This window comes from Manis javanica, chromosome 4, assembly GCF_040802235.1.
Source record: "Manis javanica isolate MJ-LG chromosome 4, MJ_LKY, whole genome shotgun sequence".
NCBI classification, from domain to species: Eukaryota; Metazoa; Chordata; class Mammalia; order Pholidota; family Manidae; genus Manis; species Manis javanica.
Window position 1 is genome coordinate 23737140 of NC_133159.1, and position 120648 is coordinate 23857787.

Genomic DNA, 120648 nt, shown 5'->3' on the forward strand with positions numbered 1-120648 from the left:
ACTCATACTCAAACTCAAAAGATGCACAATTTTCAGAATGCATTCATATAGCACTGTAGGTACTTGGATATCCACACAGAGAGACATTAATGCACACAGAGACGTGTGTACATACAACCGAAACACAACGTGTCCACAATCACTCATCTGTTCAAGAAACCTGGAGACCTATGGCACATACACACATGCACATAGACACAACTGGCTCCCACAGAAAACCCCATGCAGTCAGGCACATACTGAGCGCACACACTTACATGCATGCAGTGACACTGGCACATTCACATGCATTCAGCCCCAGGAAGCCCTGCACACCAGCAAGCAGGGTACCCTGTGGGGCTGGGCCCAGTGCCCTCACCCCAAATGGCATCACCACAAGGTAATCAATGCTGTTAATCACCACCAGCTGCCCTAGAGCCTGCCTGCTGCTGCCAGGTGGGGCTACCAAGGCCTCCAAGTATGCCCAGATGCTAGCAGTACCCAAGGGCCCACCCTCCCCTCTGTCCCAGCTGGCCTTTGGGGAATTCCCATATGACAGAGGCAGCACCTGGGGCTGGGGCAACTGAAAAGCCAGGATAGGCCCAGGAGTCCCCACATAGCCGAGCAGAGGTGACCTGAACCCACACATGCACACAGGCACACCTGGGCCCTGGCATATGTGCACACATATGCACACACAGGCATATCACACATGGCCAAAAGAGACCTCTTGGTTATTCTCCACAGGTATGCTTCTCCCCATCTTCCTTATACTGATGAACGTCACCATTCATTCAGACCTTCAGGCCAAAAATCTAGAAGTCATCCTTGGCAACTTCCTTCCACCAACAGCCCATCCAGTCTTGTCAATTCTAGCCCCAAAACACAGCCCACACCCACCCACTTCTCCCCACCCCTGCACGGAGCCACCACCTTCTTTCGCCTGGATAATTGCAGAGCCTCCCTTCCTATCCAGCAAGACCTTTCCAAACCGTATCTGATGGTTTCACTCCTGCTGCATCTTCCAGATCTCATTTCACCTGGAATAAAACCCCAAATCCTTCCCTCTGTCTTACCAGGTCCTTCATGATATGACCTCTGCCTCCCCGTCCAGCTGCCTCACCCCAGAAGCTATGGCCCCATGGTTTTCTTTCTCAGTCTTGAATTCACCAAGTTGGTTTTTCCCTTGGGCTTTGGCCCCAACTCCTTCCTCTACCTGGAAGGATTTACCCCGATCTTCTCTAGGCTGGCTCTTGGACAGGTCTCACCTTCTAAGTCACCTCCTCAGGGTGGCCTCCCCTGACCACCAGATCTAGAGGAGCCCCAAGTCGCTCCAGATCACATGACTCTCTGTGACTCTCTGCACAGCTCTGGTGTTTGAGTGTGGGCTGCCCTTTTCTACTAAAAAGCAAGAGGTTTCATGAGGGGCCTTGTCCCCTGGTACTGAGCCTGGCACCCCACAGGCACCCACCAGCGAGTCAGTGGACAAATACGCACAAGCCCTGTCTGAGCTCCCAGACACAAGAGGTATGACACACATGCACACACGTGAATGTACATGTGTGCAAAAATGCACACACACACGTGCAGCTTCTGGGCACAGAGGAGAAACTGAGACCAGAGAACCAACATGTCTCTCCACTCCTCTGGCTTCTCACGTGTCTCTGGCCTAATGATTCCTCACTGTCTCTCTCTGACTCTGGCTGTCTCTCCCACTGCCTCTGTCCTCTTCTCTTTGTGCGTGTGTCGAATCTCTGGTTCCCCAGCTGTCCCCTCCTCCCCCTCGGGGACTTTAGCCCCTTCTCTAGTTCGCCTTGTCTCTGTTCTGAACTCTTCTGTTTCCCTCTATTTTTGGATCTGCTTCTCCAACTCCGAATCTCTTTCTCTTTGTGTCTGGTCTCTGTCTTCTTCTCACACTTCTGTATCTTTAAGGCCCTGTCCGTCTTTATCTCAAAGCTCCCCTGCTCTCTGCATCCCCTCACTCTGTCTCTGTCTCTGCCTGCCTGGTTCTGCCTATCTCTGTCTCTCTTTCTGGCTCTGTTTCTCTGACTCTCTGACTCGGCCCACTCTGTCTCTCATTCTCCCTCCCCTTCTCCTTGCCCTAAATCAGCCCTGCCACCACGTCTCCAAGGCTGTCCATGTCCCTGTGGCAGAGAGCCCCATCTTTCACCTCTGGTGGCAGCTTTAAAGTCCCAGTGGGTAGGCCTGTGCACCACATCCTCTGCAGGGCCACGGTGAGCTCCACCCTGACACGTGGCCCTGGCAACATTTAGGTGCCCAAGCAGGGTGTCTCACTTCAGTCATTCGAGGCTCCAGGCACCTGCTTGGTGTGACTGCCCTGGAACCTCTGCAGAGTTGAGCCAAGACTCTGACAGGTGCTGCGGTGGATGTGGCTGTGGCCAGGCAGGTGGACTCTGGGTAAGGAAGGGCGAACACTCTGGGCATCCCGGGCCCAGCTTGGTTGCCTCCTGGGCTCTGCCAACCTGTTCTGAGGTCACCCATGGAGAAGTGACAGGACCAGAGCCCTGGATTCCAGTCCTATCTCTACCTACTGTGTGACTCTAGACCCTAGCCTCCCCACCGTAGCTCGAGGTGACCTGGCGGTGCGTCAGAGCACCTAAGAAGCACCTTGCCTGATTTCTCTTCCTCAGCAGTTCTCAACCAGAGCGATTCTGCCTGCAGGGGACATTTGGCAATTTTTAGTTGTCACAACCTTGGGGGGCGGGGTGGCTACTGGCATCTGGGGGTAAAGGCCATGGATGCCACCACACTGTGCACAGGACCCCCCCACAACAAAGACTTATGGGGGCCAAAATGCCACCTGTGCCCAGCTGGAGAAACTCTGTTCTACCCCAAGAGGAAGATGCTGCCCCTCAGAATTCCCACACTCTCTGACCTCCTTTAAACACTGAGTCATATTCTGACCAGGGGTGGGGGCTGCCGGGGGACACCAGCGTCGGATCCTGGCTCTGCCTTTAATCACAGCAGCTAACATTTATTGAGCCCTGCTAAGGCGGTGGCCAGCACCACACATGGGAAACTCATTTTAGTCTCACAACATCCACAGGAGGCCCAGGCACCCTCTATACTCAGCATAGGAGGCAGACAGAGAGAAGTAACCAGTTCAGGGTCACATGGCTGGCAAGGATGGAGCTGGATTTGAACTGGTCATTTGGGACAGACCCATAGGGCAGAGTCCTCTCTGGAAAAGAGTCTGCACAGCAGGGGACAGGGCAAGTCCTTCTCCCTCTCTGAGCCTCCATTTTTTCATCTGTCAAATGGGATCTACTTTCTCATTTAACCTGGCAACAATTCTAGGAGGTAAGGCGCTGTTGTCATCTCTACTCAAAAAGCTAGAAAGGCAAGGATTCTAGATTTAAGTCTCCAGATCATAGGGCTGGGATGTGGTGGAGCAGAGATTTGAACTCGTTTCTGCCCAACCCTAGGGCCCACAATCTTAATTAGGTCACCCAATGGCTGGCTATAAAGCGGTAGAGCTGAAGTTCTCAAGCTTGGAGGACTTGCTAAACACAGATAGTCAAGCCCAACCCCCAGAGTTTCTGAGCCAGTGGTTTGCTTTTCAAACAAGTTCCCAGGCAATGCTTATGCTGGTGGCCCAGGGACCATATCTGGAAACTCCTGCAGCAGAACTTGATGTTAGATCACCTGTATTTGGGTTCAGATCCTAGCTTTGGCTCCTGCTGGCTCTATAACTGGGTGTTATCGCTTAACCTCTTCCTCTGAGAAGCAGACATAACAGCAGTATCTATTGCTTAGGGTCTGCTGAAAGGATTAACGGAGATGAAGACGAAGGTAAAGGCCCTCTCATGGTGTTAGCACCCAGTGAATTGTCACAGATGCTCACCAGCACATCAACCCCAACCCAGACATCCCCTCTTAACCCAGACAGACTGCAAGTCCCAGAGAGTAAAGGGATAAACCTTCCTCCTCTCCTGTCTACCAGCCACCTCCCAGGCCTGCACAGAGCAGGCAGAGATGACATCTCAGAACAAGCGCAACAGTGGCAGTGGGATGTAGCCCTCACCTAACCAGGCATACTAAGCAGCCTCTGTTCCATATAGCACAGGGCCTCCTAGAGCAGAGGTGCAGGTAGAGCACGGACCACATTAAGGACCACCAGACTGACCTGGCTCCAGCCCTCTTCCAGGCCCTGCCCCACCCCCCAGTGATCCTTTGGGGGCAAGATTTGGCCTCCCAAGACCCTGGTGGGATAGTTTGTACACCCTTACCCAAACATCCTTTTGGCTACCAACCATCTCAAGTCAGTCCTGCTGTGCTGTATGACTATTAGCCCCAGAATAACTAGGCTCAAACCCCACCTCTACCATTTACTTACTAGCGAGGGGAGTCCCTAAGTGCTTCCCTCCTCACCATACCTCCCCCAGGAGACGATGGCTTACCAGCCATGGAGGGGAGTTTGTACTTGGAAGGAGCTGGCAAATCACTGCACCTCTTGGAGTGAGCTTCAATTTCCTTACTGATAGAACAGAACTGTCCTCAGCTCACAAGGGTGCTGTGAGGATTACCTGAGATGATACATTTAAAGTGCTAAGCACGGGTCCTCGAACTTGCCAGATGCCAGCTATTCCATACATACTGAGAAAGTGTAACCTTCATCATCACAACACACACCATGTGCTGGGAGGCTTCCCTCCCTCCCTGGCACCCGCACACACACACACACTTTTAGCTATGAGACTATGGTTTCTTTCTTTCCCACTAGGCAGTAAGGAAGGCAATTTGGAACAGTCTCCCAGAAGGGGTAAATCTGAACGAAGCTTAGAAGAGGGAGGGGTGTAATCACTTATCAGCCATTGATTTATCTGAGTGTCTTTGTGCCTTGCTAGACTGTAAGCCATAGAAAGAGCTGCTCTTGTTACCATTTTTATCCCCAGAGCCAATGACAGAGACTATGTGCTTTATAAATATTTCCTGCCTGAGTGAAAGAGGGGGCCCAGCTCCTTCCAAAGACAAACCTCTCTTCATGGAGGGCAAGCCAAGGAGTCTCCTGGGTGAAGCATGGTGAGGAGGGGAACATTCAGGGACTCCCTGATTTTTCCTTTGCATGCAAAAGCTTCAGACAGTTGGACTCGTAAATTCTTGGAATCCTGGAATCTCTGGGTGGAGAGAAGTTTTGGCTGCTGCCCAGCCCCACCTCCTCCCAGTAGTGCCCAGAGATGGTCTGGGGAGCCCTGACAACCTAGCTAAAAAGGGAGGCTGAGGGAGTGGGCAGGAGAGGGGAAAGCAAAGTTCAGGGTGAAAACCCAACTTTTGCATCCAGGTGGAAAATAAAATCAAAGATCAGAGAGGGTTTGATTCTGGCTCTGCTAGTTCCTGGCTTTGTTCTCTTCAGCAAATTCTTCACCTCTCTGAGCCTTAGTTTCTGTATCTGTAAAATGGGGTGATAATGGCAATACTTAACCACAGGAATTTCAGGGAGGATTAAATGAGACAATGCATGAACCTAAGCCAAGCCCATAGTAAACACTCAAAAATGTTCACTATTAACATTATTGTTACTGGGTAGGGCTAGTAATTCACCAGGGACTCTTGCCCTGTACCTCACACCCATGTTCACATCTGACAGTCCCCTCTACCTCCCTTCACTATTTACATAGCTGATTTCATGTAGCTTTGAGAGGTCAATGACATTTCTGACAGATAAAAGACAGTTTTATTCCCCCCAAAGTGGCTTAAATAACAATATATAAAGAAATAAGACCAACTGGAATATCGTCAGCTTTGACCATTCAGAAAGGGCCTGACACTGATGTTTGGACGAAAAGGACTGGTGGTGGGAAAGAGCCTAGAACTGGGGACCTGGATTCAAGACCAGGGTCTGCCTTCATGCACTGGCTTGAGGAGGGTTTCTGTCTTTGGCAGCAAGAGAAAGCTGAATGTGGGGACTCTAGAGCCCCTTCCATTCCCCAAATATGAGGTACTTAAACCTGTATGACCCAAACATGCACTCTCCTCAGAATGGCCAGACGTGTGCACAGCCCAGGATGCCAGTTCCCCCTTCCCGCCACTCAGAGCCAGGTTCTCCACTTCCATCCAAACGTCCCTGTGACTATGCCCCCCTACACCACCTTAGTTGAGCGCCTCAGAGGAGGGGAGCTCATATGTTAAATCTCCTCTGCACATCCAGAGGGGGAAAAACTAGGTGCCAAGATGGTAACTAACTTGCTGAGCTGGGATTGAACCCAAGTGTGTGTAACTCCCCAGATGTCACTGCTGCTTTTTAAAAAGTAATTTTAATCATCAGGACCATCCCATGTATCTATCATAATTCACATTTTAGAGGTCAATGGGTGTCATTCTCAAATGAGCACTTTACAGTAAGGAAACAAGCCCTAAGAAGTGCTTGCTAAGAGGCAGAGTTGGGATTTGAATTCGAGCTATTATAGCAGTCTGCTGTGCGATAGGCCCCTTCCCCTCGTTGGGACTCAGTTTCCTCATCTGTAGAATGGGGATGTTAGCTCCAGAAACTGTAAGATCCAAGTTGGGACTTTTTGCTGCTCTGAGCCCAAGTCCCCACCCAGAAGCCTAGAATAGCTCCGCGGGCCTGGGCGGGAGAGAAAGGCAGGTGCGGACGTGACTGTCCCCCCAGGGATGAGGGCGGGGGAAACGGGCGAGCGCCGCCGCCAGACGCACAAAAACAACTAAATAAATCAGGGCCAGGAACTCCTAATCTTTCCCGGCTGTGGCTGCTACTGCTCGCCCGGCCCAGGCTGCCATCGCCTGGCCTGCTCCCCGGCCTGGGCGGGAGACATGGCATGGCCACGAGCTCAGAGCCCCGCCAGCAGAGTCGGAGTGATGCCCGGCCATCCAGGCGGCCTCGGCTCCCGGAGAAGGGCGGGAAGCCCTCCCCGCAGGGTGACTCAGGCTTCCCAGACCCCCTCCTGGGTGGGCACGTTCCGGCGCCTTGGTCTATTTTTAGTGCCGGCTCCAGGCCGGAGCGCTGCATAGGGGCAGGAAACGGGGAACTCGCGCGGGCGCAGGCCGACCAGCGCCTCTCTATCGGGCCCAGCCCCAGGTCCTCCAGCAGTCTACCTAGACAGGAATGGAAACACTTGGGGTGGGGAACAGGCCCAGAGAATGCGCCCCCTTTCCTCCGGCCCCGCTCGAGACCCGGCAGTTCCAGGGTCCTAGTCCAGTGGGCGTGGCCTCCGGAGAAAAGACCTCTGTTTTGTGGGGCCGGGAAGTCTCTCGACTGCTGGCCTGTCTGGCTGCTGGACTGGGGGCCAGGGCGGGCGGCGCTCCAGGGAAACCAGAACGGCTGCCGGGGAGAGGGCCGGACGCTCCAGGTTGCGGGCGGGGCGCGCACCCCCACCACACCCCGCCGCCGGCCACGCCTCGAGCCCCCTAGGGCCCCGCTAGGCCGGGGGCCGTCCCGACTCCACCCTAGCCCCGCCTCCTGTCTGGCTCCGCCCATCCCTGGCAGGCTGCGTACCCTATATCCCAGGCCCAGAGAGGCCAGATTGCCCGGCGTCGGACAGCCAGGGGCCAAGCTGGGCCTGCTTCTGGGGGCTGGGGCAGAAGCGAGAGGAATGGGGGCCTCCTCCCGCAGTGTGGGGTCGAGGAGGAGAGTGTCGAGAGCAACAATGGAGCCCTTGACGAGGCGCCCTCTAAACTGCGGACGTATCTCCGAGGCCGACGTGGCTGAGGCAGCCCCGAACACGTTAGCACCCTGGTGTACGCCGGCACAGAGCCGCACGCTGAGGCACCTGGGGCAGAGGTCTCTGGGCCAATGGCCCTACTCCTGAACCCTAGAGGCCGAGGCCACGGTCCTCGGCTGTGTGGACAGCTGATGGTCCCAAATACATGCGCTCTCGTGGCGAGTTCACGGACGCGGGGTTGAGAGAGGCCCATCCCTCTGCAGGGTGAGGGGCAGAGGATGGGAGGCGGAGCTGGTGTCCTGGCGCCAGCCCTCCATCTAGTGGGAAGTCTGGGAATCGCAGGACGCAGAGGTAGGGTTGCGGGAAAGGGTCCATAGCATCCCAATCCTTCCTCTCCCTAGATGTCCCGCTGGCACCACTACCCTGTCCAATCTGCTCCACCTCAAGGATTTGCTCCAGGTAGCCATTGGAAGGTTTTTTTCTCCCCTCTTCCCCCAAAACGCCAAGTCCTGTCCCTTCTTTATAATTATCAATGGGTTATGCCCTCTTCTCTCCATCACAGCTGCCCACCACAGGTTCAGACAGCCACCATCCTTGGCCTGGATCCTGCAGATCTTGCCAATTGCTCCTTCTGCCTCCAATTTTACGCTCTCCCCCATTCATTCTTCTACCAGTCAGCTAGTGTTTCTAAAGCAGAAACCTGGTGGAGTCACTTCCTTGATTAAAATCTTTCGATGACTTCTCATGGTCAAGATGAACTCCAAACCATGGCTTGGGACTCAGGAGACTCCTCATCATCCAGCCCCACCTTGTTCAGTCCCAGCCAGTTCTCACAGGCCAGTTGTCAGTTCTTCACACACGTCTGTTGACTTCCACAATGAGGCCTTCATACCTGCTGTTCCCTTTTCCAGGAACACTTTTTTCCTTGTAGCCTTCAGGGCTCAGTCTGGCAGAAACTCCTCTCCTTAGGAGGCCTTTCCTGACCCGTAGGTGAGTTAGGTGCCAAGGGGCTGAGCTCCTACAGCCTCCAGAGCATCATTGCCCTCTCAGAGGGTACGGTCTGTCAACACCCATCCACTCTTGCATCTTGCGGCCAGGTAATTTATCTAGACGTTGTTTTGTTCCCTTCCTGGTTCCAAGCAGGTAGCCAAGCCCTTTGGTTTTCCTAGCCTCAGGGAACTGTGCAGGGCTGAACACAAAAGCTACTTGAAGTCTGATGGCTCACCCTGACTTTTGAAAAAGCTAACCTCTTGGAAATGACTGTAGTAGGTATTCCTGAGGGACAGGGAGAGAGCAGCTAGGTGCAGAGGGGACAGGAGTGGGAGTCCTGTAAGTGGTGAGGACCTGTGTTCCACAGCCCCTCCTCTGACAGGTGATGGGAGCGGTGAGGGGTGGGGTGCACCTGGGAAGGCTGCAGCCCTAGTTCTAGGGTATGAACCTTAGTGCCCAAAAGTGACGGAGGAATAGCTGAGGGGCCAAACCTCCAGGAACCACATGGACTAAGACAGTGGGCATCTCTGCATGACCAAGGTAAACCAAAGACAGGAGGCACTTCCTCCATGCTAACACCCAGGTGTTAGTTAACACCCAGCAGGTCCTTACACAGCCTGCGGAGTGGGTGGCAGGGGACTCCAGTGATGCTTGAGATTGAATTTTCTGCCAACTCATAGGAAAGGACTTAGAGTGAGTCAGATTGGAGCTGATTTAATGAGAATACAGAAATGGAGTATTTCTTGAGTTTGTGTGCCAAGATTCCTACCTGCTACACATGTCTGTTGTAGCCCCAGTACAGGACTGAGATTGTGTGTGTCTCATTCAGAATTGAATCATCAGGACCCAGCGTGTTGCCTGGCACATAGTAAGTGCTCAAAAGGTATTCATTCAGTTCACTTTTCCTTGGAAAAGTTTGAGAAAGAAATCCTTCTAAAACTCAGGTCTGCTTCAGCAGCCCTCAGAATAAAATCCAAATCCCTGTCATTGCCCACAAGGCCTGCTAGGATTGGAACCTGCCTCCCTTGCGGCCTCATCTCTGCTGCCCATCCTCCCCACACTCTTCTCCCCAGTGAACCACACAATTTGCAATTCCCCAAACTTGCCAGGTTGTTTCATGCATCCGTGCCTTTGCTTAGACACCCCTGCCTTCTGAAGTGCCCTTTCCCCTTTCTCTGCCTGGACTTTCAATTAGCCTTCAAAGCTCAGAGCAAGTGTTTCCTTCTTTAAGAAGTCTTCCCTGACACCAAGTCCCCAACAGCAGAGGAGATCCCTTCTGCTCATGAGCCTATTGCTCATGTCCACATCTGTCTCCCTCTTCCCCAAGCCCTGTCTCCTGGACTGTGGTATTCTCTAGTGTGTAAGTCCTCAGTGCCCAGCACTGCCACGCACCACATAGATTCTCCATAAATGCTCCCTGTTTGCTGAGCGCTACCCCTGCCCCTCCAAGATGTGACCTCAAGCAACTTCTCACTTCTGTAGATCTCTTCTTTCTGCACAATGGGAGGAGTAGAACTCAGTGGTCTATAAGGGGCCTTACTTCCCTTCGTTAGACTCGGAAATGATGGGATGTAAAACACAATTCACCTGTGTGCTCTGCAGGCCAGCTAAGGACAAGGCACGCTAAGACATATGCAGTGTATACATAGCACGCATGCACAGCCACTGGGAGGAAGATCCTGCCAAAATTGCTGCACATGACACTCACACAAAAGTGTACATGGCCTTCTGGATGTGGATTCTCTGTCCTCCCAGCCCCCATCTAAAATTAACCTAGTCCTGACAGAAAAATTCAGTAGCAGCCAGAGCTGCCAGTCCAGCACGTTAATATGCAAGGAATGAGCCGCCTGCAGACTGTATGCCCTGAGGCTGATGTCCTAGGGGGCTCTCTCCTTCCCAGGCCTGCACATGCAACACCCTCCCCCTGTCCCCCAAGCCTAGTTGGGGACACAGTTGGCCTGTGGCAGGGCACAAAAGGCCAGAGCTTTAGCTCTAACTGCTTCCTGGATACCCTCCTCTTGATGTCCTATGGGAACCTTAAACTCCACATTCATTCACTCATCCATTCAATAATATCTATTAAGTTCATATCATGTGTCAGGCAATGGTATTTATGTCAGTGAATATCACCCTGTTCTGCCCTCAGAGGTTCACAGTCTAGTAGGGCAGACACAATAAACAGAAAACAGGTGCTATAATTTCAGGTCAGGAGAAGCAGTGCTGTGAAAGGATTAGGCTGATGTGTTAAAAAATGACTCAGAAGGGCAAGGAGTGGGCAAGAAGGCCCTTTTGGGGAGATGGCATTAGAACTTCAATCAAAAGATAAGGAGCCAGCAAAGCAGACCACCAGAGAAGAGCCTTTCAAGTGGAAGGTACAGCACACGCAAAGGCTCTGAAAAACCATGGAAAGTATTCAAGGAGCAGAAAGGAAGCCATGTGACTGGAGCACCAGCTCAATCAGTAAGGAGAGTGCAGGAGACTCAATCAGATCAATGTGCAGGGACCAGATCAGGCCCCATCTTTTGGGCCCAGTGAGGAACCTTTATTCTAAGAACAACAGGAGGCCACTGGAAGGTTTCGGGCAGAGGAAACAAAATCCATCCCTTCCCCCCGCTTCCCTCCTCCGTGGTATCCTTCTTAGAGTCTGGCTTCCTCATTTTTATGTTGTCAGCACCCAGTTCAGGGTGTGGCATGAGTTGGCATCAGACAACATTTATAGAATAAATGAATGACCAGGTCAGGCTCTCCTGGTTCAAAGCATGACTGAGGGGCCCACAGTGGGTCAGCTGGGCGGCTGGAGCAGCTCAGGATGGGAGTTGCCACAGCTCGATGCTTCTGAGCCCTTTGGTGCCAGGAGGGGCACTGAAGGTGCCTGGTGGCTCCAGCTAGCTGGTAATGAGCGGCCTCACAGCAGTGTTGCTGGCAGCTTCTGAAGGCAGCAACAGATTTGGCAGCTTTTCAGTGTGGGAACTCTGGTAGCACCCTTGGGCCACCAAGGCTTCCCCTGCCCATCCCTGACCCTCTGAAAACTATACAAAGTGATCAAGTCCCTAAGAGATTTCTCAGAGGAGGAATCTAAGGCTCAGGGAGGTTGTTTAACTTGCCCAACCTCACTAAGCAAGTTGGGGGTGGAGCTGCAATCTGAGCACAAGCCTCGTCCCCAAAGTAGACCCCATTCCCTTCCAGAGGGCAGGTGGCCGGGGCTGGGGAAGAATGCCAAGGGGCACAGCCCACCTGCCCATATCTGCATCCATAGGCTGACAAGAACAAGCAGTAGGGCTGGACTCCCGCCCAGACGTGAGTTGGGCCCTGCACTCCCCTCAGCCTCTGTGCTGCCCAAACAGGCTCTAAGCCTCTAAGCTCAACACACCTCCAAGACCCTCTGTGGGGCCTGGAGATGCCCCCTTGTCTCAAGGTCCCCACCCGGGCTCCACAGTGTCCCACAGGCACAGCCCTGGGAGCCCAGGCGGGGCTGCAGGAGCCTGAGCAGGCACAGCTCTCCTTCCCTCCCTCATTAAACCTGCAAGCACATCTGTTCGGTGTCTGGATCTTGCTGGGAATTAGACTCCCACTGCCTGGGGAGAGATGACCTCCCCTCCTCATCTTACCACCGTACCTCACCAGAAACAGGTCTCAGAGAAACTCAAAGGACGCAGATCAGTGATTATTAGGGAGAACGGGAGGCTGTGTGCCTCAGGACTGCGCTCCCACGCGCAGGCTAGTTTGCCCAAGTCAACCCAGGCTGAGCTCTGCCCCTACTGGGTTCCAGCCCCCCTCCCCCACAGTGGGTGGGAAGTGACAAATGAGCCTGAGGAAGTGGAGGGGGTCAGCAATCGATGGCATTGACATGGTGCCCAAATTAAATATTGACTTTCTTGGTTGACTCTAGGGACACCTGGATTGATGGCTGGGGCTGTGTGGTGCCACCAGAGGGGATGGGGACATACTAGCCTGGGGCGGCCCAGTGGGGAGCTGAGGCTTAGGAGGAGGGTTCATCCCTGCTCCTGTCAGGTCAAGGGGTGCAGGGGAAAGCGCTGCAGAAAGCCCAAGGCACTGTGTCAATCTCTCTGTCTTGTGCCCTGGGAACTCACCATGGAGTCGAGTTTCCTCCTCCCAGCAGTCTTACAGCCAAGGTTTCGTTGAGTGCCCATTCCTATCCCTCCGTCCCTGCACCAGCCCACTCCCCTTCTGCGGATGGCCTACAGCCCGACATATGAGCAGAATCAATCTCTGTGATGATATTCATTACCAGGTCTCAGGACCCTGCCTCCCAGGATGGTAGGGCTGGTTATTTTTGGGACCATCATTATGTGGATCTTGGGGAGCGGGTAAGGACAGCCTCTCCATTCCTGCAAACATTCCATCATACTCTCCAGCTTATTCACCTTCCAAGCCTACAGTGGGTCCTGAGCTCTCTCCCTTTTCAAAGCTCCACCTCAACAAATGTCTATTCCGTCTTCATTTCTTCACTTCCCACTCACTCTACAGCCTGCCCCAATATGGTTTCCTGCCGTGCCAGTGACTCTAGTCTAGTTCTTGAATTCTAGTTCTAACTACCCTCTTCCTACTTGAAATTCCCTGTTGACTATCTCTGAGGTATTTCAAGGTCAACATTCCTGAGACTATAAAGTCATGATTGTCTCCCCCAAAACTGGTCCTTTTCCAGTGCCCAGAATCCAGTGGCAGTCATCCATCCAGGTGTGTAAGAACAGAGGCTCACAAGTCATCTAACTTCTTCCCATACTGTCCACCACAGGGCTGACAAATCCCCCACTACATACACACTGACTCTGCGCCTCCCCCAGAGCATGCCCTTAAAGTTTCCTTCATATGGATGGTCTCACTGGTCTCTCTGCATGCACCCTCACTCGTCAGTAACTACCTCCTTCCATATCCCAGCCACCCCGAGCAATCCTATTTATAAATTTGATTGTGCTAGATCTTACTACACTGATGGACAGTGACTGTAATGGGGTATGTGGTGGGGGACTTGATAATAAGGGTGGATATATTAACCACAATGTTGCTCATGTGAAACCTTCATAAGATTGTACATCAATGATATCTTAATAAAATTTTTTGATTGTGCTAGTTCCCCGCTCAACACCCTTCTTGACTTCCCACTAGTCTGAAATGTCAAAACCCTATTGGAGTCTGCCTTGCCCTGGGCACTTAGCATGTATACTGAGGAACCAAGAGGATAGGGGATAGGGGTCTTCCTGGGCCGGCACATAGGAAAATCCAAGTCAGAAAGGATCCAGTGACCTGTCCAAGGTCACATGGCAAGTGAGTGGGGGAGTAGAGACTGAGGGGCAGAGAGGAGCACAGCCCTCAACCCAGGCAAGTTTTGCCCCTGACAACAGAAGGGATGAGTACTCAGCAGGCTCTGCTGCCGCTGTGGTTGCTATTTGAGCAGAACCAACGAGATGATTACTAAACTCCTCAAACCAGATGCTAAGCAAGAAACTACAAGGGTAGGAGGGGAATGCACATCACAGCTGAGATGATAGGGGTGGCCAGTGGAGCCCAGGGCTGGGAAGGATGAAGACAGGCACACAGCAAACCTGAGGTTTTGGGTGGTGGCTCTGAGAAAGGCCTGAGCCGTGATGTGGGGTGGGGTCTTCTGGCACAAGGACAGGGATGGGGGGCTCTGTTTGTGGCAACCCCAAGCCCCAGGCCCCTGCCTGGAGCCAATCAGAGCCCTTCCTTGGGGTTTTCAGATTAGAATTCAGGAGAAAGGCTCTTTCCCTGTGGGGGCGGGTGTCTGAGTGAAGGGAGCTGGGAGAAGGAAACCAGGTGGGCCTGGGGCAGGGCGCTGGGGAGTTGTGGGGGGCGTGAGGAAGCTCGCCTGAAAGAATGAAGCTGACTCAGAGCAGCTGGAAGGGTCAGAACTTCAGGGGCACTCAGACCCTGGGACCTGGTGCCCAGGGCCAGCCACACATGCCCACTGCTGTCCTGGCTACAGCTTGCAACTACTGAGTGAACAAAGTTCCCTTCTGCCTCAGCTGACTGGTATCATGATTCCAACACTCCTGGCCACAAGTCCCAGTAGGCCCTTACAAGCTGTGGGTGTTGCATCCCCCGAGCCTTGGTTTCCTCATCTGTGAAATAGGGGAGTTGCGATACCTACCCTGAAGACTGAGTGAGCACTTTGTACACGTAAGTGCTGAGGCTGCCCAAGAGGAGCAAGGCCAAGGTGATGAGCACAATCACAGGAGCATGGAGGCCTGAAAAAGCCCAGGGCCCGAGGACTCTGCCCCTGCCTCTGACCAGGCTCACAGCAGGCAGGATTCAGAGGAGCCTGAGGGAGCCTGTGCCAGTAAGACCCCCACTCCTCCAGCCCCTCCAGGAGGCCGTTAGCTGAGACACCCCCACCTCAGCAGCCAGCCCCTTCTCCCTCTCCCCCACCCTGGCTCCTATAGCACCCAACTCATCCCTGTGACGTGTCAGCCAGCCCCAGAGACTGCCAGCTCCCCAAGGACCTGCATCTCAGTGTGAGTCCCTGGGGGCAGGGCCCAGCGTATCCATGCTCCTGAATGACCAGGCCAGCAGCCGCACCTGTGGCCCTTGCTCCTGATGCCGCCTGACCACGGAAGAGCCAGGGCCTACTGCGCCATGTCCACATGCTGATTATCCTGATCACTTCTTTTCCTGGGTGCCTGGGAAGTGAGCATGGGTCCATCCACTGAAGTGTGTGAAGAATATACCCGAGCAGTGAATCTCCCACCCTTGCCCTCTGGCACCACACCAACCTAGCCCCTCTACCACACCCCCACCCTAGCCCTGGAAACTGAGGCTCCACCGTGGCTCAGCTCCCTGCTGCTCCCCTGCAGCCACGAAAGCCAGGTCCCAGGAAGCTGAGTCAAGCGTCCTGTCCCATCAGAGAGGGGCTGGTTAAGGGTGGGGCACTCCAATGTCCACCAAGACTGGGCTTTAAATCCCAGCTCTGCCTCTGATGGTGGCCTTGAGCAGGTCACTTTCCATCTCTGGCCTCATTTTCCTATCCACAAAATTGGCAACCTAAAACCTTGCAGCAAGGTTGTTGTGAGGGGTCAAGGGTCATGTGTGGAAGCTCTTAGCACAGAGCACAGCCTGAGACCAATTGTCAAGTGTTAATAGCCAATACTTAAAGAGCTTCTTTGTACCAAGGCCTCACTAAGGCTTTATATGTATCAATTTGTTTCATCCTCATAACAGCCCCTAGGACTAGGCATTATGACCATCTCCAGGTTACAGAGGGGGAAGCTGACATCACAAGGCTCTGCCTCGGCTCCAGCCCTGGTAGTCTGGCCTCTGGGCCCCAGTGAACAGCAGCCATGACTATCAAAGTCACTGGAGAAGGCCAGCTGCAAGGGTTCCATCCCATATTCCCAGACCCCAACAGGGCAGGAGATGTGTCCAAGGTCACCCAGGGAGTCAGGGGCAAAGATGGGGTGAGAGCCCAGGCACCCCCTCCCAGTCAGGGCTGATCTGGCCCCATCACACAATTTGATGACAATGAGTGATGTGAACCAAGGAGAAGGAGGAAAAACAGTTGGGGTCCCAGGGCTGGGCCTTCACCTGGATGAAGCAAAGAGTTCAGCAGCAAAATCCACAGAGTAAAGTTTATTCCCAACAAAGTTCCCCTCCACCCTCCCCAGCCCGGGACAGGGACAGACAGGCTGGTGTGAAGATGGAGCTCCAGTGGCTGAGGGGCCTCTGAGAAAAAGGGAAGGGCCCCGGCCCCCCAAGTCACGCCACATCTGGCTCCCCCAGCCCAGCCAAGTCCACTGCACCTCCCTGCCCAGCCCTTGGGAGAGGGGAGGGGGCGCTGGCTCCTGGGTAGTTCCAAAGTGGAGTGTGAAAATAGAGAGATATATATATTTATACGCAGTGTGCAGTCCGGCGTGGTGCTCACACCTCTGTCTGGAAGTCCCCATCAGGTGGTTCTGTGGGCTCCCAGGCTGTGGCTCGGTGCAGGGCCAGCCGTTCTCGGGGCTTGGGGGGCAGCGAGCCCAACGTCATGGACTTGAAAGTGCTCCAGCTCTGATGTCGCCGCTGTTGGGACAAGCCAGGATGCTCCCCAGGGCTGGGCTTCTCCTGCGGGGGAGTGGGAAGGGCCCGTGGAAACGGGCCAGTACCCTCTTTCCCATGACGCGGGTGAGCAAACTGAGGAGGCCAGAGTTACTGAGCAATCGGGCGCCAAAGTGGGGCTCAAATCCAGATCCGTGTGGCTCCAGAGTTGGGTTCCTGACCTCTGTGCTCCGAATGGCCCCCTCAGACCATGGGTCTTGTCTGCCCACCCACCTCAAGACCCTCGTGGAGCCTCTGTCAATGCTATCCATCCCTACCCAGCCCCCGAACTGCTGCCTAAGCCACGGGCAGGCCCTTGGCGAGACAGGCTGAGGTGGTCCAGGCAGGGGGGAGAGCAGAGAGGGAATGAGTCCCTCAGAGCCCACTTAACCCCACCTAGCCCAAGGGGACTTACTCTGGACATGCTCCATTCAGCTGTCCCACCTGAGGACACACTCCACCGCTTCTCCCTCTGCAATGGGGGCCACGGGTCAGGGTCTGACCCCAGGGGCCAACACGCTAGATCGGGCCTTGAGCTTCAGGCAGGGAAAGCCACGGAGGAGCCCTCACCTTGGCCGTGGACTGACTGCGGTAGCGGTCAAAAGTGTGGAACTTCTGATTGAGCTCGTGGTAGAGTTCTGAGTGTCGTTTCCGGGTGTGCATCACCTTCTGGGAGCCACAGGATGTCAGAAGAGGTGTTCTCCCCTGGGGCAGCCCTGTGAGCCTCACCCGCCCCTGCCCAGGGCCCTCAGCATGTTGAAGCCCCACATGCCCGCCTGCTGCTGGCCCTCTGGGACAAAGCCTGGCTCTCTCTCCACCCCAGAGCTGGGGGCGTGGGCAGGGAGAGGACGTTAGGAAGATCCCGAAGAAGCCATAGGCTTGGGGTCCTGGGGTCAGGCTCTGCAATGGGGGTTGGGCTAACTTGGGGCACGGACCCCCCAGGGACACCACAGATAGATGCCCCCATTGCAAACACATGCACACACGCACTGAACCTACCTCAAAGTCCAGGTCTGAATACCGTAACTTCTTTCGCTGCAAAGGAGCACCAGGCAGGCAGTGGAGGAGAAGAAAGCTTTTTACCACATGCACAGGCCTTAGAGACCAGACTCTGGTAACCCAGGGTATGCTTGCTGCACCCACCCCCCACCCCTCAGACCCAGAAGTTAGGAAACCTTAGAGGGCAGCCCTTGGGTATGAGGAGCCGAGGCACTACTCTGCCACAGGGCTGCAGCTCAGGCCCCGGGTCCAAACTCCCTGCTGCCCCTACAAAGCCTGCACGTCTGAACCTGCAGGCAGACGCTCATGCGGAGCACACACACACACTGGTGCACACACACACGCATGACTGCACACGGACCAAATGTCACAGTGCAAGTTTCCACTGTGGCAGGGACACAGATTCCAACACAGGATCACAGGGCAGACGCTCCTTTCTGTGTCTTCTCTCTACCCCTCTGTCCCATCTTGCCTCGTTCTCCCTGCCAGCCACAGGCTCCCTTCTCTCTGCAGCCCTCCACTTATCCTGCAAACACAAGGACTCAGGTTTTCAGGCCTTCCTTTGACTCCACCTCCCCTTTTCCTGATGAACCAGGCCCTGCCTCCCTGGCCTCCCTGGCCCCTCCTGCCTCTCCAGACCCTCACTTTCCAAGACCACCTTCAAGGCTCCAATGACCTACAGTCTCCAGTGCCACTCAGGGAGGCCTTAGTGTCTTGGAATGTTGGTACCAGGTGTGTACATGAGACCAAAGCCAACTTTTGCAGGTTACACTGGGGAAACAGATCCAGGGAAGAGAAGGGATTTGCCCCAAAGTCCTCAGGGGTGACGCTAAGATCACCATCCAGAGCTCCCAAGGCCCAGGCCCACAGACATGCTCGCCACCACTGGCCTTCATGCCACCGTGCCCCCAGTCCTCCTTCTTCCCTGCCTCCCTTCCCCACCACCCATCCTGGCTTCTCAACACTGGGCCTTCCTCTCTCTACCCTGGACCTTCTCCTGCCTCTCACCATGCACATGTTTTGTCCTCCATGTTCCCAGCCACATCTGTCCGTCTGGAGGCAGCAGGACACCTCTCCCCGTCCCCCAATATCCACAAGGCAACACACACACACAGGCCCAACTGATAACACTCGGAATTCCCCACCCCAACCTGCTTCTCCACCTCCAACGCAGTGCCCACACCAGAATTCTGGGTATCATTCTTGACCCCTCAAGACACTGCACATTTATTGCTACTTCCCACACAAGGAAGGAGCCCAATGCCGGCCCCTCCTCAGTGGCCCAGCCACAGCCACGTGTCCACAGAACAAAACTTGCCACGCTGAGCGCACCCCTCCCCAGTGTCAGCGTCGGGTTTTCTGTCTTGGTTACGCCTTCCTGTTCTGCCATCTGCAGCAGAAGCAGGCACCAAATGTTCAAGAAACATTTTGGGAGACAAACTATACACTTGCGAACCCCCTAGCTGCTAACTTACTTTCCTCTGTGTGGAGGGTGGGGAGGTTTCTGAGGCCAAACATGAGCAGCCAACAGTGTCTGAGCCGTGATTCCTGCCTCTTTCCTTATCTACATCCCCCTCAGCCCTCCAACCAGAATTCCAGAATGTTCTAGAGTTCCGCAGTGGGCCACTACCACCTGCTTGATTCCCTGCGGGAGCAGGCCCAAGGCAACCAGAGGGAAGGTGGGGCACCCACAGAAACACACAGGCAGGGACAGAGAGGGGCTTACATTCTCTCAGGAGAGGGTTGGTCACCACCGGCCTGTGGGCAGTGCCTGAGGCTGCTTTCAGGGATGGTAACAGCAGCAATTATCTAGCACTTTCTACCTGTTCCACACAGACATTTATGTTTCCTAACAATTAGCCCTCGAAACAACTCTACAAACAGGTTGCTGTGTTATCCCCACTTTACAAATGAGGAAACTGAGGCTTAATGAGATTAAGGCTAAGAAAGATTAATGGGGGCTCAGAGGGAGATGCTGCTGAAGATGTCACTGATAATTAGCAGTTCCCAGATCCGAACTCAGACCTGTGTGACCCTGAGACTGACTCCCAGCCCCTACAACATGGCTTCCCTAACAATACAGCCCCTGACCTGAGCCCCAGGCCCCTTAAAGGGAGACCTATCCTAAGCAGCACTCCCAGGTAGGCACTAAACCAAATGTGAATGCACAGAGAAGGACACCCTCGGCACATGAAGTTCAAGCCCATCTGAGGAGCTCAGAGAAACTGGGATTCCCCTGGAGCCCTCATGAGCAGGAACAGAGGGAGAAATGCACAGTGCACACACTCCCGGGGGCTCTGAACAAAGGTGCTGCTCTGGGGAGGCTGCTGGGTGTCCCTTCCCGACTGCTGCCTGTGACTCAGTCTCAGGCACATGGGTACAGGCCTCCCTCCCCCACCCCACTCCCTACAGCCCTCACCTCCAGAGAGCCCAGCTTCATGGTGGAGCCTGGCACGGTACGGGGCATGGTTCGGCTGCGCTCCCCTGGCTCGGACACCTGGCGGGCACTGGGCGTCGGTGGTGGTGGCTGGAAGGTCATCCCGTATGGGTTCTGCAGAGCCCCATAGGCAGGGCCCAGCCCCAGGCCAGAGTGGTCCACAGACAGGAAGCTGGGGTAGCCTTCGGTGTGGGCCAGTGTCTTGGAGGCCCTCCGGGGGGTACCCTCAGGCCGGGCCCTTGGGGGGTCCTCACCACCTCCACCCCCGCCACCAGGTTGTAGACTCAGAGTCCGCCGGGGCAGCACCATGTAGTCCCCCTCGGAGCCTGGCTCGGTGGGCCGCAGCCATGTGAGGTCTAGCTGCCGCAGGCCACCCTCCCCACACATGTACACGGGGTTGGCCTCCTGTGGGGGTGGCGGCTCCCCCAGCCCTGGTGAGGCTGCCATGGGCACCAGGATATTCCCAGGCAGTGGTGAGAAGCTGAGGCCTCCCTCAGGACCCATAAGGCAGGACTTGGGTTCCTCATCCTCGTCCAGGGACAGGCGGGACAGTGTGCCCGTGATGGTAGATGGGTTGCAAGTGTTGACCTCCTTGAACAGAACTGGGGGCAGGAGTGGGAAGGAGGTGAGTCCTGGGGAGGAGAAGTCCCTAAGTGCCCCTCCCAGGCTGGCAGGCACCAAGCCTCCAAGCTTGGATAGAGGAGGAAACTGAGTCCTAGAGAGATGACTTGGGCAGCTGGTACACACTCCAGAGGGGTCAAGACGACAGCTGGCCCAGAGCCCCACAGCAAGGCAGGGCAAGGAACAAAGGCAAGGCCCAGCTCCCACAGGTCAGTTCCTGGCATAGTCCTGACCTCTGACCCCACAGCCCCAAAGCTATCAAAAGGGTCTTGCTCCTCCCACCTCCTGGGTAGCTCTTCTGCAGGAGACAGTACTAGAAAGAGATTCTGCTAAAAATCGGAAATGATAGGATAATATAATAGCCACTATGTACTGAGCACCCAGCTAAGCACTTGATGTCCCCTAATTAATTTAAAGCTCAAAGAGGTAAGTTATTTGCTCAAGTCGTACAGTAAGTGCTATTCACTGCCTTGAATCTGATTTACAGCTGTCTGACTCCAAAGCTAAACCCCACAGCCATAACCCACCAGGGCCTCCCATGGGGCTGGGGGCCCTCCCTTCTTACGTACCCCTGGGGGCCGATCTCAGCTCTGCACTGGCAGACTCACCTGTCTGACAAGCCAGATCCACGTCCTTTTCAAAGTCTGACTATAGGCAGAGAGGAACAGAGCAGGTGGGCAGAGAGTGGATCAATGTATCAGGGTGGGGGGAGGAGGCACACACCTGCCCTGGGATCCACCCAGAGGTGCTCACGACCCAACAGAGTCCAAAGGGCCCAGCATGTTCTACTCCAGCCCCAGCTGACAGGTGGGGAAACCGACTGGGGGAAAGACTTGCCCAGTTCCAACCAGATGCCAGTGGCTGAGCCTGAATCAAACCTCGTCTCTGTCCCCTCACTCTCATGGATGGGAAGGTAAGGTGCTTGGGGTAAGGAGCTCGAGGGGGCACACTCAGAACCCACCCGTGCTCTGCCCAGGCCTCCTCACTCACCAGGATCTGCAGCTGCCCGTTCTTACACGAGTCGGGGGAGTCTTCACTCTCATCACCCCGGCACATGCCCATCTGGCACTTCACCACGTCCTGGACCTGGGGGCAGTGGGTACCTATTGGGGCTGAGGCCACAGGGCCCCTGGCCACAGCTGGCTGAGCCTCCCACCCCAGGCACCCAGGCAGGTGTGGAAGGAAGAAGTACATCCAGTGTAGGGGATGTCAGAGGGAAGGAGGAGCCCTAGGAGGCCAGGAGGCCAAGGCCAAGGTGCCCTAGGCTATCAGCTGCCACACCGAGGGCTGCTTAGCTGGAGGCCTGGTCAGGACCCTCAGTCCTCCCCATCTGCACAGCGTGGAGAAGCCAGAGGACTGGTGTGGGGAAGTGGACAGGCAGGGCCAGGAGAAGCCCAGCCCCACCTCTCGGCGCAGGAAGCAGTGCACAGCAGTGATGACAAAGCCCTGCGCAGAGTTGAAGACAGCGAAGAGGGCCTGGAAGAGGACGGAGCGACGGTCCGTCATGGCCAGGACAGCGGACATCCAGGTGAGCGCCAGCAGGGGCAGCACCACGCAGGAGCTCCAGAGTGAGGCCCTGAGGACGGCAGCACAGGATCCATCAGGTGACACTGGGGGACAGCACTCAGCCTGGGGCCCTTAAGCTGCCCAAGACTGGCAAGGCCCCAAACTACAAGACCTCAGTAATGTCCCCAAGCAGAGAAGGGTTGAGGAGCTGGAGGCAGAGAAACAGAGAACAGAGATAGCAGAGAACTGTGGGGCCAGAGCAGGGACTAGGGGTGGAGGGGGACAGACACAGTGGGACTGAGCCAAAGACAGAGGCAGCATCAGGGGACAAAGACAGACAAGGTAGGAAGAGACGGTGGCAGAGAAGAAAAGGAGGGGGACAGATGCAGAGGCCATGAGCGCCAGCCCCAATCTGCACAGAATCACAGGCCTGGGCCAAGTCCCCAGAGATCCTGGGAGAAGAGGAGAGGAAGAGAGACAAGGAGAGGTAACAGACAGCGAGAGGGCACAAGCCAGGCAAAGCACACAGAAAGATTCAACAGGCAGAGCCCAGGGAGGGCGTCCCAGAGCACAGATCTCTGGGGAGAAGTGGGGCTGGGGCCAGGGCTGGGGAGGCTCTTTTCCTTCAGCCCCCCAAGGAGCAGGTACCAAGCTCCCAGGGGCTGCTCAGAGCTCTGGGCAGAAAGATCACAGAGGAGAGGGAGCTGGGGGTACAAGCAAGGGTCAGGTCCAAACCCGCACATCCCCACCTCCTTGACAGGAGAGGGCAGAGGAAAAAAGGCACATGGGCCCTGGCATCTAGGCACCAGTGCCAGCCTGCCCCCCCTGCCAGCTAAAGCCCACATGGGGGTCAGTCCTGCCCCACTGGGCCAGGTGCCACACCCAGCCCACTCTGCCTCTTGGGCAGCCCCGGCAGGAGTCAGGCAGGGATGGGAACAGCTCTGGGCAAGTGAGAGAGATGGGCAGGGAGCCAAGACTTGCCCTGGGCAGAGCAGTACAGGGCTGTTCAGTCTGGCAGGGGGTGGGCACAGCAGTCTCCACGGCCCCGGGGGGCAGAGCCAAGACTAAGAGAGGGCCTAATCACAGTCATAAGTGCTACCATTGATTAACCACCAATTCTCTGCCAGGCCCTATGCTGAACACTTTACATACATTAGTTCACACTGTGATCAAAACAACTCCAATAAACAGGCATGGGGATTATTATCCCAATTTACAGATGAGGAAACTGGAGTGTGCCCAGCTGGGAGAGAGAGGCAGAGCTGGGGTGCAGACCCAGCTTGGCTGCCTCCAAAGCCCAAGCTTTTAACTGCTGGTTCTGAGTGCCTGGGTCAGAGCGGCAGACGGCAGCCCAAGTGAGAGGGAGCGTTCTGCTACACAGAGCTTCCCGGAGATGGTGCCAGCCACCTCCAGAGGCAGTGAGCTCCCTGACCCTGGAGGTGTACAACATAAAGCCGGACCCCCGCTGGTCAGGGAGACTCAAATGGATTTCCACCATGGGCTGCAGGTTGGGCCTGAGGCCCTTGTGGATTTGTTCATCCTTCTCCTGTATAGCTGGGATTTTTAAGACTCTCAGCTGCCAGGGCAGCAAACATCTCAGTGAAATAATTCTCTACCTTTAAGATTCTCTGTCTCTCAACTGATTGTGAGATTCAGTGACTCTGAATCCGAAGTCTCAGATTCTATGACAGATGATAAGACCCTGTGATTCACTCATTCTAACATTCTTAGCTCCTGATTGTCTTATTCTAAGATTCTATCACTCTAATTCTAAGGTTCTATGGACTTAGAAATTCTAAGGGCCTAAGATTCCATGAGCTTCTGTAAGTTGGGAGTGTAGGGAGGGGACTGTGGCTGTGCCTGGATAAAACAGAAGCTGGGAGTGCAGCAGGGGCAAGGAGCAAGCAGTGGGCACAGGAACCCAGCATTTTCTGAGAGGCACAGACATTCACTCCTCATTGTGGTTTGCCACCTCGAAGTGGAGCCCTTCAGAGTGTGTGGCAGCTGATGGGGCAGAACAAGCTTTCCAGGGCTCTGGGCTGAAATCCCTCCCCCACCCCACCATTGGCACTGCCCCCCATTCTTTTGCCCCGCCCACTCCCACCCCAGCCCCGGGGGGCACAACTAACATGGCGTTCCTGGCCGAGGCTGAGCTGAGCAGGGGGCTGGGGACCGCTCCACACGCTGAGCAGGGGAGGAGCAGGCTGGCCCAGGGGCACCGCTCCGACCTCGGGGGCGGCACAGACACGGGAGAAGGGGGGAAAACACATGGGAAGTGGGAGGAGACAGGGCAGTGTGAGCCCCAAGTAGGGTGGGAGGGGGAGGGCAGATGAGAGAGAAAGAGGTGGGTTAGGGTGGGTGAGGGGGCTGCAGCTGAGCATCTGGGTGCCCACCCTGCCTGCGCCCTTGATGTACCAAGGTCAGGGAGCCCTGGTTGTATCATCAAACCCTGAGTCTCCAAGAACCCTCCCTCCCACACCACTTCCCACAAGGCCAAGCACAGAGACACCCCCTTACCCGGCCCTCTGCTTCTTGGACTTGTCTGAGATGCCATCACGTGCCATGAGCTTGTTGAAGACAATGATTCCAATGAGCATATTCACCTGAGGGCACAGTGCGGTGGGCATCAACATGTGCCCCCCTGGCAAGGGAACCCCCAGGTGGAAGCTAAGAGTGCAGGAAGGAGGTAGATCCCCCGGGGCCACGCCCTCCCAGGACACTGAAGGGGCACGTACCAGTACAATGACTGCTGCAGGGCCCACAAAGGCATAGAGCAGGCCACCCTCCAGGGAGAGCCAGCAGCTGGATTGGGGGGAGACAGGGACTGTCAGACACCCAGCGGCTTGCTCCCCATCCTCAAACACCATCTCTCAGTGACCCCTGGGCTGCCAGGCCCATGTTACCAGTGGGGCCGAGCCCCAGGCACGGTTTACAGGGATGGCTCCTGTTGAGCCTTGGTTTCGCCTCGAACAAAGGCCCGCCCCTGGGACTACCGTGGGGATCAAACAAGGGTGACCCCTGAGCAAAATGGTTCTTAGAGATTATCCAATCCCTCTACAGTCAGGGAAACTGGGGCTCAGAGACCAGGAAGAATTTGCCTGAAGTCTCACAGCAGGCATGGTCCAGGACTGCAGCCTGAGAAGACCTAATGCCCAGTCTGGTGCCCTAACAGGTCCACTGGCCCCCGCTGCCCACCATGGGAGGCCCACGTACTAGCTGGATGTACCATATCCTTTGGTGCGGGTAAAACCGACAGACACAGCCACCACCAGGGCAGGCAGACCTGGGGGAGCAGGGGGGACACAGTGAGACAGCTGCCGGACCTCAGAGCCAGCTCATCCTCCTAGACCCCCAGCTCAGCTGTACCCTGTGCCCAGAGTTGGGCAGGGCCACTGAGTGGGGCCAGGGCCACTGAGCCACTGCTGCTGCTCCTGACCCCAAGGCCCCGTGACAGAGTCCAGCGCAGCCAGGCTCACCCCAGCCCAGGCAGAGGAAGCGCTTCCGAACGAGGCGGGTGCGCATGCGTCCGATGACAGCCAGGTAGGATTGCCAGGCCTCAGTGAGCACCCAGCAAAAGGAGGAGAGGAAGAAAAAGTGCAGGAAGGCAGCCGTCATGGTGCACACACCCTGTGGGGAGAGGGGGGAGGTGGCCCTGAGCAGCCGTCAGGGCGGGCGGCGCCAGGCTTCCCACACCCGCTGCTGGGCGCTGCCACGGCCGCCTACCCGAGCTCCGCCCCCCACAGAGCCCTGCCAGGCACCCCCATCTTTCTGCACCCACACACAGCACGACACAGGCCCGGTGACACACACGCAGCACTCAGCATCCGGGAGGCGGGTGGGCAGGCCACCCACGCACAGACAGGGCTGGCAGGGAGGGGACAGAGCACCTGCCACGTCACGGCTGGGTGGGCCCCATGCCTGGCACTCGCCATGCTGGCACTGTGCGGAGAAGGCTGAGGGGGCACAAGGGAGAGCCGGCACAGATCATCCATAGGCAGGTGGCGCAGGAGGCCTCACTCGGGCTCCCACACGCCTGCAGACACGAGGAGGCCCAGGCTCCACAAATGCCACCCGTCCAACACGTGTGCACACAGGCACTCAGCTCACGTACACATTCGCAGATGTACAGACATTCGTCACTTGAGTACACATACACCCCCTCTCCAACGCCCTCACGTATGCTCACACACTATTTCCCACACACCCCCTCACCCAACACACAGCTTGAGTGTGTACAAACACCCGTCCCTTGAGTACACACACACACCAACACGTGCCGTCACCCCCAAACACTCTCCACCCTCGCCCCTGTCCCCCCTCCCACTGAGGCACCCCCATGAGCCTGCACCTGCCTTGCTCAGCACCCGAGACTGGCCCACAAGGATCAGGATATTGGATGCTAGGATGGACAGGCAGAAGTTCAGCAAGATGATGGAGCGTTCCGATTTTATGAACCTGAGAGGGCACAGAGGGCAGAGACAGAGGAGCTAGCTGCCCCACCCAACCTGGGGTAGCTGGCCACCTCCTGCCCACCCCACCCAGTGGCCTACCTACCTCCAGAAGGCGGCATAGATGGCAAGGAGGGTGAGCAGTGCCATGCAGGACACGGCACAGCCAATCACAAGGGGGACCGAGGGGGAGCCTGCCAGCTCCAGGGTCTGGGGGGAGATGATCAGGCAGTCCGACAAGTCACTGGGAGAGGACAGTGGCCGGGGTGCCCTCACCCACCCACTTGCTGCCTAGTACAGACTGGTACCTGCACCCTCATCACACCCACAGGCAAAGGGGACTCAGTGTAGACCCAGTTACACACATGGATGCATACTTACACTCACCCACACACAACCAGACATGCACACATGTGTTTACCATGAGATCACCCACCACCACACCTCCCCCCAGGCACATGTGTCACTGTGAGCACCATGCCCCTCGGGTGGTGCAGACATCCATGTGCCATCTCACAAAAGCACCTGCTCAGCGGCACATGCGGGATCACCCAGGTCCCTGCCAACACCAGTACAGATGGCCACAACTCCCCTGCCCAGACCAGGCACTTCCCTCCCACTCACCAGGTCCTTGGGCGGCTGGGCCAGCACGGCAAAGGTAGACAGGTACTGGCACTGGCAGCGGGTGTGGGCTGCCTGTGTCTCCAGGGTCTGGCAGCTCTCAGTGTCCCAGTCCCCAGAGCTGGCATCTCTTGGGTGAGCAGAGAGATAGAGTGAGCCCCGGGCCAGCTCTGTGGCCCCATCCTTAGTGCTGGCCACTGCCCAGGGCAAGGCCACATCCAAGAGGCAGGCAGTTGGGAGCCCCAGGATGTGCCCTTGATCCCTTAGGCCAAGAATGGCACCAAGGAACCCTCTAGCCTTCCAGGCAGGGGAGGAATCCTAGGGCTGCACCCTTCCCCACACAGAGCCCCTGCCCAACTCACGCTCTGGCGTAGTCCCAGCTGGCACAGCGGGGATCCGTCGTGCCCTGGGGAACAGGAGATATGAGCTCAGTGTGGGGTGGTGAGCCCACCACTGCTCCTGCCACAGCAGGCCCCACACAGGTCAGAGGCCCAGCCTGCTCTCAGGGAATCAGGCCACCCATGTTGGGGTCTACCCGGGGTCCCTTCTTGGCCCCCACTCACGTTGATGATGTAGGAGAGCTCCACTGTGATAAGGGGCTCAGCTGGTGGCTGGGTGGGAGGCCGCACTGTCACTGTCATCACCCTGGAAGTGACGGCCAACGGGGGCCTGGAAAACAGGTACCGAGGTCAGCTCCTGCCAATGGGTGCCCAGACTCAGTTGGGAACCTGAAGGTGCTTAGGATTGGGGACAGGATGATACCAGGGGCCAAGGTCAGGGGCATGCCTCCAGTTTGGTGTGGCCCAAGACTTTGGCTGGGGTCCAGAGCTCAAGCCAACACCCCCAAACCCTCCTTGAAGCTTCTGGGGGCTGCGTGGACATCTTTGAGAAGCAGCTGTGTCCAGAGCCAGTCAAGTGGTCCCAAGGCTATAGAAGGCTGCAGACGGATCTGTGTAGCCAGCACAGGCTCAGTCCTCCTCCTCTCACCTGGGCCTCCCGGGACCCTCAGCAGCCCCATCCACCCTTCCCAGGGACTCACCTAGGGGGTGGCAGGATGAGGCCAAGGGTGCGGTAGAGCACAGCACCAATCACGAAGTAGGAGGAGGACTCATCAGGGTCTGCCGGGAGGAGGCGCTGGTGGGAGTGCCCTGGGCCAGGGGGCACTGTTCCTGGGCTCCGTCCCCTGCCAGGGCTGCCTGCTGCTCCAGACGCAGCCAGCTTTCCTGGGGAGGAGAGGCTGAGCACCTCCTTGGGCAGGAAGAGGCGATCCTCTGAGTGCCGCACCCAGTCCTTCATGCCCCGGCGGCCCCGCATGGGGAACGTGATGTCGCTAGACACGGCTGAGACGGGCTCTCGCTGAATGCTGATCACTGCAGCGGGAGGAGGTTGGGCAGACCACAGCAGAGACAGACAGGGGATGGTCACAGAGGAAGAGATGGATGTGGTAGAGACAGACATCAGGAAGGCAGAGGCAGACACCGAGGTTGGAACAAACACAGGTAGGGAGACACATACACAGAGAAACGACACAGAGATGGAGGAGAGGAAGAAACATGGAGAAATACATCAAAAGAAGGAGTTATATGAGGGAAAGACAGGGCCGAGAGAAAGAGCAAGAGAAAAATAGGAGAAGCCCTCAGAAACCATCCCTCCGCCATGGTGGCCTGGGTTCTGCAACAGCCAGCACCCCTCCCCAACCAGCTTGCCCGTACCCAGGTTGTCTGTCACAATCAGAGAGCTCTGGAAGGCCTTGAGAGCATCGCCCACCAGGTGAATGAAGTCCTCCACAACACGAAGCAGGTGCACAGAGCCAGGGGACACCTGGAGGCAGAGTGTGTAAGGGCCCAAGGCAGGGGTAGGTCACAGGGAGGGACAGAAGCCTCCCCAGCCCTCACCTGCTGAGCATCATCCCATTTGTCCTTGTTCTCGGCATCCACCATGAAGCTCACCACCTGGAAGAAGCGCTGGAGAGAGAGCAGTGAGTGTCAGGAGGTCCCAGGCCCAGGGACGGTAGGTTCCCCAGCACAGCCAGACTTGCCACTCCCAGCAGACTCTACCATAGGGGCCTGGCCTCCCCTTCCATCTAGGGCTTCTGCACCTTCTCTCCCTTCCTTCCAGGACAGGATAGTACCTGCACATCGTCAGCCGAGGGCACATAGGTGGCCCTCTTGAAGGTGTCAGTGACATTCCTCAGAATGTCCACAGAGAAGAGCAGGTCCCCGCTGTAGTAGGTGCGCCGAGCCAGAAGCTCCTGTAGGCTGCGCACCACCTGTGACATGCCCTCGCCTGCCAGCATACGCTGCCCCTTCGCCAGGTGCTCCCGAAGCTGCAGGTGACCAGAAGGCCACTGTCACTGGACTGTCAGGAGCTGGGACCAGCCCCTAGCCCATCCCACTCCAGTTCACCCATTGCTTGCATCCAGGGAAGGAGAGCGGGGTTGGGGGAGTGGGGGAAGGTTCAGATACAGATGCTCAAAGGGGCTCACAGGGAGACAGAATCCAAGAAAGAGAACCATAAAGAGAGAGAATCCCCAAAAATACTTAGAAGTGACTGAAATAGAAATAGGTAGAGAAAGAACCTTGGTACTCAGATGTACATATAAAAGATGACCAGCACAACACAGGGACAAGGCCCCTCTTTATCCTGGGGGATCAGGCACGCTATGGAGTGTAATGAGCTCTCTCTCTTTCAAATACAGGCTCCAAGTGCAAACACCTATCTATCAAGTACTAATTCCAGTCAGACAAACTCATACACACAGGCCACATTCTTACCCCACGGCAGGCCCTGGACTGGGCACTGGGACACAAAAATAAATCTAACTTTGTCTCTGCCTTCAAGGAGCTCCCAGTCTAACAGGATACAGACATTTCAATGAGCACTCATAAACACCTAATGGCTGAGAAGCTCAGGGAGCTGCAGAAGCGCAGCAGTACGCACAAGGGACGAGGAAAGGTACTACGCCTTGAGGTGTGAGTAGGAGTTTGCCAGACATGGAGAGGCACAGCCAGGCAGTAGTGGGCACAGCATATGTATGCCAAGGCACATGGGCATTAGCAAGACTCAAGCTCCCTCCACCCACTACCAGATCCAGTGTTGCCCCAGCCCAGTAGGGCACACTCACTGACAGATATAGGTAGCGGTACTCGTGGGAGATGCAGCGGGCAAAGCTGGGAAGCCCCCAGTATGCCACGCCCTGGGCACTGAGGAGACAGCGGCGGCTGGCAGATCCTGCAGGGGGAGAGGACAGAGGGATGGGGGTGGGAGCTGTGCTCTTACCCACTTCACTCCAGGCCTCAGGTTGGAGGCTTAAAGAAGGGGACATCAAGAATGGCATGGGCGGGGGCCTCTGGGGAGAGCCACCCCACCCCTCACCTGAGGCATTGGGGGGACACTTGTTGTAGATGATCTCGCCAGCAGCCGCCTTCTTCCACGTCATCAGCATCACATACTCATCCCTGCACATCTCATGGAATGCTGCGGGTACAGTGGAGGGGCTCAGCCAGGCTCCACACTTATCCCCCAATCCCCAGCATCCTGCAAGCAATACCTGGACACCTCTTCTCACTGCAGGGCTTCACCTCCTCTCCGGTGCCCTCGCAGGGGTAGCCCTGTGCACCTGTGGCCTGGCACATGCGGAAGCGGCGCTGCCAGCCTGTATCACAGGTCTTGGAACACAGGCTCCATGAGTTCCAAGGCCCCCACTTGCCATCTGCAGCTGCAGGAGAGAGGGGGTGTGAGTGCCCCCAAGTGCCCCCAGGTCCAGAGCTGCCGCCTGCTACCCTTGCACTGAGCACTCACCCGGGCACTCGAGGTTGCTGCACTCGCGGGTGTCAGTGAGGGCACCTGTACACGTGGCCCAGGCTGGGCCTGCCACGCTGCACTTCCGGCTGCGCTGCTGGGTCCCATTAGCACAAGATGTGGAGCATGGGCCCCAGGGACCCCATTCTAGCCACTGGCCTTCCACTGCATGGGGAGACACAAGCAGAGGTGGCCGTTGAGCAAGGGGTGCAGAGACTGGTGGGGGCCGAACACCGCAGGGAGATGGCAGTCTGCTAGGCATTCCAACTTGAAACAGGCCAGACCCACTGAAGAGGGAGGGATGAAGTGGGGCTGGAGTGAGCAGGTGGTATCTGGGCCTGGGCCTGCCTGCCTGTCACCAGCTCCAGGAACACAGGACACCTCTCCACTCAGCACCAAGGCAAGTGCTCTCTTTTGGCGAGGGAAATGGGCCCAGGGGCACCTTCTGATCTTTGCCCACACTTAAGCCCAGCATTGTGTCCCCTCACAGCCCAGCTGGCTATAACATCAAAGTGCCATGAACATCAAGGGTAGCCCAGGGCTTAGGGGAAGGGAAAATGATAAGCAGCCCCCTTCTCCTGGGGTTACGGTGTGCCAGCTCCAAGTCTGGGCTGAGTCAGGTCACCTCCCACACTGGCAGGTATACTTCGCCAATTTTTCCATGCTTGGTCAAAGTTCATGGGGCCCCCAGGGGTAGGGCACTGGACCTGACTGCCTCCCCTGGGTCTCCCGACCCCCACCCGGCTGCGCAGCGCCCGCCTGGAAGCCCATGGGCACTACTGACCCGGGCAGGCGGCCATACTGCAGAGTTTAGTCTGCAGCTCGGGACCCTCGCAGGCCTTGCCGCCGTGCTGGGGGGGCACGCAGGTCCGCATCCGGCTCCGGGACCCCCGCCCGCAGCTGCGGGAGCACAGGCTCCAGGACCCCCACTCCTCCCACACGCCGTGCACTGCAAGGAAGCACGTGGCCGGTGGTTGGGCTGCACCTTGGCCCCGCCCACTGCCCATCCGCCCACCAATCAGGAGCACCAGCAGCTCTGCGGCCGCTCCTCATTGGCTCTGTCCTGGGCGACTCAGCCCTTGCTGGATGTGGAAGACACAGGCTTCTAATCCCAATTCACACAGGACACCACCTGTGGTCACCTGACAGGGAGACTAGGATCACCCAGAAGGGAAGCCTGGGGTCCTTCTCTTCTGTGGGCACAAGAAAGCCCAGGAAAGATCTCAAGATGCACCCCACCCTACCCCACCTCACCCCTCCCGATCCCAGACCCAGAGCAAGAATCCAACATGGCAGACTGGGGCAAGAAACCTGCCCTTCCCAACCACAAGCGCATGGACACACAAATAGACATGAACCTCTACATGGACACTGACACAAACAGCTCACTCTGGAATACAGCTTTGCCCCAGCCCTTTGCAAGCTCCTGCTACACCCGCAGATATCAGACCCCTGCCCAGTAGCCCTACTCTAAACCTACAGCCAGGAGCTGGTAGTGGACTAGGCACCACTTCACTACCTCGGGGTGCACTGCCCTGCCCGCCCCTCATGGCCAACCACTTGTCTCAGGCAGGCACATGCACATTCTCAACAACTCCATGCTGAACTGAGAAGGCTGAAGGGTCCAGGGGAAGCACCCTGGGGAGGGAGACAGGCAGTCTGAGGAGGGAAGGGATGATCAGGGAAGGTTTCTTTCCTTTTTTTTAAGTGATATTTGTCTTAGATCTTGAAGGACAGAATGAATTTTAATAGCCAAGGTGGAGGTAAGGTGGATAGGACGACAATCAAATGCAAGGAGGTGGGGAGAGTGCGAGGTGCTGGTGTGACCAGAGGGTGGTGAGAGTGGGAAGATGAGCTTTGATTACCAGGGCACAGGTATCACAGGAGTGACATGCCCATAACCGAGCCCACTGCTGTGGGCCCTGGTCTGATTCATCTGTGTCCCTAGTGGGGCTGGGCATGGCATGGGGCACAGCAAAGTTTGCTGAATGAGAGGACGAGGCAACCAACCATCTTTGGAGGATTAACCTGCCCAAGTCCCAGGCAGGACCTAACCCTGCAGGCAGACCAGGTGGGAAGACGGGCATACCTGGGCAGGTGGCTGAATTGTTGCAGGGCCGGGTCTCCCGCAGGGGCCCGCTGCACAGGGTCCCATAGGGGGAGGACACACAGGAGCGGGTCCGCACCTGCAGACCCTGCCCACACGTCAGGGAACACACGCTCCACGGGGACCACTCCTCAGCCGCCGGGTCGCCTACAAGAGAGGGACAGCGTCGGCGGTGGGGGGGCATCTCCCAAGCACTCGGTCTCATGGGACTCCTCCTACCCTGACCCCAAGCAACAGGCCTTCCACGGGGCAACCCAGCCCTGCCCACAGGCCTACATGGCAGAGACGCGACTGAACTCCAGGACACAGACACAGATGGGCACACGCCGAGCACACATGCCAGCAGACACCACCCAGCCGGGCCCCCGCCGCAGAGGAAGGGAGGCGGGCCCGGTTACCTGTCTGCGCCATGTATAGCCCAGGCTCATCCGCAGACCTTGGCCACTGGGTTTTCACCTTCGGTTCCTCTTCCGGCTCCTCACCTGGAACACGGAGGTGGTGGCAGGGGTCAGCAAAGGCCAGCTCTGTCCTGCCAGAGTGGCACAGAGAGGGCAGCCCTGCTCGCCCTCTGCCTGAGGGTCTGGAACCAACTGCAGGCAATGCTGAGTGAGCATCACATCCTGCCCCCTGCCCCACCACCATTTCACAGATAAGGAAACTGAGGCTCAGAAGGCCACAGAGGACTCGCCCAGAGCCTCACAGCCATCTTTTCCTCCTCTTGCCTCAGCCAGACCAGGGTGACTGGAGAGGAGTGGCCACTCATATTCATGAGCTCTGGGAGGCTGCCGTGCCAGGTGCCGTCCATGCCTGTCTCCTTTCATCCTCCCCTGGGAAGTAGAGACCGTCTGTTCAAAGATGAGGAAACTAAGGCTCAGAGAAGGGAAGTGACCTATCCAAGAACACACAGCTCGGTGAGCCTGAAGCCCAGGCTCCTTCCCCTCCCACGGCTGACTCTCGGAGCTAACAGACCACCCCCAAACCTGACTCTCAGACACAATTCATGCCAAGCCAGGGGCTGGGTCTTAGGCCTAGATTCTGCTCCCCAAGAAGTACTAGCCTGTGACCTGGACATGCAGGTCAGAATGACATTCCTCTGAGACCGGAGGGCATAGGGCATCTGGCAGCCCCTCCTCACACAGCCCCTGTGGCTACAAGAGCAGCAGGTGTTGCAGGAGGCTGCTGCTGCCTCAGTCCCAGCCTCCCCGGGCTCTTGGCCACCCTGATTTATGTGTCTGGTCTAAGCACTGGAAGCTCCGCCAATGCTGCAGGAGGGGCTGGGAGCTCCCATTTTCCAAAGCCAGCCCCTCCTGCTCAGACATGAGCTCATCCAGGCCCTCTCCAGCATGCTGGGTAGCAGAGATGGGGGGCAGACATGAGTGCAGAGGGCAAAGACCCAGCCCATGAACAGGCCGCAGGCAAGGTGGGACTGGAATAGTATTTTGGGACAGGGCTCAGCCCATGCTGCCCACAGACTAGAAGGCACTCCTCTCCCCCATCCCCAGGCTCTCTCCTATTTCTCAAAGCCAGGTCAGCTCCAAACAGGCATTCTTGTGTTTAAAAGAACCCAAGAGGGCTGTAATCTTCCTGCCCCCTGCTGCCCAGTCCATGCTCTGCGTCTGAAAGCTCTTCTTGACCAGGCATGAAGAGTGGCCACCCTGAGCTGCCCACTGTGCATGGGCCCCTGAACTGTCACACTCAGCCCAGCTTCTGGGTGTATCAACTCCGGGGCCTGTCTTCCACTTCAGCTACCAGTCCCAGGACCTGACCTACATAATCCCCAAAACTTCTCCACCATCTCTGAAACCTGGGCACTAGGGAAGTTTGGGAGTCAGGAATCTCTGCTGAGACGTGGACACTGACCAGCTGTGTGATCTTGGGCAAGTGTCTTTGCCTTTCTGACAGGAGCCCATGAAGCCCTCACCACCCTGCTTGGCACGTGGCAAACACTCAAACAGCAGTAACTACCTGCTTGATTTTTACCATCCCCCTCCCCTCACAACCTCCACCCCTCTGCACCCTCACATGCCATCTCCAGCCCCTGAGCGTCCAGCATCTGCCGTCCCTCCTGGCCTCACCGAATCTGCCTCTACCAGGACCACAGAGAAGGTGTTGGCACCACGCCCACTGGCTCCAGAATCTCCTCACCCAGCCCTTCCGCCGCACCTGCTCAGCCAGCCCCCCGCCCCAGAGCCTTGTAACAAGCCACTTTCTCCACGCCCACCCCCAGGCTGTGAAGAAATCTCCAGCTGAGCCAACTGGCACCGTGACAGACTTGGGGCCGCACATCCGCTGGGCGCCCAGGGCTTCTCAGCAGCCTTCCCGGCTCCCTACTTTCCCCATTCCACCTCGGCTGGCTGTGCCAGACCTTGACCTCTCTCTTCAAGCTCATCTCCACCCACTCTCTCTCTGCAACAAACTCCTTTACAGAGGAAGCAGAGGCTGTGACCTGGGAGCCCCTGACTGCTTGCCCTGCCCCTCCAACTCCCAGCTTCCCAGCAGCCCCGCTCCTCCCAGGGGCCAGCCACTCGGCCTGGCCTGCATCCTCCATCCGCCTTCTGGCGTTACCCCCTCGCTCACCAGGCTCGTCAGCATTCACTCCATGGCAGCCCGTGAACAGACCTAGGCGGCCTCCATTCTGGGGGAGCCCCCTGACCTTCCTTCCTCTTCCAGCCACTGCCCTCCAGCTTCTCTTCACCATCAATGAGCGGTCACAGCTGGCACTTCAGTTTCTCACTTGCCACTCACGTCCTGGCTCAAATGTCACCTCGCCGGGCAATCCACTGCAGCCAGGCTTCTGACCACATCTTTCTGCTGAACTGTTCTTGACAAAGTCACCGACACCCTCCTTGTTGCTAAATCCTATGGACACTTGACAGGCCCGGTCTCAACTGACCCCTCGGCAGCATCTAGCCCTGTTGACTCCTGCCTTGAAACCCTCCCCTCCCTGACGCTCCTGGTTTCTTCTCACCCCTCTGGGTCTTCTGTCCCCATCTCCTTCACTGCTCTATCTTCCTGCTGCTTCCCGTATAAGGCATCTATGCTCGTTCTGTTTTCACTGCACACTCTGCACTCCCACCTCAAGGCTTAATTACCACCTCCTGAATGGCTGCTCCCAAGTTGTTATCCCCAGGACCCCCCAACCATTGTTCATTCCTGCATGGACTCCCATCTGCTGAACAGGTCTCTTGACAGGAGGCACTCAAACTCAGCAAGTCCAAAACAGGATCATCATCTCCTCTCAGACCTCTACCTTCTTGTCCCCACCTCATTCACCTAGAAAACTCCTGCTTGACCTTCAAAACCCACTTCAGATGACCTCTCATCTGTGAAGTCTTCCTTATTCCCCACTCCCTAGGCAGAGCTGTCTGCCCCTATTCTATGTGCTCTCTCATCACAGATGATTCCATCTTTTGAGTGTCTGGACTTCCTCCCACCCATGAGCCCTTGAAAAAAAGGCTCTATGTGAACCATTTCTCTGACCATGGGGAATGTGGGCACAGAATCCGGCCCAGAGAGCTGTCAACAAATGTCCATGAACACACTGCTTCCAGCCTCCCCCTACCCCCCACGAGGGTCACTGGAAACAGTCATTTGTAATCTTGAGTATCAGCTCTGCTCAGCAACCCTTCACCTAGACTACCCCCAAGCCTGACACCCATTTATTAATAAACATTCTAGAGATGCTGTTTGACTTGCTGCAAATCCAGCTGAGAGCCCCCTCATCCAGCTCCTGTTTTGGTGTCTTGACGATTATCGTGTCTGTGGCAACCTCTATCCACCAGCCTGGCATCCAGTAAAACCAATCAAACATGGACACGTGAAAGACCAGCCTGACCTGCTTGGCAGGGACTCACACTGCGTCCTGTGGTCTCCACGTCCTCCACTAACCGCTTACCCACGCTTTGCTGGCTAGCTCCATAATATCATCAGAGGGGATGTCGGTAGTTTCTAGAAACCACCCTATTTGGAAATTAGATTATGTCCCAAGTCCACATCTTGAGTCCTCTTGGCCTCTTGGGCTAAGCCAGAGCAGGAAAGGGACACGCGCAAGGCCACACAGCCGGAGCCTAGGCTCACTGCCCTGCCCTGCCCCCAACCTCAGGCAGCAAAACAGCCTGGCAAGTTACTTCCCCACGTGGGAAAGCCAGTTCACCCTAAAGAGGCTAAGGTAGGACCAGAGGTATTACCCACTGAAACAAACGTTTATTCAGCATCCACATGCAAGCCCACATGGCTCTGCACCCAGAACAGGGGGGCATCCAAGGAAATTGAGCCAAGAGCAGTCCAGGCAGAGGGACGAGAGCTCCCAGAAGCGCCAAGAGTTCGCCCAGTGGGCTCCAAGAGACTGCAGGACCAGGGGCTCTGGCGGTGCTTGCAGGCCTGCAGTCTATCAGCCTGCCCCACGAGCTGCCTGCCTGGCAGAGGACACACACACTTCCCCCAGCTCCTGATGACCTCTTGGCTGTTGCATTTTGTTCTGATAAGGTGACATTTCCCACATGGCTCCTACGTGCCAGTCACTGGGCACTCTACACCATCTCATTTAATCCTCACTGGGAGGGGAATCTCCATTTTACTAACAAGAAAAGAACCAAGCTCCTATGTATCATGCCGGAGAGGCTGATGTAGGATCCGAACCCAGGCCTACCTAATTCCAGAGGCCACACTTCCCACTGAACTGTGCTGGCTCTGACAAAGCGCAGCTCAACTTGGACCAGTTCAAAGACACCTGTCCTAATTCCCACGGGACCCTGAGTCACTCCCTTGCCCCACCAAAGCCTCTCATAGTTTATCATCCTGTTTTCACACCACTTTCTGATTGTTTCTCTGCACATCTACTCCCCCCTTCCCCAAGCCTGCTTCTCCTCTGTAACTTCCAAAGTGATCCTCTGGGAGCCAGGCTCCAGCCACACACACCTCCCTGCTAGGGAACCTTCAGTGGCTCTTCCACTGCTACAGCTACAGTGTAGACCTCTGAGCCTGGCAGGTTCTGGCCCCAGCTGACCTGTCCAGTCTTGTTTTCCCCTCCCCACCAGGCAGACAAGCACACTGCAAGGCCATGTGGGCCAGTGAGAAGGACATAGATTCCGGAGCCAGACAACTCTGGTTGATTCCCAACTCTGCCAGTCTTGTTGTGTGCCGCTGGGCAAGTCACCTCACCTTGCTGAGCATAAAAATCTTCAACTGAAAATAAAGATGACACTCCCTACCACAGGTTCACTGTGAGAAGTCAATGAAACAAGGGATATGGACCCTTGGAATACTCTCAGTGAAAAAGAGAGTTTTCTCTCTATCTGCTCGAATATTCTACATGCCAAATGCCACCTCTTCCAGGAAGCTTTCTTAGACTGATCACACAGGAGCTTGGGTCTGCTGGTCCCTTCTTCTGTGGCTTAGATCCCACGCTGCCTCCAGCTGCTGCTGTGAGTAATCTGGCCTCATCGCTCTCAGGGGCCCTGAGGGAGGGTCTCAATCTCCCTCACCCCTCTTGCACTTAGGGCCTAGCTCTGAGCAGCCAGATATAAGACAGGCATTCAGCAAACATGGGCCAGATATCCCCGAGGGCTCCTCCACCTCAGCCACACAGGGGCCACTCTTGTCTCCCCACTGGCACTGGTAGGCAGGGTGGGCCCAGGCTCTCTGCCATTTGAGCAGGACTGCAGACACCTGCTATGCAGTGCTCCACAGACCCTGCCCCCCAAACTCCACACAGTCCAGCCCCCTCAGCCTCCTTTGTCATGAACATGTTAAAAATAACCATGATAATCATCAGTTCCACAGGGAAAATCTTAGGATTTACAAGGCAGTGCTCCCTCCCAGGGCTCTCTGCATCCTCCCTGAGCCTGGCCCCAAGGCCCTGAGTAGGCACCAACTGATCCCCTTGAAACATGCCTTTGTTATGTCCCTCCATGGCTCCCCACCCTAGCAGTGCTTCTTGTATGCCAGAGTGCATCAGAATCCTAAGGGGGCAGGGGCAGAGGGAGGTGGCTTTAGAAAATTCCAAGCTCTCCCTCTGCAATCCAATGCAATCCAATGCAACTGGGTATCCCTATGGGACCAGAAGCCCAGCCAAAATGTCAGTTTTCCTCTGAGGACTTCCTCCCAAGCTGTTGGCCTATCAGTCCAGCCTCCCAACAGAGCTGGCTGGGTCCCTGCCACCTCCTCCATATAACCCAGAGCTCCTGGAGGGCAGGGACCACATCTGACTCATCATGCCTCCCCCACCATGGCCAACTTCTTGCTGCCTTAGCCCTCAGCCAACAGGGTGATGTCCCAGTGCTCGGGGATGGCACTTGGAGCTTGGCCCCATCTCCCACTACTGGGGCTGCCATCCAGTAAATCCAGCTGCTACAGCACCCTGAACCCGCCACTTTTGCACCCCCACACCTTCCCTTACACAGGCTGTTTCCTCCTTTGGGGTTTCCCAAAGTGTAGGGGAGAAAATGACTTGGGGTGGCTCACAAATGTGTCATCATGCACTGTGGGCTGAGGAAGTTATCCCACCCCCAGGTCTTTCTGAATGAGGGTGACTATTTGTCGATCTATCTGGGATAGTCCGGTTGGCACCTGTGGCCCTGGTGTAATTAATAGTACCTCCCATCCTTTCTTATAACCTCAAAAATACCTTGGTTTAGATGATAAATTTTATGGCCACCTGACTTTACTGTTTCCAAATGCATGAAAGATAAAGTCTCTGTGCAGTCCAAGACTTTAACACATCCCCAGCACACACTAATTTCTCTAACAAATTGAAAGGAGTGGTCGGTATCTAGCTGGAAGTTAATAACATCAGTTTGTTTTCACCGTGGTTGTTTCTTTGGTTATCTTCTATTTCAGAGAAGTGATACTCTTCTTCTATTTATGGTATGGAATTTCTTTTTAATATATTAAATCTAAAAAGCAATTCAATTTAAAGAAAAATTCCACAGGCTAGCGAATTCCTACTCACTCCTCAAAACCCAACTCAGAATCACTATCTTTAGATTGCCTTCCCACCCCTTTGCAGTTTAATCCTCCAGCTCTGCTTCCTCCCTTGACACTCGGTCCCTCTACATCATACCTAGTACACTAAATTATGACAACATGCAACTATTTATTAAGAATGTACCGTGTGCCAGGCACCCACATTCTCTCGCTTAACCCTCACCATTACTCTATGAAGAGCTCTACTATTCCCATTTTACAGGTGATGAAATGGGGGTGAAGAAACTTGCCTGTGGTCACACAGCCAGGTGGTGGAAACTGAACCTGGGGTGAGTGACTTCAGTCTGTGGCCTTGATCACCACTGTACACTGGTGGTCACTCTCTCCCACCAGAGGGCAGGTGTGTCTGGTTCAGGCCTAGCACAAACTCCACTCTGATAAAGACATGAAGACGTGTGATGGACGGGCTGGGCCTTATCTCTGCTGAGATGTCTGGGGAAGTCTGCACCCCACTCCCCATCCTGTGAAGGGGCACCCAGAGCTTCAGCAGCACAGATCTGGGCTGCAAGGACCTTCCAGGAAAGGCACCCCACGTGCTAGGTCTGCTCCCACCCTACCCTGAGAAAGGCCCTGCCTCCCCAGTATCTGAACCCCAAACAGGCAAGCAGGGCCCTACTTCCAGCCACCAGACAGGCTGGCCAAAACAGAACAGCCCGACCTGAGCGCTGAGAGGAGAAAGGCAACCTAGGACGGCGTCAGGTGGGTCAGGCAGCTTCCTGAAGACAGGGCTTGAGCTGTGGGGAAGAAGTTCTGGAAAACAAGGGCAAAGGGCCTTTCAGGGGAGAGAAACAGCCCAAGGAAAGGCAGGGAGGCCTGAAAGCAGGGGGCTCGGGGGCCAGTGAGGAGTCCTGGTTGAAAGGGCAGGAGAGAATTAGAAGGAAAGCTGCAAAGCAGGTGGCAGCTGGGTCTGGGGTGGGGCCAAAATGCCAGGTTGAAGAGTTTGGGCCACAGTGGGGAGTCACTGGGCCTGGATGAGGGATGTCACACACTGAGAACTAGTGGTCCTGAGGCCCCCATGCGGCAGCACTTTGTCCAATCCACACAGCAGAGCAGCAGAGTGGGGATTTGAACTCTTGCCTCCCAGGCCCAACACTCAGGAGACCGCAGGCTCAGCTGGTGACCATACCTCAGGAACGGAGCCTGGGTGACAGGGAGGGTGGGCTAGCAGCAACCAACCAAGGGTGGGACAGTGCCCCTGGTGGGAGGCATGAAGTGTGTGTGTGTGTCTGCGGCGGGGCAAGAGTGAGAGACACTTCCGCCCAGGTGTCACTCTGCACAGCCGTCCCCACTGGGCAGTGCCTCCTCAGCAGTGGAGGGTCGGCTGGCAGAAACTGTAGGTTTCTGGGCTCTGCAGCTGACACTGCCTCTATGAGCCACCCCCTGCCTCCCTGCCCAGCCTCAGCCAGCCTCCGTGCCAGTACTCCGTCAAGCTCCTTCCTGCCTGCCTTCTCTTTCTTCCTCTCCCCTCACATAACAGATTGCGGCAGCAAGATGGCACAAATATATGGCTCAACTCACCAAAAATAACAAGAGATCTATCAAAGGCAGTTTGCGTGAAATTACCAGGCGCACCCTCCTGTCAAACGCACCCAGCTCTGAGGCGGCCCAGGCCCTCTGCTCCCTCACTGCCCACCAGCTCCCGGGCTCATTGCTCTTCCAGTGCCAGCTGAGGCACCCCTCACCACCTGGCCTTGCCACTGATCCTGCTCGGGGTGTCCCAGAGAAGGCGAGCACAGTTCTGCCCCAGTGCCTGGCAGAAGGGTGGGACCGGGGTCTCACTCTTCCTGTTCACCACCATCCCCACCAGTCTTGTTCTCAGGCTGGCAGTTCCATGTGCCAGCCGGTTCTCCTGCAGCTGGTATGGGTCCAGCTGGCCCAGGGGGAGGAAGGAGGTGAAGGGAGGCATGGAGGTGAGGCAAGGGCTTGACACAGTGGTGTTACCAGGCACAAGCACACTGGGCCCTGATGATGCCACTGGACCTCAGATGCCCCGTGCCACATGGAACAAACTGAGTTGCACGCCCGTTGCCTCTTGACTCACAAAGCCTGGGCAGAAGGGAGGAGGTGGCAGAGGGGAAGAGTCTCTTGCTTGCCAGGGGAGAGGAAGGGCCTGTGCCAGCCCAGCTCTGGACACCAGTGTGCCATGTGGGCCTACTTTTGATGGTTGAGCCCCTGCAACTCCCCACAAGGGCCCTCCCAGCTGGCAACCCCATGGAGCAGCCTGGAAACATGCCAACAGGCATAAACAGAGGTCAGACTTGGGAAAAGCTGGGAGCCCAGGGCTCCCTGCTCAGAGGTGATACCAGGCTTCATGTCTAGGGACAATCAGCATCCAACTTCCACCCAAACTCAGTCCCAGAAGCACCTGCGGAGGCTGTGATGATGGCAGGGTCAATGGTGTCCTTCTGGTCACCAACCCTCTCTGACCCCCAAACACATCCCAGCTACCAACCAACTCCTGCTTCCGGTTTCAACGAAGCCCAGCTGGCTGCTTCTGGCTCTGTCCTCCACATGGCAGTCTGCCCAGATGGTGCCTGCCCATGGGGGCAAAGTCTTGCTCTGTCCATTGCAGACCACTGGGCTGATGGACCAGGGAAAACCAGACAAAAGAACCTGTCCTCTGCTGAGCACGATGGGGGAGGCCCACACAGAGTGACAGGCAGTGGCCGCCAGGCAGGAAGAGCCATAAACCTCCAGATATACGCCTGGCGCTCTCCGCTGATGTTCCACAAAGAAGCGAAATTCAATTTCTTCCTGCAGGCACTAAATCCCAGGCCAGCCTCCAGGGCCCATAACCTGCCCACGGCCTGGCTGTCACTCGGACGGCTTCATCGACCACTGTTAGAGGCCAAGCTGGCCTCGGGGAGAGGCCAGATCAAGGCCACTGGGCTCTTGGCCATGCACGGGAATGATGCCAGACATTTCGAGGGGGGATCCTAAGAAGCCCCCGCACCAAAGCACTGGGAGAGGCTATTACCATAACTACTCCCTCTAATTAACTCAGAGATATGCCCTATTTTACAAAGAAACTGGTGTCAAAAAAGGGGATCCACTCAAGGTAATAGTCAAAGATAGCGCCCAACTCCAGGGCTCCTCCAAGCAGGAATGGTAACAGATCACACGCCTCCAAAACTACTAGCAGCCCTCACACTCCTCTCCTCCACAGGAGACTCCCTGCCTCCTCATAGATACTCTCCCCAGATGCCCCTTCTGACTTCCAGCCCTGAGTGACATCCTCATGATGGTGAGCCAGCACCTGTTATCCCAAATGGGGAAACCAAGGCCCAGAGAGGGGAGGGAACTCCCTGTTAGTACCAGAGCCAGGGACCAGATCCCAGCTCTGCCTCCCTCCCACCCCACTCCCTGCCAGGCCCCCAGCCAGTCCCTGGCCCAGCACTGTTCAGCAGGCACACAGCATCCAGCCAGAGGGCTTGGGGCCTTGAAGCTACGAGGAGCAGGGTCGTCGGCAGAAGGGGGCTGGGGCTGAGGGAGCTGGGGTAGCTGCAAAAGCAAGTGGGACTCAAGGGCTCGCAGAGCTTTTGCCCAGTCAGCAGAAAGCTCCAGCAGCTGGCCGCCTCAGTCCCAGAAGCCATGGGCCCAGAAGGGGGAGGCAGGGGATGCTGGGAGCTGAGCCAGCCCAGCCCTCTAAGGCAGCCTTGAAGCTCAGGGCTCTTCATCCAGGCACATTCTTCTGTACCTCCCTCTGCCCTGACCCTGGGGCCACTGCCAAGAATCACTGACCCATGTGGGCAGGAACACGTCCCTGCTCCCTGCCCACTCCAGCCTCCAGGCAAACTTGTCAACTTGCAGTGCCAGGGCCTGCCACAGTCACTCACAGCTTTGGGCCTTTGTACACACTGCTCCCTGTGCCTAGGATGCCTCACCACTGCTTGGCTTGGCTGGCTTCCACTTGAACTTCAGATCTGTGCTCCTGTATCACTTTCTTCAGGAAGCCTTCCCGGACTGTCCAATTAGGGGGTCCCCAGTGCAGCGTGGTTTATCACATTGCACTGTCTGATCTATGCCTCCTATCCATCCACCCACACTGTAAAGTCCTTGAGAGTGAGGTCTGACCCCAGTTTTTTGTGACCCCAACATCTGGCCAAGGCTGAACACAGAGGGGACATGGGTGAATGATTACATGAATGGCCCCAGGATCCACCAAGATGGGTACCAGAGGGCACCATCAACCCCCTGGACACACCCACCCCACCAGAGCCCTGCTCAGACTCACCATATCTCATTTCAGTTGTGAATAGGTCATTGCTGCTCCCAGAGTGCAAATCAGCCTCAGCAGGTGGGGCCAGGCCCCCAGGCACCAGGGCATTGGACAGGGTGTGGGCAGCAGGTGGCCCTGGAGGCGTGGCAGTGGCGGGGCCGGCCCCTGCCTCACCAGGGCAGCTGCAGCCCGGCTGGGCAAAGCCACAGGCCCTGCCAGCAGTGCGGCCACACTCCTCACTCCAGCGGCAGAGCACACCGCAGGTGAACTGGCTGGAGTTGTTGTTGTTGATGAGCAAGACCTCGACAAAGCGGAAGGCCAGGGCAGCGGGAGCCAGCAGGCGCGGGGCCTCCGAGGGCTCGGCCGACAGGCACAGCTGCACGAAATTCTTGTCGAAGTGCAGGAAGGTAAAAGGGCCCGCGCCGCCGCACAGTTCCAACCCTGCTGCCTCCTCCTCCTCTGGCCGCCCCACCTCTGCCTCTGCCTGGGCCACAGCCTCTTCAGGGCTAGGCCGCAGGCATGTAAAGTTGACCAGGTAGTGGTCCAAGGGCAGCAGGCGGGGAGCAAAGTGGGTGCACACCTGCTCCTGGCGGTTGAAGCGCAGGTAAAGGGAGTACTTGGTGGGGTCAGGGTTCTCCAGGGTCCAGGAGCAGCCTGAGGCGATGGTAGGAAAGAGGTCCTGCAGTGAGAAGGCCCCGTAGAGCACACCCGAGGCCAGGGCTGAACAGGCGCTGGGGGCGGGGTCGAAGGCTGCGGCCAGGCGCAGGGACAGAATCACAGATAGTAAGAGGGGACAGGCTGGGGTCATCCTATGTCCCTTGCCCTGTGGAGAAAGACAGTGGTCAGTGGGCCTAGGCAGCGCCAGCATGGGCCCTGTATCTCCTGGGTCTGGCTGCAGGAAGGGGGCCTCGTGGCTAAGACCTTTACACTCTTTTAAGTCACCCAAGTCCACCTGCGTGATCTTAGACAAGGGACTTAACTTCTCTGAGCCTGTTTCCTTACCTGTTAAATGAAGGCATTTGGGAGCATGCCTGGAACCTCGTAAGCCCTTAAGAAACATTATTGTTGTTATTATTATTTTATGGTTCTGCAGTCAGTCCTCTCAAACACTAGCATCTGAGCCTGAAACTAGGATGCAGCCCCACCCCACCACCCAACTTGCATTCTCCAGAACTGCTCTCCATCTCAGTGTGTCATGATCCACTATGAGGTGTGTGCCACTCCTAATCCAGCAGTAATTGTCAAAGTAGCGATGTTTGACAACGATTTGCTTTTTCATAAATCACAGCAATTCAAGGTTATTCCCAGAACAATGTCATTCTCACTCACTTGCTTTACTGAGTGGGAGAAAAAGGGGAGGAGCTACCACCACTGTGCACAACCTGAGCCAGCCCATGGGAAGCCATCACAAGTGCGAACATTGTATCACTACTGTGGACTTTCCGTTGAAACGCAAGGGAGAAGCATTTGCAAAATGGGTGTGGTAATGCTCCTTTTCCCTGCCTGGTTTCAGGACTGCTACCCACAGTGAGGCCACCAAGCCATCTCCCTGCTTGTAGCTCCCACAGCCCTTGCTTGGAAGTCCACATCACCCAATCATGACCTCTGTCCTTTACTATATCCCCAGGGCTAGCTCGTTCATATCACTAGTCTTCAAGCTCCTTAGAGTAGAGACCAGTTCACTGATCCTTCCCTCCCAGCAAAATGCTGCACTACACTGAGCACCCAGCAGGTGTTCATGTCCTCCAGGTATAGGAGGGCACCCAGCCCCTAAGCCCTCCCCTCACAGACACACGGGGCAGTCAGGCCAGAGTGGACAAGGGCTGGTGGGCGGGAGGGTAGGTGCCCTCCCGCCCACCAGGACAGAGCCACCGACTACAACCTGGTGCCTGGACTGGCTCAGCCCCACTGCCAGCCCTGCCCCCCGGAAGTGATACACACTGCTTCCCTCCTCCATGCCCACAGCATAGCTCACAGCATTGGATGGGCCCCTAGAGCCTGGTTGTTCCACATTAGAGGAGAAAAGATGAGCCTCTGAGAGGGGATGCAACCTGCTCAAGATCACAGATGAGTGGCCAAGCTGGGACTGGAGTCTAGGCCCTGAGGCCCCAGCCCAGGTTTCTCTCTCATCCAGTAATAACTTCTTGCCCTATCCCCTTCCCTACTCAGACTTCAGATCAGACCCGATGGGCAAGCCATTAGCTCTGGGAACTGGATTATAAACAGGTGTGGCTAGATTTTGTCAAGCGGCTCCCTGGGCACAGATTTCCCCTTGGCTGTTCAGAAGTCTAAATAGTGGCTGGAGGAGGATGGGGGGCAGGAATTTAGAACCCCAGAATCCCAATCCCTGTGCAGCATCCATGGAGCTCTTCACTGCCCCAGATCCCACATACTGTAACTCTGAGCCAAGCCCTAGCCACTAACAAGTATTTACTCCTCCCTAGCCACAGGAGGATGGGGGAGAACAGCAGGGAGGCAAGCTCAAGGCAGACCCATTTACTGGGAAGGACCCCCTCCCCGGATTATTCAGCAGATGGTAGAACCAGCTGTTTCTACTGCCCCTCCCCAATTAAAAAAGGTACCAGACCCCTGGTACGCCTGTCCCAAACTATTCAGCCCACCCAGCCTGCTGCAGCACCAGCGAAGCCAGCGGCTGATGGTGAGTGACATCCAATCCCCCCGCTGCCCCCAATTATTTTTAAGCAGGCTGCAAAATTCAGGCCATGGCTGCAGCTCAGCAGAGGGGAGGTGGGGGTTCATTATAACTAGCCTTGCCTCCCCTAGTTAGAGCAGGGCGGGGAATCTCCACACACACACATGGACTTGAACATCCCTATGCCCTGCAGACATCCACACGAAAGCACATATGCACAGACACATAAAAGACAGGTGTCTACATATGTGTACACAGACATACACAGATTGGTGTAGATTGATATAAACCACAGATGCATAAGCTCACCTGCACAGAGGGGTGCACACATTCACATGTACAAGGATGTAAAGAGCCAAACACTTGTACACACACAGAGAGATGTAAATGCCCTCGAGTGTGAACCTCCACGGGTATTTGGTTCTTCAAGGCTTAGCATATGGCAGCCAAGTGTTAGACAGGATCTGACCTACTGCCCCTTCCTTTGTATTCCTGAAGCTAGGGGCTCAGATTCCCATCCCGGACCTCCCTGACCTCTGCTGTTCCCTACCCCATAGCCCCAACCCATCAAGAACACTAGAGCCACATCCTCAGGGCCACAGCCTGGCTTCTCCCGAATTGAACCACCTCTAAACCCTGCACAAGCCACCTCCTCCACTCAGTCTCCTTCAGACACTTCTTCACACCAATTCTGGAATTTCACTCTGGGTGTATATGACCCTCATTATTCCTGCTGTAACATAAGACCTTTTACGAATCTCTTTCTGTATCACTCCCTACCCACAAAATAAGGCAACAGGCCCAATCCCAAACTAGGTTTGAGAGAGCCTCCCCTGGGAAGGGACCCAGAAGGACCCTGGCCTCCCAGGAAGCCCAAGTGGCTACTGGACATGATTAACCTCCCTGAGCCTGGGTCCCCCTCTGGAATGGAGATCTCTGATCTCTATTCTGAGGATTTCAAACTCCTTCTCATTCAGCCTCCTGGCAAGTTCCCAGAACAGAGCCCGGCACAGGGAAAGAGGTCACACCTTCTCTTCCCCATTACCTCTCCCTCTTCTCAGAACCTCACAAACTCTCCCTCTCTTACCTGCTGAGGTCCAACACTGCCTCTGGAAAGGCTCTTTGAGTTGAACCACATGAGAGGCTTTGCCACCTCCAAGTCCAGTAAGACCACAAACCTCTCCATGCACAAGAGTTAGAAGGGAGAGGTATGGAGTCAGCTCTGAGGAAGAACTTCCTGGGTCAGAAAGTTAATGGAAAGAATAATCTAAAGGCCTCCTCCCTCAGGACCTCCTGGGCTGAGACTGGTGATTTGCAGGCTGGAGTAATCTCAGTCTCAAGAGCACCGCACACCTGCCGCCTCCCAACAAACCCGAGGATCCCACCCTTTGCCCAAGCACACTCAGACTCTCTTTCTCCCAGACCCCACAGGCCTGCCCAGCCTCGAGTTTCCCCTCTGCACCAATGAAGAAGGCTTTCTAGCAGCTCAAGGGCCAAGACAAGACTGGGGGTGGGGTGGGAGATACCTCAGAGCAAGGGCTGGGTCTCCGGGATCCCCCAGGACAGACCCCTATCTGCCCTGGCGGGCTGGGAGCTGTGGCGCCAGGAGGCGGGGCACTGTGAGCCCGGCCCCGGGAGAGGGAGGGGCGCCGGTGGGGGTGGGGGAGGGGGCGCGGCGGTGTGCACCGCGGTAGCGTTTATCCACCTGGCAGCTCCGATTCGCCCTCCCGTCACTCACCCTCCACCTCCCAGGAGCTCGCTGCGGGGCCGAGCCTAGGCTGACACGCGGGCGAGGACCCCCGCTCGGGGCCTCCTGGTGCCCAGGCCCTGCACCGGCCGGAAGGCGGGGTCGTCAAAGATCCTCTCCCAGAGCTCTGGCACCCAAGAAGGTGCACACCCTCCATCCAGTCCCTGGAGCTGGTGGGCAGGGCAGAGGGGAGGGGACCATTCCCTCCCACTGCGGCCCCTCCCTCCCGGAATAGCAGAGAGGGTCGCTCCGCCTCTCTCGGTGCTTTCTCCATCCCAGCAAGGGGCTCCGCAGGCCTCCTGCACACCCCCAGGAAGGGAACGAGGGGCGGCCCCCACCCCAGGGGGCGGTGCCGTGAGGGCGGCGGGGGAGGGGGCGGTGACTCAGCCGCCCTCCGCCCGCCTCCCCGGAACTTTGCAGCAGCTGGAGCCACCGTTGCTACAGGAACGGAAAGCTTTTGTTCCCCAATGTCAGGGCTGCCCCGCCAGGCGGGAAGCTGGGAGGCTGCCACTCCCCGGTGGGACCCCTGACAGAACCCAGGACCCTTCCCGAGGACTTCCAGCCTAGCAGAACGTGGCGGTTCGGTCCCTCTCTCTCCCCCGTACCCTATACCAAGCAACTTCAAACCAAACCCAGGTTTCTTCAAATCTTTGGGGCACTCAAGCCAGGTCGCCCCCTAACTCTCACCTGGAGCACAAACTGCCCAGGAAAGTTCCTGATGGCGTGTGACGTCCTGGGGGCTGGTAGAGGCTCCTCTGTGACTGTTCTCACGTGGCCCCCCTAACAGGCAGCCTACCCTGAGGACCTTGACTTAGGTTTCTTCTTTGTATTTATCCCACCTCTGCAGCCTCTCACTTGAACCAGGACCTCAGAGACCTTGGCTTGGCTTTCACTGATGCCCTGCTGGCCAGAGCTGATGCCAGAATGGTCGAGTAAGTTATTTAAGAATGGGTGAGGTTTCTGGGGAGACTAACAGCCACAAGCTCCCTGGGCCCACTGTGGGAGAATTAGAGGTTATTTTCTGCCTTTATTATCCTCAGTAGCTTGGAAGGAAGTCACTAGAATCTGTTCTGCATTTCTCCTCTGGAACTAGGGGTGGAGTATAGAAGGGCCTTACCTTGGCCTTGAAGAGAAACAGTCCAACGCTCCTATCATTATTGAGCACTACTAGGTGCCAGACGCTCTATACAGACAATCTCCCAACAATTACATGAACAATTATCACTGACCCATTTTCTAGAAGGCCATCTGAGGCTCAGAAAGGTTATGTAGCTTGCCCAGGTCACATAGCTTTTGAACCCAGGTCATCTGACCAAAAGCTGAGTTCCTAACTACTTACTCAGCTCCACTACCTGGTGGTTGGGAGGAAGGGAAGAGGGTAGAGACCAGCTGGGACTTCACTTTGGGTTACAGAAATGTCTACCACACCCACCCACCTCAGGCGAGATCTATCCCTTTCTGAAGAGTAATTGGGCGGAGGCAGGGAGCAGAAGAGGGGAGAAGGCTAGAAATGGGGGAAATCTCCTGCCAACCTTTGTCCAGAGAAGACCCTTCCTCACATCCCTGCCACTACCAGGGTATACCCTGTAGAGTCCACACCGACCCCCACCCCTGTAGCCCCAGGGGGACCCTCCCCAGGTACCTTCTCTGCCCCAACGCCAGATGGATTCCCCCACCGGATATGCGATGCCCAACCCAAAGTCCAACTTTCCCCCCACCTCCTGTTGGGACCGCTACGGGGTAGTAGACAGAGGCTCCCTGGGGACACCCCGCCAAGCCCAAACAAGCCCAACCAGACCATCTCAAATCCAGAGGCCAGTCCTGTTGGTCTGTGCCTAATGGTTAAGAGCTCCTGAACTGCTGCTGGGGTGAGCCCCTCATTCCACCCCACCCCATCCCACCCCCACAGCAAAGTGGGCTGACCAAGGCACGGCTAGCACAAGGGGGCACCCGGCCTCACCCACCAATCTCCTTTCCCTAGGGGCTTCCCAGCGCCAGTCCCGCAGCCACGGCTGCTGCTCAGGCTGCGTAAAGCTGGGGCTGCCCGTGGGAGGAAAAAGGGCGGCGGGTCCAAGGCTGCGGGCAGGGGGCGCCAGAGGACGCCCAGGGGCCGGCCGGCAGCTGGCGAGGTGGGCAGGCGGGCAGTATCTCTACGCCCGGGAGCCCCTCCCCCCGCGGGAACAGACCCTTCGCCGGCTCTGCACAGGCCTCGGCGCGGAGGACTTCCCTCGGACCGAGCCCACTGCGGGAGTGGCCACCAACTTCACCGCCTACAACCCCCACCTCATCACGCCAGCCCCCGGGGCTGAGGGTGGGCGCGTGTGGTGCCCCGCTCTATGCCCCAGGAGATGGGAGGAGAGGGATGGGGGATGGACAGACTCCGACCAATGATGGACACCGGAGCCAGGGATGCGGGGCCAGTCGAGATTCCGGCTAGAGAAGACGGGGCTCGGAGCAGACAATGGGGGACACAGCCCCAGGTCCAGGCTGGGGGTGGGGGGACTTGCAGCAGAGATTGGCGAGAGATAGCGGGACTCCGGGCCGATATGGGGGAGGGGGCAATCGGGAAAGAAATAAAGAGGGGAAACATGGTTGGGGTACCAGCGCGGGGAAAGGCAGTAACTATGGGCAGACATGGAAAAGGACCGGAAGGACTCTTGGCCGAGATGAAGTGGAGGGGAGGAGCGGGGTCCAGCATCCAGACGAGGAGGGAGTATTAAGCGGGGGAGACACAGACGAGCTGCTGGTTGGACAGGGGCTCTAATATAGGTGGGGGGCGCACTGCTCGGATCCAGGCTGAGATAGGGAGAGACTGGAGACAGCGACGGGGTAAGGCCTGGGTCAGGATGGGGGCCGGGGGGCTTTAGCAGAGACAGGGAAGGGGGAGGAAAAGGGGCTCACCAGGGATGAAGAGGGCCTCGGCCCCAGGCTTGGAAGTTCCCAAAGAGATGGGAGTGGGGAGATGCTGAACGAACTCAGTTCGGGCGGGGGAGAATTCGGCAGAGATGGGCTAGGGGAGCGCCCCGAGTCCCGGCCCGTGCGGAAACTCGGGACCGCGCCGGGAGGGCTCGGTGCGGGGCCGGATCTGGTTCTGAGATCGCGCACTCACCTGGGCGCCGTCAGCAGCAGGAGCGGGGGCCGGCGCTGGCGGAGGCGGCCACGGGGCGCAAGTTTGCCATCCCTAAGGCGGGGGCCTGGCCGAGCGCGGGGCAGCTCGCGGCAGCCGCGCGAAGGGCCAAGGCTCCCGCTCCGCGGAGCGGCGGGTGCAGAAAAGGCGCCGCGGAGCAGCGCGGGGCGGGCGCCGGGCCGGGCGCGGGCTCCTGCCACCGCCTCTTCGCCGCGCCGTCCCCGCCCCCCCACCCGCCCCGTTCCCCGCTCCCCGCTCCCCCGCCCCGAGCACCGCCCGCACCGCGCACCGCCTCCTATTCGCGGGCAGCGGCCGCAGCCAGGGGGTCTGAAAGCCGGCGCCGCATTCTCCTCTGTCTCTGAGCGCTGCCGCTGCCGCTGCCGCCGCCGCCACCACCGAACCGGGTTCCTTCGGCCGCTCCGGCCGCTGCCCGCAGCGCGCGCGGGGCCGAGCGACGGCCGAGGCGGGACGCGGCGCCTGCGCGGGCCGGGCCCGGGAGGGGGCGCGCGCCGGGCCGGGCGCGAGGAGCCGCGGGAGAAGGGGCGGGGGCGACGCGCGCCGCCTCCTGTTAAAGGGGGAGCCGCGCCAGCCAAGCCAAGCGCACCCTCCCCCTACCCGCCCTGGGCCCCAGGCGCCGGCGCGGGAGAAACCCCGGGTAAGCCCCTGCCCCACCCGCGGCCTTCTGGACTGCAGGATCTGGGATCCGCGACGCCCCTCCAGCGATACCCGAAGCCGGAGGCATCTCGCGCAGCCAGGGTCTCTGGGGCCCTGGGGGCTGAAGCATTTGTCCCTCGCCATGTGCGTTGCAAATTGCATTTTCCTATGCATGCAGGTGCCACTTCTGTGCGCTGAACTTTGCATATGCTTATGCACACAGGTGCCCTATGTGTGCACTGCAATGTTGCCTGGCTCTGTGCATGCAACTGCTACATACATGCACAGTATGTTAACATGTGCTGAGGTCCGGAATGCATGTTGCTTGTTCCTGTGGGTAGGGATGCTGTATGTGTGCAAGCTTCCAACTGTCACTTGTGTGCTGAGTGCCTTGGGTCTCTTTTAATAGGAGCCACACACATACACTGCAGTGTGGTATGTTGGTGCATACTCTGGTGTAAACTGCAATGTTGCATGTCTCTAGGCATGGGAACACTATACGTGTGCAGTGTGTTACATGTTTTCCTGAGTGCCTGTCTATTCCCACAAGTGACTTTTCCTGTGCCAGGGGCGCCCCCATTGTGCATCTGTTTGTGTACAAGCAGCAGAAATGTACAGACATGCCCCCTCCTCATTCTGGCACTGTGCCCAGGAACATTTGGGTGGGGCCAGAGCCCACATGGTAAAGGCAGTACCCAGGGAGATGCCCATGGCTTAGGGTCCTGGTCAGGTAGTTTGTGACCTGGGCATGTTGCCACCAGCAAGGTGGGCTGACCAGGGACACACTACTTCAGCCAAAGACAGGAAGGTTAATCAGATGGCTCCGGTCAGAGTAGGAGCCATCAGGGGGCAGCTTTGCAGTGAGAGTGGGGTAGTTTCAGGAACCCTACTTTTCTCTGGCCAAGATGGGGCCAAGTCTGTCGAGAAAGGAAGTCCCCAATCTACTCAATCCCAATGCCACCTGTCCACTGAAGCCCCTTGTGTTGTATCCCCCCTTGAGACCCAGGTAGGATAAGAAGACTCCACCTCTCCTCAGGGACAGTACCAGGAAGAAGCAGAGAGAGAAGCCCCCTGTTGTCTCTCCCCCCTGCAGCAGTCTGTGACATTTGTTGTGAATGATTGTGAGAGATTATCGACTTTAATGGAAGGAGGTAATAAGGGACGATGAAGGAATCTCACCCATCACCTTAAGGGAATTTATGAGGCTTTATGAGTCTGGGAGGAGGGCTGGCACCTTTCCTTTCCCAGCAGGAGCCCAAGGAGGCCTGCGCCTCAGGCCTAGCACTAGCAGGCAGGGCTCCAGGGTCATCGCTGGACACCCTCAAACACACCAGGGGTCTCTGGATTTGGAGTCTCAGCTGTGACTGTAAAAGCCACGCTGAGCAAGCCTTGCTATCCGCATGGTGTTGAGCACCACCCCAAGGGCACCGGGGGTTGAGGGGGGGCTTCCTTACTTAGGCATTGTGAGGGGCAGTGGAGTTGCTGGGGTTGAGGCCTTAAGAAGGTGGACGAAGGTGGGGAGAGTGGTTGGGACTGGGGCGCACACAAGGTTGTAAGGACAGGCCCTCAGAAGACTCCAGGACCGTGTCCTCCAGAGCTCCTGCCCCTCCATTCCTATAGGGATCTGCCTCCTTCTTTATCAATATTCATGTATTGGCATGCTGGAGACCCAGAGGCCCCCCGCCATCCGCCGCCTACCTCCCCCCCACTGGAAACCCTGGGCAAGTCTCTTGCAGATGTGATGCAGCTGGATCCCTGAGGCCTTCCTCCTCCCCCCGGGATCCAGCTGGGTACAGGGTGATGGGAGGGGCCAGCTCCAGATAGACAGCAGCATTTTTCTGTTTCTCTGTTCCTTGGCAGTCCTCTGATTTCTTGACCCCATTCTTTCTGCCCCCAGAAATGTATGCCCTAGGAAAGACAGGTGGTCAGACAGAATAAGGACCTAACCAAGATGGTACCCCATACCCTATACCCATACAGGGGCAAGGTAGGGAGGTCAACAAGGCAGGAAGGACTGTGGAATCTGGGTGGTACAAGCAGGACCTCCCAGGGGTTGGGCAGAAGCAGGCTAGATTGGGGCAAACCTCTGGAAGGCTCTCCCAGAGAAGGCTCCCTGCATCAGGGCTTTCCCACCTCCTTTCCCAGGAGCCCCTGCCCTTCCAGACTCACTCTGGTGATAATGCCTCCCTGGGAGGACTTGGAGTAATTACAAATCGTTTCCATATTCAAATCCAGCTGGTTGAAGAGAAATTACTTCTCTGGCAGCCCAAGTGGGGGTGGGAAGAACAAGTTTTAGCCCCAGAAGGGGGCCTCCAAGGAGCCTGGGACAGAGACTGGGCAAGGGAAGGGGTTGCAGCCAGAGCCTGAGCACAGAGGACTTGCACAGAGGGGAGAGACATCCCCCTCTGTGTGGCCCCCACCCTACACAGGCTTGGCAAAGGAAATGACCTTCCCTTCTTCCCTTCACAATCCCACTGGGGAACCCTCTGGGACCTCTGATGGGATGCAGGGGACCAATCCCAAGGGCAACTAGAAGTCAGGCTCTCTTCCCTTCTCTCACACTGTCATGATGGATGACCTTGAGAAACTCCCTTCAGCTTTCTGGGCCTCTGTTTCCTTATCTGTGAAATGGTATACATGGGCTCACCTGGGCTCCAGTACAACAAAACATAGGGATTACCAAGAGCTATGCCACCAAAAGGGACCTTTTTAAATAATTACTTTATTACCCATTAATTCGTATTTGTGTTAACAGGAACAACCACCAGTGGCCCAGTCTGGAGGCAGCCCTCAGTGGGGCAGCTCAGGAGAGAAGAGTGGATCGTGGAGGGGCACAACCCCAGCCTTGCCTGCCTGGCCTCAGCCCTGCCTCCCACTGGGCCAGCCACCGCTATGCTTCGTTGCTCTTTAAACAGATGAGAAAATGTTCTTCTTCCCTTCCCAATGATTTATTTGGCCCGAAGCCTGGGCAGGTTTCCTTACAGCCAGGAAGGCCTAAGAATACCCCTCCCTCAGCCCCTGCTGGCCACTGCCAATCAGCCAGGTAGCCATGGCAGCCCAAAGCTGCAGGCACCAAGATCTCCTTACAGTCCCTCAGCCCTACCCCAGAGCACTATCAGGGGCTCATACTGTCTCCCAAAGACATCCAAATCCACATGACAGTCTTCTACCAGGGGCTGCCCAAGGCTCTTATGACCAATACCTCACTGCTCTAGATGTCACAGATCCTGGAATGGTACCGTGGAAAGGGTGGACAAGCCCTCTGCCTGTGAAAAGTCCTGCACATCTAGCCTCTATCCTTCCTGCTACAGATGTCAAAGGGGTTCAGAGCAGGGGCAAAAGCTGGGTGTTCGTTGTTTTCTTGGTGCTGTAGATTAGGGGGCAAAGGGAAGATTGGTTGCTCCCTACCCAAACCTTCCAGAAGGTCAGTGCGTGGTTTGTGTTTGTGTGCAGGGCTCTGAGCAGTAGCTGCATTCTCTGGCCCCTGGCCCCTGGGGCAGAGGGTATAGAAGACCCTTAGAGTCCTTGGTGATCTTCCCATCTTATACTGAAGGGTATGCACAAGAGCCTTCACTCACTCATTCAACAAATATTTATTGAGTGTTTACTATGTTCTAGCCGGTGGGATCCAGGCCATCAGCAAGTCCCGTTGCTTCTACCTCCCAAAATATCCCAAATCTATTCACTCTTCACATCCCCACTGCCAACAGAATCCAAGCCACCATCATCTGGTGTCTGGATTCTCCTTACTTAATCTCTAGGCTCCCACTTCTACCTTCCCACCCCAATCCATTCTCCCCAGAGCCCACAGCGCCATCTTTGCAACATGTAAATTAGAATACCTCTTCTTAAGCCCTCCAATGGCTTCTCACTGTTATTAGCACCATGACCTTCCAGGCCCTTCATGATCTGGCCCTTATCAGCCTCTTAAGTCATCTCCACTACCACACCCCCACACTATGGTGGAATAACACAGGCCTCCTTGCTGTTCTTGGAAAACTGCAAACCTTTCTTCCCCAGCACTTGCCATGGCTGACTCCTCATCAGCAAGGTCTCAGTGCCAACATCACATCCTCTAGGAGGCCTCCCCTGATTACACTAAAGCAGCCCTATCCCCCCACCTGCAAAGCTCCACCCCATGGCCTTGTTGTATTTCCATCATAGCATTTGCTGCTCTGCAAACATGTTGTCTTCTTACACACACGCCATCTGTTTGCCCCACTGGACTATGGGTTCTGTACAGGCAGGGACCTTGCCCACCCATTCACAGCTGAATCCCCTGGCACAAAGCACTATGCCAGTACATGGTAGGTACTCAGTAAATACCTGCTGAGTGAATGAATGGTGGAAGGGCAAGCAAAGACCTCACAGAGCTTCCGTTCTGTGATCCTTGATTGATGTTTGTCCAATAAAACGATGTTTTGCAGTTTCCCAAGTGATGAATCAGAAAGAGTTCAGGCCCTGGGATCATGCAGATCTGGATTTCTGTCTCTGTCCCTTACTGGTTGTGTGACCTTGGACAGGTCATTTATGTTCTCCAAACCTTGGTTTTTTCTTCCATAAAATGGAAATAATGATCCCAACTTAGCACAGCTGACATGAATCACATGAGATGATAAAGATGAAGTGCCTCATGTAATGCCAGCCCCAGGGAGGTGTCATCTGTGTGAATGTGGGCCCCTTTCAGTCTTACTCATCTGGGGACATGGAGATGACTCAGAATGGGGCTCTGATCTTGAGGCCTTCCCAGTGACCCCTGCTTACCCAAAAGGGAGAGAGGCATACCAGCGGGAATTCTAACCTGCTGAGATTACTGCAGAGAAGGAGGCAGCTGGAGCCACGGTGAGACCTGGACAGTGTGCGTCTGTGATCTTTGTAGAGAAACTGAGTCTGGATTCACTTCTCTGTAGCACCTCCTCTACCTTGTTGGGAAGCCCCTCTTCCTTTTCTGCCTTCCTTGTGTGTATAAATACACAGATGCATGTACACACAAACCCATTTCCACACACACTGTCACTGTCCCACAGACATACATACTTGACTGGGATACACAGGTATATAAATAACCACACACACACAACCCCAGACACACACACTCTCCTTTATTCTGGTCCACTGGGGACCTATCTGGCTTACCTATCAGCCCTGTCACCTCCTTCTCTAGGCCGAAGTTAGACACAATCCTTCCAGGTTGACAGGAGGCAGCCCAGGACTCACCTTGGTAAATTCTCTCTGAAGCCTAGTCCCACATTCCCCTGCTGCAGGCCTTAAAGACAAGGCACCCTGGCAACTACTCTGGACGCCCAGAAATGACAGCACCATACTCTGTACCAACACCGTAAGGCTCATGGACAAACGTGGGGGTGGAGACCCTGAGAAGAGCTGCCCTCAGCCTACAGCCTGAGTGGAGGAGGAAGGGGAATCCTTCATGGAGGGCCTGGGACACTTGGCAGGCATGGGGCACACTGGCAGTGGGGGGCCAGTGTGTTCCCACTGGGATGCCCCAGGTTCTCTCCCCCGGGCTCTGTGCCACCTGGATCTGGCTGGACTGGGTTCATGCCAAGCAGAACACAATGAGCATAGCAGGCAGAGGTGGGGGTGACCTAGAGGTCTAGAAAATTCATCTTGTTGGGCCCCTCTGTCGGACTGACACTGTGCCAGCTGCTTTTAAGGTATTGTCACAATCAGCCCTCACAACAACCCCTTAAATTGGTGGTCACCCCCCACTTCACAGATGAAGAAACTGTAGCTTTGGGAGAGGTGGAAAAGAACCCATGCCTCCTTATTCAGTAAGGCCCTGCCTTCATCCTGCCTCATCCTTGTCTTCCCCAGCCACCCCCCCCTAGCGGACAGACCCAGCACAAACTATAGAAAATAATATATTTCAGGATTAGAGCTTATCTTCCAGAGAAGACCAGATCTGTTAGGGTGAGATATTTGAGGAGGTCTGACTCCCAGGGCCTGGTCCCTGTGCGGAGAGGCTGAAGCTGGACACCCAGATTTGCAGGCAGCAATCAGAGTTGCTGAGGGCATAGGGTCCGACATCACACAGGACCATGACACACCCTCATACCTTCCTGGTGGGCAGGGTCACACTCCTCAGTGACACCTCTTCATGCTGACATGCCCCGAAGAACATGCCTCTTGCTTGAACACACATCACCTCATGCTGCCAATAAGGGGGAGGGGAAGGCCTTCTATCTCACTGCCAACCCTGGCACAACTCTGACTGCTGGGGTCCCAGGTTTGGGGGCAAGGCCTGTGGATGGGGTAGGGGCCAGGTGAAGAAGGCTCCTGAGTGTTGTGGCTGGAGGGAAGAGACCCTGGATGCATTGTTGAGCCAGTGTTCTGTGTGTCAGTGTGGGAATGAGTGGGGCTGAGCTCGGGTACACGTGTGGGTGGTTGTGTGCGTCAATGCGTGGGAGAAAAGTCTGGGTGTGTGTGTGGTGTGCCTGTGTGCAGGTTTGCATGTCTGCCTAGGCCTCATACGTCAGAAGCCTGGGCCTGGCTCTGGGGAATCTCTGCTGTGTGTGTCTTTGTATGCAGGGTGTTGGGCATTTTCATGCATTTATTTTTCTGTTTGTGAAGATGACTGCTGTAGAATGCATACATGTGTGTGACGCCGAGGGCTGTGCTCCTACTTGCTCAGTGCCTGGGTGAATGCAGTGTGTTGACAGGGCAGTGTTTGTGTTTTGTTGGAATTTGTGTGTAACCAGAATGTGTGGTGCCTCTTTGTATTCAGTGTGTGCTTGAGCCTGTGTGTATGTGTTAGGGGAAGTGTTTTCAGGCCTTGTGTGTCTGTGCCTTTGGGTAAGGTGTGAGTCGGCATTTGCAGGCCTGTGACTGATTGTAGCTCCGTGTGTCAGTGCCAGCCTATGGTGTGTGTCGCTGTGTGTGTCTCTGTGGGGATGCTGGCAGGCCTTCAAGTTGGTGGTACTATTTGGTGTGTGGTTGTGGGCCTGAGTGTTATATATATGTGCCTAGATGAGAGGTGTGGGTTAACGTGTCTGTGTGTATGACATTGTGATTCCTGTCTTCCGGGACTTTTTGAACTAATGCTTCCCCGGAAGCCTCCCCACCTCCCAGCTGAGACCTTGCCCATGCTTTTTACTCCCAAACAGCTTGGTAAGCTCTGCACCTGCCTTGGTGAGGTTGAGTGCCTGAGGGAACTCAGAAACTGCTGGCCTTGGGCCAAGGTCACATGGAGTGTGGCACAGGGGCTCCTCCTCCTACTGAGCCCAGCACTCCCCTTTTCACAAAGGGCCCTCCCACCAAGGCCGCCCACTTGTTCTTACCCTCGCCTGCCCAGGTCTCCCCTGAAATGAATTTTAATTTCCCCTGGGGCAGGAGGCCATAATGAGTCCGGAGCCAGCAGGGGAGTGGCGGGGGTGCAGGCCTCAGGGTTGTCCAGCGGTGGTAGGGAGCGCGCATTTGAATTTCAAAGGCAGCTGGGGTCCAAACGGGTTTGCGTTGTGTGTGTGCGCGGCGCTGCTGTGTCTGCTAAGGCGCGCCTTAGTGTGTGGTCGGTGTCTGGGCGAGTGTGTTTTGTAGCTGTGCCTTTGCGAGGCCGTGTGCGTGCCTTGCGTGGGCTGTGGGTGCGAGTGCCAGTGAGCCTGAGTTCAGGGTTCTCTGTCACCGTGAGAACGTCCACGCAAGCACGTCAGCGTGTCTGTGCGCGCTTGTGGCAAGCGTTTGCATCTGCAACTATTTTTAGGACGAGTCTGTGGGACCCTATCTGCGTCTCTGGGTGTCCGTGTTCCAGGCCATGCGTGTGTGCGCGAGCGTGTCAGTGAGGTGGGGATCTCGCTATGCAACTGAGTGGACAACGGCCACAGGGTGTGTGGGTGTGTCAATGTGTCTGGCGCGCGTGTGGACGCGCGTTTGCGAGTCCGTGTGGGCATTTGTTTGTAGGAATGAGTCTGTGGGCGTGTTCTGTCGTTATGTGTCCGCGGCCCCGCCCCTGTGTGAGTCTGCCAGTATGTCCCAGCGTTTGTGTGCTTGGTCGTCTGGGTCGTTTTACGTCTCTGCAAGTGCGCCTGCGAGTGTCAAGGTCTGTGCGAGTGTGCGGCGCAGGAATGGGTGCGGGAGTGTGCGGCAAGCGCAGCACACGAGCGCGGGGTCCAGGCGGGTGCAGCAGGAGCGCCCCGTGACCGCTGTCCCCCGGCTGCCCGCGCTGGTGTCAGCGCCACCGCCGGTCCTCTCTTGGTGCCCTTCCCACAGGGACCCTGGGCCGCCGTCACCCGGGGCACAGCCAGCCCCTCGGGCTGCGGCCCGGCTCACCGACCCGCGGGTGCTCAATGGGCTCTCCGGAGGCAATGCTGGAGAGGATGGGCCCTTAGCAGGAGGAGCGGAGGGGAACATGTTTCACGCTCTCGCTCTTCTGAGGGTACGGGGGCAGCTCATCAGTCTTGAGCAATGAGCCTGCGTGGCTCCAAGATTTTTGCTGCCTGAGGCTGGGCCGCAGAGGCAGGCTAGGGCGTAGGAAGGACCGCTGGTCCCAAGGGGGCACCGGCTCCTAACAGGCAGACACACGTGCGCATGCACACACACATGAGTCCTAACTCAGACACCCGTGAACACATTCCCAGGCACACCTAGCATACACAGGGACGTGGGACAAGCCCTGGACGCCGGACTCAGGGCCAGGCCTGCTAGTGCACATGCAGGAATGCACACACACTAATTCAGAGACATCAGCAAATTCATGTGCACATTTCATACTCAGTTGAACTCAGTTGAATCCTTGCTGGGTTTTGGACACTGGGGAGAATAGGGCTGAGGCTCAGAAAGTCCCAGAGAAAAGGGACAGCCTGGATCACTCCATGTTCCCTTCACTCTGTCAGGTGCTAGGTTGGGGGCCCTGACAGGGATGGCTCACTCTGCCTCTTATCTTCCAGAAGCTGGAGGGATGGGGTGGTGGGGACAAAGACTCCAAATCCAGTTGTTTCCAGCTGTTCCCATAATGCACCATCCCATAGCTGGACGCAGGCAAGGAGGGCAGTGCTGCCCCTTCATGGGAGGTCCCAGGAGCCTGGCTGCACACAGGAAGGTGATGTCCAGATGCCTCAGGGAAAAAGTAAAAAGAACTAGGAGCAGAATGCTGGTTTCAGGCCCTCCTTTGCTGCCAACTGGGAGCATTTTGAGAAGGGGTGGGGCTGACTCCTCCCAGTAGGGCTAACAAGGGGCTCAGCACCAGGGTGCTGCTCCAAAATTGAATGACGAAAAGGAATAAGTGAGTCAGAGAATGTAGAGGACCACCTAAGGGCTGAGGGATCACTGTACAGAAGCCAAAATAGTATATCCAGGCTCTGTGGGTAGCTCTGTACCTGTGTGTGTGTGGGCGCAGGGGGGGCTGTTATGTTTGGGGGAGGATGTGTGAAGCTGGAGGTTAGGCTGGAAATACATCACTGAGGCCCTTGTTAGCTAAACCAGAGACAGATTTTATTTTGAAAGCAACAGAGAGACATGAAAGGTTTTGAACAGGAGAGAATCATACTTAACGTTTGTTTCAGGAAAGGCAAATGGAAGGTAGATTTGGACAGCCAGGACTGGAGAAGAGGACTGGCTAGGGGCTCATTTGTTGATTCATTCATTCAACAAATATGTATTGAGAGCTTACTTAAAATGTCTGACACTGAGTGAATCAGATACAGTCTAGGACCTCAAGTAACTTCTAGAAACTGACCACATAACTGCTGTGCTTATGAGTTTACCTTCCAGTAGGGGAGGGGAGGCAGACACAAAAGCATGCATACATGTTAGTGTTGATAAGTACAAAGAAAGAAAATAGAGTGAGATAGGGAGGTAGGAGTGATAGAGAAGAACAGGGGGCAATTTGGGGTAAGGTGGTCAGGGAAGGCATTTTTGAGAAGGTGACATCTGAGCAGAGACCTGAAGGAGGTGAGGGATATTTGGAGGAAGAGCTGACCAAATAGGAGAGATTGCAAGTGCAAAGGCCCTGAGGGGGAGTGTGCCATTTACTCAGGTGGAGAAAGACTTGTGGGAAGTCGATGATTTCTATTTTGGACATGCTGCATTGAGGTGCCTTCAGGACATCCAGGGACAGTGGCCAGGAAACAGGAGCAATTTGGGTAAAGAAAGGGATTAGGAAGAATGGAGCCTTGGGAACTGATGCAGGTGAGATTAAGGATAGACTGGAGAAAGGAAATGGGGAGCAACCTGAGGCATGAGAGTCAATTTCCAGGAGACTGGCTGCTAGGGATGGGGAGTGGAAGTGGGGACCATTTGACTAAAATGGCATCCCTAGAATGGGCCTGGTACTAGCTGCCCTCCTCCTGATCCTGCCTGGGCCTGCAGCTTCCTCACTTGTCAAACTACCCTGCTGCCTGCAAGAGAGAGCCGGAGAAACAGGCTAGCTTGTTGACAGGAGCCCCTTTCAACCGGACCTCCTACAGTCCCCTGGGCTCTTTGCCCTGTCCTGATCACCAGAACCAGTCTGTCCGCTTTTAGTGCTTCCTGCCTCTTGCTTGAGGCTCAGGGAACTCTGCAGCCTCCCCAGCTGTTAGCATCCTGGGGAGCAGGGAAGCTGAAACTGAATTCTGGAGGGCCACAGACTTCCTAGGTAGCCTCTGAACCTGTTTTTTACTGTGTTGGGATCTGAAGGGACAATGTCTTAGCAGGTCATTTGAGACCTAACATGATCAGAATCTCTGGGGCTCTTTCATTGCATTTCAGATGGTTTCAGTCGTGTGCTGGTAACTGTTCTGGGGAGGGAGCAGGAAGGTGTAGCCTTGATTTGTAGCATTTGCCAATTTCCATGGTGTAAATTCTCCCATGATGGCCAATTTAAACCATTAAGGTGAACTCAGCTAGCTGACAAAATTCCTAAACATTTAACAGTTGACTCTTACGAGCTGGTATGAGAGTCCAGCACCTTTGTCAGACCTTTTCAGGAGAGCGGAAGAGGCAAAATGCCTGGGTGCAGCTTTGGGGTATCTGCTGGTAGGTGAGGAGAGAGAAAAGCCAGGTGTTCTAACCTCCTCCCATCTTCCCTCTCTATATCCAAGTCGTTCCCAAGGGAGAGGCTCAGAGCCTCTTGTCTGCCTTCATTGATCCTCTGACTTTAACCAGTGGCCATCCTTCCTAGGCCCTCCACCTACAGCATTTCCTACCCAACTTCCTGGTACTTTCCCTGCCTCCACAAAAAGGGGCACTTTTATTTGGAAACAAAAGCCCAACAGCCACAGGCCAAACCATCCTGACCCACAGTCAGACCACAGCTGTGCTCACTAGGCAGGTGACCTGTATACCTGGCTCAGCTCTGCCACCAGCTCTCATGAGGTTCCTCCCCATACCTGTCCTCAGTCACCCCATCTGTAAGATAGGTGGCAGCTGCTACCCTCTTTAAAGGCCCTTTCATCTGTGAGATTCTGCCATTTCTTTCATTTTTTGTCTCAGCCCTGATGGCATTCAGGGCCTCCTTCCTAAGAAACATTTCCCCAGCCTTCTAGACCCTCCCTGCTCCAGCGGCCCCCCACCGCCTCTGGCTCCCCAGGCTCTCCTGATAAGGGGCCCAACTAATTACATTAGGATTTCATACCAATTAGCAAACAATTACACGGGCAAATTGGTGCCTAATTTGGAGCAATAACAACAGCTCCATTGGCCGAGGCAGGCAAGATAGCTGCAGACAAGACTTGCCCCCTGCCTGGCCCTATCAGACACCCTGGAGGGTGGGTGCCAGCTCTCCGCCCTGACCTGAGCCAAAGTCTGCAGTTCTCCTTTAAGGATCTTTAAGCAACTGGTTTATGCTGAAGGCAAGGTCTATCCAGGCGTTTGCTAAGTGAAGGGAATACAGGAAAGGGAGGAAGGGTGGGTTGTGGGGACAGAAGGAAGCTGAGGCAGACAGGGCCACTTTCACAGAGGACTTGGAGAGGATCTGGGAAAGCAGGGAGGAGGGGAGACATGAGTGGACAGTAATTAATGTGAACAAAGGCCTGGATGTTGGAATGTGTCATGTGAGCTCAGGACTGCTGGAGAAACCAGGTGGGCCACACAGAGCACAGGATGGTGGGGGAGCTGAGGCCCAAGTGGTGGTAGGGCCAGGCTGGGAATGGCATCACAGGGCGTTTAGACATTCTCTTGGAGGCCTTGGGAGCCACTTGGAGGCTGTGGGTGGGAGGAGGAGGAAACTGTGCTGAGACTCATCTCAGGGTCCTGACCTTGGACTACCAGCGACCACCTATCCCACCTACAGCTGCCATGGGCTCCCATCTGGTCTGCCCCTTAACATCTCTGGAACTCACTGTCCTTGTTCAGAACCACAGAGACCAGTCTTATCCCCTGTTCATATTTTCCCCAAGTGATCACCCTACGGAACAAATCCAACCATATTCCTCCTTTGATTAAACCCTCAATGGCTCCCCAGTGCTCTAAGGATAAAGTTCAAAATCTATACCCCAGTATTCACTGCTTTTTTTTTTTTACCACCTGGCCTCTGCAGACTTCCCAGCTTTCCCTCTCCTCCTGCCCTTATGTCCATCCTGTGTCCTGGGCACTAGACCTAATTTCCTGATCATGCCAGGCTCTTCTCACCTTTCAGCCTTTGACCATGTTGTTCCCTCTGCTTTGACTGCTCTCCCAACACCCTGTCCTTGTGACTAAATGTGTCCTTCCAGGCCCCCTCCTTCCCTCCCAGAGTCCTTCAGGAAGACCAATTCTTCTCGCCTCCAGGCTCCCTTTGTAACCTCCTTGTGTGGCACCACTTGCTCTCTTTCAGAGCAGCTGGTATCAGCAGCCGCCTGTCCCACTGGACTCAGAGCCACTCATGGGCAGGGTCTGGAGCCAATTACACCACGTCTCCTCCATCCAGCACCAAAAATGAATAGAGAAGACAAAGAGATAGATAGTATAAAAACATTTTCCTGAGGCTGTTGATGAAACCGAGGCAGAGATCCAGAGAAATATTCATGAATCTGATGGATGCTTCACTTAGAAAGGAAAGCTGGGTCAACTTTCAGTCCTCTGTCCCCTGGAGCCAAGCCTTGCCCACATGTTTTTTTCCTGAATACCCTCACAAGTAGCTTGGAGTACCTCACTTCAACCCACTCTTACCCAGCTTTTTTCACCTTTGCTTTCAACAAATGAGATAAAGAAAGCCTCTATAAGCTAAGATATCCCCAATTAAAGGCAGCTTTCATGAGGCAATAGCACAGCAAATAGAACTGCAACATGAAGGACTGTGGGCAGACTCAAGGAGGACCTCCCAGCCATCAGAGCTCAGCCCTAAAGTGATCCCTAAAGGAATGACCAATGGGGAAGGGGTGGGGGACCTTGGCCTATCTAATAGAGAACAAGCAGAGGCCATGGCTGGAACACAGACCTTCCCGAAGGCAGGGGGTGACCTGGCTGACTTTCCTGAGAGCTCAGTTCTCATGTGGGGGGCTGCTACTCCATCTCGAGGCCCATCAGTCACGTTAATTACCAAGAAAAAGCCGATTTCTCCTGATTTCCAGACTCCAAACGACAGTATCATTAGGCTGGTAATGTGCAGAGAAATTGTGCGTGTCTGTCTGGGAGCAGGTCCTGAGCCAGAAAGGGTGAGGGCTCCCCTGGCTAGGGTTTGTCACCAAGATGCTTCCTGGAGCAGAAGGCCAGTCTCAGGATGAGATGCCATGCCACCAGGACAGAGGTACTCTCCCTCTCTGTTCAGTGGGCACCAATGATGGTGATTAAGCCATACCGGGCAATGGTTTGGGTAACAGCCTACAAGACACAAACCCTGCCAGATGTAAAGAGAGCCAGCTGTTCCCCTCTTGGATCTACACAAGGACACAAACCCCCTTGTCTCAGCTGAATTTGAACTCAGGCCTGCCTGCTGCCATGGCCCATCCCAGTCTTGCATGGACCCTTTGCTCTCAGCTCCCCACTCACCTCTAGACCAAGAGGCATCTGTGTACCATCTCATCCCTCGGGGGGGAGAGTTGGCCATTCCTGCACATTCCTTCCTCCTGCAACAAAGCCAACACCCTGAACAAAAGTAGACCACAACAATAACCACTGCTCACAGGCCTTTACACGTCTCTTCATACCCTTCATCCTGCTTAATGTTCAATCAAACCCACTAACATACGAGGAAACTGAGGCCCACACGGGCCCACAATATTCAAGTGTCAGAGCTAAGCTTGACCCCCGTCAAGTTTGCCTAATGTCAAAGCTCAGGTTGAAGACAGTCTTCAGTTCAGTCCATCCAGTACTCTAGGAATGCATCCTCTGTCTCTGCTCCTGACAAAAGAGCACTGGACCCAGTCTTGCTGCCCTCAAGAGCTGAGGTTAGTGAGGGAGAAGTGGGATATAAAGACATAATTACAGCTCAGTGTGATCTGTGCATGACACGAAAGAGGAGATACAAAACGTTTATCCTCACCAGTAATCAAAGACATACAAATTAAAACAACAATTCAATGCAGTTTAACCTGTTGAAATTAATACAGTGTTTTGTTTTGTTTTTAAGACAGCACCAGTGTTGGTAAGAACTGAAGCCTGGGGTACTCTCAGACACATTGATGGAGGAGTAGGTTAGAACCACTTTTCCGGAAGGCCATTGGGTCAAGAGTTTTAACAACAGACCCCTTTGGTCTTGTTAATCTACTTTTAGGAACTCAACCCAAGAGAAAAAACAAAGATGTTGAAAAAGAACCTTGCATTGGGATGCTTATTACCATTACTTATAACTGAAAAATCACAGCCAACATAAATTTCTAGCAAGAGAGGACTGATTAAATAAATTATGATAAATCCATATATAAGAATATTATGCAACCATTAAAAGTCACTGTTCTTGAAGAATTTTTAACAACCTGAGAAAATGCTTGCTACGCAATAAGTGAAACAAAGCAGGAAACAAAACTATACATAGAGGATGATCTCAATCTTATAAAGTATTTAATTAATTAATTTAAAGAAAGTCTGGAAGGAAATAAACCAGGAATTAATCTGAGAGGATTATGGGTGATTTGGGATTTCAATCCTTTTCTGTTTTTTTCTAAACCTTCTACAAATTTGGGAGAAGGAAGTCATTAGAAGTATATGCAATGTGCATGTGGGAAGGGGTAGCCCAGGTAGCCCAGGAGAACACTTAGGTTCCTAACCCAGCCTGAGGAGTCAGAGAAGGCTTCCCAGTGGAGGTGACGGCTGTGCTGAATCTCAGAACCAACTGAGGTAAACCCAGGTGGTGAGCAGAGACCAGACTGGGGAAGGCTGTAGAAAGTAGAGCTTTGTCCTGAGAACAAAGTCACAGGATCCAAGTCGTGTTTTAGAAAGATCATTGTGTGGCCACAGAATGAAGAGTGGGGAGAGGTATGGGAAATAGGGTGAGGAAACCGGGCAAGCCATTACAAGGCTGTTACATTGTCTGGGTGAGAGAGGGTCTTGGCCTGGGCTAAGCAATAGTGGCTGAACAAGAGAGGAGCCAGTTAGAACAGTGATTATGAGGAAATTTGACAGGACTTGTGATTAATTGGAGAGGGGAGGCTGGGCGGGGGAGGCTCTGCCTCTGGCAGTGACTGTAGAGTGCACAAATACATGCACACACACACACACACATGCACACTCACATGCATGCACTTGCATGCACTCAGGAGATTTAGATTGTACTGCCCATGAAAGAGTGACTTTCTTCCCCATGTTCCCCAAAGGGGTAGATCTGGGACTTACTGGATATTTGGCTGCAGACCCTGGAAGAAACTGACCTTGGCCCAGTCCCACACCCAACCTCTGGCTCAGCCTGGGGCACCTCTGTGCCTCAGTACTCCCAGCCTGTAGCCCGGGAAAGTGGGAGTGGGCAGGGTTAAGGGAAAGCCCATGCAGGGGATGGGGGAGACATGGGCAAGGGCACATATAGAAAGGCCACAGGCTTCCCTGGGGACATAGATATATACTGTCACATGTCTCACATGGATCTGGATCCTGAGGAGAACAGTCATCCATGGGGCTTCTGAGAGTAAAAGCCACAGGCGGAGATGTACCAGAGACACAGCCTGACGTAGGCTGTAAGACACAGGCTCTGGAGCACACACACCCACAGTTAGACAGCCTCCGACAGTCAGCCCAGACAGGTCTCACACTCAGGCCATTGTGCTCAGCTGGAGCCCCATGGTCCTCCCTGCTGTCCCACCCCCAGCCCTGCACCCACTCTTCCCTTCCCAGGAAGATGGGACAGAGGGCTGGCAGAGGGGCCAGCACAGGGGACTGGCACAGGGACCAGCAGCCAAATGGGGCAGCCAGGAGGGAGGCCTCTGAGAAGGGGTTGCCAAGGCAACAGGCTCCTGCAGAACCAACCAGGGGCTTAGATTCTCGACTCTTATTTTTAGAAGTTGGGCCAGGACTGGTTGGGCCGGCCAGCAGGCTAGTCTTCCTGGCACGGTGCCTGAGGGCACAGACACTGGCCATAATGCCCCGGGGGGGCTCTGGTGGGTACTGCCCTTGCCAAGGCTTATTCCACACACAGCCAGCCTCCTTCCCCAGGGTCATGCCCTGGGCAGGACCTTCTACTCCCTTCTGTCTTCACCACGTCTCAGGGTCCTAACTGCAATACCCTGTAACCTCCAGGCCCCAGGAGTGCGGCCAAAGCCCACCTCCCACTGCAGCCTGTTGATGTCTGTGGCTTAATTTATAATGTGTTGGGGGAAGAAAAATGGGAGACTTTGCTAGATTTGTGTGGTGGTGTACGTGAGGTTTGTGGTCTTAAAAGAGGAGAGCAGAGAAGGGTGGTGGAGGGCCTGGGCCTTGGTTGCCCCCCTTGTCTAGACCCTCCCTGTGTCTGAGCAGAGAGCTCCTGAGGGTTGCAGAGGAGTAGTGGCGAGGACAGGGAGGGACCAGACAGACCCAGGTGGACACAGACTGGACGAGAAAGATTCAGGGAAGCTTGAGTGAGCTGACTTTATGGTGACTCCTCCAGCTGCTGGGGATTTCTCTGTTAATCTGGGACTGCTTCGTTTGCATCTCATTTGCCTATATTTGCATAACAAGGCCTGGCTGGCACGAGAGATTGAAATTCCTAGCCTGGGTAATTGTGTAAAAAAGCCTCTGGAGAGGCGCAGGAATCCTGGGGCCAGAGAAACAGAGGCTGGGGGCTGGATACATTAAATTGTCTGTCCCCATTCAGTCCCAGGGGCCTCCACTTGTTCCCTAACCTCTGGTGTAAGAGGGGTGGCCTGTCAGTGAGAATGGGGTGGCAGTATCAACAAGATTGAGACTCAAGTCATCCTTGAGGGCCCTCCTCCCCCACACCTAGAGGGAGCTGGTCACAGAGCCTTCCCTAAGAGGGCAACGGCCCTGCCCGATGCGGTAGGGAAACTTTGCAATCTCTGTTCCCCTCAGCCCCCACCAGTCTGCTTAAGAGCTGACTCAAGCCAGAAGCACTGGGATTATATTTTGGGTCTGCCATTTACTAGTTCCAATATGCCACTTACTAGCTCCTGGACAGTGGAGACCCCACTTTAGATGATCCTCCTTTGGCTCTTATCTGCACAGGACGAAGAATTCGAAGGTCCACAAGCCCACAAGGTGGTGCTCACCTGAAGCTCCAGTGCCCCCTTCTAAACCGTACCACAACCCAGGACCCCAAAACCACCTGCCCAAATGCCTGAAGCCAGGTGCCAGGGCCTGGGTGGCCTCTTTCCCATGTCCTTTCTCCTCAAGCCCAAAGGGCGGCAGAGGGTGACTATTTGCCAGAGCGTGGACCAAGCAGGAACTCAAGTGTTGGGGTATCCAGAGGCCTGCATACAGTATAGGCTCCTCAGTGCTGCCCAGGGTCCAGAGGGAGAAGAGGAGGCGGGTAGGTAGAAGCCTAGGGGCCTCCTTCTGTATTCTTGCTCTGGACTCTTTAAACACTTGGAGTGGCTGTGAGAAGCTGTTCTACCTTAGGCAGGTTACCTAACCTCCCTAAGTGAGTCCCCAGGTGTGTCCCCAAGTGAGGTTAATAAGAGTACCCGCCTTATAGAGTTGTTATGAGGAGAAACTGAGTTAATTCATGTAAAGCACTTAGAACAGTGCCTGGCACAGACTAAGAGCGTGTAAGTGTTACTATTATTACTGTTATCCTGGGTTTTGGCATTTCTCCCTCCAGCTGCAGAGGAAGCACCTTTTCTTTCACTTTAATAAGAGACTGAGGAAGAAGGGGATGGAGACACCTCTTCCACCCTCTCCTCCTCCCTCAGAGCCCAGACCCCTCTTTTCTCCCTCCCCAGCTAGTACTGCACCCCCACGCCAGGACGCCTGCCCAGCATGCTAGGAGGGCAGCCATGTTATTTGTTTAATGTCCTTATTGGCTGACTGAATGAGTGAACAAATGAACGAATGAAAAACTAAGACTGAATAAGTAAAAGTCAAACAGAAGGCAGGACTGACTGACCAAAGGGCAGACTGACGGGTGGATGTTTGTGCTTTGGGGTTCCTCAGATTTGTTTCCTGTTGGCCTTCATTAGATGGTAGGAGGCAGATGGGGTGGAGCGTAGGGGGCCTGGCCAGGGTCTCTGCAAGGTCAGCCCTGGCTTTGGTTAGTGGCTCTTGCCTGAGGAGGGATCAAGTGGGTACCTGCACCTGTGGAGGGTGGGGGATGCAGGGCCTGCATCTGGGTGCTTTTGTGTCCTGTGAAAGTCTGAGTGTGTGGGGCTATCTCTGTGTCAAACCATGGGTCTCTGTGTCGCTGTTCCGAAGTTCTTCCCTGCCCAACAATGAGAGGCCCTGGGGCAGGCTGCATCCAGGTCTGGGTGTGGGGGGTGGGGGGTATTGGTGAGCCTCATTACCTCCTTATTTACACCCTTACCCCTCTGGCAAAGCCAGGCCTTAGTGCACCAGCCTGTCAGTTGGCAGGTTAGCGGTGATGGAGAGCTCTCCTGGGGCCTGGCGGCCTCTGCCATCTGGCCAGGCTAGTGCTGGGGAGAGTAGGGGGAGCCCTCTGGGCCCTCAGGCATGGCATTAAGTTTCTCTCAGAGTGATGGGAATATGGGCATGCAGGGGGGCTGGTGTATGTGAGCATTGCTGCACGTGAGCCCATGTGTGTGAGATTTACTGTGTGTGGTCAGCCGGTGACTGGGCTGTTGGGTCTGGGGGCAACTCTGAGTAGGATTTTGTGTTTGTACTCATGGCTGTCTATTTTTGTGTGCGCATGATTGTGTCCTTGTGGTCTGGGGTTTCTGTGTATGATGGTGTCTGTCCCAGACTGTGGGCTAAGTGCATGGGTCTGGGGGCTTTCCATGAAGCTCAAGGGGAAGGCAGATGTGTGGAAGGCCCTGTGGGGACTAAAGCTCTGGCCTTGAGCAAGGCACCCATTCTCAGTGAATTCCTGGCTTGGCTTTCAATTGGCTGAAATAAACCTCAAGGTCCATTTCTTTAGAAATTATTCTCATTTCTCTCCTACCTGGGTGAGCCCAGAGGTGCTGGGCCCCTCTGGAGTGGCTAGAAGTCCCTGTCAGGGAAACCCAAGGAGTCCTAGAGGATCCCTGACTGTCCTTGAGCCCCGCCCACTGCAAGTGGACCCTGGCTTCAGGTATCACCAATCTTCCAGGCTCCCTGGAGAGCCTGCCACAGAGTCTCCCCTCACCTGCCACAACAAGGACAGCGGACACAGGTACAGCAACTCTGAAGCACAGGCACACATTTACCCAGGCATGGCACTGGCATAGCATCACACATGAACTAGAAACCCATACATGTAGTCACAGATCCGCTGGACACATGTACATGTACTCATGTGCACATCACAGCATACAAACACTCATACAGACGCACAGATGTAGAGGCATGTGGGTGGTTACACACAGGAATGCTCCCACAAGTTGGTAAGACACCTGCAAGGACACACATGCTCAGTTCCAGGCCTGCAGATGTGCCTGCACCCATGTTCACACATTCCGTGCCTTCTTGCCCTGGCTCCCTTTCTCAGTCCCTTGTCCTGCTGCAGCTCTCACCCACAATGGACGACCCTCTGAAAGGTGGGCATCAAAGGAGGGCAGATACCATAAGCATGTGGGATCCTATGAGTACGTGGCTGTGTGTGTCTACATGTCCAAATTTGTATGTGTGGGAGTCACTAATGTCTGATAGTCTGTATGTCCATGTCTCTTGTAAAACAGAGAGGTGTTTCTTTGTGACACTGCAGACATTTCTGTGTATGTCTGTGTGTATTTCTGGCAGGACCTAAGTGTATCTGTGCATATCCACCTGTGTGAACATGAGTGTGGGGACAGTGCGGAATCTGTGTGATTACATCTTGTGGACCATCTCTCTACAAAGGTATGTATATGTATGCATGTGCACATTTGCATATATGTGCATTTCTTGTGTGTTTATGGCTCCATGTTCCAGAATCCACAGGCTGGCTAGGCTGGCTACCCTCCCAGCAGAGGCTGTGGCCTTGGGTGAGGCCAGCGGGACTGGACTGAATCCCTCAGACATTGACAGTTGTATTTACAGAGCTCCAAGTAGGACGTAATTGCTTCTATTAATCTTTCTTTGGTTGTTAATTGCTCACTTATCGGGTTGTGTATTATGCCGACTGTTGCTCTTAATTCGCCTCCATAGCTGCAGGTGTTTGCTGCCTTATTAACTGTTAATCGGCACGGCTAGGGATGGAGACTTAATTGGCCCCCAGAGTAGGATGCAAGCAGGCCAGCCGGGCACTGCCAGGCTCTCAGCCTGTCCCTGGAACCCTTACCTGTAGAGCACAGGTGGTTAATAGGGAAGGAATTGGCTTACTGCCATCCACCAGCAGATAGCAGACAGCAGCCCTGCATACAGTAGTCAGAGTGACAACTGCAGGGTGTGCCCCCACATAATCCTACCTCCTCCAGGAAGCCGACCAACCAATCAGAATCCAGCTCTTAAACTCTCTCTCCCCATCATGAACAACCTTGTCTACCCAGAAGAGCCAACCTCATTAATTTTAATTATCTGAACCTAATTGAGAACTGAGAGACCAAGCAGAATGGAACTGGTTCTTCTCCTTTAACACCTCCTCTGCCTCCTCTGACCCCAACAGTCAAGGCTGTTAAGGTTACAGAGACCCTGAGAGAAAGGAAAGCAGGAATGGCAGAGCAGGAAGGGCTGAAATTAGATCCAGGAAGGACTTTTCAGATTTTGAAGATCCTATCTTCAACAACTGGAGTCCAGACAAGAAGTTCCAGGAGAAGATCTGCTGCCCCATCCCAGCCATGCGCAAGGGGTCCCTCTTAGCCTCTGCTTTCACAGCTCCAAGGACCGGGAGCTCACTACACCCATGACACTGCCACATGTCTGCAGCAGGGAAAGGTTTCTCCATACTAAGCTGACTTCTGCCTCCCTTGCCCCAAGTCAAGGCAGAGGAGTCCCAATTATCCACAGTGGGGACACTGAGGTCCAGAAAGGGCAAGCAAGTGGCTCCAGGGTCCCCTAGTGTTCTTTGGTAAAGGCTCCCAGATATGTGGCTCTTCAAGCAAAGTTTCTGCCTTCTGCCTCCACCTAGACCCTGCTCCAGCTCAGACACCTCAGTCCTGCAGGGGACTTTCTCAGTCACCACCTCCTTAGCCCTGCGCTTTAAGCCTCTCAACCTCAGCTGCCACTGTGCAGCACCTCAGGCCCCAGTGCCTCTGAGAGAGGAATTCAAGGTTTCTGGAAACAGTTGGTCCCTGAGAGAGACAAGGGTGTGAGGGTGGTGATCAGGGGATTGGGGTCCATGCTTCACCAACCTGGCTTCCAGCCTCCAAGGACAAAACAGGCCAACCTACAGCCCTCATCCTGTGCCCAGAATCCATTCAGCTCGGACATCTGCAGGTTCCTCCTGGTGTTTAGTTGTATTGTCTTGAGCTGCGAAGGAAGTCAGTTTGCTTTGGTTGGGTCCTGAGGTGGAAGATTCTATGAAGGGAGGGAGGAAGCTACCATTAAGTGCCTACTCTGTGCCAGTAAAAGTGGCATCTCACTGACCCCTCACATAACCCGGTGAGATAGGGATTAGTAGCCCTATTTACAGAGAAGGAAACTGAGCCATAGGGTGGGGAACTAAACTTGCCCAAAGCCACATGGCCAGCAAGGGCAGAATTAGGATTCCAACCAGGCCCGGCATTGCCTGGCTGGGCTGAGTGTCCTTGGTCAGAGGATTCACGCTAATGGTTCAGTGAGGTGACTGGGAGCTGGGAGCCTGTGGTCACTATTACAGTTCACCCACCAACCCCACATCTGGGAACTTTAACAAGCAAAACACTCACGGACGCGTGGCCCATAAGCCCATGGGACAGAAGGAGGAGGAAGCAAAGGAACTATTGCCCTTAGAAGTTCAGGCCCTGCCTCTATGTTAATGATGCAGATATATGCAAATTTTACAAGCAACCGCTCAAACCCTTGGGAGCCCTGTGGTGACATTGGAGGGGTTGCTATGGAAATCTTCAAACGACCCCCTCCCCCCTACCGTTCAAGTCAGCGCGCAGACACGTGCACAAAATCCCAGGGTTCCTCGCTCCGGAGCCCAGAGGATCACGGAGTCCCGGAGAGTGTGAACCGGAAGGACCCTTTAGAGAGGGTGTCCCGCCGCGGGGAAACTGAGGCCGGCAGAGAGTCGCGGGGAGAGGGGCGTTGTGGGACGCCTTCTACTAAAACCGAGAGGCGCTAGGTGACCCTTAGGTCCCTGGCGACTCCTACCCCGGCCTAGCAACGTGAGCCTCGCCCAGCGTTGCCTAGCAACTCCCTCGAATTTAACCGCCGCTCGCCTAATCCGCGCTCCCAGCCTCCTCAACCAAAAGCAAAGCGAGGGGTTTAGGGACTGGGGCCAAAAGGTGTGTGGAGGGCATGTTGTCCAGCCCCCAGTCTCGAAGCAAGCTGCAGAATTTCGGGGTCCACTTAGAACCCTCTCCGCGGGGCGAGGTGCTAGACGGCTGTGTGATCACGCCATTTAGAGAGGGGAAAACTGAAGTTCGTAAGGAAGTACCAGCCGTGAGTGCCCCCGGAAGGCTGCAGGCTGCAGTGCTCTCCCGTCCTCCTGGGAGGAAGCTCTGGCTGGGCCTGGGGACAGAGGCTGCACAGCCCTCTCCGCGCTACCTCCCCCAGCCGCAATAGAATGACCCACGTCGCCTACTCAGGATGATCGAGCTGCAGGCTGAATAGTAGTTTGAATCGTTTACATATAGCACGGAGGCTGTGGCTCCTCAGAGCCGGGAAAGTTCCCGAAGGAGCCCCGTCCTCTCGTGCTTCACCTGTCCTGTCCCTTCTACCTGTCCCCCGCCCCGCCCCGCCCCCATCCCTTACCCGCCCCGCTTCCAATCCCTTCGGCTAAAATCCCACTTTTCCCCGCCCCTAGCACGGCCGTCGTTCCGCCTGCCACGACCTCCATCCCAAAGCCGAGGGCCCCCTCTGCTGTCGGCCGCGGGTAGGGCAGCAGCAGAGCTTATGGGGCAAAGAAGGACTCCCCTGAAACAACCAACGTCCCCCCTTTCCCAGTACTGCACTGTCCAGTCCCCCCTTTCCCAGTACTGCACGGTCCAGGGTGAGGCTAGTACATGCGTAGACGTCGAGAAGGGGTGGCAGGGATACACCCCCTTGGACCTGGGCAGAGTGGGCAGGGGATGAGTTGGGGGTACTGACATAAGTTTTCTCCTCCAAGCCAGGCCCTGCTTGTTGATGCTGAGGTAGGCAGTCAAGGAGCAGCTAGTTCCCGAGGCCTTCTCGGGAGGTACACCCACACAGAGATGCTTTACAACTGTAGCTGTTAGGAGCTCATTCCAGGCCCCAAGCAAAGCAGCACCATTCAGCCCTAAAGCCAGCCTCTAACCCCACCCTGAGTAGCTACCAGTACCAGTCTTTCTCCAGTATCAGTCTCTGGGAACTGGCAAGAGGTACAGAGAGGAGTCATCCTATATGGATCTCCCAACTTCGTCAACAGAGGACACACACACACACACACACACACACACACTCACAGACACAGACATACATAGTGAATATGGTGATACCCCTCAACTATCCAAATAAAAAATCCTGGCAACTGAATTTTAAAACCATTGTGACTTGTTCTTCTCCCCCACCCCCAACAATTTCTAGGTGTTTAAGCCCCTTCAAAAACTTCATTTCTGTCTCTCTCCCCACCCTAGTCTTTCCTTCTCTTATCACGTCTTCCTCCTAGTTCAGAATACTTGCAGAATGCTTCCAGAATCCACTACGACAACAGCTGTGCCCCAGAGCAGAGTGATGGTTCAGGACCTCAGAAAAGCAATTGGCAAGGCTGCCCCCTCTACCCGCCCACTTTACTGCATCTGTACACAAACTCACAGATGCATCCACCCCAATCTATACCCGGCCAGGCCCCAGGTCTCTCCTGACCAGCCAGCAAATGTAGTCTCAACTTTGCCAAATTCTTTATTGAACCAAAAATCAACACCAAGCAGACAGCAGAACAGGAAACTCAAACACCCGATCCTTGCCTTCCTCTGTCCCTGTCTCTCTCCCTGGAACAGCTCAGGGTTCAGCACTGGTGAGGGACTCAAAGCCTCCCTTCTGCTGGGTAATGAGGGTCAGGTCTCTTGAGGGAGGCGACACTCAGTGCCAGCTCCATCTGTAGGGCTCAAAGAAGAGTCAGGGGCTGGGCTAGGGGGCTCTGGAACTGCAGGGGGCTGGCAGAGGAGGCCAAGAATTCCAGGGGCTGCAGGGGACTGGGCAGGGGCTGTGGGAAGGAGCTGCTAGTTTGAGGACATCAGTGAAGCTTGGAGCTGGTGGCTCATGGCCACCAGGGTTTCAAGATGCTGGAGCAGGGCTTGGTGGGGACAGGAAGCCCTGTGAAGGTGCCGGCCATGGCTGGCTGATGCTGCTGAATATGGCTGCAAGGACTGGCACCAGCCTGGTTTTGGGGGCCAACGCCCTCTCCCAGGACCCTGCCAGGTCTCAGGCTCAGGCTCTTCCCCCAGTCTCCCCCTGCCTCGGGGTTGCCCCTTCCAAGCACGGATTCCCCCTGGGGCCAAGCTGCCTTTGCCCCAGCTCTGATGCACAGCACCCCCTGAGGAAGGGGAGCCCTTCATGGCCACATCTGGCCTCTTGTTTTCTGGCTGGTAGCGCGTTATCTCTGCTTTTCTGTTGAAGGTGACCATCTTGTGAACTTTCTCCCACAAGGGGCTGCACTCTGCTTTGGCAGAAAGGCCTGCCTTGGGGAGCAGCACAGCCAGCAACAGGCTTGAGTGAGTGACTTCCAGGCCTGGGGAGAGAAGGTAGAAGAGACCAAAAGCCTGGTAGGAGAGAATGCACAACCACCAGAAGGTGCAGCAGGTCTAGAGACTGGACCCCAAGAAGAGCTTTCGAGCAGAGAGCAGATCCATGGGGTGCTGGGGAAAGTGGGATGTTTCAGAATGTTGACTCTCAGTGTGGGACAGGGCTCACCTGGCTGAGAATGGGGCACTGATGATCTAACCTCAAGACTATGGATTCAGAATCTGCCACATTGTCCCCAGCAGAGACAGCCCAGAAAGGCCAAGTACTCTGCTCAGGAATGAGTATAGCCCACCCCTTACCACCCCCACCCACTGCCTGGATGCTTTCCTGGAGCCACCTCCTGGAGGGTATCCAAGCACAAAGGCCAAGTGTAGCCCAAAAGAGCTGTGGTGAAAACCTCCTTCCTTCCTAATGATGTTTTCAGTAAGTTGTTTGTGGGTCCTGCCTCTGTCCTGCTGTACCTGCATCACATGGGGCTGTCCCATGAGATTTTATGCAGGGTGCCTAACTGGAGAGGCAGTCTAGCATAGGCGTTAGGAGCCCAGTTTCTGTAGCCATGCTGTGTATGCTGCCTGGGTGTGAAGCCTGGGTGATGCTATTGACTGGCTGTGTGACTCTGGACAAGTCACTGGCTTTCTCTCTACCTCAGTTTCTTCATCTGTGAAATGAAGAAATTAATAGTAACATGCTGATGGTCTTACTTTGAGGACTAAATGAATTAACATAAGCTTATAGAACACCATCTGACATGTTAGTAGGGAATATACAAGTATGAGATATTACCACATTTACCTGGCTGAGAGGTTTCCTCCTGAGACATGCCTACCTCCATGGAGACCTGGGCAGCTGTGTCACCAAGGGAAAGGAGGCAGGGTCTGGTGTGGGCACCGGGGCACTCACCTGGGCCTCCAAGAGGGCGCAGTCTGCTGGGCAGGGGCTGGAAGGCAGGTAGGGGCAGCAGGACCACACCCACGTGCTCCACAGCAGCCAGGCCGTGGCGCTGCTTATTGTTCAGGTAGGAGTAGAGCAGGCGGCAGTTCTGGGTGTCCCGAGTGCCATGTGGGCACAGCCTGACCACGCAGACGTCCTGCAGTTGCAGGCAGGGGAGAGCTTCAGGAGCAGTCATCCTTTGCTCCTGCCACACCCCTGGTCTCATCTAACCCTCTGAGAACCTGAGGAAGTATGTCCTCACTTTGCAGAGGAGGAAAGTGATTTGCCCAGGGCCACAGAGTAAGCCTGAAGTCACAGTGGGAACTAGACCCACATTCCCTACACAGGCCTCTGCTCCAAAGGCAAGGAGAAAGGGATCACAGGGCTGCGGGCCTGGGGCTAAGAGAAGAGGTGGGGCCTAGGGGTGGGCAGTTACCTCAGCCTTGGCTGGGGAGATGCTGGCCAGAAGGTCCCAGATGGTGCTGCAGGGGATGCAGCCTGCTGAGCGGATCACCTCAGGCAAGGCCTGGGGGCAGGTAGGATGGCCAGTCAGTCCCCAACTTCCCACCTACTTACCACATACTCACTACCAGCCACTTGGAAGCCACATCCTGCAGCAGAGGAGGAGCAGCAGTACCTCTGGAAGGTCAGTAGCTGCGGAGGAAGCCCTAGTTGCCCCTGGAGGCCTACCTCCTATCCTGGCCAATCTCCTTTAATTTCTCAGAAGCCCCTCACTCCCTCTCATATCCTCCAGCCGTCATCTAACACTTTAGCTGATCATTGGGTCACTCATCAATCACTCCTAAAACCCTCCTCTGGACCAGAGAGGCACCAGACTTCTCTCTTGAGTCCTTTTGCTTTACGCCAAGGGTCACAGGGAGTCCCTTACCCATGTGTGTGTCTGCAGGAATGGGGCTGGGGTCTCATTTGCCCCCAGATTCAGCACAGGGCCAGGCACAGGGAGGGTATCAATGACTTGTTTTAGAATGAGCAAAAGAAAGAATGACTGAATGAGTTGTGGTGTGAGAAGCTGGGTGGACTGGTCAGTGTGTGAGGGAGTCCCTCGCGAGCAGGGCAGGAGTACCGTGATGAGCCGATAGCTGTGTCCTGAGACCAGCTGGGCCTTGGCGCGGAACCGCTTGATGGAGAACATGTCCAGAGCCCCCTCCCAGAGTGGCTGGCTGGGCAGGGCCTTTGTGGGCTCAGCAGGCATCTGGAGCCTAGAGGGAGGGACAAGAGACAGGGCCAGATAAGCAGATCATCAAGACTACCCCCAGCATCCCCTTCCTTTATTTGGAGAGGGATCAGTGTCCCCAGTGTAGGGGCTGGAACAGTGGTCCAAGCATGGCCTGTGCAGGGGGAACCAGTAGGTCAGGATGATTAGTTCCATTGCACAGATGGAGAAAGTGAGACCCACATCAGAGGCAGGATTTGCCCAAGGCCATATAGGAAGAAAAGCCCATGCAATGCCTGCTGCCCCAGCAGATGGCCTCCCCCACTGATGCTGCCCGCCATCCCACACCTGTCTTGGGGCTCCGTGGGAAGCTTTCCCCCAGTTTTGGGCATCTCTGGAGAGGACACAAGGGCTGGACTTTGGGCTTTCTGGAAGACATTGTTCCCCATCCTCCTGGGGGCTTTGAAGGATGCTGGCAGCTCACAGTCTGCAAATAGCAGAGGCAGGAGCTGATACCGGTAGGCTGCTAGGCTGAAGCCAGCCCAGGACTTCAGAGCCAGAGTTTGAACTAGGTTCTTTTCAAGGTGACCTGGGCACAATCATTCCCACCCTACCACCTTCTCCCCAGACCATGAATCCCCTTTGCCGCTGAACTCCACACTCAGCTCCAGCCTGCCCACCACCCCTGTACCCTTCCTATGTTTTCCCCGGACCCATGCAAACGTGGCAGCTGGGGTCCAGGAAGCAGTGCTCCTGCTTCTCCGTGGTGTCCGCGTGCTGTTCTGTGGCATCCGCGTGCTGCTCCGTGGCATCCGCGTGCTGCTCCTTGGTGTCCGCGTGCTGCTCCTTGGTGTACTTCAACATGGTAGACAGGGCCAGTGGGCTGTAGTCTATGGACACCATGGGTCCCTGGAAGGCATGGGAGGGGAGAGAGGTGGGCTGGGAAGGCAATTGGGGAAGTCAGGAGCCCTCCATGAGTAGAGAGCCTCAGAGATGTGGTTTCATTTTTCCAAAGGATATATTATTTTATTTAAAAAGTGCTGTGAACTTGTTAAAGAAAATTTAGAAAATTAAAAAAAAATCACCCCTCATCCCACCACTCAGAGGTAATATTCTGAGTATCCCTTTATAACATTTTTTCTATGCCCAGGGTTTTAGGGGTCCTTTTACTAAAACAGCAAGGATCAGATATTCAGCCTTATTCCTATTTTGCCCGTGGATCACAGCAGAGACACTTGCCCTGCTATACAGTCCCTGTAGGCATTACCCACATGGGATGCACTGTTGTGTAAATGTCACCTCTGTTGCTAGGTGACTGGGTCCTTCCCAGGCTTTCACGATCATAAACAGTACTGAGGACATCCTTGTGTATAAAGTATTTTCTTAAACTTTCCATTACTTCCTTAGGACAATGTTCTCAGGAGCAGATGACTGAATCAGGAAGAATGAACATTTTTAAGACTCTTGATGCCTACTGCGGAATCACCTTTTCTCATCATAATAGAAACATCTTTAATCACAAAACAAACATGGCTTTAGGAGGATTTAAGAAGATTATGAAACTCTACTTTCACCTAAGAAACCACCTCCAGAGTCGTGCCAGGGCACAGGCTTCAGAGTCACACAGCCTAGCTTTAAATCTCAGCTCCCCCACTGCCAACTGAGTGACCTTGGGCAAATGGCTCCAGGTTCCTCATTCAGGAAACTGGCCTCACCTACTTCACAGATTATTGTGAGATATGAATAAGGCACTGTGGGTAAAATGGGCACATAGCTGGTGTTCAATAAAGAGCAAAGCCAGCTATTAGTGTTATCATCCCCACCCCTACTTTGCCACCCACTCTCTCTTCCTCTGTCTTGAGCTAGTTTCTTTCTAGGTCTTCCCAGCTCTTCCCTCTACATTTACATTCAATGTATTCAGTGACTATGGCTTGGGTTGGGGAGCAGCCACAGCCTCTTAGGGCTCCTCCTGCACAGGCAGCAGTTCTGGTTATCGGCCTGGTTATTGGTTAAGGAGAGGCAGATGTTTTTGTGTCCCATTCATGAACATGGCTCTAGGGGCCCACCCTATGCTCCCCCATTCAGTCACACAGCTGCTTAGACTGGGGCGAACATCTGGCCCACAGGACACCCAACCAAAACTACAGCAGCCTTCTGAGAGTGACTGAGATAAGCCACGGGGAGTGCTGACTGGCTGCAGGAGGTGAACTGAGGGATTCATTGATTCAAGGGCTGCTGAGCCACGGCGTCAGGCCGTATGCAAGATGGAGGAGCCCCAGGAAGGAAGGTGCAGGATGAACATGAGGACGCAGCAGATCCCCAGCAACAGGAGGAGACTGTGCACTGACTGTCCGGGGCTCCAGGGGGCTCCCTGCCTGAAGCATGCCTAGGCTGTTCCATGGAATGGAGTCTGTCTCTGCTCCTCAAATCCAAAAAGGCCACTGCCTCAGAATGTGGCCTTCCTATTTCCCAGCCAACGATGTGGTCGGAATGTCTGAGGCTGGGGAGAACTGCAGCAACAAGACTTACCACCACGTGCCTTGGGCCGAGGCCAAAAGGAGGACCAGCCTCTGGAAGGGGCTGACAGGCCTCATGCTTGCCTAGACGCTGGGTGGCACCAATCGTTACCCACACCCAATTCTACCATGAAGTCCATGGGCCCCACAGCAGTCAGGTGACTCGCCCAAGGCCACACGCTGGTGAGGTGAGGCATGGGACCCATGGACATGGTCATGCTCGGCCCAGGTCAGGCTCCCACTTACCACCAGATCTTCCAGTGTCTGTTCCATGTCCCGCAGGATCTCAACTTCACCCTTGTGGGTCAGTTTGGAGGCTGGGAGGCTGCATGGCTCCTTCTGTTGCTGCTCAATGATCTCCAGGCCCTGGCAGGGTGGAGCATCCCAGGCTTGGCAGGGTTATGGGGTCTCTGGCCACCTAGAGCCCAAGTGCCCACTCTCCTCCTGTGGTTCCCCTTTCATGCCAACACTTCCCTTCCTCCACACTTTTGCTTCTGCCATTACCCTCACCTAAAAAGCTCTCCCCGTCAGCCCTACATCTCCAGAAACCACTCACGTGCCCTCAAACTCAAGCCCTGCCTCCTCCAGGAAGTCTTCCTCAATTCCACCTTCTCCCACAAGTCAGTTCTGCCTCTGACGATTCTACCCCCCACCCCCACCCCCCATCCTGGGAAAAGTATGGTATGATTGAAAGTGCAGGCTCTGGAGTGCCAGCTAGGCCATCAATAAAGACCCATAAGACAGTGTGCCTTGGGCCAGTACTTTGCTGCTCCAAGCCTCAGTTTACCTGTTCTCTGGGAATTAAGCACCTTATATGAAACAGCATATGCCGAGTGCTTAGCTGGAGCCTGGCTCATAGTAAATGCTACTTGTGATACTTGTTTACCAAGGTCATCCTCTTTGAAATGTTTCCTAAAAGCCTGTCTCTCCCTTTCTGACCACCCCTGGACGGAGAGGTCCTATCCTCCCTGGCAGGGCTGGCTTCATGGGCACGGGCCTCTGTGCAGCTGTGCTTAGGAGGGCCCCATGCTTAAAGCCGTCATCTTCAAATTGTGAAGAGGTGTTGAACAAGGGCCCCACAGTTTATTTGATACTGGCTCCTGCAAATTATGTTCCTGCTCCCTGGTCCCCCAGGGTACCTGGACAGAAGATCAGCCTACGGTGGAAAGATTCACCTGGTGGATTCTAGTTATTAATTCTAATCAGCCTAGTTCTTCGAGAACTGGGGTCTTAGCACCCCACCCCAACTGGCCTATTCCACAGATCAGTCCTCCCTCTCTCACTGGGCCTTCAGCAAACTGCACAGCATTCCACAGAGCTGGCTTAATGCCCACAGCTTCCCTGCTCCTGAGCAGTTCCCAGGCAGGGAGAGACCCAGGGACACAGAGTTATGGGGATGTAACTGTGAGGTTTGGACGTTGTGGGGTCCCTCACCCATCCTGGGCCCTAGGAAGACTTCCAGCCTTTTCTGGAGCTTCTGAGGCTGGGATGGAAAGAGGCACACCCCAAGGAGTCTGCCCCCTGTGCCTGGTGGGTGACAGTCCTGGACTCCAGACCGTGAACCATCATCCCCAGTACCCCACACCAAGCCCCAGCCCAGCTCCATAGGAAAGCAAATGGAAGATGACACCTCTCAGGGATGTCATCTCGCTGCTGAGTCCCCCATTTGTAGTCCCTCTCATTTCTGCCTCTTTTCCCATTTTTGTATGTGGGAAGAATCTCTCTTCCTGGCTGTCTACTCTGTTTCCTCTGGTCTGTTTCTGTCTCATGCCCCCCATGTCCCACTGTCTCCCCCTCACTCTGCTATCTGTCTGTCTCTCTCTCCCTGCTCCATCCTCAGGCCACCCCCTCCCCACCACATCCTGTCCTCTCTCTTGACTTGACCCAACTGCTCACCCTTTTCTCCTCCTGGTCCCGCCAGCAGGCCAGCTCTTTGGGGGCCAGCTGGATTGAGCTCATCCTCACCAGGCCATGGGGGGTGACCTCTCCATGAACCACTTTGAGAAACAGGTCCTGCAGAGACAGGGGCTGGGGCTGCACCACCCTGCTCTGAGAGTCCCACCCCCCATTCTGCCAGGGCTCTGCACCTGGGAGGGTCTGGTGCGGCCCCAAGTCTTGCTCACCGGGTTCCTGGGGTCCCGCAGGTTGAAGAGCAGACTGCGGTACTTGGTCTTGTAGCGGCAACTGGTGGCTTGTGTCAGGTCAAAGAGGGCTGCCTCGATGCCTGCAGCAATGCCCTCTACCACCTCCTCACTCAGCGCCAGGTCTGGGAACTCCTGAAGGCTGCAAAGGGCAAGGGCAGGGCCACAGTCCTGAGCTCGTGAGGTTATCCTGGCTCTCAGCCGAAGTAGGAGAGTATGCATGGGGGGCAGAGTCTGGGCCAATGCCAGTTCCTGTTCTGGGCATTTCCCTACATCAATTTCACCCCCAACTCTGTGAGAAAGAAGTAACTGTCATTATCCATTTATGGATGGGCTGGCTAAGGCTTCAAGAAGCTCAGGGTCTTGCCCAAAGCCTCACTATTAGTGGCAAAGCAAGATCTGACTGCTCAGCGCATGCTGTCCCTGGCCAGTGGAAATGGGGTATGTATGGAGTGGAGGAAGGCTGGGGTGAGGGTAAGGCATCAGTCACGGCAGGGGAGAGCACCCTGGCCCTGCATGTAACCAAGTCTGCCACTGACTCGCTGTGGCCTTTGCAAAGTCCTACGCTCTCTGGGCCTTGGTCTGACCATTAGTAAATGAGAGCTCTGGGCTTAGATCTCTTGAGATGCTCCCAGCACAGAGTCTCATTCTGTCTGAAAGCATTTGCCATGGGTGACATCCACGAGGAGTGGAGCGGACACCAAGAGCTGTGGCGGCTTAGTGGGAAAGTACAACCTTGAAGCCAGAGAGACCCAGGTTCAAATTTCAGCTCTTCATGGGCACACTGTGTGGGCAAATGACCTCACAGCTACAAAACAGAGTCAAGTCATACACACAGAAGTCCTTAGAACAGGGCATGGCCCTGGGAGGCGGTGGCATGCACCCATCAGGATGTCACAGATGTCGGGAAAGTGGGGAGCAAGGTCTTACCGGCTCCACAGCATCTCCTGCATGGCATGGACCACAGTGCCCCGTACCCTGATATCCACGGGTAGCTTCTCCTCTTGGGGCTGAAGCTGTGCTGTGGGGAAAGAGGCTCCCAGGCTTCCAGGGGAGGCTCAGGGTCAAGAGAAGGAGGCAACTCAATGCTGGGGGACTGAGGCAGTAAAGGGAGGGCTCCCTCCCTCAGGGACCTAAGATGTCCAGGATGTCTATCTGGGAGCCAAGCCCAGGCAGCCCGCAGCCCCCGGCCCTTTGGGAAAGGACTCCAAGCTGAATGGGAGGGAGGAAGGGAGGAGAGAAGGGGCCTAACAGGGCCTGAGGCCAGGAGCTGGGTATAAGCCCCTCTGGTCCCAGCAGCTGCTGCGAAGGACGCCCTCTGTGGCCCCTCACCTGACGACTCTGGCCCCTCCTGCTCACCAGGCTTCTCCTCTTCTGCCCCAGCTGGGCAGCACTGTGGGAGAGGGGGAGAAACTGAGGCACAGCCCCAGGGTGACACTGCTTCCCTCGGTCACCTCCCCGCTCCCACGTCCCCCCTAACCCATGCTCCAGCGAGGGAGGCAGGGGAGAGGGCAGAAGGACTCAACCCTGGACACTCAGCACAAGCCTCCTTAACTAGAACCCCCTCCTGCAAAAGAAAGAGGATGTGGAGATAGTGCGGTCCCTGAGGAGAAGGGACCGACTCCTCAGAGGGTGCAAGGGGTCCGAGAGGCGGCAGGGACCCATGCTGTCCCTCCTGAGGGAGGTGGCCAGGGGGACTTTGGGACAGCAGGACATGCTGGTTGGCGAGGAACAAAGGTCAGCAACTGCTTCTCCTCTGAACACACTGAAGGCCCAGCCCCTCCCTCGCTCCAGTCAAGCTCCTGAACTTGCGAGTGCAGGAGAAAGAGCATGCAGACCCCCAGGCTAGCCAGGAGGGTGGGGGTCTCACCCCGCCTCTGGCTATTATGTTCTGTGCAGCCAGGGCAAGTCTCACCATCTCTCAAGGCTGCAGTGACACCTCTGTGAAACAGGCATAAAGTTGCCTCTCAGCAGGATTGAGTAACATTGCCTTTGTAAAGAACCTGTTCTGTACCTGGCAGCCAGTGGGACCCTGGACCATGGGCCTTCTCTTCCTTCTGGGCCTCTGGGCAGGTGAGGCTAAGCTGACTTCCATCATGTTCTTCAGAACCTCCAGCTTTGGAAGCTGGAGCCCCCTTGCCTGGCCATGGCTGATTGCTCCCAGGAGATGAATCACTGCGCCGGAACCAAGCTCCTGGGGGAGAAGAGCACTTCAGAACCAAACCGCGTAGGCCCTTCAACGTGCTCAGCACCTGTTAATGATTTAACATCACCTTCTCTCACTGGACTGTAAGCTCCATGAGGACTGGGAACATGTATGTCTTGGTCCCCACTATATCCCCAATGGCTAGAAAAGACCTGGCACAAAGTAGGGTTCAATAAATGTTTGCTGACTTCCTGGTCTCTATCTCAGGAGAGGAGCCTGTTTTCATTCCCATCTCCTCATCTTTCCCTCTCACCCCCAGCCCTTCACGACCATTTCAAGATGCAGAGTAGTTTTTAGTCTTCTAATGAGCTATGAGACCTAGCCTGCTCCCCTTTTTGCTTTGGATGTCAGGAAGCTCAGTGTTAACTTTGAGCCTAGCAGTTGTACGTTTCCAGGATTGGTAAAGGGTGAAGGATTGTTTTAACAAGCTCTCCCCTTCTCTCTCCCCTATCCTAGCTTTCTTTAGGCTTTTATCCCATTTTAAGTATGCTGTGATTCTTTTAATTTATTGCAAACCAAGAGGAATTGTTGTAAAGCAGATGGGTCTGAAAACTAATCCTTGAATGAGTTATCATAAAATGGTCAGGCTCCACCTCGGGAAAATGATAGTCTGAGGTTCAGCACCATAGGCTATGGGAATACAATGCAACAGAGGAGGGGAGGCCAGGGGGCTGAGACTGCTTCTACTGTAAGAACCCCTCCCATCCCCCAGCCCTGAGGAGAGGGAGCAAGAAGAGCAGTAATAAAAAGTAAAAACCTACATAACACACTTGTTTCACTCCATGGGACATTTTCATTTCCTCCTTGGAGAGAAAGCAGAAGCAGATATTAGAATTCAGAGGACCCAGTGACCTCACCTCAGGGAATTCACAAGAAGATGTTCACACAAAGGTGAAAGAAGCAAAGCATGTTCAGTGTTCACTGGGTTCGCAGTTATAACAAAAAAATGGAGTGCAGTCCAATGACCGCCAAAAGGGAATGGTTAATAAACGGTGATACATCGTACTATGGATTATAGGTGGCCATTAAGAAGAGTAAGTCATAATAAAACCGCTATTCATCCAGGGCTTATAAAGTAACTGGACCTGGACAAAGCACATCATACATGATCTTATTAAGGTCTCGAACACCATAAGGTATGTACTGTTTCTACGCCCATTTTAAAGATGAGGACACTGAGGCGCAGAGAGGATCTGAAAAGTCCCATAGCTACTAAGTGGCAGAGCTGGAATTAGAACCTACTTCTGTCTGACTTGAAAGCCCAGGCACTTAACTGCCAGGCTATGTGGAGAGTACTGACTGGTGTGGAAAGATTTCATGGAAAGATGTCAAGGTGTATTATTTGGAGAAAAAGAAAAAATAGGAATAGTTACGGGCAGTATCTGTTACATAAGCCCATTTATGTAAATATATATTTATAGATACATAATGGAGGTTATCTGTAGGGAATTAAATTCCAGGGGGACTTCCATTTTCTAGTAGACACTTGGGAATTTGTGTTACTCAAAATGAGCATGTATTTCTTTTATAATCAGAGACATATTTTTTAGATTAGAAAACAAGTTAAGAACAATGTGTGTAGTGCACTACTATCTGTGTTAAAAAGAAAATAATTCTGAAATTTGTATTTGCTTGAACCTGTATAAAATATCTCTGGAAGAATCCACAAGAGGCTGCCAGCAGGAAAGGAGCTGGAAGATGAGAAGACTTTTCACTTTTTTTTTTTTTTTTTTAACCATGGGAATGAATCAGCCTTTCAAAAAAGTAAATTGAGACAGAGGGGGAGGAAAAGAAAACAGGGGACATCTGGGAAAGAAAGCAGAGAAGATATTAAGAATATCTTCACAGTTGAAAACCTTTTGGCTGGCCCTTGTCTCAGGGGTCTGTACACCAGCGTTATGAAGCTCCGCAATGACAGACAGCAGAAGCAGACCAGCAAAGACTTTAGAGAATGGGTTTACCAGGCCAGATTACAGATTATGCACGTATAATATGGTTAAATAAATAAAAGGAGTCAAACATATGCAGGAAAGGCACGAAAAAAATTTTTATAAAATGACCAAGCAGATTTGGTTGGGAACCAAGCACAACTTCTGGAAATGAAAAATATAATGATGATAATAATTAAAATTAACTCAATATGTGGGTTTGATAGCATTATTAGACACAGCTGAAATGTCAGAGAACTAGAAGGTAAATTTAAAATTATTCCAGAATAGTCACAGCACAGAGACTGTGAAACACAGTCAGAGACACAAGGAGTGAAAAGGACTCATTAATCTAAAGTTCCAGGGGGGAGGAGAGAGAATTGGGCAGAAGACGTATTTGAGGATATATGGCTATGAACTTTCCTGAATTGATAAAAGACAATCATTCCCAGATTCAAAAAGCTCAAATTTGAATTTCAAACAGGATAAGTAAAAGTAAATCCACACCTAGACACATCATAGTAAAACTGTTCAATACCATGATAAGGAGATCTTAAAAGCATCAAGAGAAAAAATAACAGCTAACACTTTAGAGCACTAAAAATGCCACCACTCTTCTGAATGCTTTATATGTTAGTTCATTTAATCCTCACCACAACCCTATGAGCTAGGTAGACCCAGTACTATTATTATCCCTGTTTTACAGAAGAGGAAACTGAAGCACATAAATGCACAGAGAGGTTAGTCAACTTGCCCAGTGTCACACAGCTAGTAATCCAAAGACCTGGAATTTCAATCCAGGGAGTGTGAGTCCAGGGGCCACACCTTTAAGCACCATGCTATGATGTCTCTTAACAAAAGACATTTTACCTACAAAGGAATGGCAATTAGACTAACATCTAACTTCTCAGTAGTAACAGGGGAAGGCAAAACACAGTAGAGTAATATTTTCAATGTGCTTAAGGAAAATAGCTGTCAGTTGTGGACCCAGACAAACTATTTTTTGAGAATGAGGGTAAAATAACATACAGAGAAAACCAAGTGAGTTACTGTTTTTCTTGATAATTAAATTTCTCTCAACAAACAAAATGTTAAAGAATGAACTTGAGGCAGAAGGAAGGAAAAATTATCCCAGATAGAAAAGCTGAGATGCAAGGAGGAATTCTGAGCAAAGAAAACGACAAATATGTTGTTAAATCTAAACAAACATTGAGAGTATGAGACAGCAACAGTATGTAAATTATGGGATTAAAAAATAAGATAGGACCAATTTAAGGGATAACAGCACATAAATTGGGAAGGCACAGGCTTGGAATTAAAGCATTCCGAGAACCTAATATCATTTCAGAGGAAGATAAAAGTAGTAGCTACCTTTATTTAGGTATTTGTGTTAAAATTTCTAAAATAGCCACCAAAAGAATATGAACAGGGGATAGAAATTTTCCAAACTACTAGAGGGATAAAAAGGAATACGAAAAAAATCTTCAATCTAAAAGGAGACAATAAAAGGCGGGAAAAGTATAGAAAATGCAGGATATGTGAAAAGCACAAACTAAGACAGTAGAAATAGATTCGAATAAATCAGTAACTAAAACAAATGTAAATGGAGTAATACTTCAGGTAAATACAAAAACTATCAGACCTTTAACAAAAGGAAATACAGTTATATTTTATAAGAAAATCCAATTCTAAAATACAATAGTGCAAAAAGAGTGAGAGAAAAAATGGAATAATGTGTGAATGGGCAAATACCAACCAAAGTAAAGTTTTGTAACCATGTTTATGTCAGGTAAAACAGACTTTAAGACAAAAAAAACTAGAGGTAAAGACCTCACTGCCTAATGATAAGCAGCTTCACCAGACAGTTATAACAGCTCTAAATTTATAAGCAGCTAATAGCATAATCTCAAGAAACATAAAGCAAAACTACAAGAAAATAGACAAATCCACCATTACATCAAGACATTTTAATGTATCTCTAACTAATGATAAAGCTGGCTGGTAAAACAGGAAGGATAAAAACGATTCAATGAGAACAGTTAGCAAGCTTAATCTGTGTACATGCAGAGCATTACTCTTAACAATAGTACTTACTTTTTTCAGATATACATGTAACATAGATGAAAATTAAGCACAGCGTGGGCCATAAAGCAAATCTCAACAAATATCAGAAGATTAGTATTGTTTAGACCAGTACTGCCCAGAAGAAATATAAACATGAGCCAGATGTTCAAGTTTTTAGAGGCCACATTTTAAAGAGGTAAAAAGAAACAAATAGAATTCATTTTCTATTTTTTAACTTGACCTATCCAAAATATCCCCATTTCTTGTAATTATTTCATGTATTCTTTATCTTATTTATGTAATCACTATAAAATTATTAGTGAGATTTTTACATTTTTTTGTGCTAAGTCTTTGAAATCCAGTGTGTATTTTACACTTACAGTAAGTACATCTTAATTTGGACTAGCCACATTTCAAATGCTCAATAGACAGTGGAGGTTAGTGGCTACCACGTCAGACAACTCAGATAAAGATCACATTCTCAGCTCACAGTATGATTAAATTGGAAAACAATAACAGTAAAAAGAAAATGAAAGAAGCTCGTATGAATGGAAATTAAGAAACTTCTAAATAACACATAGGTCAAAGAAAAGTTGTTACAAAAATGTATGAAATACTGAGAATCGAATGATAATAAGACTATAATTAAAGTCTGTGGATGTACCTAACATCCTAATTAGAGGTTCCTTTATAGCTTGAAACCACCTCATTAAAAAAAGGAAAAAAGAGAGCAAATCAATGAAATCAAGATCATGCTTAAGATACTGTAAAATAGAATAAACTGAAAGAAATGATGGTGAAAACAAGCATACAATGGAGAAGATGAACAAAACCACAAATCAGTTCTTTGAAGACTCATAAAACTGACAGTTTTACAAAAATTCATTACAGCAAAGAGGGAAGGTACAGCTAAACAATATTTGGAATGAGTACTCACGAATGCACAGATATTAAAAAGGTCAGAAGCTATTGTGAAATGCCTTATGCCGGCATGCCAATAAATTTGAAAACTTAGATTCGATGGATACATTTCTAGAAAAATATAACTTACTAAAACTGACTCAAGGAAAATAAGAAAACAAAATAAATCTATAACCATAGAATAAACTGAATCAGTAGGGAAGGAAACATCTTCCCTAAAGACAACACCAGTCCAGACTTTTATTTTTTAACCAGCCATCCTACCAAAATGTTCAAAGAAAAAATATTCTAGTCATATACAAATTATCATATTGCAACAAACAGAAACAGAGAAAAATCCTTTGCAGTTCATTCTGTGAGGCTAGCAAAACCTGGACATCAAAACCTCACAAGGATAGAATGAGAATAAATCAGCCCAGTTAGCTCATCAACAGAAATACAAAAATGCCAAGCCAAGTATTATCAAAATGAACTCATAAAATATAAAAAAGATAAAACATGATCAAGTCCAGTTTATTGTAGAAATGCAAGAGTGACTTAACTAAAGAAAATGGAACTCATAAAATTTGCTACATTAATAAATTAGAGGATAAAATCACATTATCTCAAAAACTGCAGAAAATGTATTTGACAAAATCTACTGTCCCTTCAGAATAATGAGCAAACCAGGAATAGAAGGGAGCCTCCTTAACTTGGTAAAGAGCATCTGTAGAGAAACATACCAAACACACTCATGGTCAAATGATGATCACATTCCCTGTAAAGTTCAGAACAAGACAAGGGGTCCTACTATCATCACTTCTATTCAACATCACATGAAAGGTCTTAGCTAGCACAGTAGGTAAAGGGAGTGGGGGAGATGTAAGAAGTGGAAAGGAAATAAAACTGTCATTAGTTGCAGATTATATGATTATATACATAGAAAACAAACAAAATCCTGGTAGATAAATTATATGAATTAATAAAGGAGTTCAGCAAGATTTAAGTAAAGTTAATTGCATTTTTATACACCAGCGACAGTTAGAAACTGACATTTTTAAGTTGCCATTTTATAACAGCATCAAAAAATATATTGTAATACAATCAGACATTATGTGCCTTTGGAAGGAGAGACCACAATACCACCTATAAAGTAGGTGGACCAAAAACTTTGAATCCAAATCTAATCAAAGCTCCAGATTCAACCATCAGTTCACAGGAACTAAGACAGAGGAACAGGTTTCATTATACCATGGGATGCAGCAAGCTACAGGGCAAGCAACACAGTTTCTGGCAAAACTACATTTCTCTTGCAAAATTAGATTTCAAGAGAAACAAGATATGGAGAGAGATCAGATTAAAAAACTTAAAAGGCATATCAACAAATTACAGTGTATGAATTTTATTTAGATCCCGACTTCAAAAAGACAAAGTATAAAAATAAACCATTTTTATGAGAACTATTGGAAATTTGGATATTGAATGAATATTGAATGAATATCTGGTTGAATATAATAAGGTATTATTATAAACTTTTAGGCAAAATAATGCATTGTTGCTAGGGTTGAGTGATAAGTACAAGAGATTTCATGCCAGTGGCCAGCAATTTTTTTCCGTAAAGAGCCAGAGAGAAAATATTTGAGACTTGCTGGCTAGAAGGTCTCTATTGCAACCATTCAACTCTGTCACTTATAGCATGAAATCAGCTATAGATAATAAGTAAACAAACAGTTGTGCCTGTGTTCCAATAAAACTTCAATTACTAAACCAGGCAAAGTGGCAGATGCATGGGCCATAACTTGCCAATTCCTGCTTACAATTCAGTCTACTTTTACATATATTTGAAATTTTCCCTAACAAAAAGCTATATGTAGATATAGAATTAATATTTAGGGATAAATGTAAAAATGCAAGATTTTTTACAGAGAAAATATTTTTTGAAAGACAATAAAGATATCAAAATAAATGGAGGAATATACTATGTTCATGGATTGGAAGACTCAGTATTGTAAAGATGTTAGTTCTCAAAATGATTTATTTCCACATATATTTTGATACATTTTCAATCAAAATCCCAATAGGTTTTTATGTGTGTGGAAATTGACAAGCTGATTATAATACTTATGTGAAAGAGCAAAAGAATGTAAAGATCCTCCTGAAAACAACTAAATTGGGGGACTTGTCTTGCCAGATATCAAGAATTATTAAGAAGCTACTATAATTAATACTGTATAATATTAGCAAAGGGAAAGTCATTTGAACAAGATTAGTAAAGGGAGACCAGAAACCCATCGCACATACATGAAGACTTGATTTATGGCAAGGCAGTAATGCATGTAAGTGGAGAAGGATAGAATTTTCAGTAAATGGTGCTGGAACAATTGGGTATCCATATTACATACCCCATTCACAAAAATCAATTCCAGGCAGATTATAGACCTAAGTGTGAAAAGCAAAACAATACCACGTGTAAGAACATCTTCATGACCTGAAACAGGAAAAAAAAACCCAAAATATAAATGAAATAATGTATAAATTAGGATACATTAAAACTTATTATTTCTCCAGCAGTTCCACCTCTTTTTAATTCCACTTCATGTCCATTTCAGAACATAGACACAAAAGAATTGAAGCAGGGTCTTGAACAGGCATTTATACACCAATGTTCACACAGCATTATTTACATAGCTAAAAGGTGGAAACAACCCAAATGTCCATCAACAGATGAATGGATAAAGAAAATGTGGTAAAGGCATATATGGAATGTTAGTCAGCCTTAAGGAATGAAATTCTGATACATGCTACAACATGAACCTTGAAAACATTAAGCTAAGTATAATAAAACAGTCATAAAAAGACAAATATTATACAATGTAAGGTACCAAGAATAGTCAAATTCATAAAGACAGAAAGTAGAATAGTGCTTAACAGGGGTTGGAGAAGGGAGGAATGGGGGGTTATTGTTTAATGGGTACAGAAATTGGGGAGATGAAAAAATTCTGGACAGTGATGTGACGATGGCTGCACAACAATGTGAATTACTTAGTGCCATTGAACTGTACACTTAAACATGGTTGAAATGATAAATTTTATGTTATGTATATTTTACTATGATAAATTTTTTAGTAATTAAGAATTTCTGCTCATCATCAGGTACCATTAGCAGAGCAAAATATGAACCATATTTTGTGAGAATATATTTGCAAAACATGTAACTAACAAAAGAATAGTATCTAGAATATATAAAGAATTCTTACAGATCACTTAGCAAAAATTAAACAATCAAAACCTTTTTTTGGCAGACTTGACGGGAATGGCCAAAACACATGCAAATAGTCTCCTTAGTAACAGGCAAATGAAAAATAAAACAACATTGAGACATCACAGCATAGTCCCACTTTGGTAAAAATTCAAATCTGACAAAAATCAAGTGTTAGAGAACATGTGGAGCTACTGGAATGTACACACTGCTGGTGGGAGTGTAAACTGCGCCAACCAATTTAGAAAACATCTGGTACCATTTAGGTAAAGTTGAAGATAGGTATACCCTATAACCTGGTAATTCCACTCCCAGAAATATTCCAGAGAGACACTCCTGCCCATATGCACCAAGAAACATACAAAACTGTTTATAATAGCAGCACTATACATAATAGCAAAAAAACTGCAAATAACCCAAATGTCCACATGGAGCCAATAAATAAATTGTGGCATATTCACAGAATGGGGTACTTGATGCTAACACTTAAGCACTATCTTGGGAAAGTTACCGAATCTCTCCGTGCCTCAGTCTTCTCACCAGTAACATGGGGATAATACCCAGATCGACCTCATTGTGTTGAAAGAACATTAGTGTCATTCAAGGCTCTTAGAACAGTGCCTGGAACACAGCGAGCTTGCTCTGTAAACACTGATGTTAGGATTTCTTGGCTCCTACCCTGGAGAGATCAACTGCCTCCTGAATCTTGACCATACTTCTGTCTCCCCATCTCCATTCAAGCAGTGATGTCCCTGTTGATCTCTTCCACCGCACTCCTCCCTCTTGACCCCACCAACCTACTGCCCCAGTCCTGTAATGCTCCAAGCTGCCTCCTGACTCTGAACCTCTGCCTCCTTCCTGGTAGGCCCTTCCTACCTTCTCTGCCTGATGAACCTACTGGCCTTTGCCCAGGCCCAGCTCAGACAGCCCCCTCCTCTGCCCTACCGTATCCCAGGGATGATTTGGTTGCCCTCTGGGTATCCAGGGTCTGCTGGGCCTCAGTCTATATCTCGACTCTCTGGTTACTTGTTTGAGCCTCCCTGTCTTTCAAACAAATTATAATAAAGCCCCATAAAAATCCAACATCTTAGCCAGGCCTTGGTAGCCTGGCTCAGAGCACAGACTCTGAAGTTGAACAGGCCTGGATTCCAATCCTGACTCCACCATTTACTTGCTGTGTGACCTTGACTGAGTCACTTAACTTCTCTGAATCCCAGTTTTCTTAATCAGTAAAGCAGGAGTATTAACAATGATTTTTAATGCTGTCATGAAGATTAAATACAAGATGATGACATATGGGAGGCTCCTGGTATACAATAAGCACTCAAGGAAAATAGCGACTCTTAGGCTGCCCATCTGCTGGGAAGACATGCTCCTCTTCACACACCTCCTGACACTTTGCAGCTGCAGAAAGGGCACCTGAGCCTGGGAGCCTGGGTGGCTCCAGAGGAGCTGTCTGACTCCCCAAATGGATGAACAGAGCAGGGGGCTTCCCCACGTACCCGGCTATCTCATCCATGGAGCAGCACCAGACCTCACTAGCCATGGTGGCACGCAGGACAGACAAGAATGGTGTTTCAACCCACCTCCCTATCCCTCCATGAGTCTCTATTTCAACCCAGAGGAATACACCAACCTCTTGTACCAGACTCCCAGCAGTTCTGGGGCTCAGTTGATCGCCCCATTTCATAGAGAAGGCAACTACGATTCAGAGAAGAGAATCTCTCACCTAAAGTCACCCTGTAATGAGAAGCAGAGCCTGATCTTCCACCCATCTGTGTGCCTTTGGCACAGCCAGATGACAGGAAGGCCCTGAAAGGGTCCCCAGACAGGCTGGACACTGCTCACGCCTGCCCATACCCCACTTGGCCCTATCCACAACCACTCACTGGTCCCTGTCACAGCTCAGTCTAAATTTTTCTCCTGCAGCTGGCACTAGTTGCCATGGCACTGGGTTGTTTGAGTCCTGTGCTGCGAAGTCAAGGATGGGGCCTGGAGGAGAAAGCAGTGGGGGCTGCTTCCAGGCAAGGCAGGTGGGCACCTGGCTCCCCCACCAGGCTCCAACACACCTCTCAAAATGCTGCAGACCCAGGAATCCCAATTCTGGGCATCTGGCCCAAATAAATCATCTGAAATGGGAAGAAGCCAGATGCACAGAGATGTTCACCCCAGCATTTCTTAGAGCAGCACACAATTGTATATGTCAACAACAGGTAACACTTGTGAGTGTTTATCTTGTACCAGGCCCTGGGCTAAATGCCAAACACATATCATCTCATTTCCTCACCACTGCCCTAAGTACTTTTAATATCCCCATTTTGCAGATGAGGAAATTATGCTCAGAAAGGTGAAGCCACTTGCCTAGGTCATTCAGATAGTGGCAATGCTAGGATTGAATGCTGGTCTGCCGGCCTCCAGGTTTCATGCTCTGAACTTCATGCAGCAGTGGGAAGTGAGAAAAGGATGTCCCAGCCCATCCTCTAGTCCTGCCAGCCACTGTGGCTGACAAATCTGTCTGTGGACTGCTATGGTGCAGGTTTCAGGGAAAGCACAGATTTGACAGAAGAGTACGTACCAGCTCAGAAAGATCTTCAAATACTACAGCACTTGAAAAATAAAGTACAAGTCCCCAAACAATGGGGCAGAGTATGAGCCTATTTATATATAAGAAGGTGCAATAGGAACAACAAATGCTGGCAAGGCTGTGGAGAAAGGGGAACCCTCCTACACTGCCAGTGGGAATGTAAATTAGTTCAACCATTGTGAAAAGCAGTATGGAGGTTCCTCAGAAAACTCAAAATAGAAATACCATTTGACCCAGGAATTCTACTCCTAGGAATTTATCCTAAGAATGCAGGAGCACAGTTTTGAAAAAGATAGATGCACCCCTATGTTTATCACAGCACTATTTACAATAGCCAAGAAGTGGAAGCAACCTAAGTGTCCATCAGTAGATGAATGGATAAAGAAGATGTGGTACATACACACAATGGAATATTATTCAGCCATAAGAAGAAAACAAATCCTACCATTTGCAACAACATAGATGGAGCTAGAGGGTATTATGCTCAGTGAAATAAGCCAGGTGGAGAAAGACAAGTATCAAATGAGTTCACTCATCTGTGGAGCATAAGAACAAAGCAAAAACTGAAGGAACAAAACAGCAGCAGACTCACAGAACCCAAGTATGGACTAACAGTTGTCAAAGAGAAAGGGACGGGGGGTGGGGGTGGGTGGGAAGGGAGGGAGAAGGGGAACAAGGGGTATTACAATTAGCACACATAATGTAGGTGGGGCACGTGGAAGGCCTTATAGCACAGAGAAGACAAGTAGTGACTCTATAGCATCTTACTACGCTGATAGACAGTGATTGTAATGGGGTATGTGGGGGAGACTTGATAATGGGGGGAATCTAGTAATCACAATGTTGCTCATGTAATTGTATATTAATGATACCAAAATAAAAAAAAGAAGGTGCAATATCTAGATGTTTGTATATGAATACAAGGTCACACCAAGGAGCCTGGAAGGATGCTAAGTGGTAACAGTGTTCATTGCCAGACAAGTGCAGTGCAGCCAGAAGGCATTCAAAGGGACTTCCTCATACTGTGGTAACAAATTAATTGTGAGTTTTTTAAATACCAAAAAAAATCAAATTATAAAATTTGACACACGAGATCCCATTTCTTGGTGAAGAAAAGAAATATATGCGTAGGAAAAAGATGGAGAAAGGACATATACCAAAAGGTCAGCAGGAGATAGCTCTGAATGTTGGCATTATGGGGATTTTTATTTTTTCTTTATTTTCCATGATAAACACAATTAGTTTTTTTAATTAAAAATTAATGTTTTTGTGTGATATTTACCAAGATAATGTAATCGAATTCTAATATAATTATAGAACTCAGTGGTGGGAGTTCACACAGGTAGCTCATGAGTTCCTATGTTCTATTAACTTGCTGTTTGGCCTGGAACTTGTCATCTTCCTTCTTGGAGCCTCAGTGACACATCAGTAAAATAGGTACATATCAAAAGCATCTACCTCATAAGTTCACTAGGAAGACTGAAGATAAGCGGCTTAGTATAGCACATGGCAAGCAGGCTACCAGTACTACTGAGATGCCAATGGGGAAGCAGCACGAGCAAGCAGTGCCTGGGCTTATATCCTGGCTCTGTCCTTTACCAGCTGTGTGACTTAGGACTGTTACCTTACCTCTCTGGGCTTCATGTGAGGATTAAATCAAAAGTACCTAGCACATAATATATACTCAATCAATGTGATACAAACTCAGCTATGTGAGAAATATACACTGAAAACAGGCAGTGCCATCTTCTGCCTTTGGTACACAAACATATTAGCTATGTTTATAAATAAAATGACAATTATAATAAGCAAGAAACAATGGAAGGGAAGGAGTGAATACAGGGAACATGGTCAGGCACTGAAGTCCTCCCTGTGAGTGTGGAGGAGTTTGCTAACTTCCCTGAACCTAACCTTCCCTAACTGGAAATAAGGAGCTAGTGCCCATTTTATAGGGCTATTGTCAACATGGAAGGAAATGAAAATTTAACATAAATTAAGTAATTCACCTTGTGCCTTATGCTGTTCAAGGCACATTATTTTACACCATCGTCTCATTTAATCCTTAAAACAGTCCCGTTAGACTGGAATTAGTATTCCCTTTTTACACACAAGGAAGCCAGGAGAGGTTCAAACACATTCCAAGGCCACTCAGCTAGGAAGCAGCAGAGGCAAGGTTTGAACACAAGACTCACCGACTCCAAAAGATGATGAGTCCTCACAAGACGTCAGTAAATGCAGTTTATTTTCCTGATTTGCTGGGCCTCGGTTTACTCATGTATAAAATGGGTGTAAGGGACAATGTTCATCAAGAACCCATCTAATGAGAATCTATATGCTAACAAGCTGGAAAATCTAGAAGAAATGGACAACTTCCTAGAAAAATACAACCTTCCAAGACTGACCCAGGAAGAAACAGAAAATCTGAACAGACCAGTTACCAGCAAAGAAATTGAATCAGTAATTTAAAAACTACCCAAGAATAAAACCCCCAGTCCAGATGGATTTACTGCTGAATTTTATCAGACATACAGAGAAGACATAATATCCATTCTCCTTAAAGTTTTCCAAAAAATAGAAGAGGAGTGAATACTTCCAAACTCATTCTATGAAGCCAGCATCACTCTAATACCAAAACCAGGCAAAGACGCCACAAAAAAAGAAAATTACAGACCAATATCCCTGATGAACATAGATGCAAAAATACTCGACAAAATATTAGCAAACCGAATTCAAAAATACATCAAGAAGATCATACACAATGATCATCATGTGGGATTCATCCCAGGGATGCAAGGATGGTACAACATTCGAAAATCCATCAACATCATCCACCACATCAACAAAAAGAAGGACAAAAACCACATGATCATCTCCATAGATGCTGAAAAAGCATTCGATAAAATTCAACATCCATTCATGATAAAAACTCTCAACGAAATGGGTATAGAGGGCAAGTACCTCAACATAATAAAGAACATATATGACAAACCCACAGCCAACATCATACTTAACAGCGAGAAGTGGAAAACTTTTCCTCTAAGATCAGGAACAAGACAGGGATGCCCACTCTCCCCACTGTTATTCAGCACAGTACTGGAGGTCCTAGCCATGGCAATCAGACAAAACAAAGAAATACAAGGCATCCAGATTGGTAAAGAAGAAGTCAAACTGTCACTATTTGCAGATGACATGATATTGTACATAAAAAACCCTAAAGAATCCACTCCAAAACTACTAGAACAAATACTGGAATTCAGCAAAGTTGCAGGATACAAAACTAATACACAGAAATCTGTTGCTTTCCTTTACACGAATGATGAACTAGCAGAAAGAGAAATCAGGAAAACAATTCCATTCACAATTGCATCAAAAAGAATAAAATACCTAGGAGTAAACCTGACCAAGGAAGTGAAAGACCTATACCCTGAAAACTACAAGACACTCTTTAAGAGAAATTAAAGGGGACACTAACAAATGGAAACTCATCCCATGCTCTTGGCTAGGAAGAATTAATACTGTCAAAATGGCCATCCTGCCTAAAACAATCTACAGATTCAATGCAATCCCTATCAAATTACCAACAGCATTCTTCAACGAACTGGAACAAATAGTTTTAAAATTCATATGGAACCACCAAAGACCCCGAATACCCAAAGCAATCCCAAGAAGGAAGAATAAAGCAGGAGGGATCTCGCTCCCCAAATTCAAGCTCTACTACAAAGCCACAGTAATCAAGACAATTTGGTACTGGCACAAGAACAGACCCACAGACCACTGGAACAGGATATAGAGTCCAGATATTAACCCAAACATATATGGTCAATTAATATATGATAAAGGAGCCATAGACATACAATGGGGAAAATGACAGCCTCTTCAACAGCTGGTGTTGGCAAAACTGGACAGCTACATGTTAGAGAATGAAACTGGATTATTGTCTAACTCCATACACAAAAGTAAATTCAAAATGGATCAAAGACCTGAATGTAAGTCATGAAACCATATAACTCTTAGAAAAAAACATAGGCAAAAATCTCTTGGACATAAACATGAGTGACTTCTTCATGAACATATCTCCCTGGGCAAGGGAAACAAAAGCAAAAACAAACAAGTGGGACTATATCAAGCTGAAAAGCTTCTGTACAGCAAAGGACACCACCAAAAGAACAAAAAGGCATCCTACCATATGGGAGAATATTTTCATAAATAACAGATCCGATAAAGGGTCAACATCCAAAATATATAAAGAGCTCACATACCTCAACAAACAAAAAGCAAATAATACAATAAAAAAATGGTCAGAGGACCTGAACAGACAGTTCTCCAAAGAAATTCAGATGGCCAACAGACACATGAAAAGATGCTCCACATTGCTAGTCATCAGAGAAATGCAAATTAAAACCACAATGAGATATCATCTCACACCAGTAAGGATCGCCACCATCCAAAAGACAAAAAACAACAAATGTTGGCAAGGTTGTGGAGAAAGCAGAACCCTCCTACACTGCTGGTGGGAATGTAAATTAGTTCAACCATTGTGGAAAGCAGTATTGAGGTTCCTCAAAAAACTCAAAACAGAAATACCATTTAACCCGGAATTCCACTCCTATGAATTTACCCTAAGAATGCAGCAGCCCAGTTTGAAAAAGACAGATGCACCACTATGTTTATCGCAGCACTATTTACAATAGCCAAGAAGTGGAAGCAACCTAAATGTCCATCAGTAGATGAATGGATAAAGAAGATGTGGTACATATACACAATGGAATATTATTCAGCCATAAGAAGAAAACAAACCCTACCATTTGCAACAACATGGATAGAGCTAGAGGGTATTATGCTCAGTGAAATAAGCCAGGCAGAGAAAGACAAGTATCAAATGATTTCACTCACCTGTGGAGTATAAGAACAAAGGAAAAACTGAAGGAGCAAAACAGCAGCAGAGTCACAGAACCCAGGAATGGACTAACAGTTACCAAAGGGAAAGGGACTGGGAAGGATGGGTGGGAAGAGAGGGATAAGGGGGGTGGGAAGAAAGGGGGCATTATGATTAGTATGTATAATGAGGGGGGGGCACGGGGAGGGCTTTACAACACAGAGAAGACAAGTAGTGACTCTATAGCATCTTACTACGCTGATGGACAGAGACTGTAATGGGGTAAGTGGGGGGGGGGTCTTGTTGATGGGGGGTGTCTAGTAAACATAATGTTCCTCATGTAATTGTAGATTAATGATACCTAAAAAATAAAAAAATAAAAAAATAAAGAACCCATCTAGCTTATGTCTATTTAATGCCACTGCCAAGCATGGTGTTGAGAGACTGACCCAACCCTTCCCATCCCAACCTCTCAGACTGAACTTACTAGTGTGGGGCAGCCTCCTGGGCTGGATTGCTCTGGCTGGTTCTGGCTCGAGTCGTCTGAGCTTCTGTCTGTGCCCTGGTCCTGGGCAAGGAACGCTAGGCCCCTCCTCAGCCTCTTAGCACGCTTGGATCTTCTAAGCTCCGTGGAGGGGCCTGAATGAGCCTTGCCGGCTGTGGGCTCTGGGGAGATGGCAGCAGCGTCCGTGGGAGCAGCAAATCCTCGCCCCAGCCTCTCCCTGGATGCTGGCTGAGCCTTGACCTCCAGCTCCTCCTGGTTGTGTGAGGCTGCAGGGCCACGATCACCACCAGCCTCCGCTGTGTGTTCAGCTTCTTGCTGCTCTGTGGAAGCCTCTCCAGATGCTCCCAGGCATAATGCAGGGCCCTGTGGAAGATTCTGGGCAGCCGGCCTGAGGGACTCTCCTCCAACAGGCAGTGGGGACCCAACAGGGGCACAGGGGCTGCTAGGCTGGGCCCCATCCCCAGCAACAGGAAAATATTCTACCTTCTCAATCCTTGAGGCACAACTCACACAACTTCCACCTGAATCTCCAGGCCCAGACTGGTGTCCTTGGGAAAAAGTGGCCTATAAAGGCCTCCCAAAGATTCCAGGTCAGCACCTCATTGGGAACTTCCCACGTACTGGGGGATGTCCCCACCAGGGCCCGGGCCAAGCCACAGGAAGCCACCAGCTGCCTCCCACCATCTGAATAGGCCTCACACTTCCTGCTTTTCCTTCTTGTCCCCATAGGGGCTGGGCCTGTTGAGGATGGCAGGCCCCTTTTGGGGGCTTCCGGGCTTCCCCTCTGCTGACGGTGGGCCTTCTGCCGTCACACCCTGGAGAACTCCTCCCATCTTCTCCAGCCTCTCTGAGCCTGGGGCAGCCTGTCTTCTCTGTCCCTGCTGGCCTCTCCCTGACAACCATGGCTCTTTCTCGGAGGCCCACAGAGATTCTAGAAAGATTCCTTTCAGCTGAGATGTTGTACAGAGAAATCTGGAGCCTCTTGGAGGCCTGAGCCCTCCCCTGAGTAGGCACTGTGGGCAGCTGGATATGGAGACTGAGGCCAGGCACTGAATTCTGGCTTTGTCCCCTAGCTTGCAGGTCCAGGACCCCCACCAGGCCTCTGCTTTGAGGCTGGCCCCAGAAGCATCCCCAGCCTGGGAACTGGTATCTCAATGGATCTCTTCCTTGAGGACCCACTTCCTGCTGCCAGCCCGACCTCAGGCCCCAGAGCTCACCCCTGGCGGGTCTGGTACCTGGCCTGACTTGAAGCTGGCTTCTTCCTCGACCCCCTGGAAAAGCCCACAGCTGCGCTGGGGACTGAGAACAGGGTTCTCTGTGCTAGAGCCTTCTGGAGCCCCCTCCTGAGACATGTCTGTCCACCTACAGGGGACAAAAGCAGAACCGCAGGCCCCGTGAGGAGATGGAGAGGAGACTTCATTACCCAGTGAAACTTTATCACCGAGTCTGACTTGCCAGCCCATTCAGGACACCAGGCCAGTGGGAACCTGGGAGGCAGCCTCCCTTTCAGGAGGTGCCCCAGGACCCTGCACTTCTGAGGCCTGGAGGCCACAGGGAGGCAGCACCCCAGCAGGACCTGGAGCCCCAGGGGAGGGAGGAGGCATGCCACCAAACAGGATTGAGCTACTGCAAACCTTAAGTTCCTCCCATCCTTGATGGTTTACACTTTTGCTTAAATGGGATGCAATAACAATTACCATTTGTTAATGAATTACTTATGTGCATTACTTTATTTCATGCTGGAAGCCACAGGTGAGAAAACTGAGATACAGAGACATTTAGTGACTCGCCAAAGGACAGGCAGATAGGAGTGGAAGAGCCAGGATTCTCTCCCCAGGTGAAAGTCCAGCTCTAAACCACTCCGCAAGTTGAAGACACTGAATGAGGTTAATTCCCACAGCACTCTGTCCTGCTCACGTGATCCCAATCGGTTAGACACCCCAGCCGGGATCCCAAGCCTGATCTCTTGTCAGGGAACCCGGCTCCAGCCCACCACAAGCTCTCACCTGGGTCCCTGGGCTTCCCCTTCCAAGCTTCCTCCCCAGAGCGGGGCAGGGGCTAGGGATCACGTGAGGCGGAGAGCCCCTAGTGCGAGGTGGGGGCGGAGTCCCAGATGACGCAGAAAGGGCGGCACCCCCGGCGTGCTAGCGTCCAGGCACCGGCAGGGGGCGTGCTCTCCCTCGAGAGGGCTTCTCGGAGGAGGCACCAATCCCTCGGTCTTCTGAGCAGGGTCCGCGAAAGGTCCGGGAGTGGAAAGGGCCTTGAATCGTCTAAGAGTTTAAACTTAATTCTAGGACAATGGGGAGTTACTGAAAGTGCCTGAACCTCTAAAGAAATATCAGAATCAGATCTAGATTTTTGCCTAATTATTTTGTATTTTAATACTAATATAAAAATATGTATAAAATATAAAAATATAATTCATATAGATAAAAATGCACATCCAAGCCCAATACGAACGTTAGAAATTAAAAGTTTAAAACGTCTCCTCATTTCACAACTCTTGAGAGCAAGCTTTTCTTTCTTTTCACGTTTATTGTTGTTTTCTTTTTTTAATCCTTTCATAACTGTGAATAATATACTCTCATACTCTTATTACTTGATTTTTTAAAGGTACCAGTATTTACTGACTCCCTGCTGTGGTGATTTCATTAACCACTCTTACCCCTTTTCTCCTCCCACTTGTTCTTTTTTGTATTTATATTTTTAGTTTTCCTATGAGTTACTATCATCACATTGAATAAGTCTTAAATGCCTATTTAGATTGAGTCTCTTGACTCTCTGTGTGAAATGAATAATCCCCCCCCCGCCCCACTTCTGCCCTCCTACATCAACTAAACTTTTGCTTTGCCAAGTTTTGCAGCAGATACAGCCTATTGTATAAAGGTAATTCCGTTTGCCATACTTTACCTGTAGATTAACATTGAAAACCAGATAGCATTTATGGCATTATGACTAAGTATTTTCACTTCCTAACTAAGGATTTGATAGACATCACTAAGAGAAAGATGGAATTCCCCAGCACTAACCCAGTGCCATGTGAGACCATCAGAAGCCTCTGGGTCAGTGGAACACTACCCTGTAGCTAGAATGAATAAACTATATCTATATACCAAAATGGATGTATCTCAAAGATGTTTATTGAATTTAAAAAGTAAGATAATGTTAATAATAAGGGAAATTGAGTGCTAGGTATAAGGGAACTAATTTTTTCTGTAAATCTACAACTCTTCTAAAAAGTAAGGTTCACTACAAAAAAGAAGAAAAGGGAGAAGAGAGAAAGCTGTTGTGTGATCCATACTGAACACTGGCATGCCTTGCCAGTTAGAGTACAGATGACATAAGAGTTGAGATTAACTGTCACCAATGACATCCAACTACTGCTCTAAAGATACAAATTCTTTTTAACTGAAAAACCCTCCCATGAATGGTATCCTAAGACCAAGTGAACTGTTATTCCAGTCTATATTGATAATGGACGTCTCCTCCATTGAGCAAAGCAGTGGGGAGCAGAGGTATTACTAGCACTAAGGGGTATTGAGGTTAAAAGGACAGTGATACAAAGAAATAAAAGGCATCCAGATTGGTAAGGAAGAAGTCAAACTGTTCCTGTTTGCAGATGACATGATATTGTACATAAAAAACCCTAAAGAATCCACTCCAAAACTACTAGATCTAATATCTGAATTCAGCAAAGTTGCAGAATGCAAAATTAATACACAGAAATCTGTTGTATTCCTATACACTAATGATGAACTAGCAGAAAGAGAAATCAGGAAAACAATTCCATTCACAATTGCATCAAAAAGAATAAAATACCTAGGAATAAACCTAACCAAGGAAGTGAAAGACCTATACCCTGAAAACTACAAGACACTCTTTAAGAGAAATTAAAGAGGACACTAATACATGGAAATTCATCCCATGCTCTTGGCTAGGAAGAATTAATATTTGGTCAAAATGGCCATCCTGCCTAAAGCAATCTACAGATTCAATGCAATCCCTATCAAATTACCTACAGCATTCTTCAATGAACCAGAACAAATAGTTCTAAAATTCATATGGAACCACAAAAGACCCTGAATAGCCAAAGTAATCATGAGAAGGAAGAATAAAGCAGGGGGAATTACACTCCCTGACTTCAAGCTCTACTACAAAGCCACAGTAATCAAGACAATTTGGTACTGGCACAAGAACAGACCTACAGACCAGTGGAACAGAATAGAGAACCCAGATATAAACCCAAACATATATGGTCAATTAACTTACAATAAAGGAGCCCTGGATATGCAATGGGGAAATGACAGCCTCTTCAACAGCTGGTATTGGCAAAACTGGACAGCTACATGTAAGAAAATGAAACTGGATCATTGTCTAACCCCATACACAAAAGTAAATTCAAAATGGATCAAAGACCTGAATGTAAGTCATGAAACCATAAAACTCTTAGAAGAAAACATAGGCAGAAATCTCTTGGACATAAACATGAGCAACTTCTTTATGAACATATCTTCCCAGGCAAGGGAAACAAAAGCAAAAATGAACAAGTGGGACTATATCAAACTAAAAAGCTTCTGTACAGCAAAGGACACCATCAGTAGAACAAAAAGACATCCTACAGTATGGGAGAATATATTCATAAATGACATAGCCGATAAGGGGTTGACATCCAAATTATATAAAGAGCTCACACACCTCAACAAACAAAAAGCAAATAATCCAATTAAAAAATGGGCAGAGTAGCTGAACAGACAGTTCTCCAAAGAAGAAATTCAGATGGCCAACATGCACATGGAAAAATGCTCCACATTGCTAATCATCAGAGAAATGCAAATTAAAACCACAATGAGATATCACCTCACACCAGTTAGGATGGCCAACATCCAAAAGACAAGCAACAACAAATGTTGGCGGGGATGTGGAGAAAGGGGAACCCTCCTACACTGCTGGTGGGAATGTAAACTAGTTCAACCATTGTGGAAAGCAGTGTGGAGGTTCCTCAAAAAATTCAAAACAGAAATACCATTTGACCCAGGAATTCCACTCCTAGGAATTTACCCTAAGAATGCAGCAGCCCAGTTTGAAAAAGACATATGCACCCCTATGCTTATCACAGCACTATGTACAATAGCCAAGAAATGGAAGCAACCTAAATGTCCATCAGTAGATGAATGGATAAAGAAGACGTGGTACATATACACAATGGAATATTATCCAGCCATAAGAAAGAAACAAATCCTACCATTTGCAACAACATGGATGGAGCTGGAGGGTATTATGCTCAGTGAAATAAGCCAGGTGGAGAAAGACAAGTATCAAATGATTTCACTCATCTGTGGAGATTAAGAACAAAGAAAAAACTGAAGGAACAAAACAGCAGCAGACTCACAGAACCCAAGAATGGACTAACAGTTACCAAAGGGAAAGGGACTGGGGAGGATGGGGGATGGGTGGGAAGGGTGGGGTAAGGGGAAAAAGGGGCATTATGATTAGCACACATAATGTAGGGGGGGCACGGGGAAGGCAGTATATGCAGAGAAGACACGTAGTGATTCTATAGCCTCTTACTATACTGATGGACAATGACTGTAATGGGGTATGTGGGGGGGACTTGATAATTGGGGGAGTCTAGTAACCATAATGTTGTTCAAGTAATTATACATTAACAATACAAAAAAAAAAGCTGCAAAAATAAAAAAATTAATAAATAAAAATAAATAAATAAAAGGACTGTGATAGCTAATACATACAGTGCCACTTCAAGCCAGGGACCGGTCTAAATGCTTTACCTCTATTAATCCCATGTTTACCTATTTTAACCTACTCTATTAATCCTTACACCAAGTCTGTGAGGTAAGTACTGTTATGATCCCTATTCTATAGATGAGGAAATAGGCACAGAGAGATTAGGTAGTTTGCCCCAGATTTGTTAGGAAGTAGTACAGTTGATTCTGGAACCCAGCCGATCTCCCTACCTCCTGATATTCCGAAAGGTCACACTGTCTTAGAAAACAAACAAAGTAAGCTTTTGCCCAGGTTCTGGCCCAATACCCTTTATGGAATTGTTTGCCAGTTCCTCCACTGATTCATGGCAGCACCTCTGAGGTATACCTGCTTCCTATTAATGCCTGGATTTATTTCTGGATTCTCTGTTCTGTTCCATTGGTCGGTTTGTCTGTTCCTGACCAATACGCCATGTTTCAATTCTATGGTTTTGTGAGAACATCTAGGTATCTGGGGAGCAAACCGCACCCCTAACTTGGTTCCTACTTTTTATAATTGTCTTAATTATCTATATATCTTTATTCTTCCATATGAACTGTAGAATCATTTTTTCAAGTTCCCTGAAGAGTTCTGTTGGGATTTATATTAAAATTTCACTGAATGCACAGATTAGAGATATAATTGGATATTTTTAATAATGAGTCTTCTCATCCATAAATGTGATATATTTCTCTCTATTCTTTCAGGTCTTCTGTTTATTTTGTGATTTTTCTCCATCAAAATATTGTACATTTTATTCAGTTCTGCAATTTATAATGTTTGTTGCTTTTTAAAAATTACCTTTCCACTTGATTATTACCAGTGAAATGAAACACAATCATATTTTGTTGACCATGTATCCAGCAATTTTGCTGAGCCCTGTTATTAGTTCTAGTAGCTCTCCTATTGATTTTTTGTTAAGTATATATAACTGTTTGATCATTATGATCATATGGTCTGAAAACAATGACAATTCCATCTGGTATTGCATCAGAGTTATATTTCCCTTTTCATTTATATCTTTTTGGTCAATTGTACCATTCCTCATATGTCATATTTCTTTTTCTTATTGCATTGTTTAAGACTTCTGGTGCAACATTAAATAGATGTACTATTAAATTTCATTTGTATCTTGTTTTTTACTTATATGGAAAATTTCTAAAGTTTCACAATTTTTGCTATGGACTTTTAGTATATAATATATATGAGGTTAAAGAAGTTCCTTTCTGTAAATAAGTTACTAAATACTTTTTTCATTAATGTATCTTGAATTTTATTGTATGTTTTCGCCATCTCTTTTGATAGTTCTCAAAACAGTAAATGTAATAAAGTACATTGCTGGTTGATAGAATTTTCTAATGTTGAGCCATCTTTGCATTCTGAAGACAACCCCTATTTAGGTGTAATGCATAATTTTTTAAAACACTACTACATTTGATTTGATGCATTTTAATCAGGTTTTTTCATCTATGTGTATGAGAAAGATAAGCTAATGATTTTATTTTCTTATTCTGCCTTTTCTAGTTTTAATGTCAAGGTTGTGCTGCCCTTATAATTGAATTAAGTAGATTTCCTTCTTTTTCTGGTCTCCAGAACAGTGTGTGCAGATTTCTATCCCTTGAACAGTTGGTGAAATTCACTGGAAAATTATCTGGTGCCATTTGACAGGTGAGATATTTTGCTACTACCAAATAGATTATTGGTTATTCCATTTTATTTTTTATTTTTGGACCAATTTTAGTAATTTGTATTTTCCTAGAATTTGTCTGTTTTATCTAGGTTTTCAAATTTAACAGCATAAAATTGTTCATATATTCCCATGATTCAAAAATCTCTATCGTATGAGAGTTGTGTTCCCCTTCTCACTCCTAATACTGCTGACTTGTGCTCGCTCCCTTTCTCTTTCTCTAAATCCATCTTTCTAGGGTTTGTTTTCAAAGAACATTTTTTTTTGGTTTATCTCTGTTTTTCTTTTTCTTTTTTGCTATTGTCATATTTTCTATTTCATTATCCTCTTCTTTTTTATTATTTAACTTCTGCTTCCTTTGGTTTACTCTTGTTCTTTTAATTCCTTCTTAACCTGGACTTTTAGCTCATTAAAAAAATATCTTTTATTTATAATGAAGTCATCTAGTGCTATGCCTTTCTCTCTAAGTACTCATTTAGCTGCATCCTACAAGCCCTATGAGTGACGGTGATGCTTTTGTTGTCAGTCAACTGGAAGTGTTTATAATTACCATTAAATTTACTCTCTAATTCATGGATGATGTAAAGGTTTAAATGAAAAAATGTAAAGCTGCCTTTTATTATTTAAAATAAATGTAATTTTACTGTATTGTGATGAGATAAAATGATCTGAGATTGATTCTTCTGAGAAATATTGAAGATTTCCTTTGTGATCTGATCTATTGTTAATGTTTGTTGTGTGCTTGAAATACCATAGTCTCAGCTCAATGTTGTAAGCTTTTCTTGCCTCTTTCTGTATTAATTCAAGCCTTCTGATCATGATTTTCAAATCCATAGTAATCTGTAGTAATTTGAAATCAGTGTTCAATGCAGAAAACTGAAACCACTCCAGGTATTTTAAGCATGATGAGGCATTGAGCGTTCACAAAGCCATGGGGAGGGCTGCAGGAGCGCACTGTGAGCTGGCCTCGCGGACACCCCCACCAGCACGAAGTTTACAAATAAGCCATGTGGTAACAAGACAAAGATCACAGCACAAACACTGCTATGGCTGCAGCTACTTCCCAATATTTACAGAACTGGAGCCAGACATTGACACAGAAAGACTCGATGTCTTTACAATTGTGCTTGGAAGCAGTGACAGCCCAAGGGAAAGGACAATGGCCTCCCCACGTCATCTGCCTTTCAGAACTTGCCCAGTGGCACTAACTGGTGGAACCTAGTCCACATCTGCAATCTTGGAAACAGTTTTCAGCTTTCCATCCTCCGCCGTATGAGGTGCACTAGCATGTGGGAATAGATGCTGAGTGAGCCAGTCCATATTATCCTCTATAATGGTTTTAATTGTTATCTACTTGATCTACCAATTTCTGAGAGGTATGTTTTATTAATTTTTTATTTCCATTTTTAATTTTAATTTTTTGATATATTTTTTAATTGAAGTATAGTTGACATATAATATTATATTAGCTTCAAGTACACAACATAGTGATTCAACAGTTATATACATTATTAAATCCTCACCCCAACTAGTGTAGTTACTATCTGTCAACGTAGAAAGATGTTACAGAACTACTGACTATATTCTGTATGCTTTACTTTCATTCCTGTTACTAATTTATATTATGATTGAGATTTTGTGCCTCTTTATCCCCTTCACCTATTTCACCCACCCATACCAACCCCTCCCCTGAGAGGTGTGTCTTTAAATCTCACACTATTATTGTGGACTTGTCAGTTTTTTCCTTTACATCAGTAAGTTCCTGCTGATGTGTCTCAAACACCTTGTAAGATGCACACAAACTCACACGTTTTTACATCTTTTTGGTAGATTATAATTTCCACCAGTGCCAAATGGTCATCTTTCTTTCAATCAATGTACTTTTACTTTAATCCCATTTTCTGGTATTAATATTAGTACATTGCTTCCTTTTGGTCACTATTTACCTGGTATAAGTTTTTTATCCTTTTTTTTTCAACCTGTATGTGTATTTTGCCTTTCACTGTGCCCCTGGTAAGTGGCCTCAAGTTTTGTGGGGGGATTTCCTTCTAATAAATTGTTTCTCCTGCAGTAACTTCAGGCTCCCAGAAAAGTTGCAAATACAATACAGGGGGTTTGATATACCCCTCACCCATTTCCTCCCATTGTTAGCATCTCACATTATTCGGGCACATTTGTCACAACTAAGAACTGCAAACGTCTTTGGGATTTTTCCAGTTTTCTCATTACTGTTTTTCTGTCTCAGGGTCCAGAGCAGTCCCTGTGGTGTGGGACTCTAGTGTCACATTCATTTGGCTGTCCTGTCACCCCCATCTCCTCTGGTCTGTGAGAGTTCCTTAGTCTTTCCTTGCTTTTTGTGCCCTTGACAGTTTTGTGGAGAACTAGTCCCACATTCTGTAGAGTGTTCCTCTGTGTGCGTTTCTTCCATGTCCTCCTCCTGATTAAAACTGGCCTTGAGGGTGTTTGACAGGAAGGCCACAGAGGGGAAGTGACTTCTCCTCACATTGTATCAGGGGCATGTGATAGCTATATGACATCACAGGTGATATTAACCTTTGTCATGCGGTGAGATAGTGTTTTCCAGACTTCTCCACTGCAAAGTTACTGTTTAAGAGTTTTAAGATATAGAGGTAATGTTTCCCAAGAATATTTAATATATGGAGAAAGTGTCATAATGTAATGTTAAGCATAGATAAGGAATGGAAGGAAATGCTTCAAAATGTTAGCAATGGTTCTAAGTTGCTTCTTTTCCTCTCTTTTGCTTTTCTGCATTCTTTCACTGTTCTAGGACAGATGGTATAATTTGAGTATTTTTAAGTTTTAAAAAGCTGTGTAGTATCACCTGTATTTTACAAACAATATATAACACAGACATACTTATTCATAGGAAAGGTTGTAAGACTTTCATCAAATATTGATGGTTGGGGTTATCACTGGGTGGTAATCTGTATTCTTCATGGTGATTTTATATGGTTTCATTTTTTTAATAATAATCTTATTTAACTTTTTTATTGGACTTCAACTGCATAGAATTAGGTGTATCATAATCTTTGGGTATATAGTACACATTCTCATCATTGGTCTACACAAGACCTTCCTTAAACAGTTTATGAATTTTTATATTTGTGTGCTTATTTTAATATTTTAAAAATCCATGGGAACACTGCCCAATATGAAAAATGAAACACTGATAAAATTTGCATCAACCAATATGGTTCTCCTCACTTTCATCCATGCAAAGTGACCTTGAATCTTATGTTCAGTGTTCTTTCCTTTCTATGTAGTTTTATCACATCTACACCCATTTCCCAAAAGTGTATATTTTTTCTCCTGTTCAATTTTTATCAAAAGGATACCATGTTGAGTGTGATATTTGGAGATATATGTTTATTGCTCAAAATTATGTTGCTAAATTCCATCCATATTGTTGCATTTCGCCATATTGCATTCATTTTTTTTTTGATTGTGGGTATTAAATTTTACTTGTTCATGTTAAGGCTAAATGAGATGAACACATTAAAGAAAATAAGTATAGAGAGGCATCTTTACATATCGGTGTATCTTTTGAACCCTTGACATTTTGGTTATTTTTTGTATTTGTAATTTTTTGACCTTTTTTTTTGGTATCATTAATCTACAATTACATGAGGTACATTATGTTTACTAGACTCCCCCCATCACCAAGCACCCCCCACAAACCCCATTACCTTCACTGTCCATCAGTGTAGTAAGATGCTGTAGAATCACTACTTGTCTTCTCTGTGTTGCACAGCCCTCTCCGTGCCCCTCACACATTATTAGATGCTAATCTCAATGCCCCCTTTCTTTTTTCCCCCCACTTATCCCTCCCTTCCCACCCATCCTCCCCAGTCCCTTTCCCTTTGGTAACTGTTAGTCCATTCTTGGATTCTATGAGTCTGCTGCTGTTTTGTTCCTTCAGTTTTTTCTTTGTTCTTATACTCCACAGATGAGTGAAATCATTTGATACTTGTCTTTCTCCACCTGGCTTATTTCACATATTGCATTCACTTTGACTGCCATATAATACTCCACTCTATGTTATTCTAGAATGCATGTGTCTACTCTCCTGCCAGTGGTTTTGTGCTAATAGCAACATCCTTCTGTCTCCTAATGTACATGGTGAGAGTTTCTCTTGAATATGAAACTAGGAGTGGAATTGCTGGGTCATAGATGTCATATTTTGGATTCTCCTAAAGCACAGCCTAAAAGGCAGATGGTTTATTTGGCGAGTACTGCCAGGAAGCAGGAGTGAGGTAGCAGGGAGAACGAGGGAGGAAGTTATTATATAAGGGGGCAATATCAAGGTCATTGCTGGGGTCCAGAACTGAGGGCCTGGCAAGCAGGGACATTTATCTGCAAGCTTCTGAGCCCCACTGGTCAAGGGCTGCCCTGAGATGTTCTCTTCCCCATACTTCCAGGCTGTGCGTGTACATGGGCTGAGTCCCCACATCCCAGTAACCTAGTAGAGAAAACCCTGGGTGGAAAGCTATTCAATTTGTGCTGAGGTGGAACCTGTGAGCACGGGGTGAGTCCTGAGCTAGGGGCAAGGAGGCGGTCTGCAGCTGTGGCTTAAATTAAAGGTGAGTTGAGGGGACCTGATGCTGCACCAGAGGTGACACCCCAGATAGGGTAGGTGAATATTCGACTTCACAAACTAATGCCCAGCTGTGTTCCCAAGTGCTGGTGCCAACGACACTCCCATGAGCAGTGTACAAGAGAGCCGATGGGCACAAATCCTCTACTGCTTGGTATTTTTAAGCTTCTAGTGACCACTTTCTGATTCTTGGTAGCTTCTCTCTCTCTCTCTCTCTTTCTCTCCCTGTCTTCTTTCTTTCCTTCTTTCCTGTGATGAGTACAATAGATAAAATGTATTTTTGAAATATATTTCTTTTAAATTCTGAAGTAAAAATGAATCTTTTTATTTTTCTCACAAGTAGTTTATCTGTTGAGAGTTTCAATTGCTGCAGAAGGGCCTGGAAATACAAAGACTAAGAAAGGGCCCATTGTGAGGCTCTGGGTTACTGGTGACTCCACGGGAAGGGGCTGGGTGGAGAGCTGGGGGTGGGGTGAACTGATCAAACCTCTGTGAGATAAGGGGTGAGATGGACAGAAGGGAATCAAGCAAAGGTTTTGGTAGCAAAAAGGAGGGTTGCAAGGTCAAGTGGAGAGGATTTCCAGAAAGGGGAGCACAGAGTTTATAGCCAAATGAGGAGTCAGGGAAGGACGGGTAGAGATGCAGGAGCAGGGGCCAGCTCCTGCTTAGAGAAATGTGGCTGTTATGGTTCTCTTCCCTTGCACAAAGAGCACTGACTTTGGAGCCAGGCAGATGTGGGTTCAAATCCCAGGGCTGCCACTTAAGAGTACAGCGCCCTGGCAGAGTGGCACAAGGACCACGAGGTAGACCAGTAGGCCCATAGCTTGGTCGCTCCTGCCCTCCCTCCCTTCCTCTGAAATGGTCTGAGGACTGAGGTCTAGGTCTGGAACCAGGGAGGGTTTATGGGAGCGGGAGTTGGCTGAGTGGGCTGGGAATCCAGGGAATCTATGCTTCCGAGGGAGGGAAGGGGGAGCTGGGGCTGGGGCCTGATGGGGAGAGCCAAAGGGGCTCCTGAGAATTGGGGGAAGACAAGGGCTGCGGCAGGAGGCCAAGGTGCTGCATGTATGGCAGGGAAACTGCCACTGACACAGGACTTGGAGGCTAGGCCCTCCTGGCAGGGCACCAGCCAGGCGAGCAGATGTGGCTTTGTTCTACCAGGAAAGGGCTTTGTCCCGCCTGCCCAAGAAGATCCATCTCCACTCCCAGCCTCCAGCCTGCCTGTGTGACTGGTGCCCCCTTCCTGACCTGCATGCTCCTCCTTAATCCCCATCCAGGGGTCCTGGGCTCCAGCCACTAAGTCCTCCCACCCAGAAACCTGGGAGTCAGCCTTGCCTCGGCGCTCTCATCAGCCAGTAAGTTCATCAACTCTGCCTCACCCTCTGCTTTTCCTGAATTTCCCACAGCAGGCGGCCTTCCTGGGGCACCAGGTGCTCTCCTCTGGCAGGATTCCCTCCAGTCAATTATTTAAGAGGCTGGACCTTCACTGTGCTGTTTCCCTCTGGCAACCACACTGGATTCCAGCACAGATTCATCTAGGGGGAAGCTCTTAGTTTTGCCTCCTTGAAGTGGAGTAATGCCTGTAAACTGGCTTCTCCAGCTGCTAGGGAGGAGTAGCAAGGACCAAAGTTCAACTTATATGGATGCCTTTGTGCACATTCTTCAACCTAGTTTCATAAACTGTGGAATCAAAGAAAATGGGGGGCTGACCTGGACCACACTGAGCAGCCAGGGGATGGACCACTAGAGGGAAGACAGAAAGTCACAGGGAACCTCACTTCCCCAGAGGCGTCCCCTGCACGGCTAGTGCCATGTCTGCTCAGCTTCTGCCAGCCCGCAGTGAACATTACTGCCATGCACTGAACATCTTGCATCCCAGCATCCTTCAGCAGAAGACAGTGGGACCTTCAGCCAGAGGTCACCACCCCTGTCCACAGTACCATCAAGCCCAGCCGAGATATGTCTCTATATCACTGTCACCCCCTCTTCCAGGTTCCCTGATTTGCTGAAGGACATGTTCAAGGTTGTTGACTTCATGAACCAGAAAACCAGAAGCAGGCCCTCTGGCCCAGGCAAGAGGCTCAGGAACACAGAACACGCAGATCCATTTCCTGAGGCTGGGACACCATGGTACCTCAGGGCCATCTGGCAGGGCTCTCCTGCGGCTGCCACATGCCCTGTCCCTGGCACCCCAGCCTGTGGGACTTCCTCTACACACTATTGCTCCTCTGCCCTCTAGGTCATATCTGCTGCCACTGGACACTGAACCCTGTCACTGGGGATCCCAGTCAAGTTTGCTGGGTGCTGCTGGGCTCTGATAGAGCCCTCCTGAGATACTGGCTAAACTTGCCTGGATTTCCCGTGCCTCTGAGCTCCCAGCAGCTGAATGACAGCCAGGTGCTCCAGGGCTCCTGAGCTCCACCCCACAGTGTTGTGGGTAGGCACAGCCAGGAGTAACAGGAGCTGTGGCTGCTGCAGGTAGATATGCTTGTGTTTATGAAAAACGGACCTTTTCCAAGGCTGCCAGAGGCTGCTGGCACCCTGACCAAGGCTGATGGACACAATTCATATCAACATGACTCATCACTATTGATGTTGACCATGATCACTTGGCTGAGCTAATGTCTGCCAGGTTTCTCCATGGAAAAGATTACTCTGGCCCCCCTTCCACAAGGGACTTTTAGGAAGGAGTCACTGTGTGCAGTTCCCTCTAAAGAAGTGGGGAGTTATGCACCATCTCCTTGAGGCTGGAATGTCTACATAAATTACCTGGATTTCTGCATGGAAGATTTGTCTCTTCTCAATCATTTATTTATATCATTTATTCAATCATTTATTTATATCAGTATGGACTCATGAATATTTATTTTATACTTTGAGTTGTAATCCAATTCTACTTTATTTTGTTGGTCAAACTGTTGCAGCTTTGGTCCTTAGGTGCTCCTTTAGTCAGTACCTGTGTCTCTGACATTTTGACATACCATTTTTTGGGGGTGGGTAGGATATTCCCTACCTCCTTGGAGACCTTTGACCTGGCTGGTGGCAGATGGCAGATGAAGCTGAGACTCAGACTGACCCCCTCCTTGGCTCCCCTCTACCACTTGCAAGTGGGCCTCCAAACCCTAAGTTCTGGCTGCACCTCATGTATCTCTCCCTCTCCCTAGCCTCTCACCCAGATCCATCCCCTACTCTAAAGCTCAGACACAGCAATGCCACTCTTCAACTCACCATTTTTTTAGCATCCAGAACTGCAATTCACCCTGGAATTCAAGATCTTTGGGAATCTTGCCCAGCTGTATGCTCCTGGCCTCATCTTTCTTCTCTCCCCAAATCCCACCAGACTACTCACCATTCCCCAAACAGGCTTCACTTCACATTCCTTCCCTTGTCTGTGCTATTCCTTTAGCCCCCAGTGTTCTTCCAGGCTTTCTCCATGTGGGGTCATCTAGGTCCAAGTTTCTGTTCTTAGGGACAGAGCCAACCAACCGGCAAGAGGGGCGGCTCTTTCCTGCCTTACAGCACCTCCCTCATATCGTGATTATTTGTTGATGTGTCTGACCCACCCCACTCCCCTCACCTGCCAGGCTGCCTGATGGTCAGGGTCACGTTTAATATTATTAGACAAGTAGAAAGGAGGAGAGGGCGTGGACTTAGAGTCCCACAAACCTGGGTGTGACCTGCTTTGGATCCTGGCTATGCAGCTTATCAGCTGTGTGGCCTCAAGCAAGTTCTCTAACCTCTTTGAGCCTCATTTTCCTTATTTATAAAATGATGATAATAATAGTAGTTATTTCACAGAAATGTTGTAAACTTTTAAGTAGATAATCCATGTGAAGCACTTCGCATAATGCCCAGGACATAGAAAGTACTTAATAAATGGTCCCTTCCTCTCTTCTTATTAATATCAGGCAGCCAGGAGTTGCCCGCTCTGCCAGGCTCCATTTATTGATGGATTGAAGGCTAAAAATAGAGCTGCAGCCCTGGGGAGCAGGTCCTTCCAGAGCCGGGAATGGATGCCCTTGGTACTGTGGATAGGGAGGAGCTTGCCTCTCCCTACAGGGGCCTCTCAGAGAAACACAAACTTTGATGGCTGCAGCCTTCCTCGCACTGATTTCCAGGGCTGGCATGCAGAGGCCAGCCCAGCCCAGGCTGATAAGCTCTTGCAGTAGAAGTCTCTTTAATCAACAAGCTGGCTTATAACTCTAGCCCTGCCACTACTGGCTCTGTGACCTTGGGCAAACAACTTTTCCTCTCTGAGGATCATTATTACTCTCTAGCCTGGGAAACTGACAATAGAAATAACATAGTTTGTCATAACAAACAGCTTATGTGCACAGAGGCCTTGAACCCAAGGACAAGCTGTGGGACTCTGAGGAATGATATCCCCTCTCTGGGCCTCAGTTTTCAGATCTCTGAAATAGGCACAGTAGCTCTGCCCTTTCAAGGCTGTGGTGAGGATGTGGAGGTCAGGGGCAGTAGTTGCTGACAGCGATAACACCTGATGGGAACCTGAGTTTTCTAATGACCCATCTTCTCTGCATCTGAGGGTGTGGAGAACAGAAACAGAAATTTATTTTAGCCATTTGTAGCTATTGGTCCACCAGCCTTGGAAAATACAAAGAAATGCATCCAATAGAAAAACATCTCTCATCTTGGGCTACTAACATGCTGGATGCTGGCCCTGCCAATAGATAAACCACTTCTTCTGTACAATCGACTTCCCCTGCCTGCAGTTTAGTGCTCAGGCTAAGTTGTTTTGTCTCCCAGACAAGATGCTGACTTAATTAAAGCAGATCCTGAACTGTGGGCAGGAGTCCCCATTTTCCCTTTCTGCATCTAGTCTTAACAGTGAAGCCAAAGGGCATAAATCTGGCTTCCAAGGGCAGCCTCCTTCACACAGACACGGAGGGCCTGTAGGCCCACAATCTTAAGCCAAACATTGGCTTGTTTGTTTCTTCCCTTCTGCCCCTCCTGGACAGGTCCAGGCAGGCTCTAGCTCCTTGCTTGTTTCCACGAGATGGACACAGAAGACAGTGACATTAGTAAAAATGCACAATCCCATTACCTTGCAATCCTGAAGGGAGGAAGAGCATACAGCTCTCCCCATGAGAAATCAAGAGCCCTGGGCCAGAGCACTGTGTGCAGAGGCTCTCTTCCCAGCCCCCTGTGACCTGTGCACCGGACAAGAGGATATAAATCACGTTGTTCTGCCGAGGCTGAGTGTGAAAGAAAGAAACCCGGAAGATCATCTAAGGCTACCAGGAGGCCCTTTAGGACAGATCTCACCGGGCAGGGGTATTGGTCCAGCAGCATCTAGGATGCGATTCCAGCTCTGGATTCTCACTCTCCTGGGTTTGGATCTCAGCCCTACCACTGGGTAACCCTGGGCCAGTCTCTTAACCTCTCAACCCCATAGTTTCCACAGTGTGCATATGTATTTGTTCATATATTCACAGTACTCTTGCTTGCAGACAACAGAGAAAGGCCATTTGGGTCAGTTTAAGTAGAAAAAGAATTTACCTAGGGATGTAAGACTCATTGAGTGGTGGAGAAACAGGCTTTAGACACAGCTTTCAGGAGCATCTCCAAGTAGCACCCCAGATACTCAGACTGATGGGCAAGCTTCTGCTTCTGTCACCGACCCCAGAACCATGCTGCCTTGGCCACCACCTAGGCCAGCCAAAGGTGTGCCCCACCTGCAGCCATTCCTGCATGTATCTCATCTTCTGGCTG

At 51.5% G+C, this 120648-nt stretch overlaps 2 protein-coding genes and 2 long non-coding RNA genes across 27 annotated transcripts; 1 reads left to right on the forward strand and 3 right to left on the reverse strand.

Moving 5' to 3' along the window:
- Positions 1-16205: 16205 nt before the first annotated feature.
- Positions 16206-52408, reverse strand: ADGRB2 (adhesion G protein-coupled receptor B2). 24 transcript variants are annotated; one of them, XM_037010750.2, is made up of 31 exons: positions 52214-52407; positions 44420-45227; positions 33600-33683; positions 33184-33348; positions 31879-32043; positions 31095-31259; positions 30844-31011; positions 30669-30770; positions 30418-30524; positions 29425-29619; positions 29189-29257; positions 29006-29114; positions 28333-28663; positions 27857-27962; positions 27656-27699; positions 27297-27423; positions 26779-26882; positions 26577-26679; positions 25701-25851; positions 25438-25507; positions 24960-25026; positions 24742-24827; positions 24354-24452; positions 22123-22294; positions 21709-21804; positions 21327-21366; positions 20080-20699; positions 17661-17696; positions 17232-17327; positions 17077-17133; positions 16206-16688 (listed from the first exon to the last, which is right to left on the reverse strand). In XM_037010750.2, exons 2-31 carry the CDS (start codon positions 45210-45212, stop codon positions 16503-16505), a joined length of 4713 nt encoding a protein of 1570 aa, XP_036866645.1. In that variant the 5' UTR covers positions 45213-45227; positions 52214-52407; the 3' UTR covers positions 16206-16502. The 24 variants fall into 24 exon arrangements, with proteins under 24 accessions (XP_036866645.1, XP_036866644.1, XP_036866633.1 ...); XM_037010749.2 differs by having other exon boundaries at positions 17232-17330; XM_037010738.2 differs by having other exon boundaries at positions 17232-17330; positions 52221-52358.
- Positions 44682-56970, forward strand: LOC118970968 (uncharacterized). Its single transcript, XR_005059193.2, has 3 exons — positions 44682-44811; positions 49652-49736; positions 55341-56970. It is a non-coding gene; the product is annotated as an uncharacterized lncRNA (long non-coding RNA).
- Positions 56971-61491: 4521 nt separating this feature from the next.
- Positions 61492-75200, reverse strand: LOC140848662 (uncharacterized). Its single transcript, XR_012129757.1, has 3 exons — positions 74988-75200; positions 74272-74389; positions 61492-61649 (listed from the first exon to the last, which is right to left on the reverse strand). It is a non-coding gene; the product is annotated as an uncharacterized lncRNA (long non-coding RNA).
- A 1720-nt stretch (positions 75201-76920) lies between these two features.
- Positions 76921-104929, reverse strand: SPOCD1 (SPOC domain containing 1). The gene is given in 16 exon segments (XM_073233563.1): positions 76921-77756; positions 78671-78857; positions 79137-79226; positions 79785-79920; positions 80223-80361; positions 80588-80783; positions 82637-82756; positions 84287-84403; positions 84514-84673; positions 85462-85588; positions 85864-85924; positions 86546-86725; positions 87499-87540; positions 102836-103216; positions 104089-104215; positions 104860-104929. Coding segments are annotated over 15 exon segments (2727 nt in total). The 5' UTR covers positions 104206-104215; positions 104860-104929; the 3' UTR covers positions 76921-77082.
- Positions 104930-120648: the final 15719 nt, after the last annotated feature.

Coding starts and splice junctions, on each gene's coding strand:
- ADGRB2 (XM_037010749.2), bottom strand. CDS start 45,212: ATGACCCCAGCCTGTCCCCTCTTACTATCTGTGATTCTGTCCCTGCGC. Junction 27,963..28,332: donor CTCATCCTGCCACCCCCTAG/GTGAGTCCCTGG, acceptor CCTGTTTTCCAG/GCCCCCGTTGGCCGTCACTT. Junction 17,697..20,079: donor TGAAGCTGGGCTCTCTGGAG/GTGAGGGCTGTA, acceptor GCTCCTTTGCAG/CGAAAGAAGTTACGGTATTC.